The sequence below is a fragment of the Hyperoodon ampullatus genome (genome assembly GCF_949752795.1).
Source record: "Hyperoodon ampullatus genome assembly, chromosome: 8".
In the NCBI taxonomy this organism is placed as follows: Eukaryota; Metazoa; Chordata; class Mammalia; order Artiodactyla; family Ziphiidae; genus Hyperoodon; species Hyperoodon ampullatus.
The window spans coordinates 6,626,954-6,771,132 of NC_136921.1; the positions used below are offsets into that span (position 1 = coordinate 6,626,954).

A 144,179-nucleotide genomic window follows, 5' to 3' on the forward strand; every position below is an offset into this window, starting at 1 on the left:
CCCATCTGACAGCTACCCCAGCCCAGGCCCGGGCCCATCCATCATCCTATTTTATTTTCTCCACAGGACTCCCCACTCTCTGAGACTACCTTCACTTATTTATAGAATTTGCACCCCATTCTCCCTTCATCCCCTCCCTCCTCTCCCTCCCCTCTCTCTCTGCAGTGGTATCTGAGCTCCATGGGAGCACAGTCTGGTCCAGCCTCTCTGTTCCTCACCCCCAGCACAGGGCCTGTGTCCACCTTTCCTTTCTCTGCTTGCGTACATTGAGGGAACAGTCTGTGTGTGCCTAGTGTCAATGTGGGAACAAGGACATCGTCGTGGCTGAAGTCACATTTCCCCATGCTTTCCCATCCTTTTTAAACTTGGAACCCAAGAGTTAAGTCACTTACAGTCAATTGCAAGAGCATTTGATCCAAGTCCCTGGTAAATCGCAGTGGTTCTTAACCCTGACTACACATTAGAATGACCAGGAAACATGTAAGAATATGAGCCCCACCCTCAGGGACTGGGATTTAATTAGTCACCATCCTGCCTGGACATCAGGAGTATTTCAATCTCCCACATGATGCTGATGTGCAGCGGGGTCGAGAACCACTGGGCTTATGAAGTAAACTCAGGGATAAAGTAGTGGGGCCTGACCCCTCGTCCTAAGCCCACTGAACTCTACCCCAAACCTCCTGCACATACACAAACATTACCAAACCACTTCTTTCCTTCGGACATACTCCTAGAAATGAAACTATGAGATCTAATGTTATAAATATTTGCTATTTTTAATGTTTAACGTGTTTATAAACATGCTTAACAAATTGCACGTTTGCAAAGATAATTTTACCAAATTACATTTTCTCTAGCAGTGTCTGAGATTTCCCTTTCACCTTTTCCCTGGTTATCTTTATTCTGATTTTGTCAGCTGTCGGAGAAGTGACATATTTTTCCCAATGTTTCAAGCTCATTTGTATTACTATTTTGTGCATTGTTTTGTACCCTCAAGGACAGTGATCTGATCTGTTCCCTCATCTCTTTCCTGAGGACTTTGCTTAGCTCTGAGTGGATCTCTCATGGCCACTGTTATGAAGGGAATTGGCATATTTGGGGCCATCTTTAGGGTGTTTATAGAAGGCATGACTAACGCATACAACAAAGCAAAATGTGAACCACTTCTAAGAAGAAAGATGTATCACCAGGACAGATCAAAGTAGGAGAGTTTTCCCTCCACTGGGAGAAGAAAGGAAGTTTTCATGGAAGGGACATGGTGAATGTAACTTGGTCAATGAATTTGAATAGTGAGAAAAGGCTGGAAAGAAACAAGAATAGGCAGAATTCCAGATAGCAGAGCAGCACACAGGAGGCGGAGGGGCATCTCCCTCCTGTGTTCTCACTAAGGATCACACGCCCACATACACAGGTGTGTTTCTTTGCAGGTGCCTGTGTGTCTGGGCTCAGGTGTCTGATACCAAGATGGCCCACGTGCTGGAATGTTCTCTGGATGACTACGCCTCATGCTAGCTCGTCTCCACTGGCCAGATTTCCATGGTGTCAGTAACTGGTTCTCTGGGGACCTGTCCTCATGTTCTTATTCACTTAACTAACTACTAACTTTCTTCTGTAGCAAGCACTAGCTAAATTACAAGTAAATCTAAACTCATTTGCAAGCTTGGCAAGAGGACACCGATTGCCCCGCACCACGCGTGGATTTCATTAAATGCAACAGATGGAAGCCCAAACAGCCAGTGTACGACGGAGGGGTTCTTCACTCTGTCCAGTCCTCCTCCAGAAGGAACTCGCCCTCTGGCCTGGCAGCTGACCACACGTATCTCGCCGTGCTCCCGTACCACGACAGCCAGGCCAAGTGACCCCAGTCTGGCCACAACAGCCTGGTTCTGGGCTAGCTAAAGCATCATCTTTGTGACCTATGACCCAATTAGAAAAGACAACTGGGACAATTCAATTAATTTCCTGGGAATCTGGAAATAAGAAACTGAGCTAGTTTATGAAGGAGTTGGGTCAAGATGAATGTATTGTATTTAGAGACTTGAGCTATGGAGCCATGAGCTGTGTGCCCTTCACAGGAGGAGAGGGGACAAGCCAGGGCTGTGCTAAGGTGGTGCCCAGCAGGGATGGGAGAGGTGAGCATGAAGGTGGAGAGGAAGCAATGGCCTTCTGGCCTCTGCGAGAAAGCGGCCGCTGCCTGGACCCCTGGCCATGTCTCCACAGTTCGCAGTTCCCAGGCGGCCTGTCTGCAATGAGTTCTCATTTGTAGGACCAGGAACTTTGCAGAAGCTCCTCACCCCCCATCTTAACCTAAACTCTCTGGCAGGTATTTCTGCTGCCCACCCCCCGCCCCCCGCCACCCCTTGCACGGGACGATGGGCAGGCGGTGAAATCACCTGGGGCCCAGCCAGGAGGGAGGCGACCTGCAGGCTAGTTTCTCATTTCCTTGGAAGGATAATTCTGTGTTTCTTTCTTTGCCAATCGTGGCCTTAGTCATTGGAAGCCCATGAAAATTCATCTTTTCCCCATTTCCCCAAGCTAACAGGAAACAGACTATTACAAAATTGACAAAGCAAAGTGGATTTCTTTGGCTCAAAAGCCAGAATTTATTTCCTATAAGTATTAGGAGCAGAACTGCTGAACTTGAAAAAGACTCATTTCTAATAAACAAGCAGTTTTTAATAAAATATCTCAAAAGGAACCATGGGAGCTTTGGGTCCAGAAGCAGGATGTACAGAGGATAACATCTGGAAATAGGAAATGATGCCAGAGGGAAGAAAAATGCAAGAAGAATCAGCCATCCGAAGTAGCTTTGAGAGCTTTACGACAATAATTATAATTAAATCCTTTCTCTATTAAAAAAAAAAAAGAGTGTGAAAGAGATGAGTAGCTGTTATCTTTTTAAACTGGAAAATTTTTAACTTGTAACCCAAAAAAGGACAAAAGAAAAAAACAGAAAGCAGTATAAAGAGGACTAGAGAAGACATACCAGGCACTTACTCTTCTAATTGAGCTTCTGAATGCCCGAAACAGATAGGGGCTCAGCGACTGGGAATTCACTTTTGCCACGGAGGCGCTGACAGCTTCCTTCAAGGAAGACGGGTCATAGTCATACACGGGAAAACCTGGACTCATAAACACATGAGGACACAGTGAGACAGGATGCACGGATGAGGACAGCTCTACATCATCAAGGGCAGGTGGCCTGACCCTGAGCTCCTTACCTGCACAATAGTGGAACCAGTAGTTCGTTCCAAGGACAAACATAATCAAAACCTTCATCACCATCTTCTCCATTCTGGGAAGGATAATTTCAGTTCTGATCCCAGCAGACTGTGTCTATGTGTTTTGGGGGTGACCAGTCGTCCTGAAAGCAGCTCTTTATTAAGTGTGACTTGGCTTGTTCACTCCGACTGAAGCAGACTGCAGCTTCAACAGAGACAGTTGATCCTGCAGTCAATATTTACTGCTGCCTTTTCCTAGGGAAAGGGTACAGTTTGAGGCCACTTTTGAAGTTTGGACCTCAACATGGGACTTTAGCCCGCAGCAAAAGCCATCAAGAGGCGGGGACTCCACGTACACTGTTTGTCCTTCTCTAGTTTAATTTCATCCACATGGGCTGCCTATTTCTCTTTATTTTCATTCCATTTTTGGAGGGAGGGGATGCAACCTTACTTTCAACAAAACAGTTAATTTTACATTTTTGTCCATTTAATTCCCTCTCATATTCCTAAAGATCCTGCAGTTGACTGTTTATTAAAAATTGTGTGGTTATTTCATGATCATACTGGAAATTATGACTGGAAAGGAGAGAATTTAATCTGCAGGACTTAAATATGCCAAACAAGTTCACGTGCAATAAAAAACAGTGACATGCCTCCGTGTCCACCAACCCTCTCTGCTAATGGGCGTTTTCACATCTCACTTGGATGATAAGGTATTTGCATATTGATGAGTCTCATGCACTATAAGATCCCAAGGTAGTTTGTGAATCATTAAAAAGAAGAGTCACTTTATAGTAAATACAGGTTGTGTTACATGCAACTCATGGTGCTCTCATTCCTTGAATTCACGCATAAGAAGCTGTAGTGTCCTGGGGCTCAGAAATACCTGGATCAGAATCCTGGCTCCATACCTGTCAGGCGTGTACCCTTGGGCATGGTACTAAATGTCTCTGAGCCTCAACTTCTTCACCTATAAAATGGGCATAAATGGTTAGATGTAAAGGTGTATTATTAGTCAGGGAGGCACAGAGAGAGAGAGAGATTGATTTTAAGGAATTGGCTCATGCAATGGTGGAGACTTGGTGAGTTCAAAATCTGCAGCATGGGCTGACAGGCTGGAGACCCAGGGAAGAGTTATAGTTTGAGTCCAAAAGCCACCTACTGCCACAACTCCTTCCTGCTGAGGAGATCAGTCTGTGTTTATTCTGACCTTCAACTGATTGGGTGAGGCCCACCCACAATATGTAGAGCAATTTGCTTTCCTCAGAGTCCACTGATTTAAGAGTTAATCTCATCTAAAAATTATCACAGAAACATCCACAATAATGGTTGGCCAAATATGTGGGCACCATGGCCAAGTTGACACGTAAAATTAAGCATCACATAAAAATTAAATAAGAAACCTTTGGAAGAATGCTTGGCAAATTAATGGCTCAATAAACAGTAACTGCTGGTAAGAATTCAATTCAATAAATATTTTTTAGTATCTGCTGTGTAAAAGGCAAGAGGTCCAGAGAACATTAACATGAACGAATCATCTAGGTCACTCTGCTTAAACAAGGCAAATATAAGTGCCAACAAGGGAAGCATAAATTGCTAAGAGAATTCTGGGAGAGGGTGGAGACCTTGGCAGTTTGCTCAGTCCTCCTGACTTTGGTGGTCTTCTGTCTCTTTGGTTAACAGATGCAGAAGTGCCCAACAGGAGAGAAGGAGACTCAGGCCAGGAAGAAAGAGCAGACAGGAAACCACTGGGAAAGAAGTGCAGCCGTTTACCAAGGATGTGGTGTGGGGCAGTGATGTTCACCAGAGGCAGGTCGGGCCTTGTTACCAACATGGAGGAGGAGGAGGCGGGTGGGTGGGGGACAGGGGAGAAGAGATGCTGGGCAGATTTAACAAGAAAGATATGCCTTACAGGAAGTGCAGTGATACAAAATTTTAATTATTGCTACTATGTAAGGAAATTTTTTTTTGCGGTACGCGGGCCTCTCACTGTTGTGGCCTCTCCCATTGCAGAGCACAGGCTCTGGACGTGCAGGCTCAGCGGCCACGGCTCACGGGCCCAGCCGCTTCTCGGCATGTGGAATCTTCCCAGACTGGGGCACGAACCCGTGTCCCCTGCATCGGCAGGCGGACTCTCAACCACTGCACCACCAGGGAAGCACCTCCTGTAAGGCAATTTTTAATCAAAATGTTCCCTCTGCTTTGCCTGTCCTCTACACAAAGGTTTAAAATCATGCTTCTGACTTTACATATTGTCTGAATCATCAATATTTACTGCCCTCACCCAAAAGATGTTCTTCCTACAAGTCTTATTCATCAGCACCTTGGCACAAAGGTGTATTTAAAATCCCCAGAAAATCTCAGTGCCTAAATGCCCATTGGCCCATGCAGCATCTCTGGGTCCAGCAGCTCCTGGCCTCATCTTGGGCCACCTTCCTTCTTGCACACAGGTGTCCTGGAGTTTCCTGACCACCCACCTGAACTTCACACATCCTCTCCCCCCTCTTCAGCTCCCTGCTTCTTCCCTCTTAACACAAGGGGCAGTAATCTTGCTTGTTTGTTTGTTATTTTCTTTCTCCTACAGTAGACTACAAGCTCCATAGGACCGGAAATGTGCCTGTCTTGTTGATGCCATACTGCAGTACCCAGATAGGAACACAATTAAATATTTGTTGAATGAATGAGTGAATGAATGAAAGAGTGAGTGAGCACACTGGGTCTCTCTGAACCTCAATCTGAGTCATTCTGTTTGAAGCCTGCACTGATTTCTGGTGCATAAAATGTACACAAAGCAATGATTATGAGACGATGACCACTAAGATTTGTGATTCTGTTACTCTTAACCTGGTTTGAACTCAATTCCATTAAAGTCTTCCAGATTTAACTAACCGCTCCATCTGGTTCCAAACTCCACGGTCTCATTAAATGAGCAGTAATAATGAAAGTAATTGCAAAAGAGTATAGGAGATTAAGGAGAAAATAATAAAATAATGTTGCCTGCACTGGGCTATTGATTTTGCTTGTAGCTTGCTGATGCAAGCATAGACCATTTTATTTCTCAAATTCATTTGGTTATAATAAACATTGACACCGGGCATGCAGAGCAGCCACCAATTAGTGCTAAAAAGCGATTACTACTAAAAATGCCTCTGCAGATCTCCGTCATGTCTGGTAAACCTAGAAGATTAAATAGAAGCCAAGCATTGAAATTCAAGCCATAATTATTTCTTTCATTATCTTTTTCCGATCTGCAGAAATGTACATAGCAATAATTCCAGCAGCTTTCTGCTGTTCTAACAAAAATTATTTAGCTAAGGTGTTAAAAATTCTGTGTCGTCCCACCTCCTTTAGTAGCTCTTCTGAACACTTCAGAGAGGGAGACTCCAGGAATCTGTCCAGTGAGAAGAAGAGCTTTGCTCACTTTGATTTACTGGATTTAGCCAGCATTCTGCTCTAGAGATCAAAGAGAGCTTGGAGCCGTGTGGCTGACAGGGTCTTGGTGCTCCAGCCAGGTGTCAGGCCTGAGGCTTGGAGGTGCGAGAGCCAAGTTCAGGACATTGGACCACCAGAGACCTCCCAGCCCCACATAATAACAATCAGCCGCAGCTCTCTCAGAGACCTTTGTCTCAAAGCTAAGACCCTCAACGACCAGCAAGCTCCAGTGCTGGACACCCCATGCCAAAAACTAGCAAGACAGGAACACAACCCCACCCATTAGCAGAGAGGCTGCCTAAAATCATACTAAGTTCACAGAAACCCTAAAACACACCACTCGACTCGGTCCTGCCCACCAGAAAGACAAGATCCAGCCTCATCCAACAGAATACAGGCACCAGTCCCCTCCACCAGGAAGCCTACACAACCCACTGAACCAACTTCACCCACTGGGGACAGACACTGAAAACAACAGGAACTATGAACCTGCAGCCTGCGAAAAGGAGACCCCAAACACAGTAAGTTAAGCAAAATGAGAAGACAGAGAAATACACATCAGATGAGGGAGCAAGGTAAAAACCCACCAGACCAAACAAATGAAGAGGAAATAGGCAGTCTACCTGAAAAGAATTCAGAGTAATGATAGTAAAGATCATCCAAAATCTTGGAAACAGAATGGAGAAAATACAAGAAACGTTTAACAAGGACCCAGAAGAACTAAAGAGCAAACAAACAATGATGAGCAACACAAGAAATGAAATTAAAAATTCTCTAGGAGGAATCAATAGCAGAATAAATGAGACAGAAGAATGGATAAGTGACCTGGAAGATAAAACAGTGGAAATAATTACCACAGAGCAAAATAAAGAAAAAAGTATGAAAAGAATTGAGGACCATCTCAGAGATCTCTGAGACAACATTAAATGCACCAACATTCGAATTATAGGGGTCCCAGAAGAAGAAGAGAAAAAGAAAGGGACTGAGAAAATATTTGAAGAGATTATAGTTGAAAACTTCCCTAATATGGGAAAGGAAATAGTCAGTCAAGTCCAGGAAGTGCAGAGAGTCCCATACAGGATAAACCCAAGGAGAAACATGCCAAGACACATATTAATCAAACTATCAAAAATTAAATACAAAGAAAAAATATTAAAGCAGCAAGGGAAAAGCAACAAATAACATACAAAGGAATCCTCATTACGTTAACAGCTAATCTTTCAGCAGAAACTCTGCAAGCCAGAAGGGAGTGGCAGGACATATTTAAAGTGATTAAAGGGAAAAACCTACAACCAAGATTACTCTACCCAGCAAGGATCTCATTCAGATTTGATGTAGAAATTAAAACCTTTACAGACAAGCAAGAGTTAAAAGAATTCAGCACCACCAAATCAGCTTTGCAACAAAAGGAACTTCTTTAGGCAGGAAACACAAGAGAAGGAAAAGACCTACAATAACAAACCCAAAACAATTAAGAAAATGGTAATAGGAACATACATATCGATAATTACCTTAAATGTAAATGGATTAAATGCTACAACCAAAAGACATAGACTGGCTGAACAGATACAAAAACAAGACCCATATATATACTGTCTACAAGAGACCCACTTCCGACCTAGGGACACATACAGACTGAAAGTGAGGGAATGGAAAAAGATATTCCATGCAAATGGAAATCAAAAGAAAGCTGGAGTAGCAATTCTCATATCAGACAAAATAGACTTTAAAATAAAGACTATTACAAGAGACAAAGAAGGACACTACATAATGATGAAGGGATCGATCCAAGAAGAAGATATAACAATTATAAATATTTATGAACCCAACATAGGAGCATCTCAATACATAAGGCAAATGCTAACAGCCATAAAAGGGGAAATCAACAGTAACAAAATAATAGTAGGGGACTTTAACACCTCCACTTTCACCAATGGACAGCTCAATCAAAATGAAAATAAATACGGAAACACAAGCTTTAAATGACACATTAAACAAGATGGACTTAACTGATATTTACAGGACATTCCATCCAAAAACAACAGAATACATTTTCTTCTCAAGTGCTCATGGAACATTCTCCAGGATAGATCATATCTTGGGTCACAAATCAAGCCTTGGTAAATTTAAGAAAATTGAAATTTAAGAAATTTTCAATGTTAAGAAAATTGAAAATTGAAATCAAGTATCTTTTCCAACCACAACGCTATGAGACTAGATATCAATTACAGGGGAAAAAAACTGTAAAAAATACAAACACATGGAGGCTAAACAATATGCTACTAAATAACCAAGAGATCACTGAAGAAATCAAAGAGGGAATCAAAAAATACCTAGAAACAAATGACAATGAAAACATGTCGATCCAAAACTTATGGGATGCAGCAAAAGCAGTTCTAAGAAGGAAGCTTATAGCACTACAGTCCTACCTCAAGAAACAAGAAAAATCTCAAATAAACAACCTAACCTTACACCTAACGCAATTAGAGAAAGAAGAACAAAACAAACCCAAAGTTAGCAGATGGAAAGAAATCATAAGATCAGATCAGAAATAAATGAAAAAGAAATGAAGGAAACGATAGCAAAGATCAATAAAACTAAAAGCTGGTTCTTTGTTTAGAAGATAAACAAAATTGATAAACCATTAGCCAGACTCATCAAGAAAAAAAGAGAGAAGACTCAAATCAATAGAATTGGAAATGAAAAAGGAGAAGTAACAACTGACACTGCAGAAATACAAAAGATCATGAGAGATTACTACAAGCAACTCTATGCCAATAAAATGGACAACCTGGAAGAAATGGACAAATTCTTAGAAAAGAACAACCTTCTGAGACTGAACCAGGAAGAAATAGAAAATATAATCAGACCAATCATAAGCACTGAAATTGAAACTGTGATTAAAAATCTTCCAACAAACAAAAGCCCAGGACCAGATGGATTCACAGGTGAATTCTATCAAACATTTAGAGAAGAGCGAACACTTATCCTTCTCAAACTCTTCCAAAATATAGCAGAAGGAGCAACACTCCCAAACTCATTCTACGAGGCCACCATCACCCTGATACCAAAATCAGACAAAGATATCACAAAAAAAGAATACTACAGGCCAATATCACTGATGAACATAGGTGTGAAAATCCTCAACAAAATACTAGCAAACAGAATCCAGCAACACATTAAAAGGATCATACAACAACAAAAAATCTGTGCAACAAAAAATTGCACAATTTGTATGGAAACACAAAAGATCCCGAATAGCCAAAGCAATCTTGAGAAAGAAAAATGGGGCTGGAGCAATCAGACACCCTGACTTCAGACTATACTACCAAGCTACAGTAATCAAGACAGTATGGTACTGGCACAAAAACAGAAAGATAGATCAATGGAACAGGATAGAAAGCCCAGAGATAAACCCACGCACATATGGTCACCTTATCTTTGATAAAGGAGGCAAGAATATACAGTGGAGAAAAGACAGCCTCTTCAATAAGTGGTGCTGGGAAAACTGGACAGCTACGTGTAAAAGAATGAAATTAGAACACTCCCTAACACCATACACAAACATAAACTCAAAATGGATTAAAGACCTGAATGTAAGGCCAGACACTATAAAACTCTTAGAGGAAAACATAGGCAGAACACTCTATGACATAAATCACAGCAAGATCCTTTTTGACCCACCTCCTAGAGTAATGGAAATAAAGACAAAAATAAACTCATGGGACCTAATGAAACTTCAAAGCTTTTGCACAGCAAAGGAAACCATAAACAAGACCAAAAGACAACCCTCAGAATGGGAGAAAATATTTGCAAATGAAGCAACTGACAAAGCAATCTCCAGAATATACAAGCAGCTCATGCAGCTCAATATCAGAAAAACAAACAACCCAATCCAAAAATGGGCAGAAGACTTAAATAGACATTTCTTCAAAGAAGATATACAGATTGCCAACAAACACATGAAAGGATGCTCAATATCACTAATCATTAGAGAAATGCAAGTCAAAACTACAATGAGGTATCACCTCACACTGGTGAGAATGGCCATCATCAAAAAGGTCTACATACAATAAATGCTAGAGAGGGTGTGGAGAAAAGGGAGCCCTGTTACACTGTTGGTGGGAATGTAAATTGATACAGCCACTATGGAGAACAGTATCACCTCACACCAGTCAGAATGGCCATCATCAGAAAGATCTACAAACAATAAATGCTAGAGAGGGTGTGGAGAAAAGGGAACCCTCTTGCGCTGTTGGTGGGAATATAAATTGATGCAGCCACTATGGAGAACAGTATGGAGGTTCCTTAAAAAACTAAAAATAGAACTACCATATGACCCAGCAATCCCACTACTGGGCATATACCCTGAGAAAACCATAATTCAAAATGAGTCATGGCCCACAATGTTCATTGCAGCACTATTTACAATAGCCAGGACATGGAAGCAACCTAAGTGTCCATTGACAGATGATGGATAAAGAAGATGTGGCACATATATACAATGGAATATTACTCAGCCATAAAAAGAAACGAAATTGAGTTATTTGTAGTGAGGTGGATGGACCTAGAGTTTGCCATACAGAGTGAAGTAAGTCAGAAAGAGAAAAACAAACACCGTATGCTAACACATATATATGGAATCTAAAAAAAAAAAAAAAAAAAGGTTCTGAAGAACCTAGGGGCAGGACAGGAATAAAGACACAGACATAGAGAATGGACTTGAGGACATGGGGAGGGGGAAGGGTAAGCTGGGACAAAGTGAGAGAGTGGCATGGACATATATCCACTATCAAATGTAAAATAGATAGCTAGTGGGAAGCAGCCACATAGCACAGGGAGATCAGCTCCGTGCTTTTGACCACCTGGAGGGGTGGGATAGGGAGGGTGGAAGGGAGATGCAAGAGGGAGGGGATATGGGGATATATGTATAGCTGATTCACTTTGTTATAGAGCAGAAACTAACACAGCAATTTAAAGCAATTATACTCCAATAAAGATGCTAAAAAAAAAATTCTGTGTCACTAAGTGAAGAGTAGAGTATAGCTTTTCATATGCAGCCTCTGGAAATTTATATAAAATTTATCACAGGAAGCTTAATGAGCAATTGGGAAAAGGTTGAATAAAGATGGGTGGACATTCATATCATAGATTAATACAGTTCATTGCTATCATCTGGATCATTTCTCTTAAGATAGTTTCTTTTCATCTTGCTCATCTCTACAGTAATATTAGTTGAGGAAAAAATCACTAAATTTAGAGCAAGTATAAACCAAATCTTCATCTGATTCATAAACCACAGATTTTGCAGCTATCTTCTAATTTCTTATAATAGCTTGGTTTCTAAACTCCTGAAATCCATTGTCAAGAGGATGGCCAATAGTCATCCTTTTCCATGTTCTGGAAATGTGAATAGTATTGTTACTTTTACTTTATAGGGGACAGCATGTTTATTTGCAAGCAAAGTAGTAGAAATCAGAAGTTCTCAAAGTGTGGTCCCCAGACCAGCAGCTTCAGTATCACCTGGGAACTTACTGAAAGTGCAAATTCTCAAGCAGCAACCCAGACCTACTATATCACAAACACTAGGGAGAAGACCAAGCCATTTGTGTTTCACAAATCCTCCGGGGGATTCTGATGCACACTCAAATGTAAGAACCACTTGTGTAGAGCAATGGTCCTCAGCCAGGGGTGAGTTTGTTCTCCAGGACATTTGACAATGTCTGGAGACATTTTCAGTTGTCAACAGCTAGGGGAAAGGGTGTCACTGGGCATCTAGTGGGTAGAAGAAAAAGATGCTGCTGACCACCCTACAAGGCTCAGGCCAGATTCCCCCATAACAGAGAATCCAAGTCCAAAATGTCAGTAACTCCAAGGTTGAGAAATCCTGGTGAAAGGAAAGAACCTTGATCAGCAACCCTGAGTTTTAATCACAGTTCCCTATTCATTTTCATTTATTATTTTATTTTGTTTTCAGGGTTTTATGTCTTCCAAATGATTTTATTTTTCTTTAAACCCACTCCACTTGGTTTCTACTAGTGTCATCTTTAGAAGGTCTTCCTCCAGCTTAGAATCACATAAATGTTTACCTATGTGTTACGATTTCCCTGTTTACATTTAAATTTAATCCATTTAGAATGAATTTGGATAAAAGTTGTGAAGTAATGATCTAACAATTTATTGTATTAAAACTCTTTGTACCTGGAATATACAAAACCACTTCTATTTCTTGACCAAGCCATGGCTAAGAGGATGTGCTTCACCAAAACAAGGGAATTAACTAAGCAAAGGAAGGATCAGTTTGAATCAGCTTCATTCTTGTGTGCCCAAAAATTTAATGCCAGATTAAATAATATGGACGTTTATTTCTCACATTAATAAATAAATAAAAGTGTGGCAATAAGCAGACCAGTGCTTGTTTCGTGGCTCTGTAATTAATTATTAGTGACCTAGACTCCTTCAAGAGGCCCTTGTCATTATCATCCAATATGGCTGCTGGGGGAGTTTGGGGGAGAATGGATACATACATATGCATGTATGGCTGAGCCCCTTTGCTGTGCACCTGAAACTATCACAACCTTGTTAATCAGCTATACTCCAATATAAAATAAAAAGTTTTAAAAAATGGCTGCTGGAGCTCCAGCCATCACATTCTATTCCATGCAGCATGGTGAAGAAAAAGATCAAAATGGGTGAGCCTCTTCTCTTTAAGAACACTTTCTAAAGGTCACATCCATTATGGCTTACATCTCCTTGGCCAAAAATAATTTACAGAGCCCACCTGCTGCAAAGGAGGCTAGGAAATGTAATCCATTAACTAGTAGATACTGGGGTATTAAGAATAATCTTTGCCATCTTGAGTTGCAGGAACCAGGGGTTTTATGCTCCACAGTATTGAGATGAAGAGGATCTCCAGGAAGACCATTGTGTGGGGGGCTGGAGGCAACCCTTCAATGGAAAGACCCAAAGAAAAGAAGAAATGAAGAGGTCTTGACAAAGAAAGAGATTTATACTTTTAGTGTATTTCTGATGGGTACAGAGAAACTTAAGCAAACTTTTTAAATGAAGCACTGCTATTTCTAGGGAAAACAAGCATTTGTTCAAGAAAGATGTATACGTTAAGAAAACTTTTGTTAGAATGTGGTAACAAACATCCCCCAAACCACAGTAGCTTAAAACAGTAAAATATCTTTTGCTTATGCTCAGTATTGGTTGAAAAGGAGCTTTACTCATCATAGTAACAAAAGGTCGCAGTCTGATGGAGCAACCATCTTCTTGAACAATGGCAGTTAGCAACGACAAATATAAAGAGAGCTGTGGAGAATTTCACATGGGCAATTCACACTCTGGAGCTATCAACCAGATCCAGTCTCATGTTTCCACCCAAGTTCAAGGGAACAGGAAAAAAGTTTTGCCATGTACCCTGAAGGTAGAAACCCAAATATTTGTCACCCGAATATTTGACACAGAGCACTAGTGACAACCACAAAAGGAAATGTGGTGTTGCTGTGAATGATATTTATATGGTCACAATCACACACACACTGAACAAGAATAGTTGGAAGGATGGAGGGTCTGAGAGGTGTTTATTGCATGGAAGTGAGGGTGCGGACAGGGAAGAAAAGAACTGGGTCCTTATCTTCCACAGGACGAAGTCACAAGAATTAAGAAATAGCAGTATACGCCAATTATTTAGAAATATGAAAACAAAAAAGCAGAACAAATAGGCAAAAGGCTTGTAAGTGTTTGCCTCAGTGCTTAGGGTGGGGTAGGGCAGGGATGGCTATTTTTCACGACAAGCCTAGTGAAGCTTTCTGGCTTTTTAAAATATGTCAAATATTATTTTGGAAAGGAAAGAAATTAAATTTAAAATTTCAAGGCTAGGAGGAAATACCTCAAATATTTAATAGGGATCATCTCTTTATCTTTTAAATGTACAACAATTCCACATGTCATGCTCTGCAGAAAAGGGATAAATGCGATGGTTTGCCTTACTGGCATCTTTGCCGCTCAACTCCAGGTACTCAGACCTGGAGGGGATCCTTTGTCTGTTTCCATTTTCACAACCAACAGATAAGCACCACTTAAGAGCAAAGAAAACAAAAGAACTCCGTAAGCCCCACTGAATGATGATTTGCAGACTTTTTCCCATCCATTAACCATATCTAACCCTGTGGTAACCCCTTGGAAGCACAATACCATTTCTATGAGACTGGAAGAAATCCAGATAATTTTAAAATAACACACTTCCCTTTTAAAAATGTAAATCAGTGGACATGTTTGCAGGCTCAACCATTGAATGCACTCCAAAGATTTATCTAAAAGCTTCTGTGATGCTTCCAAATTCTTGGGATTGCTTTGTACCTCTCTGAAATGAATAAGAAGTATTACTTTTTGTTTCTACTTGGTAAGGTGTGGATATTTTCGGAACAGTCATTTTCTAAGCATATGCTTGTCTGAAGGACTGAAAGAGTAGGAGCTGTCTGGGGCCAGCACATCTCTGTGCTCCTGCGGGTTCCCGGCGGGGCAGCCAGCCCCGGGGGACGGGGACTGTTAAACTCTTCTTACTGACTCACATAGATGTAAATAATAATGACAATCTTGCATTTTCTCACCAGATGCACTGAATCTCCCTTGTCTTCCTTCTAAAGACTATGAGGAAGGTGTTGGTGGGAGAAGACTCAAAACAGGAGAGTGAAGAATTTGTAATTCCACCTCTAGACAACGTCCTGCCTTCCAGGGCTAACCTCTTGCTGTCTAATCCTATTACGCACAGGAGAAACCAAGAATTCCCTCTGCCTCCCTGCTGGATTCTGAGATGTTTCTAATCTCGCCTCTCACCCCAGGCAGATGGAAATCCTGGGCCAACTGGGGAAATGGTCATGTTCTCAAAGAGACAAAAAAGAAAGTACATGAATTATTTCCAAAGTATGCCCCCCCCCCCGATTTTGACACAGGCACTTGGATGTTTGCCTTGAACCAAGGACTGTGTCAAACAATCTCATCCCCATCATCACCCCGCGTGGTATCCTACTGGCATCCCCTTTTGGCAGACAAGAAGGCTAGGCCCAGTTAGTAGGGTTACAAGGGTTTCAAGGCTAGGAGGAAATGCCTAGCCTGGCGGTGGAGCTGGGCCTTTCACAGCGTTCTTATACTGCCGTCTACTAGATACACTTGCCGTGGCCCTCGACGTGAGAAAGACTCTCCCTTAGAGACACCACAAGAGGTTTGTACAGGCAGAGCCTGGTAAGCAAGTTAAGTCAGGAAAGGACTCAACAGAAACTGTAAGGACTTTCTCCTTCCTTTGACTAAAACCCCCTTCCTGGCCTTCTTCACGGCAAATCACTTAGCCGACGGGACTCGGGTCAGGCCCCAGCTCACTCTGACCAATCGTGTTCCCATGCCCAGCCCCTGGGCCCTGCAGTGGCTCTCCAGAACTTCCTGTTATCATACCCTTCACTGTGTTAGGATCTTAGGTTCTCTTGTCTGCCTCCCTCGTTAGAGGGTGAGTCCACTGAAAGGCAGCAATGATGTCATTTATTCCAAATAAAACTCAGTAGCTGATTTGTTAAATGAATAGGTGAGTGAGTTCAGATGAGAAAACAAGTTTTACAACTTGTCCAATTTCGGATAACTAGTTCATCCTGAATGAATCTAAATGTTGTCTCCTAACTTCTAATCCAAGGCTTTTTCTTCTAGACTTTACTAAACCTTGAATGTGTTTCCTCTTTAAGAGTCCTCTATAAAATTTGGCTAACAATGTAGGAGGAATTAGTTTAACCACTTGAAAGGGGAGAATATAGACCAAAGACCTAGGAGGGAAAAAAATTACAAAACCAGAAGGAGAAAAAGAGAACATATAAGAAAGAGAGGAAAACATTGCTGACTTCACAGTGTCACCCAGGGAAGCCGTTTGTGTAAAAGGGATAAAGGGACGGTACTCAAGGCATTCACGCTTCGTTTGTTCACATTTTGATACTGAACTCCAAGAAACATACAGAAGGGACAAAATAGAATTACTCTAGTTAATGTCAAGCCCTGGGAAATGTCTGAGATTTCACCCAACATGTGACTGGCATGGATGCTAGGAGAGGCCCCAAGACCCCTGTGTCAGAGACAAGGGATTCATCAGTCACAGCAGTAGCCAAAGTATCAGCATTTCTTGCTTTGGTTACCCGAGCCCCAATTCCCACAAGGCAACATGAAAAGAATCAGGTGATGCCTACGCATGTGGTCAATCGCATTACAGAAGAACAGTGATTTAGAGAGCCCGAGTCTTTCTAAGGGGCTGTGGGCTGCCTGCCCTTTTCTCCAGAGGAAAACATTGTCTTCATTAAAGTTAGTGTGCCTGTTCTTTGTTCTGAAGGGAGAAATTATCTCTGTCTCCAAGGCTGTTTGTCATACGATAGTCCTTGAAGAGTCAGAAACAAAGGCAGAGGGGCAGAAAGAAGAGAGACCAATGGATAACTCTCTCCCAGCAATTACCTGATTTATCCATTCGCTCACTCACCGGACATCATTTAGCTGTTATATGCAAGGCACTGAGCTGCTTGCTGGATATACATCAGGGAGCAAACCCAGACATGGGTCCTGACTGCAGGGAGCTTACAGTTTCAGCCAGGAATGTCAGTATACATCCAAGATCACATAAATATATGCAAAATGGCAACAGTGATGAAGACCCTCGGAGGAGGCGCCAATGGCACCACAGAGTTATATATATCATAGTGGGAGCTACAAAAGTGTGACGAGGCAAGGAAGAGACTCCCAGGCAGATGGGACAGGACGAGCAAAGGCCCCGGGGCCGGAGGGAGGATGTCAGCCCTGAGTGGGGAAATCACACAGTTTTCCCAAGACTGTTGACTGTTTCACGCTTGTTGTCACAGACTAATCATGAATAGCATCCCTCTTCCCTCTCAGTAGTGTCAGAGTTCAGGGAGCGTGTATCAGACGATGCTATAGAAAGATAGATGGGACCAGAGTAGGCTTTAGCCCTGCAGTCTCTGCTAACAACCTGGGTCATTATCCCAAGAGCAACGGGGAGCTATTTGAGGGTTTTGAACAAGAGCATCACATGAGCAGGTTTTCATCTTGCAGAGATCACTTTGGTCTCAATACAGAGAAGGATTTCGAGGAGGTGACCAGGTGATCCGGGAGGGGTCAGAATCTATGACTGTGGCTCAGGCAGAGAAGACAGTGGCTTGAATGCGGGTAGTAAGGTGAGACAAAGTTAGATTTAAGTGGAGAAAGAGGGATGTGGTTAGACTCAAGATACTTAGGGGGTACGAAGACAGGCTATGACGTGGGAAGAAAGAGAGTGTCAGTAGTGATGCTAGGATTTCTGTCTGGCACAATCGCAGGAAACATTAGTGAAGGTAAGGAGAATTGCTAGCTAGGTAGTGGGATGAGCAGGTATGAGCTCAGGTGGGAACTACGGGCTGCAGCTGTACACCTGGGAATCAGGGTCAGCTGGTTGGTAGCTGAAGCTGTGGGTGTGAAGGAGGGGACCCGGGCGCACGAGGAGAGAGCTGCGGATGGAGCCTAGGAAAGTCAACGTGAATAGAGGAGTAGAACAGGGCAAGTTTCAAAGGCGACTGAGAAAGTGCTGACAGAGGCAGGGAGAAACCCGAGACTGCGGTTCCAGAAAGCCAAGAGAAGAGGGGTCACAGGAAAACGCCGCCAGATGGAAGACACGGAGCCCATTGATGACCCTTGGGAGACGAGGGGTGTGGGGCCAGCTAGAGGAGGCTCAGCCGTGCGCAAGAGGGAGGGAAACGGAGGCCGTAAGTCCGGGAACATCTGTGAGGTTTCAGACTGTGAGAGGGAGGGGACAGGAGTCCCGGGGGAAGGTGGAGGGCAGGGCTGCTCTATTCTGAGGGTAGGAAAGGTGGAAGCAAGTGGAAATACTTCCAGTGAGAAGGGAAAAGTGGGGAGGAGGAGTAACCAATCCTAGAAGCTTCCTGAGAAGCCCGGGGGATGGAGTCCAAAGCGCAGGAGGAAGGAATCGACTTGGAAAAGACAAAGGGCAGTGGGAAGGAAGGAGAAAAGCCGGCCCAGTGGGCGGGGGTGTCTGCAAATCTGGAAGAGGGGGCTGAGTGAGCGCCCATGGGAGTGAGGGTGGGGGGAGTAGGAAGTCTGTTTGCCAAGAGCAAAGGAGGGGACGGAGGTAGAGGGGGAGCCAGAGGTCTCACGGTGGTCTGAGGTGGCCACTGCAGAGAGTGGTGGGACAGAGGAGGACAAGGAGGGTTCCGGATGGTTTGTATGTGCGTGCACACATATGCACACGCACACGTGCACGCCCATGCACATGCACACTCATACACATGCACACACACGTACATGCACACATGCACAGATGCACATGAACACCCATACACAGGCACACATGTACATGCACACACACATGCACGTGCACACCCATACACATGCACACATGAACACCCATACACATGCACATGCACACCCATACACATTCACACACACATACATGCACACCCATGCACACGCACACATGCACACCTGCACACGTGCACATGCACATACACAACCATACACATGCACACACGTACATGCACACACGCACATGCACACCCATACACACGCACATGCACACACGCACAATGCACGCGCACACATGTGCGTGCACACGCACACATGCACACCCATACACATGCACACATGCACACCCATGCACATGCACACCCATACACATGCGTACACACATACATGCACACCCATGTACATGCACACATGCACATCTGCACACGTACACATGCACACCCATGCACATGTATACACATGCACACACGTACATGCACACATGCACAGGCACACCCATACAATGCACACATGTACATGCACACACACATGAACACCCATACACATGCACATGTACACGCACACACACACATGCACGTGCACACCCATACACATACACGTGCACGCCCATACACATACACGTGCACGCCCATACACATGTGTACACACGTACATGCACACCCATGTACACGCACACATGCACATCCGTACACGTGCACATGCACACATGCACATGCACACCCATACACATGTGCACATGTACATGCACACACACACATGAACACCCATACACATGCACACATGCACATGAACACCCATACACATGCGTACACACATACATGCACACCCATGTACATGCACACACGCACATCTGCACACGTACACATGCACACCCATGCACATGCATACACATGCACACGCGTACATGCACACATGCGCATGCACACCCATACACATGCACACACACATGGACACACTCGCTGGCCAGGACCCAAAGTCTCTCCACACTCCGTAAACGCTCTCTCACTCCTTTCTCTGGCCTGCCTGGTGTCAGTCCCCTCATCTTCCCATCCCTGGGATCATTCCCACAAGAGGCGGCCTGAGGAACCCTCTGAAGGCTGGGCGGATGGTGAGAGGGAAGAACACTGCCAGCACTCCACATTTCATACCCATCCTCTCGTCCCTGTCACATTTACAGAAATAAGTTCAAAGCACTCGAAATGACCAAGAAGAGAAAGCTCATCGGTGTTCTGGCCAAAGCCGAGCTCTGCTCATCTGTCCAGGGAGCAACAGATGCTGGTGTTTCAGAGAGGGTACAACCTGGGTAAGAGTTTAGCTCAACTTCTCCTTTTTCTAATAAGGAGGCCGAAGCGCAGGGAAGTTTAAGGGCTGCATCTCAGCCGCGGGTGTCCGCGTTCTTTGATAATTAATCTGAGCACACTGGATACAGAGGCAGTGAGGGCTTGATGAAAGTGAATTTATCTCCCTTCTCTGAACTCAAAAATGCTTGCATCCAAGTCAAAGGCACCTCAAGTCTGAATACGAAAGCCTCTCTTTTTAATTGGGGGAGAAATTGTGTCACTTCATTTCAGAAGGATCCAAAGAGGAAAGCCCACGAAGAAGGGACACAGCCCAGGGTTCCGGAGCTGGAACACAGAGTGCTCTCAGGAGTGGGAGGAAAGTATTCTCCTGATCTGGAAACAACTCGCACTTGGAATGAGAGTCTCTTGCTTCCAGACACTCCAAGGACAGCAGGGGTCAGAGCCTGGGGCTTTGATGGGTAGAGAGTGGGGGGAGGCCTGCCGGGAGTGAGGGTGCTGGTTGTGCCTGGGCTGTCCCAGGGGAGCTGGGCTGTTAGGGAAACCCACGGGGGTGCTGCGACCAGCGCCAGGACACCCAAGTGTCTTCAGTTCTGGGTCACTGAAGGCACACGGCTCCTTAAGCATCCATAAATTGCCTGATCTGCCCGAAAGAAACTGACAGTGGGGCTGGAAAGAAAATCCATTTCTGGAATAATAAGAGTGCTGCAGCTTCCACTGAGCAGATTCAAGGCAAAGCCAAGGGCGCCCAGGGGATTTCCACTTTGCGCGGGGGTTGTCTGTGCCTGGAGGTTGAACCAGGGGATGTGAGAGGTGAAATTGGAGGCAAAAGCCCTCTCCATCAGCCTAGAAGGGCAGCCTTGCTTCTATTCTTGACCCATCTCCGAGAAAAATTAAGTAGACGTCAGAACCATCTGCCAGCGCTGAACTGAAAGAAGGGAGACAAAGAGGAAGGAAGGGGATGGAAGAGCCCTGGGGGGAGGATGAAGGACAGGAGGAAACAAAGACAGAGACCATCGCTATTTAACTCCGTTGACTGGAGTCACAGCAGGGCTGTAACACTACGTATTTGTTCTTTTGTACTCACTTAAAAGCAGAAAGGCAAATGAGCACGTGAGGTTTCACTTTCAGCCACATAAAATTACCACAAACACTATTCCCCCACCTCATAACTATGTGTGTGTGTATATGTGTGTGTGTGTGTGTGTGTGTGTGTGTGTGTGTACACATTATACAAACTCTCTTTATTTAGGAGCTATATCTTTTTTGCTATTTTTAAAATAAAAACAAGTGTTCTTCTGTGTGAAGAATTCACCCTGGGGTTGAGGGTGGGAAGGAGCCGTTGAGGATGTGCCCTAGTGCCCCCTACACCGGGTCCCCTGCACCCCTGCAGGAAGCCCGCATCCTCTTGATCTGTATGAGGATGGCTCCTTGGAGGTATTTGCTCCTTTTCATTTTTCCCCAGCAAAAACTTTCCTGCCACGTGAGGGCACATTTCACAGGATCACCACATGGTGAAACATTGTGCCAAGAACACAGAATTCAGAACTTAAAGGAAGTTAATAAGGGACCCACAGGTATGAAGCTAACATCAGTGGGTCGGGGCTGCTTGCCAGGCTCGGGTCTAAGTATACTCCAGGGTCAGGATATGAACCCGGGCAAGCTGGTTCAAGTTTATGCTCTCAACCACTCGCCTGACCCTGCATGAGTTCCTTCTGCCTCAAACAAGCCCCACCTGTCCTGCATCAACCCTCTTGATCGTTTTGCTGGTTCTGGGGATCCCTCCTGCCCCTTCCCCCAGAGCTAGGTTGGGAGCCCCTCGTATTTGCCCCCTGGACCCCTGTACTACTGCCCCAGTCGTCACCCAAGACTCAGGACTCCCTGCAGACAGTAAGATCTCCGGGGAAAGGTTTAGGGTGATATCCAAGCATGGTAAGGCACACAGTGTATGTGTCTGAGTGCACAAATTAATGAAATGGTGAAAAAGACCTGGTCTTTGTCCTACAAGAGCTCTAATCCAGTGGGAGGACAGATCCCTACACGATGACCATGACACCTTATGGACAGGCTGCAAGGGCTGCAGTCAAGTTTATAAATCAGGTTCCAAACTCACATGGGAAAGGACTGGTGACCTCTGCCTGGGGTGCAAGAAAAGGGCAGGATGATGCTTAATTGGGGATGACACATTTTAACCAGCCAAGAAGGGAGGAGGAGAAACACTAGTAAAGAAACCACTGCGCACGTGGAAGGTGGTGACTAATTCAATCCAACCACGCAGGCACCTGATTGAGCTCCAGCAATAGACCAGGCATCATCTAGAAGCAGTGAGCCAAACAAACTGGGAACACAAAGCCCTTCCCTCCCGAATGTCACAGCGAGAGAGGGAGGGAGACCCCAAACAGACCATGGTGGGAACTGTTAACCACACATGCCCAGCCAGGATGCCCAGCCAGGCAGGAGGTCAGTGAGTGAGGTGCTCATCCTCAAGCTCGGGGCTGCTGGAGGGGGATGGGGCTGGCCAGGGCCCGTGGCCTCGAGAAGTCCCTCTCTAGCACACAGGTGACCCACAGATGTTCTCATCTTCTGCACAGCCAGGAGGTAGAAGAGTTGGGAAGCTCTCTTAGGACAGAGCTGCTCTGGGAGTGGAGGATCAAGGCAGGCTTTCTGAAGAAGGTGATTCCCAAGTTGGGCCCTGATGATAGAGTAAGAGTTCATCAGAAAGAAAGGTGGAAGAGATTTTGAACAAAGGTGCAGCTAACAGTGGTGACAATAAAGAGTGCTAACCTTCACTGAGCAGCTAGGAAGTGCCAGCCAGGACCTTAGCACCTCTTCAGTTATCTCATTTAATCCTCCCACCCCTCTGAGGGGAAGGAGTCATTTTACAGATGAGTAAATTGAGGCCCAGAGAGTTTAAGTAACCTTCCCAAAGTCACACAGCCAGCAAGCAGTGAAACTGGGATTCACAGCAAGGTAAATGTGTCCTGTATTTCCAAACTATGGCACTCCACTGCTACCCATTAGAAGAGCCATTAAGGCACACGACAAAAGAGGTGAAAAAATCCAGGGAGAAGGCAGGACCACATAAGCAGTGTGGCTTTCCTGGGATGCAGAATGCTGGGCAGCCAGTGGTAAGAAATGGGCTGGGAGGAGGACACAGCATTCGGCTCAGAACAGGACAGCCACATGGAGTTTGGGGACAAGGCAGGGAGGTCACATCATGTATCTGCAGAGGCAGATGAGGGGCAGGCTGCCCATGTCATAAGCTCCCTTTTTGGGATTTGGGCAGAAATTAAATGGGGAGCCACTGAAGACTCATGAGCAGGGGACAGGATGCTCCGTGGGGGAGAGTCAAGAAGATAACTCTCAGGCAGTGCCGAGAATGAGGAGGAGCCATGAGGGCAATGATGGAGACAGGTGTTTGAAGGATACTGCTGTGGTCCAGCGTGACAGGAGCCCCAGGGTGGCTCCCAGGCATGATGTGGTCCGTAGTCTAGATGACCACGTGTGCTCTGTCTGCTGCCGTGATTGCTTCCTGGTTTGTATATTTCTTTCCTGACGATTGGTGCCCTCACAGGGAGGGGCTCCCAAGAACTGCACCCTGTACACCCCTTAACACGCCCCTCCTAGCCTGCACCTTTGTTCTGTGTCCCATCACCATAAATCTGCCTGTTTTCCCCCGAGCAACTTCAGACACCTCAGCCCTGCGTGTGCACATCAATTAGTGACCCGCTTTAGACACTTGGGCCTCACTCTCTACCCCAGGGAACTTCTCAAGGCACTTATCAGTTACAGACACGGAGGAATTCGGGGGAAGCCAATCTCCTGCCTCTGCTGCACAAGCAGGTGCCTCTTGAACCCTTCCGCCCACACAGGTCTCTCCTGGGTCTGCAACCCACTGCCTTTGCACGTGGCATGCTGTCTGTCGCGTCAAGTTCCTGTTTCTTAAATCAATGTCCTCGAATGGATTGTAAGACCATGGAGGGCAGAGCCTCCTTCTCCTTTTTGATTTGTTTTAATTTTTATTTTTTACTTATTTTACTCTGGGTCCCCAGGAAGTGCTCACAGTGGACACTTAGTGACAACACATTGCACATTATGAAAAAATGAGGGAAATTTCTCCTAGTCACACAGGACTTCTGCCAGGGGAAAAAAACACTGATTAAAAACATTGAGGCTATAAATGTGTGCGCGTGCAGTCCCAAAGCCCCAGCTTGATCCTAAATGAACTATGGTTCAGAAACATCTGCTGAGGTCTGATGGATGGATGGGGTGGGCCACCGAAGGCTGCTTTTCCCCTCACGATTTTCATCTTCAGGAGAATAAAGTCCCGTCCAGTCCACGCGTGCCTGGGATGGGGGTCGGGAAAGGCAGTGGGACGTTTGTCTCCAATATCCAGCTCCAGCTCGGCCAACGGCCCGACTTCTCAGCCTTTTCCTTTTGAGACGGAGGAAATGGGCAGAGGCCGTCTCCATGACAACCACACAGTGCAGTCCCCCACATGGACCAAGAGGGGGAAGGGATGGCGTGAGGGAGACACACTTCCCCAGTTCTGCCTGGAACCAAGGTGGCTTTGGAGGACCCTGCCCTCAGCAAGGAAACCATGTATGTCAGTCTGGGCCTGAGGCTCCATCACCACATGGGGCTGTGGACAAAAGACACCATGTTGGCCCCAAGACAGATCCTGAGGCCACAGGAGACCCCTGTAATCTCAGAAACTGCTATGCACATCTGAGGGTTGGTGACATAGGAGGCTAGCTCCAAGTCACAGAAGCTGGAGACCCTTGGGCTACAGATGGGTGCTTAACCATGGGATCCAAATCTGGCCCTGCTGGCAAGAATCAGAACCACGGGGGACATTCTTCTGCTTGCATTCGCTCAGAATGTTCTAGTCATCTGCTTAGTGAAGTCAGCTCACGTAACTCTGGGAATCAAATCCCCATAGAAATGCATCTGGATGAAGGAAGGAATTGTATTTTTTCACGCTCAGTAGAATGACAAAGGCAACCCATGACATTTCCTCCTGGTTAATTCATTGACCCACTCATTTAAACCAAGCTGTAGGGTTATCAGCAGTGATGTACACGTGCACAGGACACTTTTAGTACCATATACAAGACAGAGCACCCTTGATGAGAGGTGCATCCAAGACGTGTGCTATTTTCATGAGCTACACCTAAAACAATGAACTGGCCTACACAAAAATCATGGAGAGTCACCATGCAAAAACATCACCCAGACAAGCTGAGCTGGAAACACTGGGCAGTCCCCTCTCCAATACAAGTGAATTCCGAGTATTGTTCAAGTTCTCTGTCATCAGCATCAATGGGAGAATTGCTTTTACTCATGATACTGATGAGCACATGGCCTATTTCTTACACTAACAAAAAAACAGTCAGTGGAAATGTGAATGTAGGGACAAACACAATTAAGGGGATCAGCCAATAGTTATGCTAAGTTTTGTCTTCTGGTAGGTTTTCAATTTAATTTACGGATTTTATTCAAATTCACCACTTGAATTGAAGGTAAGAGGTTAGGACAGTTGCCACTCTCTGCACAGTATGTTCAGTGCCATATACTTTGTTTTTTCCAGTCACCGTGGAGATAACACAAGCCTCTTCTTGGTGGCTTCAGAAAAGGCAGCTCTTCTAGTTGCCATGTTGAAACAAACATGAAATTCTCTCACCAACAGAGAAAACTTGAAAATTCCTTTCGTTGACAATATTTGTCATTAATTCTATCCCATCTACTTTCAGCATCCAAAACCATGAACTGATCAATCCTGTTACTGAATAAGATTCCCTGTTAGACCATTAACGAGGTCTAAGTAAAAAGACACCTTTTATTTGTGCTCATTCCCTGAAAACATCATGAATATTGTGAGTAGTCATTTTAACTACTTCCCAGACAAAACAGAAAAAGCTTTTTTGGTTCATGCTTTTGTAGTTTTTCTAATTAGATAATCATTTAACAGCTTCCTTCTAAGATTTTCTTCTTTAGCCACTGAGTACACTCTATTCAAAGTGGAAAAACTAATCATGGACATTTAAATGACTTTACATACTTCCAAGCGCATCTCTTTTGGGCAAAGATAACACCACTTCCAGACAAAGCTGGGACTACAAGTGTTCAATAATATAATTTTTCCAAGTCTATACCAATGCCTTCACCATCTATAATACTGAAATAAGTATATTGCTTTCTTCCTAAACTAAGGATTAGATATAATATTTTATCTTAAGAGTTCTAGGTTCATGTATCTCATATCTTATATCAAGTTAATAATTCCTATTTGCTAAACATTTATGAAAAAGCCTTGTAAATAGTTTGATAAACAATACATATTCCTGGGAATCTAGCCATGGGGAGTTTTCCCAACTGTGGAAAAAGATGCTGGCACAAAGATGCTCATCCACCTGGCCAAGGAGAACCACCTTCAATGACCAACATAGTGGAAATCATTAGACACTGAACAACATGCAATTGTTAATGTAAAGTTTAAGAAGACCGTGAGTATAAAGAAAATATCTTCGATAAAATATTAACTGAAAAAGTGTATATAAAATTGTATACGTGGTATGATGACATTATGTAAAATTTTTAAATAGAAATAAAACATGCATAGAAAAAAAAACAGACTTGGAAAAACATCCTGACTTGTTAGCAGTGATTACCTTTAGGTAGTGAGACTATATTTTCTACTTTTCCATGTAGTCTGTGTTTTCTATAATACCCATGAATTTTCTATAATATCCACTAATTATTTTTAATAGGAAAATAATGAATAGGAGGAGAAAGAGGAACACCCAGTGAAAACAAAATCAGATGCACCTCTGAGGATTTCATTTTTAGGTGCCTTTTCACATTGTTAGGAAGGGGATATTTCCTTCAAGTGGAGCTCCTGGTGAGTGTGAGACAGGAAGATGCTGTTTTATCACCTGCTTTAATGAATAAAAGCATAATGAGAAATGAAAATAGTTTCTCCTGAAGAAAGGAGAGTCCTCTTGCTGTAGCATGTTTTTAGAATCTGACCTGACTGGGGAGACTTTTAACAATACGCCAGCTAATTAGTCACACTATACAAAAAAAAAGAGGAAATAATGGAGAATCAATCGGAAATAAACAAAATAACAATACAGGAGGAAAATCATGACCAGGTTCCAGTTCCTAGGAGAGATATTCTCTAATATGCATGGGTCAAAGGAGGAAGAGAGAAGGAAACAGGAAGACAGTACAGTTTAAACTATCAACAGCAGGTTCTGGCCACTGAGACTCAGAAAGTAATAGATAGCCTTCAGCGGAAGCAAGTTGTAGGAGATGTTCTTCCTTTACATCCATCTTTCGTGTGAAATCAGTAGCACATTTTATTCTCAGATTGAGCACACTGGGGTGATTAAGACCACCGCTGTGCACCCAGGGGCCTGAACAATTCTCATTTAGACGGGAACAAAACTACTCAGGAGCATCCCTTGAATTTTTTCCATTTAGATGTCTGATACCACCTGTGAAAACAAAGGAAGAGCCCTGTGTTAAGAAGGATTTCCCACTTTCATTCTCAGGATACGACGTGCTTCAAAATACATTGGTAATATGCTGGTAACGGGTCCAAATGTACTACCAAAAATTGAGAGATTGCCTTCTGGTATTGAAGTAATTACAAAACCATTTTTTCTCTTAAAGATGTGAGTTCTGACCAGTTTGCCAGTATGAACAGAATTACTCTGGTTGAATGGTTAAGACTCACCTCAAAGACCCAGAAAGTTTCCAAGTGCTTTATTTGCTGAATGATTTCTGGTAAGTAAAGGATGAGTTGATAAGAAAGTTAAGAACTACAATAATTTATCGAAATGAACTAGAATTTAACTGCAGCAAATACAAGAATCAATGGATTATTATGTAGGGATCAAACAATTTCCAGTGCCCTCAGGGAAGTACTCCCCCACCCCCAACCCACCCCCATTCTCAAGGAAGGTATAAGGGTATGAGAAAACAAATAGCTTTCTCTCACCCTGGTTCTTACTTCCTTTCAAATTTAGTGTGGGAGCAAAGAAAATATATACACAAACGTCCCATCCCAAGTTACTGGCTCAAAGGCTGAGTTGAGATGGAAAACCCAGATGGGCAAATTGGCAAAGACTTGTCCCCAGATGTCCACTCCTGCCCTACTTCCACTGGTGCTAGCTCACACCCACTTAAGCTGGCATTCTCTTTCTTTGCCTCCACCCCCAGAAAAGACACACTCACCCATCTAGAGAAAGAAGTATCAGAGAGACACTACAAGAATAATATTTCAGCAACATGTACCCGTGGGGAGAGGTAAGGGAGGAGGGCAACATAGGGGTAAGGGATTAAAGGTACAAACTATTAGGTAGAAAATAAGCTACAAGGATATATTGTACAACACAGTTATTATAAAATAACAATATTTTATAATAACTATAAATAGAGTATAACCTTTCAAAATTGCAAATCACCATACTGTACACCTATATTATATATCATACAGCAACTATACTTCAATTTAAAGAATCAAAAAAATATATATTTTAGCAGCATGTAGATGGTTGCCTATAAAATTACATTTTCAGTGAACCTCTTAAGCATATGCCAAACAGAGGACATCAAAAAAAGAAAATGGATCTTATATCCAGAAGTAAAAAGTATACCAACAAATTGGACATGCCAAATGCATTGTTTCTAAAGATGCCCACTTGCACATGATGTAACATCCTTCTCCCGATTCATCTTCATTCACCAATTAATGAACTCTCCATATAGTAATAACAATTTAAGTTTAAGCAAAGAGCAAGTTGCTAAGAAACCAGTCTGTCTGCTCATTTTCCTCATAGTCAACACTTTTGGAAAAAGAAGGAGAGATGAGGAGATTAGAGCTTTAAGAGATGGATGCGTACAGCTCATTTTGAATCTTTTCTAATTATTACACCTCTAAGGGTTTTAAAAATCATTTTAAATTGTTTTGTCTCTTCCTAATTGTCTTTTCTATATTTCAGTTCATTAATCAAACAAAATAAATGCTTCAAAACTCGAATTATAATTTAAAGTATAATATTGTGTTCATGAAACACCGTGACGAAAGAGTTGAAATAAATTCTTCCTAAATATACAGGGTTTGTTTTCTTGAGCAACTTGGGAGACTATACCTGCTTTCACAGAAAATAAATATGCAAATAAATATGCAAATGTAATATGCATCAATCTTGCTCTTACAAAGTCTTCCAGGATAGAGGGCTTGTAACATGATCTATAACTGTCAGAACTCAAGGAAAAGTATTGAGCTACCAGATATACTGAAAGGACCCTAACACAGTTACCCCTATAACACAGTCACCCTGTGAATAGAAATTCTGCAGTGTGAGGATTTATGCAAAGGCAAAAATCAGCGTCTGAGCCTCATCACGGTCTCAGCACAGTACTCCCAGCACTTAGAAGGCAGTCAGTAAACACAAAGGGAAGGGAGGAAAGGAGGGAGGCTTAATTGTTTCCATTCCTTACCATTCACTTTCTCAAAAACTTCTAATCAAATGGATCGCTCACTGCTGTTTTCTCCTAGCTTTACAAGTCCCTAACAACATTTTGTTTCAGCATTTGGACAGGTAATGGGAAAACATAATTAAAGCAAATGGTAAGATCATGGAGCAAAGCCTTGGCCTCAATTTTGTCTGTTAACTGAATTACATTTTTATTGTGCAAATGAGCTATTGCTAAAAACCTTGAAAGCCTTACTAAAACATTTCTGGTAGTAAAATGTGATCAACATGCATTTGGTGATAGCAAATATTTAAAACAGACTAACCAAAAGAACCCATACATCTGTACATCCCTTATAGCAGTAAACATAAATGATGTATCAGGAGAATGAGGTACACGTCTGAGGCATGAATCTGTAAAGATACCCATGATCTAGAGTTAAGTAAGAAAAAAAATAATACCAAGTCTTAGAATAGTGTGACCTTGATTCAATTAATGCCAAAAATAGCTGTATAGTTTGGAAGGTTTTTTTTGTTTGTTTGTTTTTTTAAAGATCCAAAAGGATACTGTAACCTACTGCTAGCAGAGTTAACCTCGGGCCGGGGAGCAGACAGGGAAAGTAATGTGAGGGCGGCTTCTACCTGTTCTTTTCTATATACCTCTATTGTTTGAATTTTTTACACCATGCCTTATTTTCAAATCTGATCATATGTGAAAGTAACTGAGAAAATATCATGATTTCTGAATTAGTCTTAAAATACGTAAATTTTCAGAGCAAAACAAAAAGCCATTAAAATTACTTACCTTGCTAGAATTAGATTTTTCTCCATTAGAGTCCATGCAGTTTTATTTGATTTTATTAGCAATCTCTTTCAGAAGACCCTTGAGATCATTAAGCTTGAAAGGGGAAAAAATAAAACTGGTCTTAAGATCAATTTTCCAACTTTAAATTTTAAATTATGACTCTATGGCTTTTCTATGAAATAGATGTACTATATATAAAATAGCAAGTATGGTTCATGCCTGGAGTATGGCAGGCTCCAGGTGATATTTCAGACTCTGTCCATTACTAACTTTCTGAAATCATATCACAAGCAAATAATCATTAGCACCAATTAGGATTAGCTTTACTCAAATAAAAATCACTAGTGATTCCTACATAGAAAGGATAGATTACAACAGAGAGAAGTAATATATAGAAGTAAAAATGTTATATGTAACTAATAAAATTATAAGGCATCAATAAAGTTTTGCTTTGATAAAAGTATAATATAATGAAAATAATGTGATACAATACTAATCAACTTTTTGCAAATAAAGTGTCTCCCCTCACACACACACACACACACACACACACAAAACAGTATAAGTAGCAAAACAATTTAAGTAAAAAGCGTGATAAAATTATTTTCAATACATGCATATTTCACAAGTTTTTACACAAGATGCATGAAGATCACTTTAAATTACAAGCTATATTTTTACACTTAATAAAAGCTGTAGACATAACGCAATCTCTGTACAGTTGGTCTCCAACTTGCTATATCACTCACTCAAGGAAAACTTTCTGTTTAACTTAGGCTTATTTCCAGTATTAACCTCTTCCTTTAACTCTTTTTTAAAAAAGGACAAAAAGAAACCATAAGGGCTAATGGCTGCCTTAAATAAAGAAGGCATAGTAAGATTCCTACTTACAGACTTAAGGTCAATGTGAATAACTTTGTTTTCTGGTGTAAGAATGAGACAGATAAATTTTTTTTCACTGGAGGGGCTTTGGAGAGAGTTCTGTATTGGTTGACAGTAAAAGGACTTTAGTATGTTTAGCAGGGCTTAAGACACCAAGAACTTGCTCAAGAAACAAGTGGCCAACCCTAAAATTCTCCTTGGATAGAAAGGAGAGACTTTTTGTTGCTCAGAAGAGAAGGGGTGGAGGAAGGGGGAGGGAATAAAAAGGGGAGAGAGGGCAGGGGAGCGGGAGAGGAGCAGGGAGAGAGGGCAGGGGAGCGGGAGAGGAGCGGGGAGAGAGGCAGTGAAATCCTGTGGGTGGTGGCCCAGGTCTCAGTGTTGTGTGGTTTGAGGTTTCCCTGGGATCTGCCCAAATTCAACTAAAACCTGCAAAAGGCATGATGTAGGTGGACTTCTTGCAGGAACCAACAAAGGAGTGGAGCTCCACAGCCAGGGAGATGCAGAGGGGGCTGGACCCACAGGCACTCCTCTGAGGACCCCACAGAGCCCTGGCTCACACGTGTGTGTGGACAGCCCCCAACTGGGACTCCAGTCATCTGTGACCCCCTCGGCACCACGCCCACAATCGTCATGTTCAGGTCCACTGTCCCCACCGGAGGGTCGCCCTGCCGCACACAGACACGCAGTGGCTGGGAGGCCTCCCTGGCCCCTGGGAGTCGGTTCAGCTGCTCCAGTACCTGGATCTCCGGCTGACCTCCGGCCCAGGTCCCGCTCGCCCCATCCCCTGGCTGCCGTCCTGCCTGGGTTCTGCGCGCCCCAGAGCAGGGGCAGTGGCAAGTCTTGCAGAAGCTTGAGCCCAGCCCCAAGTGTACTTTCCATGGGCTCCAAAGCCAACTTAAGTGACTCCACAAGTAAAACAACTCAACACAACAAACAAAAATAGACTGTTTTCTCTACACACACACTTAGACAAGTCCCTAGCACCTCTATTCCCCAAACCAAACTGTGTGAGCCCCTCTTATGTGGCCACTCTGACCGCTCAGAGGGATATCTTTGAAAGGAATGTTCCCAGGTGTGTCCCCAGAGGCTTGCCCTGCACGGGAATAAAATCCAACCCTAAAGAGGCCAGCACGTTCCTGCCAAGGACGACCCAGCCTCCCCCTTTCTTCCTACTCGGGGTTCCCCTGATCCATGCCATCCCTCTCTAGCTGCCCAGAACATTCCATGCGTCTCTGGACTCAGGGCCTTCACAGCTGCTGACCCTGCTCCCGGTAATGCAGACATGGGCAATCTGGAACATATGCCTGATAAGGCTAAGAAAAGAGTTATCGCTATTTAATCCTACATAATTCAGCTGGAAAATGCTCCTACACCCAAACCACTTAACAAGGGATCCATTCATGAAATTTGGGGCCCATGTCTTCTTTGATAGCACTTAGCCCAACACCTGGCATATGGCAGGTGCTCAGTAAGTATTACGAGCTATGTAGCTTAGGTACCGATGCAGCAGACAATATATTTAAATATAAATATATGACGTAGAGAAAGTGAATAATCCTATAAGGCTTTATATATATTCTATATTACACATTATAGTCATCTAATATACATATTCAGTGTTAGAATACTATCCCCTATGCTTCCTTTCATGCATTCTAACTTTTTTTTTTTTTTTTTTTTTTTTTTTTGCGGTACACGCCCTCTCACTGCCGTGGCCTCTCCCGTTGCAGAGCACAGGCTCCGGACGCGCAGGCTCAGCGACCATGGCTCACAGGCCCAGCCGCTCCGCGGCACGTGGGATCTTCCCAGACCGGGGCACGAAGCCGTGTCCCCTACATCGGCAGGTGGACTCTCAACCACTGTGCCACCAGGGAAGCCCCATTCTAACATTTAAAAAAAATTTTTAAATATCCAGCACTTTTCTTTCCCCTATTCACTCATTATAATCATGATATACATCCTGGCATGATTGCTTATGTCCAGATACTCAACTCTAAGAACGTAGGAGTCTTCCCAGCCCTTCAATTAAAAATCAGTACCAGTACAACATCAGAAGGAGAGCAGCTGTAACAAGGTATACTCCTGCGTGATGGCGTGTCTCCAAAGAAGGCTGCCACGTTTCTCCCTGTCCACGTGTCACTCCCACATCAAGAGGTGGAACGTGAACAGGTAGAGTCTATTGCTCCCCCACCTGGATCCCAGCCAGCCTGGGGCTGCTTTAATCAATAGATGCTGGTGGACGTGATGTCATGCCAGGTCCAGGTCTCGCCTTTAGGAGCACTGGCGGCTTCTGTTTGTTCACACTTGGAAGCCAGTCCCTATGGGAAAAGGGGAACTGCCCCAAGACCCCCAAGCCTCATGGATCAGAGATCACGTGGAAGAGAGAGGCCATGAGGAGGAACACTAAGGTGCCAGATCCTGGCCTCACCGCCAGCTAAATCCAGCCCTGTAAACCCAGCCGAGACCACATGAAGCAGAAGAACTGCCAGGCTGAGCCCTTCCCAAACCCCTGACCCAGAAAAGCAAGAGTGAAATAAAGTGGTTGTTTGAAGCCACTAAAATGTGGGGTTGTAGGGGCTTCCCTGGTGGTGCAGTGGTTGAGAGTCTGCCTGCCGATGCAGGGGACATGGGTTCATGCCCCGGTCCAGGAAGATCCCACATGCCGCGGAGCGGCTGGGCCCGTGAGCCATGGCCACTGAGCCTGCGCGTCCGGAGCCTGTGCTCCGCAACGGGAGAGGCCACAGCAGTGAGAGGCCCACGTACCGCAAAAAAAAAAAAAAAAAAAAAAAAAAATGTGGGGTTGTTTGTTGCACAGCAATAGGGAACTAAAGCAAACTGTGATGGAAACATTTGACTGTCAGCACAGAATGTGCCGTCACCCTGAATGGCTGAGTCCAATATACGGAACAAGCAACTCCAGGGGAGGGAAGGAGAGGAAGGAAGAGAAGAGGGAAGGCGGGGGCGGGAGCGGGGGTAAGTAGGAAGGTCCCAGGCATCAGCCCACCGTCCTGCACAAGGCCAGAGTTCAGGGAGGGAGGCCCATGGAAACTCGGCCTCAGATCTTTTAAATGCTGCTGGTAACTAACACATAAATACATATACGAGAAATTGTGAACCGAATAAATGATCATCTAAGAGCTCTGAGAAGAGCACCTTTTGTTCATTTATTCAATGTTCCTTGAGACCTTACTATAGGCAAGGAATCGGGCGCTGGAGACCCTGCCGCCCCTGATGGGGTATCGTCAAGCTGTGGAACCACACAGCCCTGGGGAGGGTATGTGACTGTGTCACCCAGGACGCCATACCCAAAATGCCACGGATATCACCTTCTCTTCAGAGCCTAACAGGGAGCCAACATTTATGAATCGATTGTCACTTCTGCTGAACCAAATCATAATTTCCAGCTACCCAGCTCAGGGTGGAGGTGGGCATACTCTCTCTACGTCTAATTCACGTGTGTATTCTTGCAGTCGCAATTCAAATGATGTGGATGACAAATTAGAGAGGCAGCAAAGACTGGCATAGAGTCTCTAGGCTCCCACCCTGCTTTTCTGAGCCTTTCTGGTGCTCCCTGTCACTGCAAGCATCTTACACCTGAGAGAAAAAGAAAGGAGGGGTCCTGGGGTAGACAGAGACAGTCGTGGAAATGGGACTTCAGGACTATTCCCGTGTGGGCTGGGAGCATCGGAGAAGCAATGCCATTCCAGCACCCCAACTGTATGCAGTGAATAAAGAAAGCTGAGTATAGAACAGGGTCACATCCATTTTTTTTTAAACAATTAACTTCATCTATTTTTGGACACTGGCCTCTAGCTGAAAGCTCAAAGATAATGGAGATTTAAAAAAATAATTCCCAAACTATAAACAGAACTATACCTTTGTATCCAGCTGTCTAAAATGATGCCTCATTCTTCAAGGAAGTTAAAAAAGAAGAGAGAGCGAGAACAGAGAGAGAGAGAAACAAAAAGGGCTATTAGGCTCCATTTCGCAGTCTTTTAAAGAACAAAATACAGATCATTTTCATCTTCAACTAAATCAACGTCACCTGCTTTTACCACTTTTACTTTCTCCCTAATACCCAAGCGAAGCAGAATTCCACTCTCACCCCATATGGAAGGACAGCAAATAGATGCTACCTTTGTTGATTGGGGGGTGGAAGATGACCTGTAAGGTCCGTCCTTCCAAAACTAAGATCTCCGCATCTAGGGATGGAGGAGAATGGAGGGCATCTGCTTTGTTACTCAAAGAGCAAAAGCATGCCTCCCATCCCCTGCTGGCAGTAGCTGTGTTGAACCTAACGAAGGGATTAGTTGTTCTTATGTTTACGCTTTCTTTGTTAGACTGAATTCTGAGGTGTGTTTGGAGCTCTCTGTAAGAGTGACTCCACTTTAAATACGAAGGACACGCTTCCGGATGCCCTGCAACCCACATTCCTCATGGACCACCTAGGGAGTCAGTGACTTAGCTAGTTCTATGGGATGTTTACAACAACTCCATGCGACTCATAAAGGGCGTTCAGAACTTCTCAGGGACAACTGTCTGTAAGAGATCAACCAAAGGGTTTTGCCATCTTCTAATCTCTTGCTTCGTCCTCACAGAGATATATGTGCAGACCCTACAAGGTAACTTCTGTTCCCCACAATCCTTGGGTCTTCCTAGAATCCACCTCGGCAGCAGTGGCACAGGGACCCACGCTCTTGTCACCTGGTCCCACAGCCCTGCCCTGCAGGCTCCAAATCCCTCTTTCTGCCCTTCAATCAGAAGGACAATCAGATGGCAGGCGGGTGGGTTTTGCCCTTCCTGAAAGGCTGGCACACCCTTTTGCGTTTGTCACCTTCAGTTGCCTGAGCCATATCCTTTTGGTGCCACTCCTCTCTGCTGCAAATTCTCTTTACAGAGTTTGCTCAGATAAGCTGCCTGTGTTCTGCTGGCTTCTGTACACAAGGGGAGGCTCGCAAAGCAGGAATAAATGACTGACATACTCCTCTGATGTGTCGTTGGCTTTTGTGTTGATCTTGACAAGGTAATTTTCTTTCATGACACCCTCCCATGCCAGAGTCATGTTGTCTTCATTCTTGAAACCTTGAATAATGAGACAAAGAAAAACATTCAAATTGTTTCATTTGCCCCCTTTCCCTCCTAAATCAATACCTGCAAGGCATTTTGCCATACACTCTGGAACCAAGAGAATTAGATTTGTCCTGCACAGGCTGATCTGATTAATGCTACTTACTAGTGAGAGCAGCAGACCGATGGAAAATCAATGAATGTCTTGGGAACAGTGAGGAATGGGAGCTTGCATGAAATAGGAACGCAATCTTCATTCCAACTAGAGATCCATCCAAAGCCTGTCTGTGTGTCTTGTGACTTAACAAAACCATTTCCCTAGTGAATTTGGTTCTCACATTTCTTATGTGCTCCTGTTCCATTTTGATGACATCAAAATACTACTCTGATCATTCAGTTAGATACTTACTGATGGATTGTCTATTCTCAACCTAACATGGGGGAAGAAAGTTTGGAGGAGAGGAAAATCATCCCTGGACATCATTCCTACCCTCTTGAAATAGGCAGTCTGGGTGTAGACCTCAAGGATAATTCTGATGTTTAGTTTTTTCCTCTCACCTAAGCCAGGTGTGCTGCAAAATTAGCCTGGGGAATGTTCCAGCAAGATTTTTCGTTCAATTTTTTTTTTTTTTTTACAGAGTCTTAACCTTTCAGATGGCAAGCAAACAAAAGAACAAATCAACCTGTCACCTGTATTTCAGGTACTAGTGCAATGGACAGCAATCCTCCATATGAATTCACAGGGAAAGAAAAGCACATATGTTCATGCAAGTGTCCACTTGGAATAAATGTATCTCGTGTTTACTTTTAAATGTGTTCATCTACATGTTAGAGTTTAGGAACTGTTTTAAGATCTTCCTAGATATAAAAAGAATTAATTGGGAGTCAAAGACATACGAAAGTGTCAGGATTGAAGCAACTCCTATATAGCAAATAAAGATTTATTTTTAAATGGTGGTTCTTCACTTTAGAAAATAATTCCTAACGGAATTTCTTTCAAGTGGATTTTTCCTAGCAAAGTCATCTCCAATGTCTTTTCCTCAAACTAAATGTATGTAGAAGCCTGATAGGAGTACTTAATAATCAATGGAAAGGATAGATGCTCCTGAATTCAGGTGGCTAAAGAGCAAGAATGACCAATGACCAAATGTCCAACCTCTCTCACTGTCAAGGAAATGCTGATTGAAACAATAACATAGCATTGTCACAACCAAACTGGAAAATTAGCAGAGTCTAAAATAATGACTGTACCTTCTGTTGGAGAAGATGTAAACAAACAGGTTTCCCAAATAATGGGAAAATCTGTAAATTGTTACAGCCTCAGGGAATGAGGGATGGGAAGGGGGGCAGACATATCAAAAGTACATACAATGTATCTAGAAATTTCTCTTCTAGAAAGAACTCAAAGGAAAATATCACTGATACGCTCAAAAATGAATAAATAAAACTGTTTCTCATAGTGTTATATAATAACAAAAGAGGAGAAACAATCTACGTGTTTAACAAGGGATTGGTTAAATTGAGTATGGTAGGGTTTCCCTGGTGGCGCAGTGGTTGAGAATCGGCCTGCCGATGCAGGGGACGTGGGTTCGTGCCCCGGCCCGGGAAGATCCCACATGCCGCGGAGTGGCTGGGCCCGTGAGCCATGGCCGCTGAGCCTGCGTGTCCAGAGCCTGTGCTCCGCAACAGGAGAGGCCACAACGGTGAGAGGCCCGCGTATGGCAAAAAAAAAAAAAAAAAAATTGAGTATGGTATACCTATAGGCTGGAATATTCCACAGTTAAAAATTGTCATAAAGATGTATATTTATGGCCATGGGAGATGTTCTCTGGGAGATTATTAGTTAAATGAACAAATTAGATTTTTTTAATTTTTTTTTTTTTTTGCGGTACGCAGGCCTCTCACTGTTGTGGCCTCTCCTGTTGCGGAGCACAGGCTCCGGACGCGCAGGCCCAGCGGCTCATGGGCCCAGCCGCTCCATGGCATGTGGGATCTTCCCGGACCGGGGCACGAACCCGTGTCCCCCGCATCAGCAGGCGGACTCCCAACCACTGCGCCACCAGGGAAGCCCAACAAATTAGATTTTGAATGTGGATGCACAGAGCAATCAAATTATCATACACCCACACAAGAACAATAGAATCAATACCGATATGTTATCAATATTTATCTCTGGATGGTGGGTTACATCGGCTCTTGCTCTTTCTTAATTGTGCTTTTCTGTGTTTTTTGAACATTTTATAAATGAGCTTGGATTACTTTTTCAATCATGAAAAACAGCAAATTTTATACAAATGCAATGACTGGGTAGCATATGTTTTACTATTACTTGAAGATGTCACCAAAAAAGTACCAAAAATGGAAGTTTGGATTCTACCTTTTCTGAAAGTTATTTGAAAAATCTTGCATTTTCCTCTAAAGAAGAGCAATTTTAAGCTTAAACCCCATGATTGTCCTATCACTGGTGGCAAATGCAAAGTAAAGGTAGGAAATGAATTACCATGAGGAGATTCGACAACCACAGGATGCTGTGGTTCCGGAATTAGGCATCCCTAAGGAGAAACAAATGAGCAGGTGGTGACCAGGTCCCCCCAGAAGTCTCCAGGGAGTAAACTGGGGCTCTTGGCTCCCTGTCTTCTGTCATCACTGCCCAGTGGCTAAAGGATTCTGCCCTGTGGTCTCCCATTCTCCCTATTTCTTTATTCCTTCCTGAGACTAAGAACTATTAGAAGAGAACATCCAGGCTCACTGTCTGTTTCTCCGATTGTTGTGAAAGCATCACTTTCCCAGGGGCCTATCAGGGACACAGGTGCAGATTAACACAGCTCATTTCTGACCTGTTTGCTTTCTCTAGTTGAAGCTCTTGTCCACTTGCTGGCCAGACTGGGGGATTTGTTTTCATTTTTATGTTCTTTCTTGTACTTAATCATTAAATAAGTTTCGGGGGAATGGAATGCATTTCGTTCTGCCTTCTCAACCTATCCTGAATCTGGAGGACTGATTTGTCCTTACCTATAACACCGAGTTTCCTGGTTCCATTGATCCTGGGCTGAACACAATGTACCTTTGGAGAGTGGACCTTCATCCCATACGGCCCCGCTACCTACCCACCCCCAACTGGAATCCCACTAGTGATAGGGAATTCACTACCTCACAGGGTATCACATCATTTCCAGATAGCACTAGTTGTTAGCATTGCTTTGCCTTTATATTGCGTCAAATCTTCGTCCCCACAACTTTTATCCATCGTTTGTTTTTGTTCTCTGGAACGATTCAGGAAGAAGTATGAAACATTTTGCCAGAGCCTCTAGTCAGCAATACATTTCCAAAATTTACTTTGCATTTGCCTCCAAATCTGTGGCATGGATTGGTCCCCTGAGCTCTCCCTCAGGTTCTATAGACACTTATCCATGACATGGCTTCAAAACGGACTCAGGGCTTCCCTGGTGGTGCAGTGGTTGAGAGTCTGCCTGCCGATGCAGGGGACGCGGGTTCGTGCCCCGGTCCGGGAAGATCCCACATGCCGCGGAGTGGCTGGGCCCGTGAGCCATGGCCGCTGAGCCTGCGCGTCTGGAGCCTGTGCTCCGCAACGGGAGAGGCCACAACGGTGAGAGGCCCGTGTTCCGCAAAAAAAACAAACAAACAAACAAAAAAAAAACAGACTCAAAGATAGTTCTGAGACACTTCATTACGCACCTCTGATCTTTGGGTGTGGTCTTTGAGTACATATTCCAGGTCTCAACTTTTAATTCCCATCCCAGATATAAAGACTTTTCATTCTTTTAGTTAGAAATGACTCACTTTGTCCTCCATGGCAAAATGATGAGGGGAAAGACAGCAACTTATCCAAATTGTCAAAACACCTTTCTTCATTAGGAAAGGCATTTACATATGTGTGATAGCTAATGACATTCCCCAAAGTGACATTTAACGTCTTGAAATAATGCTGTTAAAAGAGTTGACGATGAGGATTCTTTAAACTGTGACACGAGATGGGGGTTGTTGGTACCTTTACATTCTGAAAGCCAGACTTTAGGAGATCATGGTTCCAGGGATAACACAGAAGTAAGTTATGACTAACATTTAAGGTCATATTCCTGAGTATCTTTCCTCCATTTTCCTGTGTAGTTAAGGAATCCCACAAAAAATGATGGTTCTTGGCAAGTTAAATTTTTCTTAATTACCACCAATTATCATGTCTAGGTTCATAAAATTTGTATTTTTACTTTCTGAGTCATCAAAATATTGGGGATACACTAAAGGGACAGCAATGATTGGCCCAATACAGAACATGAATCCCATGATGGTAGTCATTGACCATTTTATCAGGTGCAATAAAGAAAAGACCAGAGGGCAACAATAAACACACACCCAGCAGCCCCAGGGAGACACAGCACAGTAAACAGTAGGAACAAGGCACAGACAAAGCAGACAAGCTCTAACGCATCCCGACAAAAATCAGTAAGCTGGAGACAAGACCAGCTTAATGGTATTCCTTTAATTGTTTGTACTGGATTCTCCCTTAGATTATCCCTTTCCCAAATTGCCCCCAACACCCAGTTTTTTGCTATTTAACAGAGGCTTTTCTTTTTACCCATAGTGATCAATTCGGGGGACACATCTCAAGATCCTGCCCCACTCTCCAAACCCTAAATTGACTGCTCTTCCCCAAGTCAGGAGAACGAACGTCAGGATCTGAGAAGCATCATTTTACATAGTGATCTGAGGGTGTCTGCTACTGGCCCTGGGAGTTTCTTTGTTCACTTGCATCTTGAGGGAAATAAGTTCAATCAGCAAAAGGGTGTTTCATGATTTATGTTGCCATTTCTTGTACTATCATGTCTTCTGTCTGCATTTTTTCCTTCCCCTGGGACTCAGGATGTACACTGTGACACAGCAGGCAGAGGATGGGAGGCAGGAGACTGTGTGGGGCTAGAATCTGGCTGTGGGACACGGACCAGGGTCTTTCATTAGTCTCCCTGCAACCCTTGGCCCCCCGGACCCCTCCCACCTGTCCTCTGACCTCTGTAACTTCCCTCTCTGACCTCTCCTCACTCACTGGGCCCCTCCCAGCATCTACACCTTTGCCTGGCTAATTCCAACTCATCCTCTAGGTCTCAGTTTCAATATCCCCTTCCCCCAGGGAGCCTCCCCTGACTCACTCTAGTCTGGGGTGTAAGTGTCCACAATGTGGCTATCATGGCACCCTGCACATTCTCTAAATTCATGCTTCCTACACTTCTCTATTAAGCTTTCTCGTTTTCTTTCTTCTCCTGAGATTATGAGCCCTGTTTGAGGGCAAGGTTAGCCACTAGTACCATTTCCACAATGCCTGGCTGCCGCATGGTGGGCGCCTGACGCATATTTGTTGAATTAATGATCCCCAGGCCCCTTTCACTCCCTGCCTGGCAGGCTCCCTGTGACACTAACCGTCTCGTCCCAGGGCTGGCATCCCTCCAGGCCATGGCCCATGAGCCCAGCTCCCACATGGCTGTGTTCACAGCTGTATCCACAGAACAGAGAGTAAATGTGTGTAAAGAAATGAACGCCTCCTGTAATAATTTTACAGTATTTCTCGTTCATGTGCACAGGTAGGGAAGGCCCCTCTTCACGCTTTGCTTGTCTTTCCCATGCACCGTATCCATCCATCCATCCCTGCACTCCCTCTGTTTTTAAACCCAGATCTGCAGAAAATGTGGGATGGGTTTTACAAAAATCTTCCAAAGACAACGCTGGCAGGAAATGAGGTTGGTAGGCTCTTGCTTTTGGAATTTATAAGAACTCAGTGATATTCCTTTTTTATCACTCTATTTAGACATTTCATGAGAATGTTTTCATTGGTTCTTGGTAGTTGTCTAGAATCTAAGTGATAAGACTAACTGGATAGCTCATAAACATTGAGGCACCCACTTTTATCCCAATGGCTGAAGGTCATTTTCTGGAACCAAGTTTGTACTTTTCTATACCATCCACATCTATCACAGACCCTGCTCAGAAAGGAAATGCTCAGGAAAGCTTACTTCAAGGGAGGAAAACATAGCAGATATTCCAATTGCTCATGAAAATATATCATTTTAGAAAGTGGCAGAGAAAGAGCAGCAAAGGACGGAGAAAGATCAAGAAGCTGTTTCTTAAAGATCCATGCTCAGTTGTCTAAGCTTTTGAGGCTCAAGAAAAGCACAGCAAATAGGGCTGTGTATGTACATAGGGTCAGCCTAGGTATTGAGCATTTCCCTATGGTGAATGCGGTTACAGCCATTATAGCTGAGAAAATTTTATTTTAAACTGTTCGAGGCATCAAAGATAATTCTGGACTGAGAAATGTTTTCATTTCTAGTGTGTCAGATCAATCTGGCTAGAGAAATGTTTTCATTCCTAGTGTGTCAGATCTAGGTTTAATATGGCAGGTGAGTTAATGAGAGATAAGCCCGCATGCACACCGCCCCCAACGGCAAGGACTCAGCCCAGCTGTGATGCCTGGGTGGAGAGGGCGATGAGAACCTTGCTTCCTCTTGATAGGCCAGCGTGGGAGCGGGGCAGGGCGGGGGCAGGGGCAGGGGCGGGGGTGGCGGGGGGAAGGGCACTCTCCGGAGATCAGCTCATCCAGCTTGCTCAGGGGATGCCTGGTGTGATAAATGGCAAAACAGGGCCACAGATTCTGCCCACCCCGTGTGTAGGCTGCTCTCCCTTGAGGTGGGTGGGCCTGTGACTTGCTTTGACCAATAGAATGTGGCAGAAGTGATGTCATCTGACGTTCTGAGCCCAGGGCCTCAGAGGCTATGCAGTTTCTGCTTTCTGTGGGAGTCTAGGCTCCAGCTGTGGGAGCCTGAGCTGGAGGAGACTGAGGCTCCCTGATGACAGCCCAGCCAACCCCACACATGTGAGCACACATGGACATTGGGACCAGCCAGCCCATAGCCTACCTGCCAACAGCCAGACACCACAAGGGGCAGAGACCAGCCCAGGACTGACCCATGGAGTCATGGGCAGATAAACAGTGGTAGTTTTAGGGAACCAGAGTTCAAAGGGTTGTTTCACAATAAGACACAACAGATCTGCTTAGAGACTCAGATCTGCTTGTTTTCCTCAAGAATGGGACTGAGGATAGAAATCCCGCAGGTACAGGGCTGGGCCCAACCTGAGTCTTTAACTCTGCCTACCTAGTCAGCACACGGGGACACTGATGACTCTTGTGGGCCCTGCTAGGGTGACCAGCAGCCCCTGAACTGACAGGGTTCCTGAGATGCAGGACTTGTAGTTTTACAATAGGGATGGTCCCTGGCAAACTGAGACAAGTCGGTCACCCTAAGTAGACATCCAGAATGCAGGACCCTCAGCGCTAAGACAGGGGCGTTCTGGGCAAACCAGGACAAGTCAGCCACCCTAGGCCCTCGGCACTTTTGCCATTGTGGGCCCCTTCCTGGATCAAGAAAATATGCAAAAGATTATATGCCTGGGTTGGTATAAGGACAAGTATATACCAATAGGTTTTCTGTCACCTAAAAGTTCTTTCTTTTTCTTCTGATTTTTAAAAGAAATGAAAAGAACTGTGCGGACCCCAAAGTGCCTGGGCCCCGTCGCCGTGCAGACGTCAGTCCTGTGGCTGCGCGCCTATCCACCCACCGGGAGATGGAGTCCCCAGCTTAAGTCTGAGGTTAGAAGACAAAGTGTACAAGCCAGTGGTGCCCTTTCCATCTTTTCCTTTGCATCCAGACATCCAGATGAATGAAAATAGGCCTCTTCCTCCCTTGTGCTGAATTTGGTTGAAACAAGTTTGTGGGTGAGGGAGATCTGTGCGGCTCAGTGGCTCCAGGAAGGGGCATTAAGTACATCTCGGGTTGTGGGGAACAGAGCCAGACGTGTGCTCCCTGCAGCCAAAACGATGGGGACCCAGGTGTGACTGAGGGTCAAGGGTCAGAGATTCCGGCTCCCACAGCAGGGGCAAGGAGAGGGGCTAGGTGGGGACCCATCTGCCTGGAGTCTGTCGGGGCTGAGGAGGTGGGTGACCACGTGAGAGGGAGAACAAACTCCACAGCCCCCAGCAGGGAGAGTCTGTGCAGAGTGCACCCCTGGAAACCAGAGGCTCCTGTGGGGCAGCGCCCCCCAGAGAGAGCATCGCCAAGTCCCGGGAGCTGTGGTTGGTGCGAGGAGGCAGGCAGGGCATGGCTGAAGGACCCGCCAAGCGCCCACACAGCAGAGGGTCAGTTTTAAGCATGCACCAGGCCAGCGAGCACAGAGCCAGCCCAGGGCAGCACCACCGTTGCTGAACAGGATTTCTGCTCTTTCCCCTCCCTTCTCCCTGTGCTCCAACCCAGAGAAGGTCAGGAACAGCAGCTGGTGAGTGAGTGGGAGGAAAGGGAATAAGAAAGAGAGAAAAGCCAGCAGCCCATGCTTCCTGACAACTCCACCGGCTGAGAGGGGCCTCAGGGTAAGAGGAGTCTCCCCTCTGAATGACGATGAATGGGCTGCTTAATCTATTGGACTGCAGGTCCTAATTTCTAAATTGAGACTGCTTTACCAAGTAAAGTCATCATAAGCTTTTCTAGTTCTCTAAGAACAACCAGGAAAGTCATGACCCCTGCTGGAATCAAAGCTAAGATCTCCCAGAGAATAAATGTCACACAAGCAACAGAGAGCAAGGACCAAGTCACATTTTGACACCACGCCATGAATCCTGTTGCTTCAACATCCTATTTACGTCATTATTATGTACATCCACAAGTGAGCCCCCTGGAATAAGGCTGTCCTGGCAGATCTAGAAGGCTTTCTTTTTTTCTTTTTTGCGGTACACGGGCCTCTCACTGCTGTGGCCTCTCCCGTTGCGGAGCACAGGCTCCGGACGTGCAGGCTCAGCGGCCATGGTTCACAGGCCCAGCCGCTCCGCGGCATGTGGGATCTTCCCGGACTGGGGCAGAACCTGTGTCCGCTGCATCGGCAGGCGGACTCTCAACCACTGCGCCACCAGGGAAGCCCCACTAGAAGGCTTTCTTAATCTACCTTTTCAATGCATATATATGTATCACTGAATCACTTTGCTGTCTAGCAGTAATTAACACAACATTGTAAATCAACCATACTTCAATAAAAAAATAAAATAAAACAGCTATGATAACACTACCGTTAAAAAAAGAAAAGAAAAAACAAGAAAAAAAAACCTGTGGGCATGGACAACTGCTCTAAGCATTGTAAAGTCTACTAAAATATTAATATTGTTCTCTGTAAATTCAAAAAACAATCTACTCTTTCTCTCGAGTAAGTCACTGGGGGGCTCGATGCCTGAACTTTACAGACAGACACCTGTGAGCGCTGAAATAACTGGGACTAACCCTTCCTGTTGAGATGTGGACCAGACACGCTTCCCCAGAAGGAATCCCTGCCTTTAAGCCCAAGCACAACAGAGGAGCCACTCACAGCAGGCGGAAGACTCTGCGCTCCTCTCTTTGCAGCAGCACCGGAAGCATTTCTTGACCACCATGTAGAAGTAGGCGAAGACCACGAAGGGGAAGGGAACGTTGAGACGGCTGCAGTATTCCTGCACCAGGAAGTACCTCTGGAACTTCCAGACCTGGTCGTTGTTCTCCTGGACGGTGCCCACGGTGTAGCTGGTGCGGGGGAGAGAAGGTCAAGCCTCAGCTTTCCATAGGCCTGGCCATTTCATTGCCGAATATGGTGATATTGGTACCAAGCTCTCACTGCCATAGGAGAGAAGAATCTATGGTGGTGTCGGGGCCTGAACAACTCAGGCACCCTTCCATTCATGCTGGGCCAAAACTGGGTCTGGCTTTTGTTATTTTGGTTTGTTTTTTTTTTAATCACAAAAGATTGTCCAATGAACTTTAAAACGATTCCTGCCTGCGAGGGGGCAGGCAGGGCATGGCTGAAGGACCCGCCAAGTGCCCACACGGTAGAGGCGTGTTTCAAGACCTTTCAAGGATTCCCTTTTTCCGTTAGTCTGGTATTGTGTTCGATACCCAGAGGCCCAAGGTGGCGACTCTCGGAGGAGTAAGTTGCCAACGTCACTGTGGGAGCTTAATTATAAACAATCTGGGAGAGCAGTTTGTTAATATTTATCAGGGACCTTAAAAATATTTATCCAGTTGACCCATTGATTTTACTTCTGGAAATCTAACCTAAGAATAAGGAGATACTGAGAAAAGAAAATATAGAAATGGATATCACACATGGGTGTCTGCCACAGCACGCTGAGTAACAGCCGCTCCCACTTTCCACCCAGCAGCATGGAACAACGAAAATGTTCAACCCTAAGAAAATATATCGCAAGTTATGGCCAATCAATGTGATTACACTATGCAGCTGCCGTTAAAAAATATGTCTATGACTAACTTTTATATTTTGGGCAAATGCTTACATGTGAGTGAAAATAATGAGGCTCAAACCTGTACTCACAACACAATCTCACTATGTAAATCACAATTCACAGGGAGAAATAAATCCCAGAACAAAGAATTAGGAAAACGTCTATTTATCCAGAAAATGTCTGACTATACCACTGACTTATCTGTTACAAATTAAACCAAGATTGTTAAGTAGCTAACACTTGTTACATACCAGACACTGTTCTAAGCAGTCGACTTGTATTAGTTGATTTAGTCTGCAAACAGCTCTCTGTAGAACGTTAAGTGCTATTATCATCTGTGATTAACAGATCAAGAAACTAAGGCACAACAGGGGTAAGTAAATTGTCTGAGTCCCGCGACTGGCAGGTGATGAAGCCAAAATTTGGACCCCAAAATCCAGCCCAGTGCCTATTTGCTCTGTCACTACATGATGCCACCTCACGACGTGGAGCGTGAATGTTCTGAGCCGTGCTCCATTTCAAAAGGATCAGGCTGGACTACTTAGTAAAAGATAACTGTGAAGCATTTTACCATTTGCTGAAGTTCAATCATCTGAGATACTTTTATCATTAGCACCAAATCACTCCTTCAAGAGCCAAAGAAGCAGCAACAAACCCCTTAAAATTGCCTAACAGCAAATCCTGACTGCAGATAGATTAAATTCTCCAAATTCTGGGTAAAAACATCAGAGGCCAAAACTTCAGAGGCCAAACCTTGCAGGCAGAGAAATGGGATACATTTGTTGTGAGACCTCACTATTACTATTAGTAATAATAGTTACTATTACTATTACTCACTATTATTATTAGCACACTACAACCTAAGACTTAAATATCTTTAGCCAAGTGAGGATCATATACATGAGCAAAACACTAGCCTATACAGATCATGGTTGTGGCTTTGCTTATAAGCTTGGTTCTGCTTATCTTGGCATTTACTTATGAATCAGACCCCTCTGAGCTCTACACCAGGTCCTGGGGTCTGGGCAGGGCAGGCTTTCCCAGAAAGTGCCTCTTCAATTGGGTGTGGTCTTTAAAGCAAAGGGAATTCATGTTTGTTGAGTATCTACTATACGTAAACTCCTTTACTAGGCATGTAAAACGGTTTCTTGACTGATTCAAGTGTCAACTCTATGTGGTAGATTTTCTGGGTGAAAAGCAGACAGGACTGTGATGCATGAGACTGCAGCAAACTGAGTCTGGCAGTGAGCCTGATGTTTCTTCCAAATGTAGGTCAGGTTTTGCTCCAAGATGAATACCAAGCATCATTATCTGTCCTCGCCAGCCCCTGCTGATTCTGTGTCTGCAAAGGGCACTGCAGGCTTCTGTCACTGCAATAAGAGAGGACGGCAGGCACGCCCAGGTTAATGAAGTCCAGGCGAAGAACGTGCCAGGAATCACGTTTTACTACATACTTTGCTCCAGAACAAGTATCACCATTCAAATGAGCCCCTAGGAGCATCTTAAAATCTTATGTATTTAGCCAAAAATGGATCCTACTGACTGCCCCCTAAAACTCAACAGACACCCAAATTGCATCCATTTTAATGCATTGAATGTTGTTTGCTGAGGTTTTATCCAGAAGGAATTAATAGCTCCTGTTGAAGGGAGGAACACTCAGATGCTTAGAGCTGGGGAAGGTGTCTTCTCCCTCCCTTCCCTGGGATCTTCAAGTGGAACTGTGGCCAAGAAGGGTTCTAGTGGGAAGAGATTTGCATTTTAGCTTAACTTGTTACTCAGAGGTAGTGAAAAACATCTTAAGCCTTCCAGGTCATCTAGAAAAGGGATCGGTGAACTGTGACCCAGGGGCCAAATCTAACACCCAACCTGTTCTGTAGGGCCCACGAGCAAAGAGGCAGGGATGGGTGTGGGGTCGCCGAGCACTGCTTCTTTCTGCACATCTGGCCAAAGCCAAGACCCTGGCCGGCCCTTACAGAAAAAGCCGCCAAGCCCTGGTCTGAAATGCACTTAGGCCAGTGCCGACAACAGGGGTTGGTGTTTGTATCATTCTTTTTTTTTTTTTTTGCGGTACGTGGGCCTCTCACTGCTGTGGCCTCTCCCATTGCGGAGCACAGGCTCCGGACGCACAGGCTCAGCGGCCATGGCTCACGGGTCCAGCCGCTCCACGGTATGTGGGATCTTCCCGGACCGGGGCACGAACCAGCGTCCCCTGCATCGGCAGGCGGACTCTCAACCACTGCGCCACCAGGGAAGCCCTGTATCATTCTTTCTTTTGAAGAACTCCGCCTCCCATCACTGCCCCATGTGCTCCTCTGGACAACCCAGCAGGCTCCAAGGAGCCTCCTGCTGGAACCTCTGCTTCCTCTGCACCTCAGGGTCCATGTGCATCCAGTGAGCAGCGCTCCTTTCCTGGGCAAACGGTAAAAGCCCTTATCCGCATCCCACAGGGGGTGTGGGTGAACTGATTGATTACTGGACATTAATACCCAAAAGCCACTTTGCATAAATAACACATTTCCGGGGCTGGCCATGCTGAGGTTTATTTACTTACGTCCACCTGCCCCAGAGAGCAGCAGGAATGGGCAAAATGTGACCTGGAGGCGAAATCCAACCCCAAACCTTCCAAATTGTTCTTTTTCTCTAGAGTCAGGTCCAGACTCAGCCAACAAGACATGAGGGTTCCCCAGGGAAGGCTTCCAACTGCTTAGCTCAAATAATTTTAATGCTTTTTAGACAGGGTTTTCCATTTCTATAGCAGACAGGCTGAGTTCTGGGGCCACTACATCCCCACCCCCCTCAGCAAACCCAAATGTCCAGAGCAGAACATGGGCCAACTCTCGTGTTCAGGCTCTCGCCCACCCAGCTCTGATGGCTCTCACTGTCCCTGCCAACCACTGGCCACCTAGCGTCTTCCCTGAGAGGAATTCTGCAAGGTCCCCTTTGACTTGACATCTCCCGTGATATCCTGTGCCCTCAGCTACCCAGCTGGTGGGAGCTCTGTCCCCTAAGAGCATCTGAGCACCTCAGATAAGCACGAGAGGAAGAGGAAACAGGAGAGACAAAGTCTCAGACACCCACTGACAGTGCAAATGTTACCAAGAGATAAATGTTTAGGATTCACATAGCTTTGTACGTGGATGAAATTCGGCAGTGCGTTCAAAGAGTAATGTGCCTGACCAAAGAACAAAAGGATGACTAAATATTAAGGTCATTTATATAATTCATCATTTTCTTAATACATCACAGATCAAAAAGACAAATACCATTTAAACTGTTTCTAGAAAGTCTTCTGGCAACATGCAACATCCATTTCTGATTAGAAGAAATAAAGAAGAAGAAGAAGGAAGGAGCTTAATAAATAAGAAATAGGAGGAAACTTCCATGATATGATAAAAGGAAAAGAGAGAGGGAAAAAAAAAGAATTCAGTAAGGAGACTTGTTCCAAAATAAGTAAGCAATACTTCATAGCCTTCCTGCATATCAAAAAGTAGTTATTGAAAAAAACATAATAGAAAAAATATCTCACTCACAACCACAAATGGCTAGAAAAAGATGTAACAAAATATCGGCCATATCCATGTGAATACAGCCATAAAAGTTTACTGGGAAACTATATGTATTTGAATAAATGGAGAATCACGCCATTTTTTCTGGCATTTTTTAAAGACGTCAGCTTCCCCTAAATGGCCCTGCAAAGTTAACATCATCACAATAAAATTCATTAAAGAAATTTTTTGGAAGAGGAAAGAAAAAAGGATTGCAGAAGATGAGCCTTAGGCTCTCCACATGATTAAATATATCAGAAAAGCCAGGAAAGTTTTGAGTAAGAATAACGAAGGGCACTCATACAACAGATGTTAAAATGATTTTTAAAAATCAGTAATTAAAGCCATTTGGTAGTAAAAACCAAAATAGAAAGACTGATTAACAGAACAGAATGAAAAGCCTGCAAAAAATTCACAAAGAAAAAGTAGACACTAAAACAACGGCAGAATTTTAGAAGAAACTGAAATACGAGAAACTTGCCAGCTAGACTGCAATCAGGTAAACCCCCCTTCCAAGCTTTTCACAGATTTCATACATTTTTCCATCTGCCATTCCTTCCCAGACTCTGCAGCAGTATCCAGTGAACCTTGATGACCCTGACTTTTTGCACCCACTCAGTGCCCCAGCGGGCACGTTAAAACGTTCCGCACATCCTGGTTCCCCCCGCGCTCTGCAGCACCAAAACAGCATCAACGCTAACAGTAAGAGACAGCCAGCGATTTCACTGCACTGATTTTGAAATGCTAACTGTTGAGCATGTTTCTGTCAAAGTAGCACAACTAAGATTGTGCCATTGCCTGTGTAAAGACCCATGAAATCTCCCTTCACCTGCAGGGAAAAGTCCAAATTCTTTAACACGGTATAAGAGACACTCCATAACCCAGCCCCTGCTGACCTTCCCCCATCCGCAGTCTCTAGTTCTCCCCAGAACAGCTTTATTTCCTCTGCTTCTCTCCCTCTCCAACCAAAGCTCACAGGGTCCTCTGAGCAAATGTCTCCTCCATTTGCTGCTGCCCAGCCCCAAGATCTGTCACAATTAATAACCCCGGCCCTGCACCAGAGTCCTTTGTGAATAGGTTTCTCGTGCCGCTCGGATCGTACTGTATCTTTTCACCTCATCTTATATTACTGTCTATGTGCCCATCTCCCGCTCAGATAGCAGAGACTTTAACCTCTCTCTGCCTCCAACTCCTCATTTATGAATGATTATAAAGCTACACCTACACAAAAATGATGACTAATTAAATGAAGCTGCACATGTAAAGCACTTGGATGTGCCTAGCATGGGAAAGTATCAATATTAGCTATTGTTATTGTTACAATTATCTGCTCTCTTTTTCTTCTTTTCATCCCATTTCAGTAGCCTGCCTGGGACTGGTGAAGTCACCCGAACGTTTAATCTGTACCAGGAGATATTTTCTTTTGTGTACTTTTCTACATATTCATAATGAATATATATTATTCCTAAGATTAAAAAAACATTTTATTCTTAGAAATTATCTCAGATGGGGCATGTCTGATGAGTCCTTTCCAGCAGAAATGCCGTGGGTGAATTTATCTTCAGGACACGGTGCCTGAAAGCATTAACAGCTCCGTGTTAAGACGACCCCGAGTCATTTACTAACCTTAAGATCACATCGTGCCTCTGATAAGCCACATAGGGCCTGTGATCGATAATTTTAATGTGGAATCATCGCAGATGTTTACACCCATTTCCTTTCCCTGCTGAATACCATCTAGAGAGCATTCCAATATTACTTTAAAATTCCCAAGTGTACATTTATGTTACAGTTCAAAAGGCTGCCATTGTGCATGGTTAAGCTCTTACATGAATATTTTGAGGTGGTGCCAGACAGGGGTCACAGCCCGGAGCTGTCGGCTTGGAGTGAACCCAGAATATCCATCACAACCATCAGAAACAGCGTCCTGACGAGTTAGCTCAAGGATGGCAAGGGGGCTGCTCTAGCTGCTCAGACAGGTATTAACAGAAAAAAAGGCCTCTGCCTTAGCCCAAGATGAATCTAAGGATCCCCCAAGGGAAGGGAAGTTCCCCAGTGGTCACACTTACACACTGAATGAGGCAACAGTGGGGTGTGGCCCAATGGCTCAGGCCTCGCAGGGAAGAGACTCAAGCTCAAGCCTCGAATGGACACAGGCAAGAAGGATGTCAGTGCGGCCAGAGCCACAGATGCTGAGCTGCCCAACTTTCACTTCCTCAACCTGAAAATCACAGGCTGGACTCCTGTCCCTCTCAGCTCCAAATTCTATCATTTTATGATTGTCATGGGGATAATGAATTACAAACTGACCTGGTCCTCAAGAATGGCTTTGGTGAACAGCTCACAGCACACAGACTCGGGAGAACTCTAAGCACTATTCCACTCTGCTTCCTGAGATCTACTGAATTCGTGTAGCTCAAAGGCCATCGCATTGGGAGCTGTCGGCCCTTCTGTTTAATTTTTGTAGATATTATATTAGTGGTCAGTTTTTACAGGGACTACCCAATGTTCAATGTACAGGTTGATAAGAGAGGTTATCACTATAAAATAGGACCCCAAATCATCTCATTCCCTCCCCACTCTTGCTTCGAGTCTGGGAATCGGTCCTCCCTTCTCTGCCCTCACGTGGATACATAACCACCCGTCTCCGCCACTTCTCTCTGCAAGCTCAGACTTGGGGACCTCTGGCAGCGTGACATGGTCCAGCTTCCCGTAAGCAGTATAGACGTCTGGATTCTTGAGTCCTTCCCAGGCCCCCCTTTAGGGGCAGTGATGGAGTTGGGGGTGGGGTGGGGTGCATATTCCCTCTTTAAGGCTGAGTGGGACAAAGGGCCCCATGATCTCCATGGCCCAGGCACCTGGCACAGAACAGATGTTATACATTTAGGTGATGAACCCCTCACTGGTCTGACATTCACCATTGACACTACTTGGTGAATAACAGACCAGGAAGCTATTCTCCTAACTAAAACTGAATAATGAACTAAAAGCAGAAAGAATCCTGTTCTTTTCATTCATGGAACAAACCCAGGAAGGGCTAGGTGCTGAGACAGACACAATCTCCACTCTCCAGAGCTTACGGTCTGGAAGAAGAGGAAGCTATCACTGTGAGGGGGTCCACGGGTTCTCTATGCACAGTGGGGAGGGCACGAGGACCACTCGGGCGAAGGGTGCTGCTGGACTCCTTAGAGGGCAAGAGGAATGGGAAAGAGACGGTCAAGATAGAACAGGTAATGTCGACAGAGGGGTGACATTTGCAAAAGTGTCAGGCACGACAGATCACACTGTTTAGGGATAGACAGGTGGGATGCCTGTCAGGGACAGGTAGCAGAGGTGAAGCCTGAAGCTGTTTTCAAAGCCCAGGTCGATGGCCTTGGAGGAAGCTGAGGAGGCTGAAATTTACCCTGAACACTATGGGGAAATACTGAAATCCTTCCAGAATTTTAAGCAGAGAAGTGACATTTTAGAAACACCACCGTGGCCACAGTGTAGAAGCTAGTCTAGAGGAGGACGTCGCTGTACACCTGAAGACCAGATGACCACTCACGGCTCAGCCCCTTGGATGCGTGATGTCCCCGAAGGCACATGTTCCCCCACGCAGCCTCACTCAAAGGGAGGCCACTGACCGACAAAGAAAGATGACCCTCGTCTACAATCCTGGTGCCCCTCAGGTCTCTATAAGACAACTACCTTCTGATTCTTTTTTTCTAAATTATGGAAGTAATATGTGATCATTGTGTTGAGTGAAATATATACTTGCCTTTTAAAAATTTCTTGTTTTTTACTGTCAGAAAATAAGATTTTGCCATAAAAATAAGCCTGCACTGAGCTTCTTATATTTAACAAAATGTCATCCTTCCAAGTCAATAATATAGATCTCAGCTTTTCTTTTTTTGTGTGTGTGGTACGTGGGTCTCTCACTGTTGTGGCCTCTCCCATTGCGGAGCACAGGCTCTGGATGTGCAGGCTCAGTGGCCATGGCTCACGGGCCCATCCGCTCCATGGCATGTGGAATCTTCCCGGACCGGGGCACGAACCTGCGTCCCCTGCATCGGCAGGCGGACTCCCAACCACTGCGCCACCAGAGAAGCCCTCAGCTTTCCTTTTTAAGAGCTGTATAATGTTCCATGGTATGGATACGACATGCTTTGTTTTACCATCCCCTTATTGATAGGCATCAAACAATGATCTAATAAATGTTTTTTTGCCTAGATATCTTTACGAAAGATTCCCAGACACAGGAGTTGGGCCAAAGGTTTGCATATTTTTTAATAGCTATTTTCAGATCACTTTCCCAAAAGTGGGAGACAATTCACATTCCCAGAGCAGTGTCCATTTCCCAGCATCATCTCCAGCACTTCTTATGATGTTTCTTCACCTGATGGATCCTAAACCAACACCTCATTGTTGGTTTCAGCTGACCTTTCCCACCCATGAGGTTGAGCCCCTTCCCCTACAGTTGGTGGCCATTTGAATTTCTCTGAATTGCATTCCTCTGCCCATTTTCTACTGCCTCATCTTTCTCTCACCGATTTGCAGGAGCTCTTTCTACAGCAAGAATGAGAAGCCTTTGTTCACCTCAGGCAAACATTGTCCCCAGTCTATCATTTATCACATGACTTCATCTGAGGTATCCTCTTTAACGAAATTAAATGTGTTTTTCTTATCCTTCATAGTTTCTCAGTTTCTGGTTTCAACTATGGTTTTTCTTTCACTCCAAAGTTTAACAAATAATTTTTTTTAATTTGAATTTTGTTTCTAAACTGCTTGCCTGTCTATGCCAGGATTCATGTACCCAGAATAACCCCCTACCTCACAACAACAGCATAAAATTAAGGTACCCCCACTGTACCCACCACATGGGGTTCTTTGAAACGCTCCTAAGAAAGACAAAGGGGCAAGATAAACATGATTTTCTAAATGGATTAAAGAGAATGGCCAAAAGCAAAAAAAATGTTTCAGTCACCATCGTGCTCTCACGCCAACCTCATTAGACATGAGCCCCAAAGGAGAGTCGCTCTCCTGACTCTGCTCTCTTGATTTGTACTTAAACTAAATATTTTAAAGCAGCAGCTAACTAAAAGCTGAGTCCCTTAAGCCCTAGAATCCATCCCACGGAGTCCACAGAAAATGAGAACCTGGGAACCGAGCCACAGTCATTGTCAGGCCAGCATCTCGGCGCTCCAGGGAGGTTGCTAAATGGACACTAAACACGCAGTCTGACGTGCTGGAGGGGGTTACAGGCACCTGTCTTTGGGGTCCAGAAACTTATGTTACAGCTTATAGGACTCGCTCTATCTTAATATAGTCCCTTCAAGGCCTCTCCCCACCCCAGACCACCAATCCCCTATCATAAGACCTCTATCATAAGCTCCTCAAGGGTGGACCTTTGCTGCTTCACTCCCGATTCCCCCAGCTCCACCTGGCACGGGGCCCGGCACGGCGTGGACCCCCAGCCAGTGTATGGCCAAGCACATACCCGAACATGGCGACCAGCAGGTTGACCAGCAGGATGTTGGTGGACAGCATGTAGATGCACACCAGGGGGATGGTGATCCACTCGGGGAAGCGGGGCAGGTTGTGCTCGTCCAGCTCCACACACAGGGGCTTGGACTCATTCCCAGTGAAGGTGCAGTGGGAGAAGTCGTACGTGGTACCTGAGGATACAGCAACAGGCAATGTGAGGACCCTCTGGAGGGGCCAGTGCTAAAGCACCACAAAGGTGCGATGATCATGCAATGTGTCGGGCATTGTTCCAAGGCACTCTATCATGGGTAAGCCTCAGAATCGTGGGCAAGCCTCAGAATCATGTGTTCATCTACTCATTAAGTATTTATTGACTGAATAACAGTGCATTGAAATAATGCCATTTGCAGCAATATGGATGGACCTAGAGATTGTCATACTGAGTGAAGTAAGTTAAAAAGAGAAAGACAAATATCATATGATATTGCTTATATGTGGAACCAAAAAATAATGGTACAAATGAACTTATTTACAAAACAGAAATAAAGTCACAGATGTAGAAAACAAACTTATGGTTACCAGGGGGAAATGGGGAGATACCTTAGGACTGACATATGCACACTACTATATATAAAATAGTTAACTAATAAGGACCTACTGTATAGCACAGAGAACTCTACTCAATACTATGTAATGACCAATCTAAAAAAGAGTGAACATATGTATAATTGATTTACTTTACTGTACACCTGAAACTAACACAACATTGTAAATCAACTAGACATCAATAAAAGATTTTTAAGTATTTATTGAGCAGCTACTATGAGCCAGGACTTCACTAGGATGGAAGACAAAAAGGAAGGCAAGGTAAACATGGTCTTGCCCTCAGGGAGCTTCCAACCTCTCTGGAAGAATAGGCAGATGAATGACCACACAAGTTGAACATTTCAGCCCCTGAGAAGCGCTAAGAAGGACACGTACAGTGTGCTCCGTGGGCACAAACTGAGGCACCTCATCTGAGAACGGTTCCACTGGAAGGAAGCGTCTCTGAACTGAGGACAGAAGGATGAGTAGGAGCCAGCTAAATGAATGGGGAGAGATGGGGTGCCCAGAGCATCTAGAGAGGGAAAGCACGTGCAAAGGCCCTGTGGTAGGGGGACTGGAAAGGTCTGTTGAAATGAGAGAACAGGATATGCAGTTAGCATGTTAACTTTTTTATCTTTATAGTAAAAGCAACAGAGAGCTGTTAGACTGCTTGACGCAGAGGTGTGACACATCAGATTCTCTTTATTCAAGGATCGCTCTGGCTGCAGTACAAGGAGCCAGAGGGAGACGTGAGGAGGTTCTGACTAAGAGCCACGTGGGCAGGGGGTGAGGATGGCTTAGGGTAGTGGTGGTGGGGATGGTAAAAAGTGGCTGGGTTTCAAAGACATTTAGGGGATAAAATCAACAAAACTAGCTGATGAACTGGAGGTGGGGGAGGAAGTCATAGGAGGCATCAAGGACATGACATGGAGGCTTCTGCTTTGCACATCTGTGCGACCGGTGGTGACAGATCCTAGAACGAGGACTTGCAGAAGGTCTGAGTCTGGAGGGGAGGATGGAGAGGTGAGTCTGAGAATCTTAGAGAAGGCAATGGATGTGAGTGTCTGGCCCTCTGGGAGTCGCTCCGGGCTACAGATCCTCATCCGAGCATGTGAGTTTGAGTTCAGTCCTGCCGGTCAGTGAGACGCCCGGCAGAAAAGTCGGTGCTACGCCCATTTTTACCTGCAATGGAGCTGAGAGGAAGAGACGCCAAGCTGCGTCCCAGGGCACACAGCACACACGTGGCTGGACCAGCATTTGAACCCCACCTGCCACTGGCTCTTTAGGTGAGTTACTGTGAGCTGTCCCTCACAGGGCTAAAACCACAGACACGTAAGGTTGCCGTGAGGACAACACACACTCGCTTTTATGTAAAATGGTAAGTACAGTGTGCAGACGGGAAATAATAATAACAAGGTGCCTTCCCATCATTGCATGGAAAAGAGCTGTTTCTAAGGTCTTGGAAGAGGCTGCAGTAGAAGAGGCCAGAAGGACCACACGAGGCCACGGAGATAATTGAGAAAACACCAAGGAGCTGAGAAATGAGAGCATAGGGCCAGGCAAACATCGGGGTAGTTTTCCCATGGCAGGACAGAACATGACAAGCTCAGGCTACTGTCAGCATCACAGAGATGCTTTAGACAGTTTATCCAAAACACACACCAGTTGGCACACGCCCGACACTTTCCTTATGTCAACTGGGTGTGGCCAAATCCATGCCATCTCTGCCACCATTAACCTGCCTCCGAAAGGCAGAAGGCTAATGCTGGAAGTTTAAATTCCAGGTTCCAGTGCAAAATTTTTCAATATTGCACTTTTTGAAATAAATGAGCACCCCGTCACTCTGTTGTATAGGACAGACTCGCAGCACTCATTTCTAAACCAGTGAGGCTCCTGGCTCTCATCGGCCACGTTGTTGTTGGAAATATGAGAAACACTCTTTTTATAAAGGTTTAAAAATTGCGGGCTGAAATGTTGGGGACAAGCTTACAAGGTAGACATGAGATCCTGCTCAGGAGAAAGAAATGGCTTTGAGGGTTAGTGTCCGCTGCCTGGTGTTGGCCAGATTCCAGCTGCCTGCTCCTAATACAGTCCCCAGGGTCAGAGTGGGGAGCCTCGGAGGCTGGTTCTAGAAGCATCTGCCGCCTCCCAGCTGTCCCCCGCCCAGGCCACGTCAGGCTTACTGTCCACGTCGCTGGGCACTTGGCCGAACATGGCCAGGTAGGGCTCATAGATGACCGAGCGGAAGATCCACCTCCAGCGATGCTCATTCTGCCGGAGGATCCCTTGCCTGGCCACACCGAAGGCCACCATCCACACGGCAAAGAGGAACAGGAAAAAGAACACGTCGATCAGCTGTCATGGGAGGACAGGAGAGTGGAGTCAGGATGGCACCAGGGTGGCTTGTCCACTCCGCTGACCACGGAGGACAGAGGCTCTGGGACCCTGGAACCTAAGGTGCCCAGCATTTGATCACTAATTTTTAAAAATGCCCATCATCACCCTTGGGTCTCAGGGCATCTCCTTCCCGGCACTAAAACTGACGGATGCATCTTTCCTTGCAGGTCTCCAAACCAGCGCAGCAGCAGAGACTTTCTGAATGAGACCAGCCTGGGAGCAGAAGAGGGATCCAGCTCTGGACCCCCCTCCTCCTCTCCAGCTCATGTTCTGCAGACCCCTAAGCTATTGCCTTAGTTTTTTATTTTTTTCTTAAGGAAAATAAAAGCTCTCCTTTTTAGACAAGAATGCACCGTTTTATCTTTTTTAATGTTTTGCACACATAGCATGACTTCATGGTGACTTGATGCCCCAGATATGCTTTGAATTAAAACCGCAAACTCGAAGAAGCTCAGCATTGGAAAGGAACCTCCAGATGAGCTCATCCAAACGCCCATCTGATTTAAAGACAGAAACACGGGAGGTTTGGGTCACGTGGAAAACAAGCTGAGAGAAGTAACATTGTCAGTGTGTATCTTTCTGTTATTTATCTCCATGGAACGGGGCTGGTAGTGCTTTTGCGATGTCTGTATCGCATGGTTGTAAGATTAAAGTTCCAGTCCATGCTATGCTTCTAGCTCACTGCATGTCTCCAGACAAACATATTAACCTTCTTGAACCTGACTGTCCACATCTGTAAAATGGGTATAAAAGTCCCTCTCCCGCCTAGGCTCCTAGTGAGTTGTTAAGACTCAAGTGAAAGCACTTGGAAACATGTAAAATCTAGAGATCTTTCTTAGCAACGCACTGAGTCATGCTGTTTGCTCCTAACAGCCATCTTTTGTTAAATTTTAACCTGGAAGAGGGGCCCCTGATGAAAACACATCAAGAAAGTAAACCCTACTGATTGTGAAATGCAGCCATCACTCTATGCACATAATCCTCCTCTCAACAATGAAAGGAACACTGGATGCAGTTAGAAGAAGGACAACTAACTACAAATATTCTTCATTCTCACCATCCTCTGCAACATTATAATCTTGGGTCCTAAATTCCTGCTGACCGTGAAAATGTGAATCAACCTTAGGGTGAATATAATGTAATCCAGGCAAAAAATCACTCGTCCGGAGTACAGCGAGGTTTTGTTAGAAGGGTAAAGCCTGTGGAAAGAAGAAGAGAGAAGCTGTGAGATGCTGACAAAATATTTCAAAGTTTTGCTTTTTATCATTTTTATTTATTTCTGGATTTTATTTGCTAATTTTTTTTAATTTTATTGAAGTACAGTTGATTTACAATCAAATTTTGCTTTTGAAAATAACCAAACAGGGGCTTCCCTGGTGGCGCAGTGGTTGAGAGTCTGCCTGCCGATGCAGGGGACACGGGTTCGTACCCCGGTCCGGGAAGATCCCACATGCCGCGGAGCGGCTGGGCCCATGAGCCATGGCCGCTGAGCCTGCGCGTCCGGAGCCTGTGCTCCACAACGGGAGAGGCCACAGCAGTGAGAGGCCCGCGTACCGCAAAAAATAATAGTAATAAAAAAATAACCAAACATGAAGAAACAGCCAAAAGCCTGGGAACTGAGAGTAAGTGGAAATAGACCAGGGACATCACTGGCCCATCAGCCACTGAAAACCAAAGGCCACGTCTACTGTCCTCGTGGACTCCAGGAGAGGCCGGACACTTTAGTCCTTCATCCCAAATCCTCCTGCAGGACCCAATTCCGACATCGCTAACTTCCTGGCTCACAGGCCTCTACAGTGACCCCGACCACTTGGGACTTGACCCTGCCAGGTTTCCCCCCAATGAAACTTACCTCGTTTGCACCAGATCGTTTGATTAGCTAACCACCTGCTGGCATGTCCATTGAAAGCCATATGTGCTTTCTAACTGGAATGCTCTAGAAATCACATCCAACCATGATTCAAATGCTGGGCCTTTAATAACCAAAAAGACCTACTGTAGAGCACAGGGAACTCTGCTCAGTGTTATGTGGCAGCCTGGATGGGAGGGGAGTTTGGGGGAGAATGGATACATGCATACGTATGGCTGCGTCGGTTTGCTGGGCGCCTGAAACTATCACAACATTGTTAATCAGCTATACTCCGATATAAAATAAAAACTTTAAAAAACAATGCTGGGCCTTTAACCCAAGCAGAAGGGGAGGGTTTTTTTGGAGGAGGAGATTGAGTTCTTACCCCGTTCGTATTGTAGAGTGAGCACTCACTGTAAAGCACCTCATTCTGGGTAGGTGTGAATATTAACAGTCAGGCTTCTCTGCTCCAATAGACCACGAGCTTCACCTTGAAGCTATTCGGGAGAGGCAGCCGGGAAAGGCAGCCCGGAAAGCAGCAGGGCTGGGCAAAGGGGGCAAGGTTTGTATGCACCCCGATTTCCCTATCACGTGGAGTCATGTTGCTGTTTGCCTTCAACCGTACCTTTCAACTGGTTTTTCTAATCCTCGGGGATTGAGGAACTCTTGTAGCTGGGAGGGCAGGCTCCAGAACCAGCATTTAAGTTGAAGTTAAGTGTATGTTAGAGGATTATATGGCCCCAAACGAAAACACTGTGCTATATTTAACACCCTCATCATTCTCTCCCCGATTTCTAATTCTCTCCCCAAATTCTATAAGCACAAAGTGAAAAACCACGAAGAACCCTTTTTCAATCACAGATCACCAGGAGGGGGGAAGAGAGGAGACCCAGCTTTATGGCAGCCAAGCTGTGTCTCTAAGAGGCAGAGACAATGGGCGTTTGTAATAATCTCTAAAAGGGGGCGGGGAGGGCACATGGCAACAGCGCAGCCCCAGCCTGGCTCAGCCTCGGGCCATGTGATGCGAAGAACCGGCACCGGTGCAGTAAGAAAACATTTTTTAAAAGGAACAGCGACCTCTTTTCTGAATGGAATTCCAGAGATAGGCTATATTCATAAAATAATGGGACCATAGTTCATCCTCTCTCTCTTATCTTGGGCTTGAAACGTCTTTCCTCCGCCTTTCCACCCAAGAGAATCCAAAAACACCTGAAACTTGAAAACGTGGTGAGGACTACTTACCGAAATACAATCCCTGCTATGAAGTAAAAGAGCCCAAGCGTATCCATGATATTCCACAGGTCGGTAAAATAATTCACCCCATTCATGTACCACTGCAGCACAGAGAGGGAGAGAGAGAGGACACAGCAGCTTGGAAACATCAACTGCTTCCAGATTTATTCTTGCTCACAAATTTCCTTCCATATCCTTTTTGAGCCCATGATGTGCCAAGTATGCCCTGCAACTGCCCTGTGCTGTTCCAGGGGGATTGGGAAGTAGGTTGCATGCTTGCTGTGCTGTTATTCATGTGTTGCTCACAAAGTCAAGATAAAAAGACTCGGGGATCCTAACTGTTTTTTAAAGAGAAACCTGCAGAGAGTGAGTACAACCTGTGCGGGCAAAGGTGGAATCCCACCCACCATGGCTGCCACGTACAGTGGTGTAGGCTGTGCACTGCACAACTCTAGAGGGTGTTATCCATACTGCCGTCATCACAGATTTGTGTGTTTACTGTAAAAATTTTCTGGCACATGGGAATAAAACATCTTATTAAAGAAAATTTTTTTTAAGTTTTAAAAACTTTTTTGTTTTTTGCACACAGGTGCTATGTGTGGCAGCTAGGAGGACAGACGTGGTCACAGAAATGACCAACAGGAAGAGTGTGCCTCAGTGATCCTTCCATCATGATTTGTATATATCGGTCATGATTTCTCAGAAGAAAGCATGTCAGGAAAACACTTAAAGAGGGATAAGGTTAACCATTAGAAGACTGCATCTGGACAGCCTCTCTGGCAATCCATACGCTGGATTTGGGGGATTCCAGGGTGGTCATCTAAACCTTTCATTCGTCCATCCACTCAAAACATATTTACTGAGAATCCACGGGATTGCAAACACCTGTGCTGGGCTCCTGGGACACAGAGACATCATCGGATTGGGTGTGATGTCAACACTCAAGGAATCTACTGGCCCACAGCAAAGACAGACGTTAAACATGTTTAAAATGAAACGTGATAAGGGTCGGAGGGGAGGTAAGATCAAAGGTCCAAGGGAGCTCAGATAAGGAAACCACCAGACTTGTGCAAGGCAGGAAAACAACAGCAAAGATGTGTCATCAAAGGAACGTGGCACTTTTCAAATCTACTAAATGAACCACCAACATGGGTCCACCTGCTATTAAGATATCTTATCTCCTATTCTGCACCTGAAACAAAGGCCTAAGAAAAAGAAGCAAAGGAACTTACCCTTAGGCAGAAAGCCAGCAAGTGATGGGTCTTAGGGTTCTGAAACGTGGTTTCCTCTCTCCAGCATCACCCTGCTTCTTTAGACCCCCCCCCCCACCACCGCACAGAGATCCCACAATCTTAGACTTGGAAGAGATTCAAGAAACATCATCGGTTTCTCAACATGTACTTCTTTTCACTCATTTATAAATGCAAACAGCAACTTTAGTGGATAAAGGGGTGAGGGCGTTATGAAATCAAGTACCAAGGAAATATTAAAATACCCCAGGTGTGAGCAGCCCAATTTGACCATGTTCCCCTGTGGGATGGCTGAACTCCTGGGCTCAGAAATCGAGTCAGGATCCCTAACTGTCCATTTGGGTGGTCCTAGTGAAACTGATCACCACCCACCAAGAACCATTTGCAAGATGAGGGTAGTTGGGACAGGCTCTACCTGCCACCTGCTTCCCTCTTTGAAACCCTGGCCTGAGAGGCAGGTAGGCACAGGGCAACAGGGCAGCCCCAGCCTGGCTCAGCCTCGGGCCACATGATGGGAAGAACCATAAGTAGATCAAGTCTGGGGTTGGGAGGCACCGTTGTAGTAAGAAGACATTTTAAAAAAGGAATAGCCGCCTCTTTTCTGAATGGAATGCCAGCGATTGGCTATATTCATAAAATACCGGGAGCATATTTCATCCTATCTCTCAGGATTTGGGGATTCAAGGGCCTCAAGACTGAATGTGCTCTCCATGAAGGGACGCTGGGACTTACCTCACTTTAAATAAACATTCACAGTCTGTTGAATAGACCTAAGAGTTATTTAGCAACTATGTTTGCACTTATTGATTGCCTTGGTTAAAAATTCCAGTTAACATAGCAACCTCTGTCTCCTGGGGAAGGGGACACAGGGAGACACTGACAACCATGCATTTGACACCCAGACACCATCTGAAGCAGGTAACATCCTGCCTGGTTTTGCTTTTCGCTAACAAGTGTGAATTAGGTTAATTGAGACAGTACCAGGCCGGCAGAGCTGATTGAGGAAACCAACCACATGAAGGATTCCAAAGGCCTGAGTCTGCAGACCCGAAAGGGAAACAGCGACCCCAAGTGTTAGAGTCCTGTAGTGACAGGAATCAGCAAGGCTGTGCTGTGGAGATGGGGCTCACAGACCACACAGGCAGAGCTGCTCCCAGCCGGCAGGGTTGGCCTTGACCCCACGCTCCTGACCTTGAGCACAGGCATGTCCCTCACCATCGCCTTAATATGCAGGACTGCTGAATTCAAACTGCCCCTGACGCAGACATACAGAATGGACTTGAGGACACGGGGAGGGGGAAGGGTAAGCTGGGACGAAGTGAGAGAGTGGCATGGACATATATACACTACCAAACGTGAAATAGATAGCTAGTGGGAAGCAGCCGCATAGCACAGGGAGATCAGCTCGGTGCTTTGTGACCACCTAGAGGGGTGGGATAGGGAGGGTGGGAGGGAGATGCAAGAGGGAGGAGATATGGGGACATATGTATATGTATAGCTGATTCACTTTGTTATAAAGCAGCAACTAACACACCACTGTAAAGGGATTATACTCCAATAAAGAGGTAAAAAAAAAAACTGCCCCTTCAAAAATAACTTTTACAAAGAAACAGAGGACACACTTGGACAAAGCTACACATCCCTAGCATCATCAAATACCACCCATTATGAAGGTAGAACAGCTGGGACTCAGCCAGACCCTGTGGGCATCACATCAGGCCTGGGGAGTAACTGGGAAGCACATCAGAAACCCAGAACCTCCCCCGAGGCTCCTGCCCACCGTCTGCCCCCACTCAGTGTCCCCGCTCTGTGTCTCTCCCGAGCAAAGCTCCACACACTCCACCTGCCGGGGGCCCCTCTCTATGCAAAAATGCACCTGTCCTGAGTCTCCTTCCTGCATGACCCGAATAAGGGATGAGCAGTTAAATGTACATGCGGATCTGAAGGGAGATGCTTGCGACGTAAGGACTCCAAATTTTACCATCCCAAGACCTCTAGGCCAACCTCCCCGTCAACTCAAGACTCGCTCATTCAGTGCTACTGGCGGCGCTCACCTCTCCCTGAAAGCTCCCAGAAAAGACCCTGCTAGTCATCGCTAACTGGTAGAAAGTCCATGAGGACAGAGATATTTGCCTGTTTGGTTCATCGCTGTATACCCAGGGTCTAAGCCACCGCTTGTGGTAGGTGCTCAATAAATAATTGTTGAAAGAAAGACTGCGTGAATGAAGGGCTTGGCTTAAGCCAGGATGACTCTCCCTGCATCCTCCTTCCAGGCCAAGCTCTGCCCCTAGAGCAACCCAGGATAAGTGGTCTCTCTAGACCTCATGCTCCTTTAGATTCCTGGAGGATACAAATGACGTTTGGACTCTGTGACTTTAATGCAGCCAGGAGGCAGGGTCAGGAACGGGACGAGCGGAGAAATGTTGGGAGCGTGAGTGAGGGGCAGCCAGAAGCAGGAAAAGAACTTTTTACTTTTTACCAACCATTCCAAGAAGCTGCCAACAGCACCCTCTGCTCAAAAGGGTACGTCTGAGCCCCCTCCTGCCAGGTTTCTCCCCACGTGCCCAGTGCTGGCTTCATGGTTCCCCCCTTACTCTCGGTCACGGCACATCTCTGGGGTTGAATCAGGAAGACCCTGCCTTGTCAATTCGTTTTTTTAAAAAAGATACACTCACTTGCCAGAAACGTGACAACGCCCGCTCCTGTGCAAGGCCCCGAGGATCAAATGTGAATAAGAAACAAACATCTGCGTGAAGTCACTTCTATGCCACCCAATTCTGGGCAAGAGCAGAGTATATGTGAGAAGCTGGAACTCCCCAGTGGAGCTGGTGCCGGATGAGATGGGCAAGGCTTGCAGGTAGGACACCCCGTCCTCTTGTTCCCCTCAGTAACTTCATGGTTATATGTAGGGCAAGTCATTATGCTGTATACCTTGAAAGTATACAATGCTATATGTCAATAATATCTCAATAAGCTGAAAAAATAACCGCTTGCAGTAGGAAACATGCCCATTTAAGGATGGGGAACCAGAAGGTCAAAGAAATTAAGCAAGTTACTACCATGCTATTTGCAATTCCCACTGGTTTTTCCCTTTCTCTCTCTCTCTCTCTCTCTCTCTCTCTCCACTTATTTGCGCTCGTGACTTATTTGCCCCCCTGGGCCTCCCCGTCCACAGAGGATGAGAGGTCTGCTGGTCTCTCAAACAGGATGAGACACAGGGCTTTCCCCCTGCAGCCAGACAAACCCCTCCAAATTCACCCTTTCATCCTCTTCCTCTGCAAAAGCCAAACTTTCTCTTTGATGTGCCTTTGAAACGTGGTCAACCACGCCCGGGAGCACAGCAAAGGAAGGGAGTCAGGGCCCCAGCACCCGACTGGTCTAGGAGGGAACACGTGCGACCCCGTGCAGTGCCAGCTCCCATGACAACGTAACTGGGGAGGTTCCTAATTTAAAAGTTCTTGGTTAACTTTCTCACAATGGCCAGGGCCCATTCCCGTTTTAAATGCTGACTCTGCTTCCATCTTTCTCTGCTTCTCTCCAGCAGGATGTTTTCACACCCTGGCTGCTGATACACAGAAGTCAAAAAAAAAGAGAGAACTAGCAAGTAAAAGAAGGCCTCTGAGACTCTGTGGAAGGGGCTGTGGGTTGAATCGCATCCCCTCCAGATTCATACATTGAAGTCCTACCCGCCAGCACCTCAGGATGTGACCTTGTTTGGAAGTAGGGTCCTTGCAGATGTAATTAGTTAAGATGAGGTCATACTGGAGCAGGATGGGCCCCTGATCCAATGTGATTAGTGTCCTTATGACAAGGGGAGATTTGGACAGAGACATGCACACAGGGAGAATTCGGTGTGAGCATGAGGTCAGGGACTGAGCAAAGCATCTACAGCCAAGGAACAGCAGAGATGGCCAGCAACTCTCCAGAAACTGGGGACGGGCCTGGAACAGGTCCTCCCTCACGTCCTCAGAAGGAACCAACCTTGCCCACAGCTTGATCTCAGACTTCTGGCTTTCAGAACAATGAGATGATGAACTTGTGTTGTTTAAGCCACCCAGCTGGTGGGCTTCATCATGACAGCCCTAGCCCTAGCCCTAGCGAGCTAATACAGAAGTGCCCTGGACTGAACTGTGACCACTTGACCCAATGCCTGGAGCACCCATGAAGCTGATCTGAAGTCATAGAAACCCTCTGAACATGAGCAGGACCAGGTCCTGGGGGAGATTTGCTGGTAAACAGAAAGCCTGATAATCTTGCATGCTCAACACACTTCTACCTGTACTCCATCTCCAGCCTGCGTCTGCACCTCCCACCTACTAGGAAAGCAAAGGCAGATCCAGGGCACTGGTACCAGGACTGCTGCCACCCCTTGTGCCCATGGCAAACACTTCTAACTCATTAAGATGTTCTCCTGCTGAAAATAGAGGCTCAGGATCTTTCTCAACCCAGGGCTCCTAGAAGCCACCAAAAAAAAAAAGAATCTATTAGAGTTAGCATGATAGTCGAAACAATTTAGGAATCCTATTCCAGGCAGCAACTCTGTGGGGTCAAGAACAGCATCCTTTGCCCCTCCAAATATCTGGAATCACTTGGCACAGTACCTTGTACACTGTAAGCACCTGGGCCATACGTGTTGAATGGATATGTTTTTGGGTTTGGGCTCATATAGGACAAGAGTGACAGCAACAGCAGTTCTCAAATATTTTGTAAACTACCATTTTAAAAAGATTTTCTGGGATGACTTTTCATGATGGTTTGGGGATAGCACTGACCTTCACCATCAACATTTACTCATTCAACAATTATTAACTGAGCACCTGCTATGTGCCAGGCCTGGGCTAAGTTCGGATTAAGGGTGGGAAGAGGATGCCAAACAATGCAGATCCCAAGAAACTAGAGAAAACACCATGAATAAATGACATGAACTCCCTGAAATTCACAAGGACGAATATGAATTTCCGACATTGTCAATCTGACATCCTGGGCATTGAGATGTTCTTAGCTGGAAAGTCCTTCCAATTCCCCTGCCGCTCATGGTGCTGCTTACCCCAGTGACAGTAATGACGGGATCACAAAGGGCTCCTCATGATGGGAGTGGGTTTAAACGTCCAAGGTCAACCTACTCTTTGAACACATTCCCGAGTAATTCATCTCCACCAATTAACATAATTATAGAGCAAAGCTTGGGCTTGGGGCTAGGAGATCTCATGGAAGAGCATCTTCACGTTCATGGGTGGCCACCAAATGAGAACATTTATTTGGGGGAAATAATGACTTTGGAACTTGAGGAGCAACTTCTGCTCCCCTTTGGCATTAGGAAGATGCCGCTCACTGAGGAAAGGAGGGGGCGTCCCACGGCAGGGCTGACCTACCTGTCTCACTTCATCACAGAACAGGACAAAGACCAGCGCGTAGAGGACCAGCTCCGGGGGTTGCGGCACAGAGTGGAAATCCATGAGCAGCACGTAGGCAAAGAGCAGGAGGAAGGCGATATAGAAGACCACATTCCAGGAGAAGACCACGAACGGGGAGGTGAAGAAGGCCACGTAGTACCACAGGAGCCTCTTGTGCTTGTCGAGGGGCTTCTTCCTGGACCGAGGAGTGACAGCATGGTCACCATCCTGGCCAACATCACTGCACGGGCTACACCTCTCCTTCTGAACACAGATGAACTCAGACCCACAGCTGGGCCAGGGACAGGTGGTGTCCAAATTGTGTTCTAAGTTTGACCCAGCCAAAATTCAGCCTCGGCATTTCATGCTTAATAGATCCAAATTCTGCCTCAGATATTGAAGACACGAGCCCACTCCTACCTCTTTGAAATCAAACCTGGGGGAAACCCACGGAGATCCCAGACCTAAAGTGCAGGGACTAGAGTGAACATCATAATTTCCAGGCCTTTTGATCCTTTGCACAAGAGCACACACACACAGATACATGTACACACACACAGATGCTTGTACACACACAGATGTATGTATACACACATGATTATGTGCCTTGGTTTCATACCTAAATGATACAAAGCCACAGCCAACCAAGGGTATAATAAACAGACACAGGATAATCTTCCAGTTCTTGGTGTCTCGGGAAATCTCTCCATACCATTGTTTGGAAAGAAAATTCTACAGGAAACAGAGACAAAGGACACAAGTCCTTATTAATGCAATGACATGCTGGATGGTATGCAACCTTTCTTCCCAGCCTTCAAACCTCTCCAAATAAATAACTCTCTGAATTGAGATCCTTATTCTTTTATATTAGTTACCTGGATTTTAAGGGGCTATGATTCAACCATATAAATTTTTGTTTGATTTTCAGTCCTTTTCTATGTTGGGTTCTGTGAACTTTAAAACAGAGGTTGTATGAGTCCAAATTCACTAAACCTATGAATTTTAACCAACTCTAATTCTTACTGTGTAAGTTGAAACAAGCACCTCTGTAGCTCCTTTTCCCTGAAAGATCACAAATTCACACGACATCCAGTGCTACCTGCAGGGCCCCAAGGATTCATTTCTGGAGGCAAACAGGTGACACCTGTCAGGAAACTGAAAGGAAGTCACCGAGAGAGACCACTGGTGTCTCAACACCCATTTGAGCTAAAAAGGCATGGAAAAGCTTTACCCAGACCGTATCAGCCCCTGAAAGGTGGAACAGGGCCTCCCACGAAGGCAGGAATTAGAAACTCATTTTGTCTCCGACAGCAGCACTGAAAGTCAACACAGAAGGGGTGGGCATAGGCTGGGTCACACAGAAGGACCCCGCAGCTCTCAGAAAAGATCGTATTGGGTATTTCCTGGTGATCCGGTGGTTAGGACTCCACACTTTCACTACCAAGGGCCTGGGTTCGATCCTTGGTCAGGGGACTAGGATCCCGCAAGCTGCACAGCACGGCCAAAAAAAAAAACCCCACAAGAACAAAAATATCATGTCAATCAGAAGGGACCGGTGTGTCTCTGTGGCAGAGCAGGGGGGACCTGAGGCCTTCCCAGCACTGTCTGGAGGGCTGGGACCCGGGTGCCCCATCCATACCCCGGAGCACCCCTCCAGGAGAGGACGGCTCCTCCCAAGAGCCCTGCCCCGCTCTGCCTGGGCCTCTGCGGCCGGGCGTGTACTTGACTCTTGAGGGGCAGCCCCCAGGGAACCGCAAACTGCAGTTGGTGGGTCGATGCTCAGATGGGCAACACTGGGGCAGGTGGCATGAAGCTCCCAGAAGCCTCCAGGGGCAACTTCTCCTTAGCATACCTGTGTCTGCTTCCTTCCCTTCTCTTCCCAGCCTCTTGGCCTCCCCTCCCCTCACGCACCTCCTGGACTCACGTCCAGTATAAACCACTTGCAGTCAAATCCTTGTCTGGCGGTCTGCTTCTGCAGGGCACACTGAGACAAGTAAGTTCCAGTCTTCCTCCCTGTCCGGATCCTGCCAGGGTGATGAGCCCACCAGGCCATCTCCGAGCAGCACCATGAGGCCCTCAGTCACAGAAAGCTCCCGCACTAGCTCGGGTTCCATGGCCACCGGCGACATCTGACCCCACATGTCAGCCCGCCCAGAGCAACCACACTCCCTGGTCCCACGGGCCGGGCAGGGAGACTTTCCATAAACATCGCTGAACTGGCATCTGGTGGAAACCGTCGAGCCTGGTGAACTTGGAAGGAGCATGAATCAACCTCCCTGGGGCCCAAAGCTCTGGGACACGGGCAAGAAGGGGTCTGGGGGCTAAGAAGCTGTGAGCAGAGCCATGAGCAGAGCGAGGCAGCCGTGGCAGCCGGCCGGGTCTCCCAGGCAACACTGACCCCAGCACTGGCCTCCCTCCAGCCCACTACGACGCAGAGGCTAAACCAGAACAACAGCAAGGCTCCCTGTGTGTCCCCTGTCATCCATGACCACACTCACTGAATCCACTTGGCTGCGGTAGCAAACGGATTCCTTTGTAAACACTGTGCCAGTTATTGGCTGCATGGCATAACGGAAAGTCCGTAAGGTGGGCAATCATCATGGGATCAAATCCCAGCCCTGCCACTTCCTAGCAACCTGGGAAACGTTCCAGAACCTCTCTGAGCTCCTGAGTCCTCCTCAGTAAAATGGGATGATGTCGACCTGCACGCGTGCTGTGAAGATGAAGTGTGGTCGCGTGTACATCTCTTCCCCATGTTCCTCCCCTTCACACCAGACCCCTCCAGCTGGGATGGTGGGTGGAAAAAATCTCCCCTCCAAAACCTGAGATACCAGGTGCAAACTGCTGTTAATGTAATTTGGGGCAGAAAACGTCTACACTGGCTGAACCCACTTTATACTAGTTTCTCTGCTGCCATTACTACTAGTAATAGTTCTAACAGTAACAGCTACTATAAAGGGCTGGCCCCACTCACATATTATCTCACTGAATCCTCACAGCAACCCTTCCTTTACCCCCTATTATGCCCATTTTACAGATGAGGAAACTAAGGCTCAGAGAGTTCATGTAACCTGGCCCATCCCTACACCTAGTTAGAGATACACTGGATCCAGAGACCCAGCTGATGGAAAGGTCCATTTCTGGGCATGATGTTTGGTGACTGCGTGTTGTTTACCTGGACCCCGGGCTGAGCGATGAAATGCTGGTTCGTGGCCTCCACCGCCAGCTCCAAACAGCTGCTTCCGCCCCAGGCTTCGCAGGAATAGACCAGGAGCTGTTCCGCCAAGTCTTCGTCGCTGCTGTAACACTCCGTGAACAGCTCTAAGTGGCATTGTCCCCAGAGAGAGGGAAACGGGAGGCAGGGCTGACTAATACACAGAACTTTCCCCCCGCCCCCCGAGCCCACCAGCCAAGCCCTGACTTCCATGAAAGCCTGGCTGTGAGCATCCTGGATTATAAAAGGCAAAGAGAACACCAGTACAATATAATTCTCTACTGAACAAAGGGACCTACTTTGGGCACCCCACACACAGCACAGTGCCTCCTGGCAGCAGGTGTCCAGAAATGCCCACTGAATTGAGCTGCAGTGAATGTGGGGAATACCCTCTGTGGTGGGGTTCAGCCACTGGGGAGGGGATCCAGACCCTGAGCCCCCCTCCATCTCATTTACCTTCTGTGCTTTCTTGGTGAGGTTCTTTGCAGTTAAGGCACAGTGCAAAAAAAAAAAAAAGCCAAAATGACGTAATAAAAAACACTGGCCCAGGGCTTCCCTGGTGGCGCAGTGGTTAAGAATCTGCCTGCCAGTGCAGAGGACAAGGATTCGAGCCCTGGTCCAGGAAGATCCCACATGCCACGGAGCAACTAAGCCCGTGTGTGCCACAATTACTGAGCCTGCACGCCTAGAGCCCGTGAGCCACAACTACTGAAGCCCACGTGCTACAACTACTGAGCCCGCGTGCCTAGAGCCCATGCTCCGCAACAAGAGAAGCCACCGCAATGAGAAGCCCGCGCACCGCAACGAAGTATAGCCCCCGCTCACCGCAACTAGAGAAAGCCCGCGAGCAGCAACAAAGACCCAAAGCAGCCAAAAATAAAATAAATAAAACTTAAAAAAAAAACCAGCACTGGCCTATTGCATTGAGGGTGTGCTTATATTTTGAGACCTTATGACAAACAGATTGATGTGTAGCTCCTCAGAGAAAATCCTTTAAAAGTTGAAATGCTTGGAGCCATTGCCCAGCTGAAGTCAATCCAAAAACAACGTAATACCTTGAAATTTTTAATATAGTAGAAGAAATAATCAGACACCTTTTTCCCAACACAGAGAGGCTAAATGCATGAACATTTCTTCATTAGATCAGACAACAGACAAACATGCCTGCATTTTGCAATGTGTCATCTTGCAAACTTAAAACTCCCCAGTGGAAAGAAGAAAACTGAGCCGGCCTAAAATTCTCTGTTGTCGCGAGGCAACTGGTCCTGGATTTCTCACAGTCCTGCATGGTCTGGGCCCTCTGAACAGGGGCAATGGCAAGCTGTGTTCAACGGCAGGTGAACAGCAAACAGAGGACAGATGTTTCAGGAGCGTCACACTCAGCGGGGCCTCTGCCCTCTTCCGTTCCAGGTGATGAGAAACATCGCCCTGGAGGGGAGCTGGGCAGCTCGCCTGTTGCCTTGTGTTATAGAAGCTCTGAGCCTCCTAAGTTTGTGGAGATGTGGGACCACCAACACCAGCCCTTATTCACGTGACCTCGTGGGGAATCAAGGCACGGTGACCAACCCAAGATACTGCTCTGGCTGCTGTCTTTGCCATTAGTAGTAAACCATCTGTGTCCCTAACCCAGGGGTCTGGGGTCTTCTGTCAGTATACGTATAGGAAGCTGGCAGGCTAACCTGTTAGCTTGCACGTCAGGTAAAACCTCACACGTGTCAAGGTTTCTGAATAGCATCCCCAAAACAAAACAACCCGAGGTTTCCCTATGGTGCTGAGTTACTTAGACCTGGCCTGGGTGTGGCCCTGGGCAGCTGTGGGATGAGAGAGCCTATATTTCACCACCTTCATTCTTGGAAAAGTCAGTAAATGCCACGTGGTGTGGCTGTGCCGGCCACGGCTCCCATTCCCAGAGGCTTACCCACTGCTCGGGTCTCGTACTCGTTTGCCAACTCCTCGGACTCCCCTGCAGCATTGATGTCATTCTTCACCTTGGCCAGAGTCTTCAGAAGCTTGCTGGCTCCCAGGGCTGCCAGAGTACAGCCCCTGGTCTTCCAGAGGGGTGAGAATGTCACAGTTAATTCGTAAGCCCTTGCAGTCGAGTCAACATCAAAGTCAGACAAGCACAGATTGATGGCAAAAGCAGGAAATGGTAAAAATCTGAACTGTTCATAATGATTCCCAGTAAAATTTGCAATGTGCACCAAGAGTCTTGAACCTGAATATACTCAGTCTTGAAAATGGAATTAACATACAAAAAGAAAATAAATGCATCACTAATTATTAGAAAAATGCAAATCAAAACTACAATGAGGTATCACCTCACACCAGTCAGAATGGCCATCACCAAAAAATCTACAAATCATAAATGCTGGAAAGGGTGTGGAGAAAAGGGAACCCTTTTGCACTGTTGGTGGGAATGTAAATTGATACAGCCACTATGGAGAACAGTATGGAGGTTCCTTAGAAAACTAAAAATAGAACTGCCATATGACACAGAAATGGAAAGATGGAAAGGTACAAAGGGTGAAAAAATGGGCTGACAGCAATTTAAAAACTGAATGACTTCTGACAGGCTGAAGAGAAAGCAGTTCCTTCTCATCACAGAAATCTCACTACTGGGCATATACCCTGAGAAAACCATAATTCAAAAAGACACATGTACCCCAATGTTCATTGCAGCACTATTTACAATAGCCAGGACATGGAAACAACCTAAATGTCCAATGATAGATGAATGGATAAAGAAGATGTGGTACATACATACAATGGAATATTACTCAGCCATAAAAAGGAACGAAACTGGATCACTTGTAGAGATGTGGATGGACCTATAGAGTCGGTCATACAGAGTGATGTAAGCCAGAAAGAACAAAACAAATATTGTATATGCATATATGTGGAATCTAGAATGGTACAGATGAACCTATTTGTAGGGCAGGAATAGGGACATAGACGTAGAGAACAGACATGTGGACACAGGGGTGGGACGGGAGGGTGGGACAAATTGGGAGATTAGGTTTGACATAAATACACTACCATGTGTAAAATAGATAGCTAGTGGGAACCTGCTGTATAGCACAGGGAGCTCAGCTCAGTGCTCTGTGATAACCTAGATGGGGGGGGCAGGGAAGGGGGGAGGGAGGTCTAAGAGGGAAGGGATATAGGTATGTATATAGCTGATTCACTTCATTGTACAGCAGAAACTAACACAACATTGTAAAGCAATTATACTCCAATTAAAAAAAAAAGATAAATGCAGGAGAAGCTGATAGTTAGACGTGGCAATGGGAAGCTTGATGACCCACCATCATGCTGTAACAGCTCAGAGGGGGAAATTGGTCAAGGACATGAAGACTGACAATTATAGTTAGTGAGAGTGTGTGTGTGAATCAATATTCAATACCTAATCTTAGGCTCTAAAAACAGAGAATGCAGCTTCTTTTCAACTGTTCATAAATCATTTATAAAAATCATTATGTGTGGAATCACAAAGAAAAATCTCAATCATTTCCTAAAGCAGGCTTTGTACAGGCCCTACTTCCTGCCTATAATGCAAGAAAGTTAGAAATTAATTTTAAATTAAACTTTAAAACCTCCTCCACTTGGAAGACAATCACACATCCACACAAACCTAAGAAGCAGGTGCCTCCTGGATTACCCACCAAGCCCAGAACTTTCCAGGGACCTCCCCTCCCAAACACACCCCTGTTCACATGGAAACAGGCACAACCATATCCACTGACATCAAATATTCCATTTTACTAAGGACGTTTTAGATTAGGTATGTGAGGTTTGAAAGGGTCAGAACAACCACAACCAAGCATACATCTGTCACAGACTTAGACATTTACCTGCTCCCAAATGGCTTTGGAAAGTTCCTTCTTGTTCTGAAGAATGGCCCAGATGAAGAGTGCCTGCAGGGGGTGCCGAGTAATAGGAGACACATCCTGGGAGGGATTAGAGCAGGGGGTCAGCACATGCAGATGGAGCATCACTTTGGCAGACACACCAGTATAAGAATGAAAACAGGGTCAGGATGCCCTAGGAGAGTGCCCCATGTTTGGAGGGCTCTGTAACTTGGTGTCTGAATCCATTTTCACAGAACAGTGATGTGAGTTTCAACAGAATCTTTGATCTATCATAAAAGACAACGTACACGTAGATGGAAAGGTATAAAGGGTGAAAAAATGGGCTGACAGCAATTTAAAAACTGAATGACTTCTGACAGGCTGAAGAGAAAGCAGTTCTTTCTCATCATAGAAATCTCTTTCTCATCTAGAAAAATCGTTCTAACTAAATTCTAACTTTCCAATAGTTGAAGTTCAATTATCACAATGTAAAACTAAAGTTATTTCTTTGGAGTGTTATTCAAAGTTACAATTTCTAATACATCAACTAAGAATCCCAGCTCCTACTCAGCCTCCCATATCTTCCAAGGGAACCTTTTCAGATAGAAAACAACTCTATGTATATATTCCTTTTAATCTTCCCTACAGGTTTTACCAAGATCCAAAATGTTTCTGGCATAGTTATGGATACTGTGGAGAGTTTTAACATAAATAGCATCAAACAGCTTTTTAAACATTTCCAATTTCTTCAAACACCTAGCTCATTTATATTTTTGCAACACACATATAATAAAATTCTAAAACTATAAAAGATAATGACCTAGTTTGAGTTTTCCCAGAAGCAATCAAGCATTTGAGACACGTAGTTTATTTTGGACATGATTCCAGGAAAACCACTAGGAAATTGAGGAAATGAGATTGGAAAAGAAAGGACCAGCAAGTTGTCATGGTAAATAACAAGAGATTAATTCCACTAGGCAACTCTTGGAGTCAGTGTAGGCCACAGGTCTCAGAATTATCTCCTCTGAGCAGGGGAGTTGCTGAAGTACTTATACACCAACTTCTGGCAGTCGCTGGGCTCTGACCAGAGAAGACCTTCAGCAAAGAGTTGCAGGTGTTAGAAACTGGGCCTGCCTGTCCTTAAAATAGGAAATCTTGAGAGAATATAAGTAGTACATCCACAACACCTTCTCAAATGGAAACCTGGATTATCTCTGTACAAAGATTCACTGCCCCTTTCATTCACAAAAGGAAACTCGGCAGTTCTCCAGTTCTTTGCATAGGTAGCAGAGAACTATTTTAGGCAGATCATTTCCAAAAGGCTAAGACATGATCAGACAGCCAGTCATTTGTCCCCATTCCCTGATAGATGCCTTCAGAAAGTGTGTCACACCAAGCTTTGCAATTAGGAAATACTGCAATAACTAGTTGTAAAGATAGCACAAAGAATAAAGCAAGAAAATGCACCACTTGTTACCTCGCTAGGACTTGCTAGCTTAAATAAAGGCAGTAGGAAAAAAATAACAACCCCAACATGTTAACTACATGACAGCAATGAGGTAGGGAGTAGGAAAGATGGAAGTAGAGAGACTTTTTGAGGGAAGACTCAAGAGAGCAAAGAATTCAAGCAGACAACTGTGACAGTACACACATGGAGCTCTACGTGTATCTCATCCCTGCTATTCCTGTCTTCCTTCCGGAAGCCTCTTCGGAAGTTAGCAACCAGTTTCCAGACGAACGTGAGGAGGGTGTCATTATAGGAATTCTTGGCAATCTGCAGGTTCCGATACACCAGGGTGCTGAAGTGATTGGAGAAGAGCTCGGTGAGGACGTCATTGGTGAGGAACTTCTGCAGGTTCAAGCCATTCTCCAGAAAGAGGCGGACAAACTTGGGTCTGTCCTTTATGAGAGCCATAAACATGACTTCCTGAAGGTCAGCAGACTGAGGAGAAAGAGCAGAGAGAGAATGCACAGCCTAAATCCAATCAAGAAAACAAGGCATCTTCTTTCTCAGCCACATCGCATTTGCAACCATGAGGTAAATGAAATTTATCTTTTCAGTTGTAACACAATATTAGATTACAGCTCAAACATCGAGATGGGGGAAGCAGCAAGGTGGAATCTTTGAAATCAGCTAGATGTGAGCTTGGATGGGAATTGGTCTCTTGCTATTGTAAAGTGGAGATAATGACACCCACATAAGGATGATGTTGAGGGACTTCCCTGGTGGTCCAGTGGTTAAGACTCTGCCTTCCAATACAGGGGGTGTGTGTTTAATCCCTGGTTGTGGAGATATGATCCCACATGCCTCGTGGCCAAAAGACCAAAACATAAAACAGAAGCAATATTGTAACAAATTCAATAAAGACTTTAAAAATGGTCCACATCAAATAAAAATCTAAAAAAAAAAATTGCATTAAAAAAAGGGATGTTGTTGAGCAAGAATTGATCCCAGTGTCTGGCATAAAGGAAGCACTCACTCTATTAGGGGGCAGGGGGCTCATGGTACAGCTCACACCATTTCTCTGAGGTCTACACTGGACACCAATTGTGAGGCAACCTCCAGCCAACTCTTCCTTCTGTGCCATGGGGTCGCCCCACTGCCCTTCCCATGCCATGAGGCAAATGCCTGGTCATGTTACATAACCATGAGTCACTGGAACACTTGACAGTGATACCTAGTTATTATTTACCTGTACCTCTACTGTCTGGGCTGCTGGTATCCTTATCCCATAGAAGCTTATTAAGAATCTTAATAAAGATAATTAATGTGTACTTCAGACACAAACCCGTGGTCCACGGGCCACACCAGCTCTCAGATATGTTCTGATTGTCCTCCATACTATTTCTTACAATTTGATTCAGTTGCCAACATTAAAAATTAGACAGTTCATAAAAATCCACATTGCCAGCATTAAAATCCAGCTTCACAAGTAAATACCAGAAGCTCTGACAACACAGAGAACCGTCAGTTGGAGCCAACTGGGGCAGCTCCAGGAGCCTGGGCACTGTAGCCCTGAGCCCCCCACTAGCCTCGCAGCTGCTCACCCAGCCCACTGTCCTCACTTTAGTTGTCTGAGCCCTGGTTCAGGGGAATATCCCCTGCCAAGGGCAGCATTAGCAGTTTCTGTTTCTGTCTGATGTTGGTCTCTCCGGGATCACACATTGCCTGCAGAGGCAACTGCCAAGGGTCCCTTGAGTCCCCACACTGTGGCTCCAGGGGGGATAGGGACAAAAAGAGGTGGCTGCCCTGATAATCTGCACTGTTAACAAGTTCCCAGGTTATACTCATGCTATCCTGGGTCCAGGGACCACCCTTTGAGAACCACTGGCGTACGGGGAAGAGAGCAGCTTTGCAGTCAGACACACGTTTGCTTCCAAACCTTGGTTCTACCATTACCTTATGTGCGACCTCGAACAAGACTGTGTCTCAACCTCAGTTTGCTCGTCTGTAAAATAGGTGCTTGTGGGGATGAAATGAGATAGCACAGGTCAAGATGCCTTCGGAGATTCAAGTTCGAAGCAGGCCCTCAAAAAACCATCAGAATGGCCCTTCTGTGGTACCCATGGAGCCCTGGCTTATTAACCAGCAAAATGAGGTAATCCCTGTGATGGCTGGCATGACGGCCAAGTGAACTAGCACAGTGAAGCTGCTTTGTGCACTACAAAAGGTTATGCAAAGATTTTTAGTTATTTTTAAACAAAGACATATACAGCCTAATATGTGCCAGTGTTCTAAGCATTTTAGAAATATTATCTGATTTAATCATAACAATCCAATGAGGTAGCTACCACTATTATTACCATCTCTGTTTTCAGATGAGCAGTGGTGTGTTGGTAAATAGTTTACAACCAACATTCTGGAAGAAAATAATAAGCGCTGATTTGTAGTATTTGACCATTGCTACAGTGTAAATGCTCCCAACATGGCCAGTCTTCGGTTACCATGTGACATCATTGAATGCACAACTGGGACCCAACACAGAGTAGCAAGTACGGTGTTTCCAGAATGCAGATACAATAGACATAACCTCCAGAGTATAGATCAGAGTAAATGTAGTAAAATAGTTAGAAAGGGATGAGTTTGATTATTGATTGCCTTTGTTTTTAATAAAATTTATTTAGTTCTAAGAGTATAGTATTTGATTTTTAATGACTGTATTTAACAACCGACTCAAAAAACCCTAAAAATTTTAGCAGTCAGCTCTTGCTAAATCCAGTATGAACTGACCTCAATTCACCACTGTATAAGGAAACTGAGGAAGGTTAAGTAACTTGCAGAGGTTAAGTCATGTAGATGGGCTGGCTCCAGAGTCCATACTCTCAACCATTATGTCCTTCACTCAACTATCTTTAGCTGAGTTAATAAAATTAAATGTACTATTCAATGCATGCCTGAGTTTATGTTTATTTGTACCATCTGATGTCACTTAAATAGAACATTTCACACAGAGGGGTCCCTTTCTGAATCAATTACCTAGATTTTTATACAGTTCTGTTTTCCCTCAACTAACTAAAGGCTTGCCATGTGAGATAGCATCCATTATACTGCAAAAACCAAAGATAATGTTTGCTAAAGGAATTAATAATTTAAAAACCCATAAGCCATGACTTTATTTGGATTCTATTACTAAAATTGATCACATGGGGCTTCCCTGGTGGCGTAGTGGTTGAGAGTCCGCCTGCCGATGCAGGGGACACGGGTTCATGCCCCGGTCTGGGAGGATCCCACATGCCGCGGAGTGACTGGGCCCGTGAGCCATGGCTGCTGAGCCTGTGCGTCCGGAGCCTGTGCTCCGCAACGGGAGAGGCCACAACAGTGAGAGGCCCGCGTACCGAAAAAAAAGAATCCGCCTGCCGATGCAGGGACACGGGTTCATGCCCCGGTCTGGGAGGATCCCACATGCCGCGGAGTGACTGGGCCCATGAGCCATGGCTGCTGAGCCTGCGCGTCCGGAGCCTGTGCTCCGCAACAGGAGAGGCCACAACAGTGAGAGGCCCGCGTACCGCAAAAAAAAAAAAAAAAAAAAAAAAAAAAAAAAAAAAAATTGATCACATGTAAGGATAACTGAAGCCTTCATCTTTGATTATACAACGATAGGCCTAAAAGTGTTTTCACTGCCCACCAGTGACTGAAGAGCTTAAAACAAAGAAGCTCCCACCTTACAGATCCAAGTGTGATGGTTTATAATTGTTCCTACAAAACAGAGTTCCTAAGGCAGATCTCACTTTAGTTGTACCCAAGAGGATGCTGCTGGAAAATGCAGTCTTACAACTCTCATCAAATTCAAAGTGAGAAAAATCACTCTCCTGGAAAAAAATACAGATTTTCTGGACATACAACTTCCATATTGGAGGTACTCGTTTGCCTGGGGGAGTCCTGATTTTCTAACTCTAGGATATTCATTGTATGTCTTTAACTAACTTGTTCTATTGTTCTCTTATGCGTCTCACTGCTGACAATTCTCTTATGAGAACTTGGCTAAGAAGGTGGGTCAGGGCACAAAATGAGTACCGCTGTCTGGAGTTTTAGTTGAGTTACTTCTGATAAACCCCTTTCAATCATCCTGCACTTAGTTTCCCCACATTTCTGTCCATCAACTCCCAGGAGGAAATCTGCACCTCAACACCTCAATGGAGAATCGCCTCTCACATCATGGCGGGAGAGCTATAAACTTTGGATGGTAACGGTGGATTGATGATACCTTACATTAGTGTATTTATTTTTATTATCTCTTTGCAAGCAACCTACTAAGTCAATGTTATTATCCCCTACTACAGATGAGGAAAGTGAGCCTTGGCAACACTGATGTACCAGGACAGGACAATCCTTTACAATATTCAAGGGCAAAGACCCTGTCAGAAATGGACCAGACCTGTCACTGGAATAACCCAGAAGGGCTTCCTATGTACCTCCCACCGGCGGTCATTGGTGAAAATCTCATCACTGGCTAGGTCCAGCTGGTTCCACTCCAGCAGAAGCTTCAGCTGCCCATTCCAGTTATCCTTATCTTGTTCGTTGGTGCTAAAGGCTGTAAGAGGACAGGGGAAAAAATCAACTCACCAAACACTCAGAAACAAGAGAGTCAGAACCATTCCATATGGCCAATTATCAGAGCCATTTATCAAAGGAGATTCTAAGCATGTTCTCTTAGAATCAGACACTCAGAGCTGTCATTTCACTGACAGTTTATTTTCACTCAATCTTATCCATATTCTATATGTCCCAAAGTATGTAATGTGGATCAATTTAGGTGATAATATCTTTCCATTTCATATCCTAACAGTGTAACTATGGTATATTGATATTTTTCCATAGATTCAGATTCCATAAATGTCACATTTCCAGGACCACATCTGACTTTTACTATATCTAAATCTATGACATAATGAGCTCTATCATAACAATATTCCACTTGTCTTTTTCAGAGCTAATAATTTCTGTACCTATGTATCTCTACAGATATAGTCCCATTTTAATAAATATCCTTACAACCAAATTTCTGACAAGCACAGTAAGAATGATTCTAATAAATAGCTAATGCTTAAAGTGCACTTCTCTTGTGCCTTGCCCTGCTCTGCATGCCTTAAATATATTAATCAGATGGCTCAACTCTACGTGGTCTTTGCCAGGGGTCTCTTTACTCCAGGTAATTCCACCTTGATGGGATTCTCAGACAGCAAATTTCACACATGAGGATTTTAAAACTGAGGTTCATTCATAAGCATAGGAAATGTGTTAACCCTGAAACTGAATGCAAAATTATCTATGTGTGTGTGCACGTGTGTACACAGATGTGGAATCCTAGGACAAAGGTCCATAGCTTTTATCATATTCTCAAAGTGTCTGAGACTCAGATAAAGATTCTAAACCACTGTTGGAGACAGCTCTTTGGAAAGCACTGTGATCATATTTAACTGATATTTTGATGACACAAAAATTCTTGTTCTGTTAAATATATACAACCAAGGAGATTTAACTCAGCAGGTCAATAGTAGCTATTCCAAATTCTAATATAGGCTAATCAAAATTAAGTGCAAGATTATATTTCAGTAAAGCTGTTTTAAAAAATAAATGGAAGCCATTAAAAGCCACAGAAAGCAACACAAAGCTGAAACTTCTACAGGAGCTAATTTTACTCACCTTTGTACAATGCATAGGAGATAGCATTGCTCACAATTTCATCCCCAGCTTCTTCTATTTTAATAATGGTTAATAGGTGAGAACTTTCGAGAATTTCTTTGAGCTGGCAAGATTTAAAGAGCAGAGTTGTCAGCCAACTGATTTCAGGCACAAGCAGCATAAACTCTCTTTTGGTGAGGAATATTTTATTCCATTTTTTAAAAGACCACCTATAGGAATGTTCCAAATCTCCTTCCCTCTTCTACAGCACCTGTACCCACAGCATCTAATTTCTAAATTAGAATAGTGAGTCCTTGACCACAATGAGAATAAAGTACTGGCTCTACAAGGGCACATATATCAACAAGTCCCTATCAAAAACCTGAGAGAGGAACCCTCCTACACTGTTGGTGGGAATGTAAATTGGTACAGCCATGATGGAGAACGGTTTGGAAGTTTCTTAAAAAACTAAAAATAGAGCTACCATATGAGCCAGGCATCCCATTGCTGGGCATATATCCAGAGAAAACCACACTTCAAAAAGATACATTCACCCCAATGTTAATTGCAGCACTATTTACAATAGCCAGGACATGGAAGCAACCTAAATGTCCATCGATGGAAGAATGGATAAAGAAGATGTGGTATATATATACCATGGAATATTACTCCGCCATAAAAAAGGAACAAAATAATGCCATCTGCAGCGACATAGATGGACCTAGAGATTGTCATACTGAGTGAAGTCAGACAGAGAAAGACAAATATCATATGATATCGCTTATATGTGGAATCTAAGAAATAATGGTACAGATGAACCTATTTACAAAACAGAAATAGAGTCATAGATGTAGAAAACAAAATTAGGGTTACCAAGGGGGAAGGGGGAGGGCAGGAAAGATAAATTGGGAGGTTGGGATTGCCATATACACACGACTACACATAAAAATAGATAACTAATAAGAACCTACTGTATAGCACAGGCAACTCTACTCAGTACTCTATAATCATCTATATGGTAATAGAATCTAAAAAAGAGTGGACTTATGTATATATATAACTGATTCACTTTGCTGTATAGCAGAAACCAACATAACATTGTAAATCAACTATGCTCCAATAAAAATTAATTTTAAAAAAAAAGCTGAGGGCTTCCCTGGTGGCGCAGAGGTTGAGAGTCCGCCTGCCGATGCAGGGGACGCGGGTTCGTGCCCCGGTCTGGGAGGATCCCACGTGCCGCGGAGCGGCTGGGCCCGTGAGCTATGGCCGCTGAGCCTGCGCGTCCGGAGCCTGTGCTCCGCAACGGGAAAGGCCACAACAGTGAGAGGCCCACATACCACAAAAAAAAAAAAAAAAAAAAAAAAAAAAAGCTGAGAGACTCATTGACTAGGGATGAGTGCGTGTGTGTGTGTGTGTGTGTAACACATGGTAGGTGCTCAGTTGTCGTATAAGTGAATCAATGCAGAAAAGACAACAGAAGAACACAGAAATCATCTGAGTGTGGACGTAGGGCTTAGATTAGAGGAAGGAAATTTCAGTGTGAACAAAAGCCAAGACAACTTGGTAATTGACTAAAGAGACGAGGAATTCACTATATTATCCTTTGTGATTTTTCTGTAAAGTTTAATTTTTTTTTTTTTTTTTTTTTTTTTTGCCGTACGCGGGCCTCTCACTGCTGTGGCCTCTCCCGTTGCGGAGCACAGGCTCCGGACGCGCAGGCTCAGCGGCCATGGCTCACGGGCCCAGCCGCTCCACGGCATGTGGGATTCTTCCCGGACCGGGGCACGAACCCGTGTCCCCTGCATCGACAGGCGGACTCTCAACCACTGCGCCACCAGGGAAGCCCAAAGTTTAATTTTAAGACACTTTTTAAGATTCAAGAGCTGGGGCAGAGGCAGAGCCCTTGATTCCGAGGATTCAGGCATTGGTGAGCTTGGTGGGAGCTTGGCGAGGAAGAGCTCCTTCTGGAGGAGGAAACGAGTCTGGCTGTAGTTAGGCTGAGTTCAAGATGGTGGTGGGTTTTCCTGGCAACATTTGGAAATGAGGGCCTGAAACTACAGAGAGTTTCAGCTGGGTGGAGAGGGAAGCCTCAGGTCAGGCTGGAAGGGTGAAGATGTGGACTAAAAAGGGCCCTTGCATATATCCAGAAAAGACAAAAACTCTTAATTCAAAAAGATATATGCACCCCAATGTTCATGGTAGCACTATTTACAATAGCCAGGTCATGGAAGCAACAACCTAAATGCTCATCGACAGACGAATGGATAAAGAAGATGTGGTACATATATATGATGGAATATTACTCAGCCATAAAAGGGAACGAAATTGGGTCATTTGTAGAGACGTGGATGGATCTAGAGACTGTCATACAGAGTGAAGTAAGTCAGAAAGAGAAAAACAAATATTGTATATTAACACATATATGTGGAACCTAGAAGAATGGTACAGATGAACCGGTTTGCAGGGCAGAACTAGAGACACAGATGTAGAGAACAAACGTAGGGACAACAAGGGGGGGAAAGTGGCAGGGTGGGGGTGGTGGTGGGATGAACTGGGAGATTGGGATTGCCATATATACACTAATATGTATAAAATAGATAACTAATAAGAACCTGCTGTATAAAAAAATAAAACAAAATTCAAAAATCCAAAAAAAATTTTTGATTGAATGTATACATTCATTAATTAATAATTCCACTCTTGGGCTTGGTCTTTTGGGAAATTTCTACCAACTGCAAAACCCCATACAAGTGCATAATCAAAATGCCAGACTAATTTTTATTATTGTTGTATGTCTCCTGGTTGACTTGATTATAATTATGATAAATCATTAGCATATGAATATGAATTAGATGTGAATCCCAGAAAGAATAATATAATCACAGGGAGTGAAATGTGTCTGACATTTAGCCTGCTTCAGACGACTTTCCTGTATCAGTTTTCTTGAAGCAGAAATCAAAGTCCTTCATAAAGGATGTGGGGACCTGTAAGGTGGCATGGCCCTCTGGATGTGACCTGGTCTGGACTAAACAAGCCAACTCGCAGAAGAAGAGAAAAGTCACTAGAATGGACCCAGGGCCATCTTTGGTGGGTGAATTAAGAGTGGTCTATTCCTTCCTCTGTGGGCATCCTTGAACTGACCACAACATTTCTTCCATCCATCACAGGAAGTTACCTTGAGGATATTGCTCAACACACAAGATCTTAGGTTGATATCTACACTTTGGGATTGCTCCCCTGATGTGTTTGGAATGACTCAAACTGTTTAGGTCTGAATACATGGAGAATTGAAGATAACTACTTTGGGTGATACGTATTTTCCTCACCCGTATGTTTTCATGCAGAGGGACCTCCATCCAAATCAGGTCCCTAGGTATCCCCCAGCCCTTCGCCTACTGCTACTCCAGGCAGGGGAGTGACATAGCCAGCTGATGACTTTGGCCTTGCCCAGCCAGTCCTTTCCTGCTTCTCCGTTGGGATCTGCTCCTTGCAGGGTGCTAGTGCTCTGGTGTCTGCTGTCAGCCACATGCCTAGGCTAAGGCTAGGCAGATAGGAGCCAGCAGTCATCCAGGGCTGCCTCTGTCTGGGTGGGTTCATCTGTCTCTTTCTGGGGCTCAGCATAAGGAGGGCTATGGTGGCTGCACCCCTAAGCCACATCTTTCAACTTGGCCTTCATCACCAACGAAGCTGATATTTTGATCTCTCTATTTACCTAATTCTTGTGTCTGTCTCTCAACTGGACTTGGCCAAGATACAAGAAAATCCCAGTAAAAACTTTCATGTAAAACCACCAGCTTCACCTTTTTCAGTAAAATCTGCAAAATGCAGTATCTCAAGTAGGAACATCATATACGCATTTGTTGGCCAGGGCATCATTCAGTACCAACACTGACTCTCAGCTACAAACAGAAGATGCATGTGCATTTTTTAATCCTGAGTCTTAGTAATGAGGCTTAATCCAGAAAGGACTTGTTTCCTGGTCACTTCGACCCTGCTGTACCTTACAGGGATTATCACCCAACTGCCTACTCATGTGAAATTAAACAAAACCAATAGGGTCTCACTGTGTGTTAATTTTGTACAGAGTACCTGTCAGCCTAGAAAGCGGGGATGATTTTTCTCATTATTTACAAGAATTTGATTTATCCAGGCTTGCTTTAAATAACGGCAAAGGCCAATACACACTACTCTATATAAAATAAACAACAAGGATTTACCGTATAGCACAGGAACTGTATTCAATATCTTGTAATAATCTATAATGAAAAAGAATCTGGAAAAAAAAGTTTTATATATATATATACATACATATGACTGAATATATATATATGTATCTGAATCACTTTGCTGTATACCTGAAACTAACACAATATTGTGAATCAACTATACTTCAGTAAAAGAAAAAAATAATGACAAAGGCTGCCATGAGCAAGATAATCTTCACTACTCCAGGATTTCAGTTTGTCAAACTTGACACTTTGAGGCTCTTCCACAACTGAATACTGCTTAAATACCAAGCTAATTAAAGAACTTTTAAAATTATTTATACTAAATTCAACCTTTCACTCCAATGATGAAATGGGCTGTATGATTAAAGTAACTCTTGTTGTCTACAGCCTGTCATTTCCTTTATGGGAAAATTTTCAAGTGGCAGCACGTGCTCCTAAGAATATCCAAACAACAAAGGCCATTTTTGAATGAGCTGATGTGAACGTACCTACTGATATTAACGTGAGCTTTATCACAAACTGAACAGTCAACAGAAAGTCATTTCAAGTCAACACCAGTCACGAAACAAGAGAGAAAGGTGAGAAAGCATAGCACTATGTTAAAATGCTTTATAGGCTTAGCAATAAGAAGCACGAGATATTTTGATTAGTACATATTTCTTATATGATCCAATAGGAAAGGTGAGAGATTCTGAATTAATCACAGGTCAGTTAACCTAGAAAGGCAATTATTCTGTAGTAACAGCTTCTCCACTAGACATAGATTCAATTTAGAATCTGCATTTCTAAAACAGCATCACAGGGATTTTTTCCTCCCCGCTGCTGATAACCTACAAAACACAGAAGCTCAGTGCTTGTTGACAGGGTGTAAAAGAAGGACTATCAGCTTTGCAAACAGACAGACTGGAATTTAAGCCCCATCTGCTACCCCTTGTGAGGTATGGAAACAGGGCAAGTCATTTAACTTATGTGGGCTTCAATTTCCAGCAAAAAACCTGGGGTGGGCCAGAGTGCAGTTTCAAAGTCACTGAGAAAGTATAAAGACCCACAGCTGCTACTGGAGTTGGGCACTGAAGGCGCTCTCCCTTCCCAGGAACTTACTCCCTGCAACTCACCCATTTGATCCAACTCTCGATCTCCTCCTCAGGCAACCGGGACACTGTGCGGGGTAAGAAGCGCACCAACTTTTCCTTGATGATGGATGACGTCAGGGCATCCTCCACCTCCACCAGGCTGGCGATCACATCGGCAATCTGCCCTGAGCCTTCCACCACCACACAGGGAATTTTACTTTTGACGGAGGTACTGATGGCCTGGGAGAAGGGAGATAGAGTTGACCAGGTGATCAACAGAACCCAGCTCAGAACCGAGGTTCTAATCAAGCTGGTTAACAAATCACATCGACACATCTCTGCACTTCATCATTTGGCGGGGCAGTGGAGGGGTTATTTTCAATCAGAAGCGAACCAAATGTTTGCAACCACTTTAAGCATCAGAAATGTAAGCTAGTTGTCTTACATCCTATGTTAATACCGAATTCCATAATGAGGACACGTGTGACTGGCAAGTTTTCCATAAATAAGTGCTTTAAAATATCCCTCTATACAAAATCGATCATTCCAAATACTGACATCATCGTAGATTTGAGTGACAGCTCTTAAGATGGTACTCAGCATTGTCGTTGATAGCTTTTCTGATGGAGGTTAACAGTATTCATACTTTAAAGGTATGAAAATACCTTCACAGCAGCAGCCATACATTTTTCGTTATGTTGACTCACATATTTCCCTCCTCAAATAATTTCCTTTGCTCCTTCCATTGAAAGAAAAGAAAAATATATCTGCTTTCTGGATAAACACCTACCACATTTTTATTTCCTTGATAAAAATCACAGAGACCAGCATACGAGAACCAGGTATGAAAAATTTTAATCACTTGACAACAAAACAAAGTGATGTACACGTGGGTACAGAAGAAACTGTGAAGCCCCTTCCTTTAGCCAGGAGTGATGTCTTCCTTAGAGAAGATGTTGGCCATAAAGAGTGTGGTGCCTTCATCAAATCAGGGTGAGATCCATCTTCACCTCACTACCTGTGCTACAGGTGGGTGTCGGGGCTGTGCTGGGGCGGAAGTGGGGATGATAAGAGAGTGAGCTGAAGGATGAAGGGATGAAGTGTTCAGCAGGCAGTTTCTCCTCCCTCTCTCCTCTCTCCTGTGGGTTCTGTGGATTGTGAATTGGCTGAACAGACCTTGTGGGAAATGCTATAGAAATGCAGTACTCTAGGCCAGGAGCAGCTTGCTTGAAACCATAATTCTAAATCTAAAATCTGAGAGATAATAAATGTAACCATCTTCAATTACTTTTTCTCCATCTCTCTTCCTCTGTAATGTGACTGCTTCTTCAAGCATTTCCATACTGACTGTTTCACACTGAAAAAAAATCTCTATGTCAATTTCTCTCTGAAAAGTCTTTAGGTGCTTAATAAATACCTGTTGGTGAATGAATGCACGTTGATGAATGATGGATGAATGAATCATTGTTATAGAAAAGAATAAACAAAGAGAAACATTACATTATGATTCCAAATAACTCTGCCAGAAATTTCATGTAACTCCAGGTGTATATGATCATGGGGTGGCCATGGTTTTCCAACATACGTGCTGGTTATGATCCCTAAGTCCTGTGAGTTCATGTCAAGCCTTCTCTTTGGCAGGTTGATGGCCAAAGAGAACAGTAAGTGCACAGACTATTCATGTTGCTACAAACTCTCTTCCTAAATTTTCTCAGCTGAGGAAACAACTTAAGCCTATTAGGGCAACACTGTGTGATTGGGAAGATGCTACCTACTTGCTGTAGAAAAGAAATTGGTCTTGTTAGATTAGGTGAACCCCAAAGCCCTGAAAGTGCAAATTTGTGGAGTAAGCTTGTTGACTGATCTTCTAGAAAACCAAACCAAGACTCACTTTCAAAGTCTCTTTCCCACCTCCTTGGGCAAAACACACGATGGGGATCTTGCCACCGTAGTTGGAATCTGTAAAATATAAAACGTAAAACTTATTTTGGGCACATCAGAAATATTCACCTACCTCAAGGAAGTGGTGGGCCCCATGAGCCCAAGGTGTGGGATGATGGCTGCAGATCTCACAGACTTGACCATCTGCCAGCTGATCACAATGGATGCATCCCTGTGCTCCAAACCAGTAAGAGCATGACACGGGTCACACTGCAATTTTTTACTGATATTTAAAATGCCAAAGTCTGTGAATGACTGACTTTTGCTAATATACATTAGGCCAGGTTCAAGTTTATCCTTAGAATCATTACACTTTCACTCATTTGCATAATCCTATGCTTTCTTGAGTGGGTGAAAAATTTGCATAACTATGTGTTCTTTCCAGTGAGAGTATCGCATATATAAATGTCTTCCTTTGTATATGTCCCATTGAGAAAGGAAAAAGGTTGAGATTATCTCCAACAAGTCCCTGTGATGGAGTCTATCACTAGATCACGAGGTAATCTGGTTCCACAACAGGACACATCTCAACAATAGGAAGAGAGAGAGTTATTTATCACTTGCCATAGCAAATAAAGGCTTTCACTCAACTGCTGCATTCTCCCCTTGAAACCAATGTTTTAGGTGGTTCTAGTATATAGAAGTAGCCAATAACCTAAGAAGTAAACCACCTAACTGTTAAGCTAGTGGGTTGGTTTTTACCGCTTCTATCCTAGCTAACCGCATTGCTTTGTCAGTGCAAATTTGCCATTGTGAATTTTACTTTGTTCTTAAATGTTGTCGAGCAGAATGGACAGCAGGTTCTCTATACTGGGTGGGACAAACCAGGGTAGGACAAGGCAGCATTTGTCAGTGTTCCAGCACGTTGAAGGGTACATATCAGAGTAACCTTGGCAGGAGCACCTCTAGTATATTAAAGAAGAGATATAACAGCTCTTCTTTGGCAATAGAACATCTAATTGGGTGAGTTCACCATTCTTTACTCAATAATTGGGAGCTATCGTCGGTGGTGCTGCTGCTGCTCTTGTTAGTATGTTTGTCTAAGGTCCCACCTCCTAAACACTGACCTTGAATAGTGCGCTCGGAGATGTACTTCTCCAGCTGATTACGGAGCTTTGCCTCAACTGTGGGGTGCCCATGGCAGCCATTGTCCACAAGCAGCAGGTGGGTGTGATTGTTGTCCAGGATGTACAGAGGGTCTCTCTTGAAGTCATCCATAATGTACTGAGCTGAAAAATATCCCTGAAAAGCACAGAGAAACTTGTCTTTGAGATTTATCTGTTGGCCAAAACGCATGATGACATTTTCACAGGTTCATATTAAGGCTAACCCTTTGGGTTCAACTGATGCTCTTCCCAGATTCCTAAGTGCAGAAGGGTCTTAGGCCATCATTTTAAATATGAAGAAATGAAGGCTCAGAATGATTGCATCACTTTCTTATTTTCACATAAATGACCGGTGGCAGTGTAAGAATCAGATTCTAATCCATTTCTTGTTCCATTGCCCTGTGCTCTCTAGTATAAATTCATTGAAACTGATAGCATTCAGGAAAGTGTGTGTGTGTGTGTGTGTGTGTGTGTGTGTATCCAGACACATTCATTTGTATGTGTGTGTGTCTGGATAAGGTAGAGGTAGACATTGATACACACACACACATATTTGTCTGTAATCCATCATATGCCAAGACCTATGACAGCATCTAGGGATTAGAAAATGAATGAGATGGAGTCCTAGCCCTTGAGGAGCACGTAGTTACGGGACCATGAAAAGAGGCAATTAAATAGATACTTTGTCCTCACACTTAATACCAGAGAATAAAAAACTGAAGAACTGACTCTAACAGGATTTGCTGGGAACAAATTTTAATGAACAAAATACATCCACTGGTAACTCCTTCCCAGAAGTTCTTTGATTATGTCATCCTGAGTTTCCAAAGGAACCTTGTAAGGTCGACTTCCTTATGAGCTGACTCCATCCCAGAGCCCTGGTGCTCAGGCCAGAGCCCTGTGCCATGGTCTTTCTCCCCCGTGACCCCGCAGACCCCCTCATGTCCAGCCCATACCTCGACATCACAATTCCTGATGAGGGTGTCCCTGTTGGAGACCATGCCCCAAGCCGCGATGCCGATGGCTACTATGTTCTCCTCTGAATTCCTGCTGATGGTGTTATCTCTCACTACCTCTCCAATGTACTTCATCAGCCCATAATGGGTACCTCCAGTGAGAATCCAGGCACCTGTCAACAAGAGAGAAGAACAAACACTCAGCTGGCTCTGCATAAGTTTCCCATCCTTTGCTCGACCCCTAAAGAAGCCCCACCCCTGAGCACTAGGACGCGGCATTACTGGCCACACTTTGGACTGGGCTTGACCTCTGACCATATAGAAGGGAAGGAGAAGAAGATCTCCAAGTTTCTAAGAGATTCTGGTTTAAAAACAATACAGATTCTGGACCGCATTCTAGACCCACATCATTAGACTCTCTGGGAGGTGGGACCAGGGAACCTGCCTCTTTAACCAGCCTCTCGGGTAGATCTTTTTATGGGTAATGAATGCCTGGCCTGAGCCTTTGAGCAAGTTAGGCAGTGTCATCATGGAAAGCGGAGCGTTCTGCTCCCAGAGCCCTCTCAGGGATCCTGGTGACCTTCCTGGCATGACCCTAGTGCCTATGATTTAACTTTACAATTACACAGTTTTGCACACTGGTATTTTAAGGTTTTTATTTGATGATTTTTGCAGTGTCAAAGGTGTTGCACAGTTTTGTTTTTGTTTTCAAAATTGAAGTAAATAATACCTACAAAATATTATCTCACATAATAATAGAATCTAAAGTTGGAAATGCCCCTAGTCTAATATGTTACCCACACAGAAATCCAGCCTGAGGCTGGGTCACCAGCCTCCTCTGATTAGCTCTGGTAATGGAAGCCTCTGGAGTCCCGAAGCAGCCCCCTCCCCCAGCTGTTAGAAAGTCCTTTTGTTCATTTTTGTCTCCATTCTCTACTTTTGCTACAGTCTTCCTGATGATGAACTAATTGAGTCCTCTCCCACATAAAAGGCCTTCCAATATTTTAAGGTAAATGTGATGTAGTTCTTAGAAGTTTCAGACCCAATTCCTTCAGCCAGCTCTCACTGGATGTGAACTCCAGACCCCTTGGCTGCCAGCCTCCTTCCTGCAGACAGATTTCAGTTGTCAACGTCCCCCTTTCAAATGAGGCAATGGGAGGCATAGTAGCTCTCCACAAGGAGACAAGTAACCTCCCTGCTCTGGCCCCTCACTTCATCTACGTAGATGTCCCAGCCCGGGGACTTTTGTCTGCTTTGTTCTACTCTATTCCCAGCACCTAAAACAATTCCTGACACATAGCAGGCATTTAAGAAGTATTTGCTGAATGAATGAATTATGTATGTTCAGATCTAGTAGTAAGGAAGTTGAGTTGCTGGGTTTCATAACAAAGTAACTACCTATTGTGTGGTCCCCTCTGACTGGTCAGGAAATTAGGAATAAATGGGGGAGGGGTGCCACAGTTTCTTCTTGACATTAAGGAAAAAGGTATCTAAAACAAGACATGTTTCCTTAGTTCTGTGAACTAATATTCTTAAGAAAGAAGTTTTTAAAATGTTAGCCTTAGATAAACTAATAAAATAAAGGTTAGGCTTTGATAAATAGAATCTAATCTTGAAATTAGAGTTTAACATTCTAGTTAAACTCAAATGGAAGTAAGGCTGCAAAAACAATTTGCCTATACTCTTCAAAAATGTCCTGAAAGACTGAAAACAGCTAAAGAGCAGTTCCAGATGAAAGAAAGGTTTTCAGTTTCCTATGATATGAAAAGCTAAATGGATTGGAATCCAGACGGAGAAAAAGAAATTTTTTTTTCTCTGAAGGCATTGTTAGGATAATTAGCAAAACTAAACCAAGGACTGTTTGTTAGATAACAGTGTAGGTCACGGTTAAATTTCTCAGGTTTGATAGTTGTATCGGGTTATCTGAGAGAACACCCCTGTTCTTCAGGGATGCTCACATATTTAGGCACTAAGGGTTATGATACCTAAAATTTACTCTCAGTGATTTTTTTAAAAATCATAATATGTGGATATTTACAGAGAGAGAGAAGATTAATAGGGGAAAATGTTAACAATTGGTGAGCCTAAGTGAAGGGGGTATAGATATTCCTTGTATTATTCTTCCAACTCTTCTGTAGGTCTGACATTTTTCATAATAAAAAGTTGCGTCCAGAGCCTGTGCTGCGCAACGGGAGAGGCCACAACAGTGAGAAGTCCGTGTACAGCAAAATAATAATAATAATAATAAAAGTTAAAAAGAAAAAAATAAGCTGAATATTTCAAATAACAAAGCCACGGTTATTTGTTTTGATCTCCATCAGACAGTTACATGGTGCTTACAACCTGCCAGGCACTAACACTATTTCCAAAACACACCACTGATCCCAAAATTAAAGAGCAAACGAATGAAACTTTGCTTTTTGATTCGCTTTTTGATTCGCCAGAATACTCTGGGTAAAAGTTCACACGTAAAAATAACAAAATGAAAACTTAAATTAAAAGAAACATAAAATTACCCACAAGGAAGTTCCTTAACGCTGGGTTTAAAGAGCTACTGTGTCCCCACCCTCCACCTACCCCCTCACCATCGGCCAGAGCTCCTGGTCCCTTCATTGAAGGATCTTGTTTTTAATTAAGATAATGATTAATCCATACAGTTCTAGAGCATCTGGAGTCTGCGCATGATTGCTGAGGAGAATTTCGTTCCGTCTCTGAAGACGCGCGCAGCCTGGATGGACAAACCCGCGGGCGCAAGGTCCCCGCCGCCGCAGGGAAGGTCCTGTGGCTGCAGCAGGGACAGCCACGTGGACGCAACGGGGGCCGACGCACCTTTCGACTGCGCGATGTAGATCAGGCGGCTGAAGATCTTGCGCATGCGCGGCTTCAGGGCGAAGTTTTTGGCGCCGCCGGTCACCGAAATGACCAGGTTGGGCGTTTTCAGGTGCCAGTGCTGGGTCAGCAGCTCGTAGAGGGTTTCCGCGTCCGTGTCGCAGGACAGTCGGATATACTGCGGGGAAGAGGGGAGCATCAGGATCCGCAGGTGTTCTCCTGATGGTGGGGCTTAGCCCAGTATACCTGCTCCTTAGGGAGGGGGAGAGCGGAGCGTGTGGCAGCCGAGGGGCGTCCCCTTGGGGAAGTGGAAGGAAGGCAGTGGAGTGGAGGCGGGTGTGGGTGCCCCTGCAGGGACCCCCCATCCCAAGCCGGCTGGAGAACTTGGGACTTTATCCTAAAGGGAGTGAAGCACCTGTGAGGTGTTCTAAGCAGAGTAGAAGCCGGATGGGATTTACATTTTAGAGAGTCCTCCAGCGGCAGCATTGACTATGGGACAAGACAGGTAGGGAGAGATGCAGGGAGGTGAGATAGTGGTGGCCCATCCTGGGACAGAGGCCTTAGGAACAGACAGAGTGCACAGAGCCGGGTCACCTTCCAGGGCTGCCACGGCAGGGCCTGGGGAGGTGAGGGGTCAAGGCCCGGCTTCCAGCTGCCTGAGGACGGCTGTGTCACTGGGACAGAGGACACAGGAGGATTTAAGGAGACTGTTAATAATTGCCTACTGAAAATTGGCATTGTCATCTGCCTCTACAAGGATGACGTCAATAGCCATTGCAGTTGCTGATCTTCAACACACCCTGAAAGGAGTGCAGGGTGGAGATCAGGAATGAGGCCCTCTGTGCTCTGGGAAAAACTGGCAGAACAGGCCTTCAGATAGTTAGATATTTTTCAGGAGATTTTATGAGCCCAAATTCTTGCATCTTCTCGTATCTGGAAAAGCACTAAAATCGTTAACGGAGACATCTGCTCCTCGTGATGGGCAAGAACCTCTGCCAAAATGTGTGCTTGACTGCACGTCCCCCCTTCTCTAAAATCACAGATAACACCGCCTCCGCCCCCTTTGGAGCAGTTCCTCAGAGCTATCTGAGACGCTGTCTCCTGGGCTACAGTCCTCATTTTGCCCCAAATAAAACTTAACTCACAACTCTCATGTTGTGCTTTTTTTTTTTTTTATTTGACATAATCATTAAACGTCTTTGTAGAATCCTGTGTGAGAGCCTGCAGTGTGATCGTGTAGAGGAAAATGTCACCTTATTCAAGGCCACATTTATTCTCAAGAATGTCACACACCAAACTAAACCAGATGATTCACAAGCACATTTGTCGGGCCTTTTGTAGCAATGAGGGCCAATGTGGATGTCACATGACCCTGCCCTGTGCCTGGAGAAAGGACCCTGGGTGACAAGCCAGTCATCACCCGTGGAGTGTTGCCATGGCACATAATCTAATCACAGCTTTTGATTTTCACAAGATTTATCTTCTTCTGCAATCATTTTTAGATTGACTACTCATCTCTCCCACCTCCATGCGTACTATTACACAATTCAAGGTAACTCAAGGTAGCCCACACCATGATAGCATATGGATTAGCTAGTTCAAGTAGGAAAGCATTGCTTACCTTCCCTTTCTTCCCCAGAGTCTCAAACTGAATATCCCCAAAAGCATCAGTGGGAAATTCCTTGGTGTGTTTCTTGTAATTCCATTTCTCATTTTGGTTGATCTGGGTGCCTTCTATGTGCTGGCTCTGGGTATAGCCACACTTGCACACATTTTCCCTGAGCAGAAGGATATTGATGAGAAGGAATAGCTTTCGTTAAACCTGCTTAAATATTTTGTCACATTTCTTAGAATAGACCACACACGATTAGCTTAAATAAACACAAAAAGAGATTTCACCATCACATCTAATTTTCAGACTATTTTCATCATCTCAGTTGGTTGTTAAATAAAAACTATCTTGGTGTTTTACCCCTGTGACATGGAAGATCCAGGCAACACAATACAATTCTATCTCCGCTGAGAAAGAAGAAAGCATGAATGCAGTGAGAGGTGGGGATAAAAGACAAACAGGGAAGACTTGTTGAGCCTCCACCTGCTCCAGCCATGGTCCTAACAATTCTAGACTCCCAGCCACTTCTCTCTCTCAGGTTCTGCATGGCATTTCTATTTCCTTAGAGTAAATCTCCCCATTTAGGTTAAGCTAGCTCGGGTTCCTTGCACCTGAAAGTCTTAATTACTAGAAGTATGGAAATTATCTGTATTCAAAAATATACGTCAAAACATTCAATATTTTCTAGAGCTATAAAAATTGAGCTAGAACCTGGATCCAAAGTCACTCCTCCACCAGAAATCTTGCCTCTTTCGGAACAGTTGCCTGGGGCATCACTCAGTTTGGCCAAGAAAAAATAAGTCAACCAGAATTGACAACAATTGCCTTAGCCTTTTCTCTAACTAAGCCTGGGGGCACATCCTGAGCCAAGGCTGCTCCCACTGGTCTCAGGGTCCTCCTCACTAGGGTCCAAGTTGGCTTCCTCCCCTCTCTCTTTAGATGTTACTGTCCCACCATCCTTTGGGGTTTGTCCACACCCACCCAAGTTCATTGCAGGATTGGGGAGGGAATTCCCTGCCCCACCTGTCTTTGCTACAACTGAAGGCCGACTCTCGAGCCCTTTTCCCTTCCAGGGGTAGGGGTGTGTCTCGGGTGACCTCTGTCTCCATCTTGATGATGGGGCTGGTAGCCCTCCAAGCACCAATTTACATGAACTGGCTTACAAATGGAGAAGAGGTAAGAAGAATGCCAGGAAGACGTCAGGAGCACAGATACATGGAGGAGGCAAAGGAGTGACAGAGAGGGGAGACGGAGAGGACGGGAGAGCGTCAGGACGCTAGTTCTACCCCTCAGGACAAGTCTGAATCCTTTGGAGCCTCACTGTCAATATAGCAGCCACTGGCCATGTGTGGCAATTGACTTTAAATGTAATTTAATTTAACTTACTTTGAAAATTCAATGCCATGGTTGCACTAGCCACATTTCAAACGCTCACTAGTCACAAGTGGCTAGTGGCTACCATATGGGACGATGCAGAAAAAAAAATATTTCTGGGACTTCCCTGGTGGTGCAGTGGTTAAGAATCCACCTGCCAACGCAGGGGGCAGGGGTTTGAGTCCCTGGTCCAGGAAGATCCCACATGCCGTGGAGCAGCTAAGCCCGTGCACCACAATTACTGAGCCTGCACTCTAGAGCCCGTGAGCCACAACTACTGAACCCACATGCTGCAACTACTGAAGCCCGCGTGCCTAGAGCCAATGCTCCACAACAAGAAAAGCCACCACAATGAGAAGCCCGCGCACCCCAACAAAGAGTAGCCCCCGCTCGCTGCAACTAGAGAAAGCCCGAGCACAGCAGCGAAAATCCAATGCAGCCAAAAATAAATTAAATAAATAAAGTTTTAAAAATTTAAAATAGAATATTTCCATCATAGTAACAATAGAAAGTTCCATTACACACAGCCCATTACAGCAAAATTAATGTTCTTCCTTTTTCTGCCTAGAACCCAGCCTGGCCGAGGCAGTGAGAACTGAAGAGAATAAACCCAGATCCAGGGACTTACAGCCTCAGGAGTGCCAGGAGGTGGCCCCTAAGCTGGACAGCAGTGTCTCAGAGGTTGCCTGGCAAGAGGAGCCATGGTCCAGCATCACTCCCTAGTGACCACACAAGAAACAGATATCCGAAGGGTTGAAAGTAGAGAAACATGAGTGGTCTGGGCTTAGCATATGTGAAGCAGCTCTTGGGAGATTTGGGGCAGCCTATGTCAGCTGATGTGGCAAAAGTAGCTGCAAAATTACAGTAACACTATTACTAGTCATTTCCCTTGATTCACTTGTCCGATGAGTAATTCAGATTACACAGAGCATCCCCACTGCCGATGGAGAGATGAAAATAATAAATACAAGAAGTTAAAATCTTATAGAGTCTTGACTCTGGTTTATATCCTTGGGTCCCCTCTGATATGGGCACTGGAAGACCCTGAGGTGTTCCTGTCCTGTGCTGGTGTTGTGGAGGGCAGGGACTGCTCACCACATCTCCCTTTATTTGGGGCCAGACTTGAGTGGTAGTCAAGCACCATAAGGTGGGCAGCCATAGGTTTCCCTACCTTGCATCCATTTCTCCTTCTGCTAGTAGGAACACCCTGATTTTCCTTTGAGGAATCATCCTTTCCACACCAGGTCCATGTGGACACAACACCCAAGGCTGGCCAGTCACATATTCCATTGCCCAGTTGCAGGGATTAGAGTGGGTGCCTGACCCATGCCAGGCCAATAAGAGCCATGAACATGAGCACAGGACTTTGGGTGGAATTGCTGGGAACAAGGCCCTCTTTCCCCCCACTGGTAAGCTGAAAAGGTGTCAGCCAGAGTTGTGGTGTCCATTTTGCCACCACTAATAAGGAGCCTGCCCACCCAGAGAAGGGCAGAACCACAGGTAGAAAGAGGCAGGGTCTTGGTGACACTGAGCCCGGGATGTGGCTGTCCCATTACAATCACCACTCACTTAGAGTGGTGACTGGATATCTGCAACTGACAAGGTGCTGATGATTACAGTCAGCCCGAGACAGGATTGTCCTTAGAAGGGGCAGGAGCTGGGCATAAAAGGAATGCACAAGGAGGAATCAGAAAACTGAGTTCAATCCTTCATCTATCCCCTGCCAGCGATGTGGCCCTGGGTAAAACACTGAGCCCCTCCAGGCCTCACTTGCCTTGTCAGTCAAATGATAACAGCTACCTGGCAGGGCAGTTGTAGAATTAGCAATCAAATACATGAGTCCCCACAACATAGTCAAGGCCCAATAAATATTTGTTGAATGAGTGAATGAATCCAAACAGTGTTTCTACCAGTCAAACAAACAGATTAACAGCAAACTCTTTCAGGGAAACATGTGGGGAATAAATAGCTGACTCACAGAGTTTATACTCTGTCAAAATGACTCATAATGACTAAGTTTATACCAATGACAAAATAGAGATCTCTTAGTTTTTCCAATGTTCGCTTTCTAATTCGTACAAAGTAGGAAAACACATTGACTGAGAACTTTCTACGGCAGGAATTTTATGTATCGTCCCACTGCACCCTTACTACAACCCGGGAGGTGTACTTTGCCAGTGGTTTAGGATAAGAGGATTCAGTTCAGAAAAGAGAATAATTGGTTCAAGTTCATGCAGTGAGCAGGCAGCCAGGCCCAGGTTGGATCCAACGCTGATTCTAAGGCCCCTGATCTTATTGCCTTCCTCTGGGCACTGCCTCTGTTCAACAGAGTCAGTGCTTTAATTACAAACTACAGCAGCAGGTAAACAATCAATTAATAGCTGGACTATTACATATAGAATGGATAAACAACAAGGTTGTACTGCATGGCACCAGGAACGATACTCAATATCCTATGATAAACCATAATGGAAAAGAATATTTTGAAAAGAAGGTATCTATGTTCATAACAGAATCACTTTGCTGAAATTAACACAACTTTGTAAATCAACTATACTTCAATTAAAAAATATTAATAGCTAGACTCTCTCCTATTACCAATAAGCAAAAGAGAGGGGGCAGAGAGGAAAAAGGTGAGAGGGACGGAGGACTAAAATCACTTCGTTAGATTCCAGGGCACCTTCTGTGGGAAACACCAGCGGTCAGTCCACTTATCACTGGCCCACTAGGTAGCATTCGCTGAGGACCTCCTGTGGGCAGAGCTGCTGGAGGTGCTCCCCAAGGTTTCTGTGACTCAGCCTCGATGTTTCAAAACACACAAGATTCAGAGAAGATGAACACCCAGTCAGATGGGAAGGGCCACAGTCAACAGCCTGGCAGAGGAGCCGGTCAGATTGCCACGTGCGTGCATGCCTGGTGTCTCCTGCCAACCGTTATGAAACAACAAGGTTCACTGCCATGGCCACTCCGGTGGGCTTCCAGGCTCATGGGAATATCAAAGAGAGTGACAGCCTGTCTTGGAGCCTTTACCAACTACTGACAAAGCTTAAAATATGAAATGAGATGATACCTCTCCAGGGACAAGCTGCTTGCCAAACTCTTCCTGTGCACACACCGTTTCTGAGAATTGCAAGATGCAAACAACTTGAATAATGAACTAGTGAGCAATTTGTTTGTCTGTTGTCATGGTGATCAATAATTTATTTTTGAACATGGTAGCAAAAAATGGAGGCAAAGTAGTTGCTTACGTGGCCTTGGAATCTTTGGTAAAGAAGACACACTCCCGTTTCTTAAAATTTGCTTGAATGAAATTCACCAAGTCCTTTGGAGAAAGAACATTGGAACAACACATCACTAATTTGTTCTCAGCCCCTGCTGCTCTTCATGAATGACTTAAACCTACTTCAAAGGTTTTAAGGATTCACCACACATCATAGCAACCAGCATCCATTCATGCTTTTAGAGTACACAAAGTTTGTAAAAAGAGGCATACGTTTACATTTTTATAACTAAATGCAAATTTTTCTAAAAGTTACTTGGCATCATCTTGGAACAAATGTCATTATATACATACAAAGTATATTTTTTGGACTCTAAGGCAACTGGGGGAATATAAGCATTCATTGATAGTTTAGCATAAATAATGGTTTATTGCAGATTCTAGTTCCTCTTATGCTTGCTGTTCAAAAGAAGGTATATTCCAAATGCTCCTTCCAGAGTTGCATCTGTCCTCCCATGGGCAAGGTGGTAAGGCATATCCGGGACCTAATTCTGACAAACAACAGAACGCTTCCCTTTAGTTGGCAGAAACAAACCCCTTGGAGTTGAAGAATACTTCGAAAATATTTACACTCCTCAAAGTGGGAGAAGGTATTTGCAACATATATTAATCATCATAAGATTGGCAAATAGAATAAATAAAAGACTGTAAGTCACTAAGAATAAGACAGACTACCTCATGGGAAAAAGGCAAAAGACATGAGCAGGACATGTCCTCTTAAATAAAAGAGGACACACAGATGTGTGAAAAAGAGCTCAGCCTTGTCAGTAATGAGGCCAATGCGAACTGAAACCACAATGACATCCCATTACACACCCACCAGGCTGGAAAAATTGAGAAGCCACTGGCATCAAATGCCAGTGAAGAGGCAGGCAGGGGGCCTCAGCCCGCTATGGGCCATGAGTGAACTGGCTCGACCACTCTGGGAAACTGTCCACCACTGTCCCCTAGAAATAGTCCCTGTGTCCTGTGAATGACCTGCAAGCTCAGATGCCTGGCACCGCGCTGCCAGCTCTAGGGGTTTGTCTTGTTCCATGGAGGTGGGGTTGGCAGCCCAAACCCACTTCCCTCAGGTCACCGGGTGCCAGCAGTTCTCAGACAGTGTCATGTGGGTTTGCCCCCCGGCCTTGCACCAAAGCCAGGCCTGACTCCTCACCCCCCCATGATGAGGTCACCACGAAAAGGGAGGCGGCAGTCCCTCTCCTGGAAGAAGGTCCACCATGCCTCCAGCAGTCTCCCCCTTTGCTAGCCCCCTACCCCCACCAACGTACATCCTGAGACATCAGAGCATGGGGACCACATGCCCCAAGTTGCCCCAGAAGTCCCGTGTCTTAACCCCAATTCCCACGAGGGAGAGGCGTTCGCCTTTACCCATCAGCCTCAAGCCGAAGAACCTTCTCCAGAGAGAACATCCCACATCCAGGAAGGCTCAGAGTGGCGCTGCTCCTAACAGCAAAACCCGAAACCCAAATGTTCACCCCACTTAGGCTGGACAGACATGCACAGGATGGAGCGTGGCCCAGCAGGAGTGAATCAACAGCCATTACACCTGGCAATACAGAGGGACCACCAACACAGGATGGTGAGCAAGCAATGAATTCACAAAGGAATACTTATTGTGTAATTCCACAAATATCAAAACAGACAAAACCATGTATTGTTTACGGACATATATTCAAATCATAAGCTTATAAATAAAAGCAGGACCAGGGAACACAAAATTCAGGATAGCTGTCGCCTTTGGCATGGAGGGCTCGTGGGAGACTCCTGAAAAGGGCTGATGGTGGGTGCAAGCATGTTCATTTTATTATTCTTCCTTATTCTGGGAATTTACATTTGCATGTTCTTTTCTACAAATAATAAAAATGTAGAGAGCAAAAATAAATCCTACACTCATCTGAACGTGAAAAATTTGGAAAACCTGTGATGCTCTTTCTTCCTCAGAATATTTTCTAGCTCTTCACTAACTTTAAGTCTACTTAACACAGATGAAGAAAACTCAACAGTATAAGCTTATATGTATAAGCTTGTGAAATCGATGCTGGTGGAGGACAGGGTGGTGATAAAAACTGCCTTGTTGCTGAAAGTTCCCTCTGGGGACTTCCCTGGCGGTCCAGTGGTTAAGACTCACGCTTCCACTGCAGGGGGCATGGGTTCGATCTGTGGTCAGGGAACTAAGATCCCACATGCCATGAGGCATGGCCATAAAAATTTTTTTTTTTTTTTTTTTTTTTTTTTTTTTTGGTGATTTTAAATTCTTTTTTTTATTAGCAACTTCAAGTATAACAACTGGAATAAGTGTTTATTTTCTATTAATAAAAATGAATTTTGACAAAAGTGGACTTTTAATTAAAAAATAAAGGCCTTTAAAAAAAAATAAGTTCCCTCTGAAAAATGTACTTTGCAAAGGTGTGTATTCTCAGGGGCAAACAAGACCCCCGCCATAACTGGGATGTACTTGGGTGGTCTCAGAAATTCTACCCACAGGGCAGCTGGCATCTCTGAGGGGAGTGGGAAATCCATCCAGAAATCCCATGGGAGCCCAAAGGAGCAAGGCAAGGGAGAGTCAGCCTTTGTCTCCCAGAGGCACCCACGCCTGCGTCCAAGTGTGATCCGGAAAGGCCTTTTCTGCCCTTCCAGAGGTCTGTCACTGCTGGAGGCTGGGGGAGGGGGCATTGGAAAGGCCACCAGCGCCCTCTGCCCACTGTGTAATTCTCACTGGAGCAGGGTCAAGGTGACAGCAGGTGCAAAATCTAAGGAGGCGCTGGGTGTTGGGAGTGCAAGTGCACGGGCGCCCCCGAGAACCCCACCCAGCAGATCAAAATACTGCCATGCCCAGCACCTCAGAAGTCCCTGCCCAGTCCCTCCTCCTTCCTTTTTCCAAAGTTAGCCACCGCCCCGACTTTTAACACTCCACGGAAGCTTGGTACCAGACTGGAACGTTATCTTTATTTCCTGACAAATGAGAGTATTCGCTAGGACGTGAGAGTGAACAGAAAGCCTGCGGGAGCCATTCGAGGTGGCTGAGGGACGGAAGAGGCAGCGCAGCCCAGCGGGGAGCCCCCTGCCGGGCGCCCCACCCTGAGTCCGCTCTCCCCTAAGCAGCAGCTCAGTGTGCCTCTATGCCCGGAAGGCAGCGTGGACACGGGCTTGGAAGGAGGAGAGACAGGTGCCATGGAGAACAGCTAGAAGCTACGGCAAGAAGAAAGGCTGACCCAGAATGAGCCCCCGGCCATAGAGATGAAGAACAGGACTTCAAGAATCACTTCCAAGGTGAACCCACAGGGCTGGAAGCAAGAACACCAAGCATTAGGGCTTCCCTGGTGGCGCAGTGGTTGAGAGTCCGCCTGCCGATGCAGGGGACACGGGTTCGTGCCCCGGTCCGGGAAGATCCCACATGCTGCGGAGCGGCTGGGCCCGTGAGCCATGGCTGCTGAGCCTGCGCGTCCGGAGCCTGTGCTCCGCAACGGGAGAGGCCACAGCAGTGAGAGGCCCGCATACCACAAAAAAAAAAAAAAAAAAAAAAAAAACCACCAAGCATTAAATAGTAAAAGGAATATTCAAAGTGCAGTATCTAGGATTTCATAAAAGTCACTTAACAAGTGCATTCTTGAATGGATAAACAGCAAGGTCCTACTGTACAGCACAGGGAAGTATATCCAGTCTCCTGTAATAAACCGCAATGGAAAAGCATATGAAAAAGCAGGTATATATATGTGTAACTGAATCACTTTGCTCTACAGCAGAAATGAACACTGCTATTTCTTTAAAAAGGCCCAAAATAAGTACATTCTTTAGCAACTCAAGGCTGCAGTCACAATCTTCAAAACAGGAATGCCTGAAAAACTACACAGAAAAGAAAAGGCCTCTACATTCGACAAAAATAATCCGCAGAACAAAATGCCATACGTTGAGATATGATCTTTTTAAAGAAGGAGTATTGGTCCCCAAAGAATCCTAGCTGCAAAGGGCTGCTTTCTGACATAACAGCGGGTTGGTGGGGCGTGGCTCAACTCACGCTCTCGCTGTCGGACACGTCTGTGCTGCGAGACGCGCTGGAGTACAGGGTCCGGGTGCTGTCCGGCGTGCCGTTCCTTCTGCTTCTCATGCTAAGCCGGGCGCCCTTGAAGGACATCTGTTCCCCTGTGGAGAAAGGGGAGGGAGGGTAAGATGGGGTCACAAACGGTGGACGGGCTTCACTGAGAGCTTTACCGCCATGCCGTCCCCCCCAGCCTCCCCGCCCCCTCTCGCTGTCTGCCATGCCCCAGCCCCGTCCCGCCCCCACCCCCAAAGGACATTGGTCCCCCTGCCTCTGCTCTCCTTGCTTCATTCCTCCTCGTCCTCCAGGACCCAGCTTGAGTTCAGTCCTTCCATACCCCTTCCCTGGCCGCTCCCGTCTGGGCAGGGCCCTCCTGGGTGCACTCCTGTCTCCTACGGGAGGTGGGATCCCGCATCCCAGACCACCAAGCATAGGACGTGCATCATAGCTCCTTCCAAGTTAATGGATTTGTAGTGAAGGAACTTGCAGAACTGTTGCTAGCGGCTTGTGGCAGCTAGAGGACCGGCTGGCTGGCGGCAGAGAGGAGTCCTGCCCTGATGTGGTCAAGTAAAGTGGGAGAAGGACCTTGACCCGCAGGGGCAGTAGGGCCTGAGGGCCGGTGTGCTCCAGGTCACCATGAGACTCGGAGCCGGCACGTGGTTCCCAAGGACACCCGGCAATAATTCCTTCCCAGCCTGGAGAGCAGGCCATTAGCCCGGGCATCCCAGAAGCCTCAGTTGCTACGGAGATGCCTCCGGGCTGCCCCCTGCTCTTCTAGGGCTCAGACCCTCCCATCCCAGCTGCAGAAGCCCCCTGTCCCTCTTGTCTCCCAAATACTATCTCAGACCCGTATCCACAGAGAGCTACTCCACAGCCCCAGGCTGTCCGGCAGGCACAGCAAACAAGACGTTTCTAGAACAAGAGCATCATCCTTCTCCTACACCCCGCCTCCCCGTGTCTCCTCCTGGGACCAAGCTCCCCCAGCTGCCTGTGACCTCTGCCCCCACCCTCGCCTCCATCATCACCACATCCAAGTGGCAATCCCACGCCCTCGCACCTCTCCAGCCCCTCCAGTGGCCTGCAGCTGCCACCTGGGCCCTGCTTGCTTCCCCCACATAACTGCACCCACCTCCCTCTCCTTCTGGGCCAGGCTCCTCACGGGGCCCCGCTTTTCCCATCTGGGTCCCACCGTCTGTCTGGAACCCTCTTCCCCAAACCCTGCCCAGCTGCTTATCTCCTGCCCATCCTACGGGCCTTATGCACCATCTCTTCAGGGAGGTACCTCTGATGCCCAGGCTGGCGCAGGTGCCTGGTGGCCTGTTCTGGAAGCACCATCTCCCCTCCACCAAGCCGTGTGTATCCTGATTTGTTACATGATCTGTTTGGCCCCTGTCTGCCTACTTAAGTTAAAAACCAGATCTTGGGGCTTCCCTGGTGGCGCAGTGGTTGAGAGTCCGCCTGCCGATGCAGGGGACACGGGTTCGTGCCCCAGTCCGGGAAGATCCCACATGCTGTGGAGTGGCTGGGCCCGTGAGCCATGGCCACTGAGCCTGCACGTCCGGAGCCTGTCTGTGCTCCGCAATGGGAGAGGCCACAACAGTGAGAGGCCCGCGTACCAAAAAAATAAAAAATAAAACCAGATCTATCTGTTCAGCACTGTATTCCCAGAGCCTGGCACAGAGCACAGAGTAGAATTGTACCAATATTGACTGAAGGAATAATCTGAGTGATTATATAACACTCCCTCCCACCCTCAAAATCCTCTTTCAGTTTGCAAATTACTTCCACCTCGCCTTCCATACCCTCTGCACGAGGAAAGGCCTGAGACCCATGGCTCAGCCACACGACTCCTGAGCCCTCAGCCTGTCTCCTCCTCCAGGTCACCTGTCCCAGCCTCAAAACCCTCCCACACCACAGACACCGACGCTTCTTCAAAGCCCACTCAGAACCCTCAGGCCAGGCTGTTTAAAACAAGGAGCGCTTCTTTTACTTCTCTCCCCAGGCATTTCACAGAGAGGCTCAGAGTATTAATTGGTACTTTACATACATTACGGCAAAACCGCAAATCAATCCTGCAAGGTATTTACTATGATCCCCATACAGCAAATGGCTTCTAAGTAGGGCACCAACAGTCAGGAAATGATTTCATTTGCTCACAATGAAAAAACTGCTTATTTCGTTGCAACGGAGAAAAGTGTATTTTTGCTTTTTCATCACAGTTCAGTCAAATAAGAAATGGGAAAGCTGCGTAAGAAGTGCAGAATCTGCCCTGTTCTGACATTTCACATGCCTTTATTCGATGTTAGTTTCTAACTGGCTTTCTGCGGCCAGGTGATGTTCAAGGTGACGAATTATGAGTCCAGGCGGTCTTCATACCATCCTACATACCAGGTATTCCAGGTGGACCATTTATCCATCTCCTAAACACATGCAGGAGCTAAGGGTTCGGTGTGAAAGGGGTTTCCAGGAAGAGGGAAATAGACCAAGGGCCAAGAGCTTCCAGGAGGGTCTGGAGAGGAGAGGAGAGGGTCCAGAGGGGCCCCCCTAGGAACCTTGGGAAAGAGGATGGCCTGCCCCTGAAAGGGGGTGAACTGGAAAAGTAGGGTGACAACCAGGAGGAGGGAAGGAAAGCCACACCAGGGAGAAACCAGTTGATGCATCACGCGCTAAGGAAAAGTCATCAAATCACACCACTGGGTTGAACAACACAAAATCCAGTAGAGAAAATGGGCCAAAGAATCCAAAGCCACCAAACAAGGGAACACAAGTCACTAATAAACACAAAAACATGCTAAGCCTTCCTAGTAATAAAAACAATAAAAGTCCAACTATGATGAAACACCCAGGGGAGATATTTCAGATGACAGCATTTGATGTTGGGAAGAGCTAAGTGGGACAGACACTCTCATATCATTGGGGGGGTAAAAATCATCTTCCTGCCTGCAAAAGAATGTGGCAGTAATGTAGCCAGACATTTAAGTATTATCATTGTTGACCCAGTGAATTGGCTTTGGAGAATTCTAGATAAAGGAAATCATCAGAAACACATTAAAGGGTATACTCAAAAGATATTCATTTCATAGGAAAAATTAGAAATGACTTAAATTTCCATCAGTAGGAGCACATTACACCCAGAAGAGGTAAGAGGATGATACCATGAAGTGGGTGCATTTTAATGACATGGAAAAAGTCATAGGATTTATTGTGAGTAGAAAAAAAGCAGGAGGCAAGAAATCACCGTGGTCAGGAGCTCTGGCTTTAGAGACAGTCAGCTCAAGTTCAGTCACTCATCCTGTGACCTTGAGTGAGTCTTTCACCCTCTCAGCTTCCCTATAAGGGTGTTTCAGCAGCTGACATACGACCCACCTTCAGGAAGCGGAGCTATCGAGGTAAGGGATGTAAATGCATTACGTATAATGTGTATAAGGCACACGGAAGTAAATACACCAAGGTGTTCACCATTGCCATATGTGGGGCTGGGACTGTGCGTGATTTTAATTTTATTCTTTCACTTTTTATATTTGCCCAAATTAAATATATTTCTTAAATAATCTGGAAAATATATTTAATAAATAGGAAAAGTGTCTAGAAGCTGGGCAAGGCTAAGAGAACCAGTGACCTTAGTGAGAAAATTTCAGTAAGTGGGATGAGAGACTGAGGACCACCAGGGCTGACCTCTCCATCCACAAGAGCACGTGGCAGGTGGGCAGCTAGAAGGGAGGGGAGGGTCCATGGCTGACTTGTTTCCTCCCAAGAGGTGGGATCATGTTTAAATCTTTGTGGAGGAAAACTAGCAGAGAGGGAGAAATTAAACCACAGGGCAAATATAATAATGTAATAATTATGATGACAGCAGAGCATGGAGTAGGACTTCGCAGAGGTAGGCAGGAGCAGTGAAGCCATCAGCACTAAAATGATTGATTGAGGATAAATGATAAATTGAAGGTAAAAGGAAAAGAGAGTCAACAATAACATAATAAATACTGATGACAATGGGGGGATTTTTGTTCTCTCACATCATATTCTTTGAAATCATTTCTGGACATGAAACTGACTTCCCACTGGCCACAGTTCCTTGGTCTTATCTGGACTGTCTGACTTGTACTCCAGAGAAGAAATGCCAAGTCCGCCCCAGAGAGGAGGTTGGCTGGGGACACTGCATACATTTTCAGGGCTCTGAAACTCTAAATATACAATGGAATATTACTCAGCCACAAAAAGAAACAAAACTGAGTTATTTGTAGTGAGGTGGATGGACCTAGAGTCTGTCATACAGAGTGAAGTAAGTCAGAAAGAGAAAGACAAATACCGTATGCTAACACATATATATGGAATCTAAGGGAAAAAAATGTCATGAAGAACCTAGGGGTAAGATGGGAATAAAGACACAGACCTACTAGAGAATGGACTTGAGGATATGGGGAGGGGGAAGGGTAAGCTGGGACGAAGTGAGAGAGTGGCATGGACATATATACACTACCAAACGTAAAATAGATAGCTAGTCGGAAGCAGCCGCATAGCACAGGGAGATCAGCTCGGTGCTCTGTGACCACTTAGAGGGGTGGGATAGGGAGGGTGGGAGGGAGGGAGATGCAAGAGGGAAGAGATATTGGAACATATGTATGTGTATAACTGATTCACTTTGTTATAAAGCAGAAACTAATACACCATTGTAAAGCAATTATACTCCAATAAAGATGTAAAAAAAAAAAAAAAAACTCTAAATAGTTGTTGAAAAAGCCGAGTCTAGAGTAGTGGTTTCAAAGGCAGGGCTTAGAGCTTTGCGTCTGTGAGGGGCTCAGGGATGCTTCCCCACATCAATGGGAGCAGTGCTGCTTCATCAGACTTACATCTCCAGGGTCCTAACAGATTCCCCCTGAGGAAATGTTTCTGCTGCTGAAGAACAGCTGGACACATCCGCTCTGGAGCTCTGCTGCAAGTTTGCTCCTGGTCACCTTAACTGCACAGGCAGCCAGGGGACGTCTGCAGCTTCCATCTCTTGGAATTGGTAAGAAAGCACTACTTTCCTTGAGGAAAAGTGAGTTTATAGATGGTTTGCCAAGCTCCAGAAGTTAAAGGTGATGGACTTATTCCCAATAACCCCAATGATTAGGGGTTGGCATTTCACATACATCTTGGAAAACGTGATTTCATAGCTCCCAAACTATAACACAACATAACATGACATGATATAAGCATGATACATAATTGTTATGGTCTTAAAACCTCACCAAAGTTATCTCTCGGATATTATGTCTTTCTCTGGATCAGAAATGGGGTATATGGCACTGACGTTCCACCCATTTGGAGGGTAGTGGAGTATAATGCTGACAAGCATGAGTTTCAAGGCTAGACCATCTTCTTGCTTTACCTTTAACTGTATCTGAGTGTATTTCTATAAATTAATGAAATTCTCACTGAGGAGTGGGAAAATAGAGTCAGGAAAATGATAGCACTGGATGTGGACGAACCCCACAGAGGGGACCTCCCCAAGTAGAATCCACCAGTAACACAACACCAAGCATGCCCCGTAACGTGTATATGAGGTCTGATGAGGAGGATTTCATGTAACTCAAACCCAGTTCACTCTGTTATTCTACTTCTAAAAGATCGTAGGGCTGGTCAATGCATCAGGAAAGCACTAGTGTCATAACACAGGCCAGAGATTCAAAAGTTCAGGCAAAAATGAAACATGTACTTTTCTTCAATAATGAAAAGTACAATGTCAAGAGGAATTCAAATAAACACACCAAGAGACATCTATTATTAATACAATCAAACTTGGAGGAAAATGAGGACTGTAGAGATACAGAGAACAAAACAAAACAAAAGCCTGGGTTTAGGAGTCAGGAAAATCCAAGCGTGGGACTGAGCTCCATCACTGACTAGCAGCTCACTTAGCCCCTTTGGGTCTCAGCTCCTTGATCTCTAAAAACGTGTGTCCCTGCCCCATGGCTTGGTTGTGACAGGACTGAAGAGGATGCTCCTACAGCAAGCTTGGCACGTGCTTGAGTCATGTAGACATCGGTGCTTTTATCAATACTCCTATTACTAGCGTCGGGGCTTCACGAGAAGAGCAAGGAAGGAGCGGGACGAAAATCGCTGTGGCAGGAAGAGTCCGGAACAGGGACTCACAAGTGTTGTGACCACTCCCCGCCGTGTCACCAGGGAACTTGTGTTTTATCTGCTCAGCTCCTGAGGCCCTTGCAGGGTGAAAACTTGGAAGTGGCCTAGGGGAGCTAAATAGGTTTACATTCAAAAGGATGCAGAGACAGTCACAGGGGACACATGTAGAATGTGGGGAGAGGTGGTGAGAGAGGAATGGGGTATGAGCAGGAGAGCTCAGTGAGTGGAGAGGAAGAGGCGAGAATATATACAGACTTTATGGGGAAGGCGGCTACCACGGTGAGTAAGGCTTTAGCAAGATGGGTGGACGGCGTCTTTTGGATGTTTTTAGAGTCCAACCATTAGTATCAGCTGCTTATTGTTGTGTAAGAAATTATCCCAAAATGTGACTACTTACAATGACACACACTTATGATCTCCCAGTTTCTGTGGTCAGGCATCTGGGCTCAGTGGAGCTGGATTCTCTGCTCAGGGGCTCTCACAGGCTGCACTCAGATGCCAGCAGGGGCTGCGGTCTTGTCTCAAGGCTGGGGCCGGGGTTGGCGGGGTGCGGGGAGGGACCTGCTTCCCAGCTCACCTGGCTGTTAACAGGATATGTTTCCTTGAGGGCTGTTGGACCAGGGGCCTCTGTACCTCACTGGCTGTTGGCTGGAGGTCACCCTCAGTGTCTGGCTACCAGGGCCTTTCCAATATGGCAGCTTCCTTATCAAAGCATATAAGCTGACAAGGCATTAGACGGAGTCTGCCAGCGAGACACAGTCACAATCTTTTGTAACCTAATCATGCAAGTGACATTACACATCACCTTTGCCACATTCTGTTGGTTAGAAGCAAATCACTAGGTCTTACTTACACTCAAGGGGAGGGGACCACATGAGGGCGTGAATAGCCATGAATTCCACAGGTGGGGGGCCCATCTTAGAAGCCCACCTACCATGGCACCTTTAACTCACATTTATTTCCAGTGCTCTTGCTTTGTTGGATATCTGAATATCTGAAAAGATATCTGAATATCTTTTGAATATAGCATTGTGCCAAGACTGGCCATAAGACTCATCAATTTTGGGGGTCTTATAAATGTAAAATTCAAAGCAGGACTCCTAAGGTATCTGACTGAGCAGAAACCCTGAGCAAAAAATCAGAGTAACTTTAGGAAAAATGGTGGCACAGAACCCGCAACGAGCCTCCCTTCTAACTGCACACCCCCGATTACCATACGCTAAGTTGGTATGGGTAAAAGTTTGCTTTTTCTTAATCCGCTGACTGCCTGCCATCTGAGCACTGATCACCCAACCTCACTACAGCGGTCCACTCAGTCTGGGATCTAGATCCATGCTGTTACGGGTAAGCTATTCTTTTTAGATTCTAGATTTCCCCTTTGAGAATAATTTCTATCTTCATATTAATTTTTCTTCTGTATTTTCAACACTCATTTAGACTGAGCACTGCATGTGTCACTGGTGTCCATGAGTCCAGTGTGAGTCCTTCCATATCCGACTTGTCCACATTGGACTCCTCTGTCGGCATCAGAGTGTCCCTGGGGATGATTTTAGTGAGGTGTGTGTTAGGAGCTTCTTATCCATGTTGTTGACCTAAAACAAATAGACCGCCAGATATTTCTCCAGCAAAGATGGGTTTATTCAGAACCAGCAGAGAATTGCTATTCAGGGTCAGCAACCATGGTGAACCACTTGCAAGTTCCTGCACAGCAAGGGAAGGAGACTCCTATATAGAGGGAAAAGGGAGGGAGGGCTGTAGTAAACAGAGTCCCTGGCTTTTCATTGGCTTAGCCCCCACGGGGTGAGGAGGGAGGAGAGTCTTCTTCTTCTTATTGGGCTCTGCTGTTATCATAGGGTGTGAGAGCTCCCCCCTTGTGGTCTCTCAACTCTATGTGTTTTTTTTTCTTTTTTCTTTCCGCCTCACCCCCGGGCTTGAGGGATCTTAGTTCCCCAACCAGAGATTGAACCCAGACCCTCGGCATTGAAAGCGTGGAGTCCCAACTACTGGACCTCCAGGAAATTCCTTCGACTCTGTTTATTGAGGTTTCTGTTTATTAATTTTTTTTACAGTGCACATGCCTTTTTACTGCATTCACACATGGATAATTTGACCAACACTCTTCCCCCCTGACACCATAGGAACAGTTCCATTCTTATTAGGGTTTTGATCTTGTAAAGGAAAACCCTGAGGCAGCCTCACTTTTATTCCTCTGTCCAACATTTATATGCTTCTTCCTCTTTTCCTTAAATTCTAATATTCCATTGACTCTGACTAGATATTGGTCTAAATTTTTTACACTATGTGCTCTTTTTACATGCAAATTCGAGTTTGGTGGGGTTTTTTGGTTTTGTTGCTTTCAGCTCTAGAAAGTTTGCTATTTCATTATTGTTTTCTGATTACAGCCTCCGGGGGGCATGGACAGCATCCCGGGGAGTGTGTGGCCTCCCCAGTTCAGTAACTGTCTAATGAAGGCAGTTGTGACAAAGAGAGAAGGACGGTGCTGCCTTCCAGAATGGACTACTGTCCTTATTTCTGCATGGAGCTGGTGCCCTACTCAGGGGTGGCAAAAACTGGCATCATCATGTGACCCAATGTCACACCAGAAGATGTGCTCAGATGTGCAGGGGATGCCAGCCCACAGCGTCCTTCACGGGGACCCCTGACACAGGCAGCTTGCTGAGTAACGACAGCAGGGTGGAGTTGTCACGAGGCTCCACCCGTCGGCTTTCACCTGTCCAATAGGGACGGGAGCTCCTCAGGAAGCTCCGCCCCTTTCCGTGGAGCCGTGGGAACATGTATTAGAGTCTAGGAGATGCGTCACGTAAGCAAAGGGACTTCCAGAAGAAGAAAAGTTTCCACACAGGAGACGTAGCAGTCAAAAAAGTCAACAGGAGAAATCTTCCCTGGGCTAAGGGAAGAACTGGGTCCTCAATACAAAGAAGTCCCAGAGCCTCATATCAGGCAAATTAATAGGCTTAGAGGTACCCAGTGAAATTATTTAAGGGTAAGAATAAACATAAAACCATACAAACAACATAGCAGAATAAAAGTAAATTACAGAAGGGGGGAAATCAGGCTGACATCAGACTTCTCTTCTAGAAGGACTGTAAGCTGGAAGAGGTGGCAATATTTGTAATTTCTGGAGGAAAAGATTGTGACCTAGGAATTGCATCCTCAGCCAATACAAATGTGAATGCAGCAGAAAGCACCCTCAGGAATTTGAGGAGGTGGTAGAAAGGCACCCACACAACTTTCAGCAGTTCAGGAATTTGAAGGGGGTGATACATTTAAATAATAAATGGAGAAGACATGGTGGAACTTTTTTTTTTACTTTAATTTTTTTAAGACTTTTTTGATGTGAACTATTTTTAAAGTCTTTATTGAATTGGTTACAATATTGCCTCTATTTTTTTTTTAAGTTTTGGTTTTTTGGCCACAGAGCATGTGGGATCTTAGCTCCCTGACCAGGGATCGAACCCGCATCTCCTGAACTGGAAGGCAAAGTCTTAACCACTGTACTGCCAAGGAAGTCCCTTGACTTTAATTTTTTTTTCTTTTTTATATTGCATCTCAGTGCACAAGGATTTGAAGACACCTCCTAAGATATTACTGAATACAAAGGAACCAAAGAGAAACAAGTGAGCAGAGAGTAAAACGAGAGAAACTGGTAACATGGCAGGCTCATCCAGCACATGGAAAGCCTGCTTGTGGGGCGTTGCTAGAAACTGCAACCTAATTGCAAGGGACCAAAGCAAGGGAACGAACGTGGTCAACTGCAAGCTTCACGGTGTCCATAAAGCAAGATCAAACCCACCTGCCCCGATCCAGAGTCCAATGTACAAAGACCTCCTGTAGGTGTGTGTGGGGGGGGGGCGGGGAAGACAGTGAGAATGTAAAGGGGCAGCACGTGGGTGATTTTTCTAGTGATGGAACAGTTCCACAACTTGATTGTTGTGGTGATTACACAAATCTACTCATGCTAAAATTGCATAGAAGTCTACACATGCAAGTGAGTAAAATCTGAATAAAGTCTATAGAGTATACCAGTGTCAGTTTCCTGGTTTTGATATTATACTATGGTTATGTGGGTTGTTACCTTTGGGGGAAACCAGGTGAAGTTTACCCAGGACCTCTCTGTACTACTTTTTCAACTTCCTGTGAATCTGTTATTATCTCAAAATAATAAGTTAAAAGGAATAAACTTCTATGTAAAAAGAACTCTGGGCCACACAATAGGAAACATCTTGACATAACCCTGCAATGCCTACAGCACAAAACTGTGTGGCTATTTCTTATAAAGTCCTGAATGCAAGTGGAAGATGTATCACTAAGGTAAAATTCAATGCAGGCAATTCCATAGCAGGGACAAATGATGGGCCCCAGTATAGAAATGTCTGAGAGTTTGGCCAGATTTAGTTCAACTTACTTGTTGAATGATACAAAGCCTTTGCTTTCATATTTTCATCAAGATCTCAATTATTTTTACTTACGGTCCTTATTCTCAGATTGCAGATGGGTCTGACGAAATTAATGGAGTCCTAATACCCATCAGGAAGGTTACCTCAGTGCAAATTAAAACCACAGTGGATGCTTAACTAGCACTCACATTTTCAGACTTCACCGTAGATCGTGAAGATATGGACCACCATCAGCATCAGGACAGCTGCTCCAGGCTAACAGCTGCCCGGCTTCTGCAGTTTCCCACTCAGGGAAACACATGATGGCTGGGCAGACCGCATCACTGGGGACTTCGCTCAAGCTCAGACTGCTGGGTCCCACCTCAAGGACTCCACAGATCTGGGGGGGGACCCAAATTCTGCATCTCTAACAAGTTTCCAGATGCTGCGGATGCCGCTGGTGAGGGTCCCACACTGGAGAACCACTGAGCTAAACCAGGATGCTACACATAGCACCAGTTAGACTTTTTCAAAGCTTGTACTCAAATCTTCTTCAAACACAAGCATGTAATTGACAGGATATTTAAGAGGCGACATCATATAACTTTGGCTGAGTTCTCTTCTGTGGTTGCAACTTGTATTTATAAACAACACGATTTGTCCTGATAGCATATGAAACATACATCTTCATCAGGCCAAGAATAACTAATAACAGCTTTGTCTTATATAACGCCTATTATGTGCCAGGCACTGTGCTACACTCTTTACACGTGTCAGCTCCTTTAATCTTCTCATGAATTATATGGATTATTATTTTCCCACTAAAACTGATGAGGAAACCAAGGCACAGAGAGGTTAAGTAACTTCTCCGAAAGTCACACAGCTGATAAGTGGAGGATACAGCATTCAAACCCAGGCAGGCTGGCCTGAGAGCCCAATGCTTAAAATTTAAGCTCCTTTGTGCCCCTTTAATACGTCCTTGTGAAAGGATAGATTGTCATTTTTACTATATAAATACACTATCAACATTTAAATAATTAGAAACCTTGTTTTGTTGGTTGGGGGAGAGGCTGACCTGGTGTTATTTTTATCATTGACGCTCATGAATAATTTCAAATGGTCTAGAAGTCACCCATCAACAACAGAATACTCTTGCATCCTGTGAGCCCAAAACAAAAACAAAAACAAAAATCAATCTGCTATGTTATTGTCCTAACACAAGAATGGCATTTGGCATGTTTTTAAAATTGTGTTTCAGCCTGCCTATCACCATGTTCATATCAGTCCTAAGATGTCATTTTCAAGTTCTAATTCTCTCTACATTTAAAAAAATTTTTTTAAATAAGAAGAAATAAGAAGTTCTCCTTATTAACACTTAATGAGAGAGGAACTAAATTGTTCATGCTCTGATGAGAATGTTCCAAAAGGCCCCGTATAAAACCCCAGCCATCTCCACTCTTGGCTTCCATCAATTATTCATTGTAATGATGAGTGTGACACTTGCAGAGGCTTCAGATATAAATGACACCATCCGGAGAAATCTTCTCAATTCTCATTTTGGCAAAAGTGCTAGAGCGGTACCTGCAAGAGTTCCAGTGACCTGCAAGGGTTAATGTACACCATTGCCTCCACATGTCTTTCAACCCTAGAGAAGAAATGAGGTTTGTTTTGTTATCGGAATCATCCTGCTTTTCTAATTGCCTCTGTCGACCACATTTTTTGAGATTTGAATAGATGGGTAAAAACCAGGAAAATGGCAAAAGCCAACGGAGGCTCCTGAAGTCACCAATCCCATATATCCTCTCCCAAAGAGTAGAGGCAAGAGACCGGAGTTAGAACTGGGGCAGGAGACGATGCTCAAAGGTACTGTCTGGAAGGAGAAAAGTGTGGAGTCCCTATGGTGCCCGGAACCCTATTATCTTTATAGGTGCCAAGAGTCACGGCAGTTCTTTAAAAATTAATAATGGAGGATAACAACTTTGTTCCAAGTTTTAAAGAATTATAAACCCAAAGTCATAACCTTGGAAGAAAGTTCTGTACACTCTAAGATACTAATGAGCTAAAACTCCTATCATGATAAGCATATTTGTCGGAGCACCTATATAGAATAGATTAAGGAATAACCATTTTCTTACTTTCAGCTTAAGAATCTTCGCACTGAAAAAGTCAGCTTTAGCAATAATGGCTTCAAAATTAAATAGAAATAAAACCTTTAATTATTCATCCAACTCCTCAGCGTTTCTCTGTTTCTTCTAAATATTACAATCAATGAGCATGTTTCAGAAGCTGAAAAAAACTAAGGGAACCACAGTATGTAAAAATAAGTCAAATATACCTTTCTCCTTTTATTATCAAAGAATATTGACCATTTAAATGCATCCTTTCTTGGTGTTAATTTATGTTTCTCCATAGTCTTGATTTAAGAACAACCTGTTTTATTCTGTTCCCAGTAGGTTTGAGACCATAGGACTGGGTAAGATAGTCAGTTGCAGACTTAAGATCCCAGTGACTTTTTTTAGTAAAGCTCATTTGAGGACATTTCTGACTCTGGCAATCAGGAAAAAAGAAAAAAAAAAGAAAAAACTACAGATACATTTTAAATCACTCAAAAATCTAGCACGATTTCTACATTTCTAAATAAATCCAGATGAGTACTGAAGATACCTGTGCACTAGCATTTTGCTTATCCACACAGATCTTGGAGTAATTTCAAATTTTGTCTTCCTTTAGTTTCTTATCTTCATAGAAAAAAACAAATGATGCCCTCCTCAGATTCACTAAACTAACATCAATTCTACAAGTTACACAACTGCAACATTTATGGAAAGATGCAAAGCAAAAGTTGATAACGTACCTGTGGAGGTTATCAGACAGGATTTGCTTTCACTCCAAAGATCCTGCTCCTCTGATCTACTTGCAAAAGGAAGAGGCTTTTATAACTTGAGATTTCTCAGCCCCGCCTTCTTCTCTGAGGTTCTCTTAAGAGGAGGAGAAAAAAAAAAAACTCAAGCCACTGAAAAAAGATAGTTAACACCATGGGATACCGTAGCAGTGTAGCAATTGAATATGAGTAAAGAATGCATATTCATAGAACAGGGTATTTTAAATGCTCATAAAGTGAGAATACAAAATCCCCACGCTTGGCTTGCCAATTGTATCAGAGTATTAAACATACTAAAGCTGAATTTCTACAATTTGTGGCACATTTTAAAAACCACAAATGAAATGGGAAATTCTCATTATGGAAAGTCATGATAAAATTAATTAATAGATTAAAAGCTTTTAATTAAGATTAGGAAAAAGTTGTTAAGTACAGGAAATTTAACAAACATTGCCTTTTTGTCGATTTTGTTAACTTTATCCACACCAAAATATATTCAGCATTGGGCTAGCTAGGCAGGGCTGAGGGGGTGACCTGAAAACTCAGCAAGGCTGGCTTTACTAAATTATAGTTATTTCCATGCTCCCTTTAAACTACATTTTGTCTTTGTGAAAATCCCACTAGGAGAGATAAAATAATAATCCCTAGTGGGCAATTTTTAGTCATTTTATTTAAATAATGTACCACAAGCATCATTTAAATAGTTTTGTTACAGTTAATGTTCCTTAAGTGTTGGCTATTATTTCTATTACGTATTCATATATGAAGTGTATGTCTCAGGCAAGTAGAAATAAGATCGTATAATTTAAAATTTGATGATACAGTCAAACAAATGCAAAGAAGTTAGAGATTAAACATAATGAGAGTCAGGGGCAATTTTGTAAAGGCAGAGGGATTTGGTCAAGATCTGTAAGGAGAGATAAGATGTAATTAATGATAATACTCCTTCAGAAAACATGTTCAATTCAGGGAGAAAACCCCTTAGACAAAGAAAATCTTTAAGAAAAAACTTAAGGTAAGGTCACAAACTCAAATACTCCAAGAGTCAGACAGGTAGTGAAAATGAATGGAGTGACCAAGTGTGAGGCAATAGGGAAGGGTAAGGACTGTGGAATATTGGAAACATCAGGGGCCGCATCTCAGTGAGGACCCATGTGAGAAGAGATCTAGCCAGAAACAGAGAGAAAATCAGAGAAATCTCAAAATTGCCCTGAATGTGGACTGTAGGACTAAAAACTCCCATACCCTTACCTGCCACAATTTCCTTCCTGGCCCCCCACCCCATGCATTCACATACACAGGGCTGTGGATCTGGTCCTCTCTGTCCTCAGCCTGCAATCTACACAGCATCCTTCCAGCTATTTTCAGAGATGCAAAGGTATTGAAAAGCAGAACCTAAAGTTTAGTTTGAAAACCAAAATATGAACTGCAAAAGACCAGAAAGCTAGAAAATTATAGAAACTGAAGTACCAACCGCACACTGATCTGCTATGGGGGAATACTCCTTGTGGAAGGTGAGTGATCCCAGGCTGGCAGAAGGAAAGCTGAGAGCAGAAGAGGGATGAGCACAGAGGTGGGGATGAGAGAGATGGGGAGAAGGAGGAGGATCTCAGCAGGTGCACCATCGTAGAGCCATTGCACGTCGTGATTTAGAGATGTGTTTGCAGGGGAAGATTCAAAATACATCTAACCAAGTGAGGTGGAGAAGGTGGAAGTGGAGATGGAAACAGAGATGTATAGGTAGAGATACAGGTATAGTTACAGATACAGATGTATAGGTGTAGCTATAGAAGTACAGAGATAGATATAGCATAGATTTGTATGTATAGGTATAGATGCACAGGTATATAACCTACAGCTTTGCCATTTTATCCAAGACTTAACAAAATGACCAAATTCCTCTACGGAGGCAAACGTGATTTTTTAAAGAACGTTTAAATACCAGCTTGTTGCATTCTCTTTCAGTGCCAGCAGGTGGCTTCCCTGAGCAAATTCAGTGGCTGCAGGAGAGACATTTTCAACCACCTTTATCCCTAAAGCAGGTTTAACAGGTGAGCAATGACGTTGGCCTGGCCTGTCCTTTCAGAGCCCTCTTGGCCCCGGAACAGTAAGCAGAGTCTGTCAGCTCCATGTGTAGACTGGATTCTCAGCTTTGCTTCCCTATTTTTTGTGCTGTGAGAAAACATGTCAAGATTGAATGAACAGGAAGTGGATGGGTGGTGGCGATTAAGTAACAATGTGGATGCAAGTAATGAAAGCTGCTAAACGGGATGCTTAAAAATGGGCAAGATGGTAGATTCTATGTTATGTGTATTTTGCCACAATGAAAAATAGTTTTTAAAAATATTGAATGAAATTGGCTCTGAGCTTTTGCTAACTGTGGGAGCTCGAAAAAGCTACTCCACCCCCGAACCCCAGCTCCTCCTCAGCCATGTGGGATCCTAATGCCTACGTCTCAGGCTGTGCTAGGATTTGGGGGGAATATTGAAAGGACAACCATGGCAGATGCACCAACCGTGTTAGCATCCTCCTCCGGCTGCTTTTGTCCCCCCAGCTCAGCATGCCTGTGTCTGGGGTTCCATTTTGCAGATGGGGCAGGGAGAGGTTGCCTTTCTTTCTGTTGCCCAGCACCCACTGAAACAGGAAGATGAGCCCCTGCATGCTTCCACTGGTGTTTCCCTTCGTGGCCCATGACCGCCTGCATCAGCCTTTCAGGGCCACAGGTTGAAAATAATGGCCAGGCCCCACCCTAGACATCTTGAACCAGGAATCTGATGTTTCTCAAGTTCGGCAGAGTTAGACAACCTCAGCTCTGAAGAAACAAGTGCCAGTGGAAAAAATGCTGTCACCCAGCAAGAACAAGGCAAAAACACAGCCAGGTGGGCGGTGGTGAGTGTGCTGCCCTGGGGACAGGGACAGCCGGCGGGAGCTGGGCAACCACACAGAGAAGTGGTCACACTCTGTGGGGGACCCCCAATGTCACCCCCAAAGCTCATTGTCTACAAGGGAAGGAAAAGGTCAACGCGTGCACTTTCCACCCAGAGCTTGAATTCTTTCTGCTATACTGGCTGTTTACTTACTATACTTTGTATTGTATACTATATATATGTATATATAGTATACATATATATATATGTGTAGCGTATATATATGTATAGCATATATGTGTACAGTATAGTATAGTAAATAGCCCATATAGACTATATACAGTATATATACAGTATATACTATATACTGGCTCTGAGCTACTGCAGACCCCACGGGTCATGGGAGAGATTTCTTGGCCATCTGTGCCCCTAAAGAACCCCTCTTGAAAGCAGGGCTGTCCTGCCCCCTCCAGCCCTCAGGTTCCCTATAGGAGACACACAGAGGCCATGAACTGGAGCCCAGATGTCAGCAGGTGTTCAAGGGCCTCACCCTGGTTCCCCTCCATCTCCCCAGCATGCTCCTTCTCTAAACTCCCAGCTTCCTTGTCCCCTGGGGCCACCTCCTCTCCAGGCACTCGGGCCATCTCTCCCCTCCCCTGAAGACTGGGCACAGCTGTGCATGGCAGCCATGCCCTCCGACTGAGTTTGCTCCACTTGAGCTGGTTGGAAGGACACGGCCTCTGGCCCAGTGCAGGAGGGCCCACCTGGGCATTACATGAAGAGGGCACCCTTCATGCAGAGGCTGCGCATGTGAATTTCCATGAACTTGTCTCCTCCCCTGACCACCTGCATGAAGCTGGAGTCCCAGGTAGGCCCCGGCCCTGCCTCAGATGTTTATGTACACATGAACCACCTGAGGATCTTGTTAAAGGCAGATTCTGGTTCAGCACATATAGGGCAGGACCTGGGATGCTACATCTTTAGCAGAAAGAACCAGATTTCTGCCAGCACCGCGGTCAGCTTCAAGACAAGCAGCAGTGAAAAAGGTAGGAACCAGAAAAGCGGTCAAGATAAAGTGCCACCCACCTGAAGATGATCCGTCAGGTGAACCCAGGAACCATGTCTGCCTAGGGGAGAAGGAACGCCTCTGGATTTGGTGCACTTCAGACATCTCCCCAGCCCCCCGAACGCTGCTCCCCATGACCGAACCAGATGCAGCCAGCTCGCTAAGGCACCAGTCTCTCCTCTGGTCTCAAGTGAGAGGCTCCTGTTCTAGCCGTGTTCAAGGTATCTGAACATTGGCCAGCCGCAGCCTGACTTGCCCTGGGCCACTTAAACTTCACGTCTTCCCAATTCCCTTGTAGGTGACCTGACAAGGGAACTGTGGGGCTTGACACCTCTTTAATGTTTTTGTGTGTTTTTTTTGACACCTCCTTAGAGATCAGGGTTTTGTTGAGTGATTTGATAAGAGGTAGGAGCTTAAAACTCTTTCATGCTCATGGCCAGCCTTCTTCAGTTATGCCAGACATGAGAGGCTAGATGAAACTCCTCAATAATTTTTCTATGTCAGCCAAGTTGCTTTTCATGTGAACTGGGACTGGAAACAAGAAAGAACAGTAGTTGTTTTTTTGTTTGTTTTGGGGTTGTTGGTTTTTTTTTTGCGGTACGCAGGCCTCTCACCGTTGCGGCCTCTCCCGTTGTGGAGCACAGGCTCCGGACGCGCAGGCTCAGCGGCCATGGCTCATGGGCCCAGCCGCTCCGCGGCATGTGGGATCTTCCCGGACCGGGGCATGAATCCATGTCCCCTGCATCGGCAGGTGGACTCTCAACCACTGCGCCACCAAGGAAGCCCTGAACAGTAGTTTTTATAGACAAAATAAAGATGGAGATAAAAATAGAGATAGAGACAGGTAAAGAGATGGAGATGGAGATGATGGGGAAGGAGACAGGGATGAAGATGATGGAGATGGGAATGGGGATGAGGATGAAAGTAGAGAGAGATGGAGATGGAGATAGAGATGAGATATAGAGATAGAGATAGAGAGATAGAGATAGAGATAGGGAGAGAGAGAGAGAGAAAGAGAGAGAGAGAAAGAGAGAGAGAGAGAGAGAGAGAGAGAGGGGGAGAGAGAGAGAGATGACAGAGGTACCAAAGTGAAAAGGACCAAGAATAATTCAGACTCAGAGATCAAGTATTTGATATTCACCAACATAAATGTAAACAACGACAATTTTCCTTATGCTTTTATAAGAAATCTCTCAGAATAAGGCAGAATACTGTAGCCATCAAGCACTCCACCTCTGGAAGATGGGTCTGGATTAAAGCTCAGGCTCCAGGGCAAACTCGGGCAAGGCCCCTGACCTCCCTGACCTAGTGTCCTCGCCTCTAGCACCACCTGTAAAGCTCTCAGCTCAGATGCCATGATGCAGGGTAAAGAATCAGTGAATATAGAGTGTGCTGAGAGGGCTAAGCTCCTTCCACAGGAATGTGTGCCCCCTGACAGTAGTGCATAAACACTCCATGACTATCGGACAAGCTTGTCAACGATGCTGATGTACAGGAATTAGAAAGAGGATTATGAGACTTAAAGTAGATCATTTCAAAGAGCTACAGAGGAAACTGCCTTTTAAAATCTGCAATTCGAATAGATAAAGCAAATGGGATGGTGAAATGGAAGGGTGTCTTTTGAGGAAACGTTTTTGTCCTGATTCCAGCCCAAGTGTGCTTCAGCTCCTGCGTACGAGAGGAAATGAAACTACCTTGTATATTGAAAACTCACACAGTGGTCCATTTGGCCCATATGACCCTGCTCCATCCCATTTTAGAGCTCCGGAACAATAAGAAGCCATTTCTTTCCTTTTACCCAAATTACCGAAACTTTGCTTGAGGAGACAAAATAAGTTCTGAGTGATTTCTGACCACTATTATATGGTCATGAGAGCAGCATGAGAATAAAAACACATTCCAGGCCCACTTGGATTAGCAGAACTGCTTTGTCTTCTTTCTGCTTTGGGGGATGAGAAACCCATCCCAAGACAGAAAGGATGATTGATTGTTACTTAAAAGCATGATGGCTACGGGTGATGAAATGTAATGGAAAGAAAGAACATGAAAAAAGTGGACAATTAGGGTTATTATAAGTATTACCATCACACAGAGTGGTCCCTGAGTGGAAAAGGGTTCAAATGTCAGAAACAAAAATAGCCAAGTGACCCCAAATGATAACTGAATATTTGTCCCAAAAGTAATCTGACGGGAAAGACACTTTTCCAAGGTGAGAGTGAGCACCACAGTTTGCTGACCCCTAGAAGCCCCATCCATCAAACCAGGATGGGCTGGCTGCCAGGATCCGGGCTAGGGGCTGCAAATTCAAACACACTGAAGGAAAAGACTGGACATGAGAAATTCAGTCAGTAAGAATTGTGCAGAAGAAACTGATGTCTGATGTGGGATTCTGGCCAGTTGCAGCGGGGCAGTCCATCCAACAACCAAGGACAGGATTTCTGTTAAGCTTTTCTCCTTTTATCCATTCTGTAACAATGACATCTCAGGTAGGAAAGTACTGGACCATTCACCCAATAAAGAATTCCTAATTTTGAACAAGTTTACCATCATAAGCTCTCTCTACAGTTAAGTGCATGTGTACACACTCACCTGTGACAATGGCTAATATTTATGGAGAGCCTGTTCTGTGTCAGGCACATGGTGCTTTACATGTGCTGACTCGTGGAACTGCCCAGCAAGGAGGTACCAGGTACCAAGTATATGTCTTTATACTATCACCAACCCCATTTTACAGATAATGCAACTAGGCCACAGACAGCTTAACTAACTTGCCAAAAGTTACATAACTAGCAAGTGCTGGAGCTAGCTTTGGAATCCAGGCTGTGTGGTTCCAAAGTTCTTCTGTCTGACTTTTCTGCTACAGGCACATGTGCAGGTGTACACACTCGCGAACACATACCTACACACACATAGATACGTGCACACATACAAACACATACCTACACGTACACACACACACGCCCTCAGAGTTACTCAGCACAGAGGCACAGAGAGGCAGGTTGGCCCTAATAAAATACAAAGAAAGGCCAAGGCTGTCCCAGCCATGTTTCTGTGGGACAAGTTATGTTTTCAGGAATTTCCAAGGATTGTCCTTGATGTCTCCACTTACGTGTCTAATAAGCGTTATCTCAGACTTAGCAGGCCCCAACCATAGTGTTTGAGTCCTAGCTATCCACTCCCACCAAACCCTTAACCTCTGCCTTCCCCAGAGCAGCTCATGGTCCCCTGGAGTTGTCCTCCACCCTGGTGTTCACTCTGGAGTCATTCCCAGATCTTTTCTTCCCCCCCATGAACCAATCCACCCGTAATTCCTATCGGCGCTGCCTCTAATTCCAATCCTGTGAACCCCAAACCCGGCCACTTCTCTGATCCCTGCTGCTACCTCCTGCATCCAAGGCTCTGCCATCTCTCTCCTGGAAGCTGACCTTCTGCTTCCCTCTCTGCTCCCAGGATCCATTGTCCACCTCTTTTCCAAAGCCATCTCATCAAAGCCCTTATCAGATCGTATCTGTCCCTGCTTTACACCCATCAGGTGGCCTCCTGTTGTAATCAGGATAAAACCTGCGCCCCTACAATGGCCTGGGGCAACCGCCGGCCTCAGCTCCCAGCCTTCTCCTTCTTGTCTCCCTCAGGTTCTCAGTGTTTTCCATCTGCCATGTCTAGAACCCTCTTCCCCAGATCTTCCAGCATGTGGCTGCCTTGAGGATGCACGGGGTGGAGGTGAAGAGCTCAGGCTCCCGAAGGGCACTGCCACCACTCTTGCACCTGTGTGACCTTGGCAGGTTTCTTAGCCTCTCTGTACCTGTTTCTTCACCTAGAAAATGGTGAAGATAATCATAGTATCTACCCAGGGTTCTTGTTACCCCAAGTGAAGCACTCAGAGCAGTGCCTTTCTCAAGCAATGTTCACTGTGGTTATTATTATTAGCATTATTAATAGCAACTCAGTTGTGAGCTTGGACTCTGGAGAGTCAGCCCACCACTCACTACTGGCTGTGTGACCTTGGCCAAGTCTCTTGACTTCTCTGTGCCCAGTTTTCTTATTTGTAAAATGGAGATAATAATTATACCATCCTCATAGATATTCTGTGAGGATTTTATTATTTAATACATGTCACACACTCAAGATAGTACTTGGCACCCAGTAAGCATACAGAAATGCTCATCATCATCATCATTATATTCTTTTTTTTTTTTTTTTTTTGCCGTATGCGGGCCTCTCACTGCTGTGGCCTCTCCCATTGCAGAGCACAGGCTCCGGACGCGCAGGCTCAGTGGCCATGGCTCAAGGGCCTAGCTGCTCCACGGCATGTGGGATCCTCCCGGACTGGGACACGAACTCGTGTCCCCTGCATCGGCAGGCGGACTCTCAACCACTGTGCCACCAGGGAAGCCCCATCATTATATTCTTAATAGCATTCTCTTCCAGGTCTCTGTTCAACCACTCCCTCATTTGAGAAGCCCTCCCTGAGCCCCAACACCAATCACTCTGTGTCCTATCGCCCTGTCTTGTTCTCCTTCACTACACTGATCACCACTTGCTATTAGATTGTGCTGCTCTGTGTTATTGATCACCTCTCTCTCCCTCCAGCCTTTATTCAGCTTCACCAGGGAGGCAGCAGCCTTGTCTTTTTCACAAGGGTTTCCCCAGGGCCTGAAGCACAACCTAGCACATGGTAGGCCTCGATAAAAGCCGAATGAACAGCATAAGTCACAGAAGTCAATTTTTCATGTGCAGAAATGCTCTGTTTGTGCGAGGTCCCTCTTTGTTCCCTGGGATTGTTATTCTGCTGCCCAAGTTTGTGTCCAGTCATCGCTGCACCTCAAACCTTAACGGGAGGTCTTGACATTGTGTTGTATGTTCTGCAGTTCTCACGTGGCTGCCACCGAGCAGAAGTCTCTGTGGTTCAAAGGCAAGTCTACCTTGGTGCCTGAGCGCAGACACACCCTCTCATATTTACCCTTTCTCCCCTCTCTCTTTACTCACTAATTTATTTCTTTAGTCATCGTTTGATTCATTCATCAGCTTGACAATAACTGAGCACCAACCCCATACTGGCCTAACGCTGAGCACCTAGGCTAGTACAACCCGGTACCTGCTTATAAGCATCGCAGCACGGCCAAGGTCAAAGATGCAGAAATGGATAACTGAAATACCCAAAGGGGCAGCAACATAGCCCAGGGGGATGAGAAAAACTGCCTCTCCATCACATTCCTACAGGAGCAGGAACCAAACACGGGATGCCCATCAACAAACAGATGGGTGTGGCTGGAGTTTAAAGGTGGTAGTTGGGCTGAGGGAGAGGAGGTTGAACAGGCCTTTTGTGAGCCTGGAAGACAAGTTTGGAATTTATCTTGCAAGCATGCAGGCACTGAAGAGCTTTATCACAGGGTCATCTCCAGAATTGTGTTTTACAAAGATCATCCTTGAGTCTCCCCAGTGGTCAAGTGAAGAATGAAAACAAAGAAGCAATTTGGTCCCAACAAGAGATGAGGAGAGTGATAGAGATGATGAGGAGGAGGGATGGGTTTTATAACCTTAGAAGTTCTGGATGGTAGGGTATAAGAAAGAGGAGGAATCAACCAAGTTGTACAGGCCGTGCTTGGGGAGTTACATGCAATTACTGCTAATTCACTACCACTGTGCTCCTTGCAATTTCAGTAAAAACCCTCTTGCAAACACCATCAGAGCTAGTAGTAGGATATAGTTTCTTTGAAGAGCAGCAAAAATTTAAAGACTCTTGAGATGCATTCAATTGAAAATGCTATGGTGGGCTTCCCTGGTGGCGCAGTGGTTGAGAGTCCACCTGCCGATGCAGCGGACGTGGGTTTGTGCCCCGGTCCGGGAGGATCCCACATGCCGCGGAGTGGCTGGGCCCGTGAGCCATGGCTGCTGAGCCTGCGCGTCCAGAGCCTGTGCTCTGCAATATGGTAAATAGAATCACGACCCCCAAAGATGTCCATGTCCTAATGCCCAGAACCTATGAATACGTTAGATCACGTGGCAAGGAGGAATTAAGGTTGCTAGTCAGCTGACCTTAAAGTAGGAAGATTTTCCTGGATTATCCCAGGGGGCCAATGTAATCACAAGTGTCCTCTCAAGGAGAGTCAGTGTCAGAGAAAGAGATGTGATGATGGAAACAGGCAGAGAGATGCTACAAGGAAGAGACCAAGAGTCAAGAAATGTGGGCAGACTCTCAATGCTGGAAAAATCAAGGAAACAATTCTCCCTTAGAACCTCCAGAAAGGAACACATCCCGGCCAACATCTTGATGCTAGCCCCGTGGGACCCATGATGGACTTCTAAGGTACAGAATCGTCATACATGAAATTTATGTGGTTTTAAGCCATGACGTTTGTGGTAAGTTGTCGCAGCAGCAATTGAAAACAAATATAGTTCCATAGAAAGAGCAACTCTTAATTCTCACATTTATTTCTCATCTATTTATGGAGTATTTAATTAATTTACATCATTATAACATCAAGTAAAACTGGCAGAAACAGTATTCGGGAACAAACACGTCCAAGGCTGGTTTCATCACCTTCCTTTAGTGGTGAAAGGAGAGGTTCAAGGTCCTTCTAAAAAGTGACTTAGGCGCAGCAAGGATTTGGTATGACCTGGGCCAAACCCGACAGATTTTACAAAGCAGATTAACAGCACCAGTTCATATCTGGTGACTCACCTAAGCGGAAACCAATTAAGAACATTTCCACAGTACTTTTTATTGATTGACTCTGCTATTATTACTTTTATTGGTCTTTATTACATTAATTATGATAACAAAGACAGAAAATGTGGTAGCAGTCCAGGCAACATGGTTATGTTTTGTTGGCAACAGTATGACTTTGTCAAAAGATGCCAGTGAATGGGTCAGAAACTGATGCCTGAGTGCCAGCTTTGGTGCTTGCTCTGGAACCCACAGCCCTGCTCTGCTCATCAGTGCTCTCAGCCGTGGGCAAAGCAGTAATACCTCCCTGCCTGGATGCGGCTGCCTCAGAAGTCGATTTTCCATGTGTGGAGATGCATCTATTTGCGCCTGGTTTCTCTTTGTTCCCTGGGGTTGTCCTGCTGTTGCCCAAGTTCATGTAATAAAGCACCCAGCTCGCAGTGATGCTAAATCAGGCTTAGCTGAAGCCACAGCAGGCAGCTCTCCCAGCGAGCATCAGGGGACGCGAGGAGGGGCCCAGTGCTACCTGAATCCATACCCAGGACCCTCGGGACGGAGAAGGCTAGAGCCACAAAACACAGTAGAAGAAAGCCTTGTACTTTCTTTTGAATATATCATCTTTGATCAATTGGAGACTGCGGGTTAAGGATCAGCTCCAATGGATACATCTTCAGCCTTTACCCAAAAAGTTACAGCTCTGACAACAAGCAAGACTGAACGCACATAAACATGGAGTTCTGGGAACCGTAGGTGCACTGGTGTATGTTTCGATCTTTTCTGGCCCCCGACTCACTTTTTCCTAATCTTGGAATAGGATCAATAATCCAGGCTCAAATACATTCGATGTTTTCTTGTGTATTTTCCCATGAACCCCAAACAAATGGAAAATTAGTTCCCGTGTGATGTGATATCTCAGGTGCGAACAACCTTAGGCCTTAGAGAGGGTGACAACATAACACCTGTGCCTCCCATGCTTCCTGGCATAGCCGGTGCCCAAGAAATGTTGGTTGATTGATTGATTGATTGATTCAGTCATCTGCATATGACCAGGGCCACTTCGGATGGCCAGGCTGCACACTGTGATGTGAAACTGAGAACAAACCCAGGCTTTCTGCCTATGCTTCCACCACCTGTAGAACCTGAGGCCCTTTCCTACCTTGGAAGGTAAGAAGTCTCCTATACCAGGAGACTCTTGCCTACAAACAACTCTATTTCTAGATTCAAGTAACAGAAAGTCATCCAAGTTGGCCAAACAACAGGCCCCATCCTATTCATGCAGCAGAATGGAATGGAATGCATATGAGTACTTTTCTTCACAGCATGATTCTTTTTGCTTGAAGGAGGTTTCCTTCTCTCTGTGTCTGTCTCTATCTCTATCTGCCTCTCTGTCTCTCTCTCTCTCTCTCTCTTTCCTAATCCTTCTTTTATACTTTCTCTTTCACCAATGGATCAGGATTCTTGGTCATTCCAGTATAATCACTGAGCCCAACCACTGATACTCAGACTTGGAAGTTGCTAAATCTTGCGCTACCTTCTGTGGCATATCTATTATAGTAAAGACTTGGAAAAATTTTATTCACCAGATCTCCTTTGAAAGAGATCTCTGTATCAGTTTGAATTTCTGCTGCAGATAAATGAAAGCCCAACCCAATACAAGCTAGCTTAATAAGGGATTTATTAGCTCAGATAACTAAAAGTAACAGGGTCGTATCGTCTTAAGGAGCAGTTTGGTCAGGATGTCAGATGACGTCACTAGGACCTGGCCTCTGTCTCTGTATTTCTTGGTTCCAGACTTCTCTATCTGGGCTTTGTTCTCAGACATGTTTTTCCACTCTTGATTGCAGGATGGCCTGAGAAGCTCGGTCTAACATCATCTCATGAGCAAGGAAAATGGGGGAAAGAGTGCCCACTCCCCAGACCACACAAACAGAAGTCTCAGAATTGGATCTTCAGGTTTCTGATTGGCCTGACGGAGGTCATGAGTCTACCCTAAGCAATTACTGTTATCAGCAAATACAACTCACTGATTGTCTTGAGCCCACATCACAAGGCCATCCCTGGGGATGGTGTAGCGCAGGGGTCACAGAATGGGAGCTGGTGGGCTGAACACGATCCAAATGTATATTGTGTTAGGGCAGCACAGTGTTTTAAGATTTTTTATTTGAACACCATTGTCTGATGCCTCCACACTCCAATTTCCTATAGATCCTCCTACTTTCTTCTCAGCCTGATCTTACTGCCTGGGCCTGGAAGATAGTTGATTTTGGGCACGATTTTAGATGGAATTCAAGAATTCAGTGTAGCAGAACTAAATAAACTTTGAGGGCCAATTTCATTTTTGTTCCCAATACTTAGCACTGTGCCTCATATAAAGAGGGCCATGCAAAATGCTTGCTGAATTATACTCATCAATCTACCAATCAATAAATGAAAGGTACCTTCTTAATCGGAGAGTCTATGGGGATTAGCTCCAGCTGAATCAAACATCAAGCATGGGCCTCAGGGAAACCTCTAGCCCTCAGCAGGCTACAGGGAGGATAAAATGGGGATGTGTGTGTGTGTGCAAAAGTGCCTAGAGGCTATTTCTGGAACAGTCAGGGCAGGCTAGCTGCTGTGACAAGCAAACCCTCTCTCTGAGGATTCATGCCAAAAAATGTCTATTTTTTACTCACGTCCAAGTTGAATGTTGGTCTTCAAGAGGCAGCTAGCCACATGGTGTTCAAGGACCAGTCTCTTCCATTCTGTGGCTCTGCATCCCCTTGGAGTCCTCTGTAAGGTCACCTGTCAATCCAGCAGACAAGAAGGAAAGTGGGAAATCACGAGGCTGTGTCTAGAAGTGACAAATATCACTTCTAACGACATTGCACTGGCCAGAACGCAGCCTTGTGGACACACCTACCTCGAAGAGAGGCTGGGAGGTATGGGTCTAGCTGTGTGACCACAAAGAAAAGAAAATGAGGTCTGCGAACAATAAGCCAGTTTCTACCAGAAGCTATAAAGCAAATGAAGGGTCTTATTTACTTTGATCTTTATCTCAGTGGTCTCAGTATGACATTTAATGCTTCATGGCAAAAATCAAGATAAGAAAAATTCCCTTTTTCATCCTAAGCTACAAAAGGTTCAATTTCCCAGGCCAATAAGGAACAAAAGAAGAAAAATGAGGGGGTGGGGGGAGGAAGAGGAGGAAGAGGAGGTGGAAGAAGAAAGAAAAGAAGAAAGAAAAGTGAGTTTATAACCCAAACACTTGTTTTCTGGAATTCTTGTTTGTTTGACTATTAGCCAGAATCCTCAGGCGTAGGTTATAATTATTGGATGCTGCCTAGCACATGGCTTCACTGGTAGGGAATCATTTTTAATGACAGGAAATAGGACTTTCCAATGTGTAATATTTAACAGAAAATTTGGAATTTGTATATTTAAAAGCGCATCAAAAGAAAAACGCTATATGAACTGGTTCTTCATTGGTAAGTTTGATTATTAAAACTCTCATCATCCTTTCATGATTTGCCAAGCTTTCCGAGACCTTTTGACTTATATTGCTCTCCTCATATGATACATCTGGATCCGTGGGCACGTGCACACTTTGGGAACAGATCCTTTCTCATTACCAATTTCGATGGTCTTCACTGATTTTCAAATGATAACTTTTAGCCATTATACCAAAAGTTTTAGATATTTCCATTCATTTAATCCTCACAATCACCCTTTGGAATTGGTATTATTATTCCATTTCACAGATGAGGAAATTGAGGCTCAAAAATATGAAGTAACTTGCCCAAGTTTAGCTAGCAAGTGTCAGAGCCAGGAATCGAACCAGTCGGTCCAACTCCAGAAACCATGCTCTTAATAACAAGAAGTCAGTTTCCAGATCAGAACTGGGTCTTTGTTGTTATTGTTTTGTCCGAATGATTGTTTTGGCAAAGTTAATTCAGAACCCTAGCTGAAACTTCAATCACTGCCTAAAAGGTTCATTTCATTGTGGAATCACCTGTCTACACCGGACCCAATGGAACCCTCAGTTGGCTGGGCTGTAAACTTGCTCTCATGCCAACCGTGGACCTAGCTTCTGCTCCTACAAACTTCTGAAGCAATGACATTCCCCCTGAGGCTCTGGAGAGCCACACTCAGAACAACTAGCTGCTGAAGTGTGCCTGCAGGTGTTCCCAGCCATCCCAATCTCCCTCTTTGCTGTCGCCATTCCAGGTCAGACAGTCAGGCAGAATCAGAAGGTGAGAAAGGAACCCCCAAATCACAGGCTTCTCTGATGCCCGGATTGACAGAGAAGCTCCACTACTGAAAGCAGTTGAAAGCAGTTATTGAAAGCAATTTAAACTCTAAATACATGGAATTTTAGAGAAAAAAAAAACTGCAACGAAAAGACACTTTTATGAAAAATATATGAGGTTGCTTCCAGTAATTATAGATCAGTGCAGATATGTTTCTTTCATTGGCCATTAATTTAAATCAATTATTTATCGAGTCCTGTGATGCTGTGTGTTGGAAACCACTTAGGACTGGCTGCTTTAATGTGTTCTTTAAAGGGACAGATTATAGATTCCTCTTCAAGGGTTTCTTCTCCTATGACTGACATGGAAAGGAAGAATATGCTGTTGGGGTCAAAACTCACCTGGTCCTTGCAATGAAGTTACTTCCTTTGCCCCCCACCCCTAAAGTTACGGTGAGAATTTTTACAACATTTTTTCCCCATTAGCTTCTCTGATTACAGAGATGATGCTATACTTAAGAAGAATATCCTTGGTAGTCCGACACAATGGGCCTCTTAGGAATTGTCCTAGCATAGATATGTTCCTGATTAGGTGACTCATTGGGTGTTGTGGCCACACACACAATTATAAGATCAGAGCTTTTCCTGATTTCTTCATGACATCTGGTCAACCCCCTAGGCAACACGAATTCAAAATTCAAGTCCAGCTGATGATATTTTATTCTCTTTCCTTTTTACTTTTGTGCTGTTTCCAGATCTTGGCTCTCTAATGATAACAAAGGTGCCTGCTCTGTACAGAACAGAAACTTCCTGAGTGTCAGGGAAGAAGAATTAGGAAAAAATGGTGAAGATGGCTCCAAGATAGAAGCAGTAGCATTGGCGACGTTAGGGAAGAGTGTTTTAACTTCAGGACGAGCTCAGTTGCCTCAGACTAGTTCAGACTAGTTGCCTTCAGCCTCCTGGCTGTTATTTGCATACCAGGGAGCTGGCCAGTGCATCTCTCCTCTTTCACACCTGCCTTTGATCTCATGCTCCCAGCAGGCTGAGCGACCATCAGTGCCCCACCGCCTTGTGTGCCTTCTCTCCTCCATGCTTTGCCTGTTGCCTTGCTCTCGCACCCGGATGTTTTCTCTCCCACCTTCTACTCTCAGCCTTGAAGGTCCAAGTCAAGCACTTCCTATTTCAAGAACCTTTCTCAGGTGGCACCATCCACTTCCTGCCCTTTGTTCCTCCGTGTCCTACATCACAAGGCCATAACTGCCACTTCATTTGTCAGGTTCCCCCCTGTCTTGTGACTTCCAAGAGGATGCAGATGATGCTTTCTGCATCCTGGCATTCTCAGGGCATTCTTGTGTTCTCAGGGCAGTCAGGTAGAGAGTGCTTGGTTTGTGCTGCTTAATTCATGAACCTCACAAAAAACGGGCAAACCAGCCAACCCTGGGCATGCCTAGGGGAACCTGTTCCTTGTTGACAAGCTCAGAAATGCCTCATCAGTTTCAAATCTCAAGATTTGAATTCTTTTCTTCCGAATGATCCACACGTTAGATTCCCCTCACAAACATTCTAAATTGTGATTTCATTTCAAATTTAGATAGTTGGTAAAAAAAAATAACCCGCTAAAAGAGGAGTGGCTTTGAAGACCTTATTCACAGAAAAGGATGAAGAAGCTGGTATTGGTCGGATCATAGGTTTCATTCAGTAAAAGAATAAGATTGTAAATGGGAACTAATATAACCAGAAATAATAACTTCTCATGTTTAAATAGTTCCTTGTCAGTTATAAAGTACTTTTGAATATACTGTGCCTTTTTATTTAACCCTAATTCAGTTAAGTGCCAGACTAGATAAAATTAAGCCTAGGTGCCCAGCATATCAGTATAGTATATAGGCCATATTGATCTTGTTTAAGAGGGTCTGTTTTAAACCCAGACTGCCTTGTTCCAATCACATTCATCACAGACTAGCTGTGTGACCCTAGTTGCCTAACCTCTCTGTACAATGAAGATGACAATTGAATCTTCCTTCTAGGGTCGTCGCGAGATATAAAAGAAGTTAATACTGTGGTTCTCAATCTGAGCTGTATATTGGAGCCATCGGGGAAGCTTTTTAAAAACGCTAATGCCCAGGCCACTCCAGACTGATGATAGCAGAATATCTGGGTGGTGCCTGGCCATCCAGACATCACTATTGTAAAAGTTCCCCAGGTGATTCTAATGTGCAGGCAACATTGATACCCACCAAATTAATGATGGAAGTCACAGGGCCGGGTACACTATGTATTGTTCAGTACATATGGCCTTTCTTGTTGTTTTATGTGCAATTCCCAGCTGGTTTACCTACAGCTTCATGGGATGGGACTTCAGGATAACTTTTGATTTCCACTTTACTGATTTTCCTTTTATCTTAGTTATTCTTGTGGGAAAGCTCTTTAAATATGCTGCATATTTTCCCACAGCCTTTTTTCTGTTAATAACTTTAAAATTTACACAGGCAATTAGAAATTAGAAAAGAGTTGTACACTAAAACACACTATAATCCTATAGTCCCACACTGAGAAAAACTATTCACATGTTGTCGGACACAAGTCCATATTTTAGTAAATATGTATAGGTTCCAAAATGAGATCATTTGAGGTGCACATTTTATAACCTGCATTTTTCACTTTAACATTTCATGAATATTTTATGTCAATAAATACATTTCCTAAGATTTATAATTCTATTTTAGAAACCACCGTGATATATTTAACCACCTCTCCTCTTTTTTTGGACAAACAAGCTGTTTCCAGTTTCTCTACATCATTGAATGAAGGCAATAAGCCTTCATTCAATGTGTTTATTCATTCTTTCCCTTAACAAATATTACGAAGTGTTGTCCTTTGCCAGGCATTGTTGAAAGTAATAAAGACACAGCAAGGAGGATGAGAAATCCCTGCCATCCCTTCTGAAGGGGGAAGAATGAGAATAAACAAACAAATAAATACATACTATGTTGGGAGGTGACAAGGCCTAAATGGAAAATCTAATGAGGGCAGGCGGGAAGTCGGTATGTTACTGGGTGTGTGGGGGAGGAGCTGATACTGGAGCAGAGAAGTGGACAAGGTGAAGGAGTGAGCCCAGCAGACATGTGGGAGAAGAGCATCCAGGCAGAAGGAATAACGCTGGCAAGACCCCAAGGTGCTAGAGTTACATCAAGAGGACCCCTGCACCTGAAATGGATCAGAAGGGGCAGGGAGATGGAGAAGCAGATGACACTGGAGAACACAGTCTGTACTTGGGCTTTAACTCTGAGTGAGATGGGAGCATAGAGGGTTCCGAGCACAGGAGGGACACAACCTGAGTTGTGTTCTTCATAAGTGTTGCTGTGTTATGTTGTGTTCAAATAACTGGCTGCTTGTGGAGGACGGGCAATAGGAAGGCAAGGGTAAAAGCACGGAGACCAGAGGGAAGGCAAATGCAAAATCCGATGGTGGCTTAGCCAAGTGCAGGAAAGGAAAGTGGAGATGGAGGGAAGCGTTTCTTGCCAGCAAACCTTTGTTCACATCTTTGCCTTCTGTTATGAGTTGAATTGTGTTCCAGCGCCCACCTAAAAAAAAAAAAAATCATATGTTGAAGTCCTAACTTCCAGAACTTAGAATGTGACCTTATTTGGAAATGGGGTTGTTGTAGAGTTAATTAGTTAAGATGAGGCCATACTGGAGTAGGGTGAGTCCCTAATTCAGTATGACCAATATCCCTATAAAAAGGGAAGATTTGGAGACAAACACGAACACAAGGGAGAAGGCCATGCAAAGATGAAGGCAGAGATCAGGTGATGTTTCTGTAAGCCAAGAAACGCCAAAGATTGCTACAAACCACAAGAGGCTAGGAGAGGGGCATGGAACAGATTTTTCCCTCAGAGCCTCCAGAAGGAATCAAAGCTACTGATACCTTGATCTTGGACTTCTAGCCTCCAGAACTGAGACAATACATTTCTGTTCTTTAAGCCACCCAGTTTGTGGTACTTTGTTATAGCAGCCCTACCAAACTGATACACCTCCCTAGGAAAATTCCTACAGTAGAATTGCTATTTCAAAGGAAACATATATTAAGGTTTTTGATACATATTTGCATCTAGAAAGGTTGTACCTATTTACATTCCCAACAGCAGCATGTGTAAGTGTCTACTTCATTATATTCTTACTAACACAGGAAATTAGAATTTGTAACATTTCACAGTGTAATAAATAAAACTATCTATTTTATTGTATTTTAATGTGCATTTTTTGATGATTAGAACCTGGATATTTTTATGTGTTTATTGATTATTTTGTGAATTACCTGTTCTCATCCTTTGCCCATTTTTCTACTGGCCTTCTTGCCTATCCTTACTGATTCCTAAGAACTCTTTATATATTAAGGATGTAAACCCTTTTAATAAATATGCACACATACACACAAAATAAACAACTGCCTTTTCAAGTTGTCATTGGCTTTTAATTTTCTTTTTTTTTTTTTTTTTTTTGCGGTACGCGGGCCTCTCACTGTTGTGGCCTCTCCCGTTGCAGAGCACAGGCCCCGGACGTGCAGGCTCAGTGGCCATGGCTCACGGGCCCAGCCGCTCCGCGACATGTGGGATCTTCCCGGACTGGGGCACGAACCTGTGTCCCCTGCATCGGCAGGCGGACTCTCAACCACTGTGTCACCAGGGAAGTCCTGGCTTTTAATTTTTAATAATCTGTATCTGTACTATTACAGTAACCTCTGACTACCTGTGGTTATTGAGACTTCAGATATGGCTAGTCCTACTTGAGATGTGCTATGAGTATAAAATACACACCAGATTTCAAATGCTTAGCATGAAAACAAAGAATATAAAATATCCTATTAATAATTTTTAAGGCTTCCCTGGTGGCGCAGTGGTTGGGAGTCCGCCTGCCGATGCAGGGGACACAGGTTCGTGCCCCGGTCCGGGAAGATCCCACATGCCACGGAACGGCTGGGCCCGTGAGCCATGGCCGCTGAGCCTGCGCGTCTGGAGCCTGTGTTCTGCAACGGGAGAGGCCACAACAGTGAGAGGCACGCATACCGAAAAAAAAAAAGAAAAAAAAATTTTTAGTATTGATTGCATGTTTCCCAATGGATTTACTCTCTTAAATTTTCCCGGTAGACAATCATATCATCTGCAAATCATCTGTCTTTTCTTTATAATGATACTAAGAGGCATCCTTTTCTTGTTCTCCACGTAAACAGTTATACCCCTGTTATTTCATCCTCATCACATCTGCAGGTTTCCTGGCTCCTTCTGGAACGTGCTGCCTTGGTGTTGCAGCTCTCTAGCAGCCCCAGGGCAACCCCACTGGGTTCTGTTTTGACTTAGCTCTAGTTATAGGCAATGGGTGGAGGGAAGGGAGGGAAGCAGACGCTGGGAGAGCACGTGTCGTCTGGAGATGACACCTCTGCATAGGCTCTGAGTAAAAAGGGGGTGCTCTAACTCTTATGAGGAAAAGTGGGCTATTTCTGAAGGGTCTGGGAGTTCCAGGTTGCTGGAGACACCAGCCTAGCTGTCCCCATCCTGTGTGTGTCGGGGTCCTGTTCTTTCCCAACCAGGACCCTGACCTGACACAGCAGACCTGCCTTGCTTGGGCATTTTACCTTCTCTGGAGCTCGGCCACGCTGAGCATTCAGTCCTGGACCTGGGCCTCGGCCCTCCTGCCTTCCTCCTGCAGGAGATGAGCCTCCTTCTATGCTCAGCTTTTTGTTGTCTGTGTCCAGCTGAGTACAGCCACCCAATCCCATTGTTCCTACAGCTGCTGCTTCACCCATATTTCCCAACTACCTGAAATACTGCAACAGTTAATGCATTCTCTTCCAACACTCTGCCATCCCTTTCACCACCAGAGAAAGTGGCAGCAATTAGAGCTCCACTTTGTGCCCGGCTTCCATCAGGACAAGGTTCAAAACCCCATCTTACCACCTGTGTAGTGGGTTGAACTGTGGCCCCACGAAACTATATGTGTCCTGGAAACTCAGACTGTACCTGTATTTGGGAAAAATGGTGTTTGAAAATGTAGTTACGTTAAAAATCTCAAGGCGAGGGGCTTCCCTGGTGGCGCAGTGGTTGAGAATCTGCCTGCTAATGCAGGGGACACGGGTTCGAGCCCTGGTCTGGGAGGATCCCACACGCCGCAGAGCAACTAGGCCCGTGAGCCACAACTACTGAGCCTGCGCGTCTGGAGCCTGTGCTCCGCAACAAGAGAGGCCGCGATAGTGAGAGGCCCGTGCACCGCGATGAAGAGTGGCCCCCGCTTGCCACAACTAGAGAAAGCCCTCGCACAGAAACGAAGACCCAACACAGCAAAATAAATTAATTAATTAAAAAAAAAATCTCAAGGCGAGATCCTCCTAGATTAGGGTGGACCTTAAATCCAATGACAAGTGTATTTATTAAAAAAAAGAGGGGAATTCCCTAGTGGTCCAGTGGTTAGGACTCCGCAATTCTACTGCAGGGGGTCCAGGTTTGATCCCTAGTGGGGCAACTAAGATCCCACGAGGCACACAGTGTGGCCAAAAACTAAAAAAGAGAGAAAGGAGGAGAGAAAGCACAGAGGAGAAGTTGATGTGAAGACGGAGTCAGACATTAGAGTGATGCATCTACAAGCCAAGGACATCAAGGACCACCAGAAGCCGCCAGATTCTCCCTGGGAGCCTACAGAAGGAACCAACCCTGCCAACATCTTGGTTTTAGACTTCTGGTTTCCAGAGCTGCTACAGAATGAATATCTGTTGTTTTAATCCACCCAGTCCGTGGTAATTTCTTACGGCAGCCCCAGGAAACTAATACAACCTCCTTTCTAGGACCACTCCTGGAACCAGCTGTCCCAAGTGGGGTTCCTCAGGAAGCAGATGCTGAGATGGAAGTTAGAGCACCAGATATTTATTAAAGACTGCCCTGGGGACTAACACCTGTGCAAGGAAAGGTGGGGGAGAGAAGCAAGAGTGGGCAGAGGACTGAGCTGCAATTCAGGTCCAACGACAGCCTTGGCTGACCTGCGGGGTCCTTCAGAGTTGCCCGGAGCTGGGCCAAGATGGCCACAGTGATCGTCATGCGTGTGGGCCATCCTGGCTGGGTGCGCCCTCGGCTGAGGCAGCCTCTGTAACTGAAGCAGTTCCTGGAGGAGCTGAGGGCTGAAGGCACCTGCTAGAAGCAACTCCAGGAGCTGAGACCCCAGGCCCTTCCTTGAGGAGAAGACTACGTGGTACATCTAGGGCCCCAACTCTGCTTCCGAGACTCAACGCTGCTTTTGTAAGATTCAGCCATGGTTTCCATTACATATAGTTCAGCTGTTTGCACTGCAATCGATTCCACTGTAGGAATAGACCACAATCTATTTATCCATTCTCCTGTTGACTGACATTATTAGGTTTGTGTTATGAGATGAATTGTGTCTCCCTGCAAAATTCGTTGGTTGAATTCCTAACCCCCAGCACCTCTGATATTTGGAGATTAGGACTTTGAGAAGGCAACTATGTTAAAATGAGGTCATGGGGGTGGGACCTAACCCAGTATGACTTGGTCCTTATAAGAGGAGATTAGGACACAGACACACAGGGAAGACCTTAAGGTGAGAGCCCTCAGGAGAAACAGACTCTGCCAGCACCTTGTTCTCATACTTCCAGCCTCCAGAACTGGGAGGAAATAAACTTCTGTGGTTTAAGCCACCCAGTGTGTGTCACATTGTTATAGCAGCCTTTGCAGACCACTGCAGTATGATTCTAGTTTAGGGCTGTTACTGACATGCTCATCTGTGTTCCTTGGTGCACCTGTTCCTAGGCTTCTCTAGGGCATGTGAACTTCTCTGGGGTATAGGCTTCTTAGGTAGGAGTAAAGTGGTTGGTTAAAAGTGTGTAGATAGGCTTCCCTGGTGGCACAGTGGTTGAGAGTCCGCCTGCCGATGCAGGGGACACCGGTTCATGCCCCAGTCTGGGAGGATCCCACGTGCCACGGAGCGGCTGGGCCCATGAGCCATGGCTGCTGAGCCTGCGCGTCCGGAGCCTGTGCTCCGCAACGGGAGACGCAACAACAGTGAGAGGCCCGCGTACCGCAAAAAAAAAAAAAATTGTGTAGATAATGCCCAAGTGTTTCCCAAAGTGGTTGAACTAATTTACATTCTTGTCAGTAAATTCCAGTTGCTTCATAGCCTTGCCAACACTTGGTATTATTACCAGACTTTAAAATTTTTACCAATCAGATGGCACAAAATGGTATCTTGTTGTGGTTTTAATTTGTATTTCCCTGACTGTTAATGTTTACTGGCCAGAATTCCACTGCTGAGAGGGGTGTGTTCCAATCTTCACCCCATTTTTCTATTGTGTTGTCTGTCTTAATCTTATGGATGGATTCATACTGACCTGGAATATATATGTGCTATTAATCTATATTATTATGTATTCAAAAGACTATATTCTTCTGTTTTAGCTACAACTGTCTTTCTTTACTCTATTTCTTTACTTCATGTTGTCTTTTAATGAATAGTTCTTAATTTTTAATGTAGCCAAATGTATCCATTTCTTTTCTTTTTATATAAATTTATTTATTTATTTATTTTTGGCTGTGTTGTGTCTTCGTTGCTGTGCGCGGGCTTTCTCTAGTTGCAGCGAGCGGGGGCTACTCTTCCTTGTGGTGTGCAGGCTTCTCACTGTGGTGGCTTCTCTTGTTGTGGAGCATGGGCTCGAGGCACATGGACTTCAGTAGTTGTGGCACGCGGTCTCAGTAGTTGTGGCACACAGGCTTAGTTGCTCCACGACATGTGGGATCTTCCTGGACCAGGGATCGAACCCGTGTCACCTGCATTGGCAGACGGATTCTTAACCACTGAGCCACCAAGGAAGTCCCCATTTCTTTTTACAGTTAATATTTTTTGTGCTTGACTTAAGAAACCCTTCTGCTCCTCCATCACCCTCCCTCAGCTTTGTTTCTCTCTGAGCAATGCCCTCATTCTCCCCTACTGCGTATGGCTTCCAAGATGCCATAAGGAGAGAAGCCTGGGGGCAAGTGAGCTGCAGACAGCTTTTGTCTTTGGAACTGGCAAATCCAGAAGAAAGAGGACTTGTCTCTCCCACTACCTTTGGATAAAATCCCCGAAAGCACTCTCCTTGGTCCATCTTAAGTCACACCCTCACCTCTGCAGCAAGGAAAGTGCAGCCATATGATTGACAGCCCCATCAGAATGACATTTCGTTCTAAAGGGGCAGGATGCTGAGCTTGTCCACTAGGATCAGAGAGAGAAGCCAGGCATTCAAGGACCCGGAAGAAGGTCAGTATCACTGGAGCATTCTAGAAAGAGAAGAGAGTGGTGTGAGATGAGGCAGATCCACATCACACAGTGTCTCATAGACCATGTCTAGGATTTGAGGGTTTTGATCACTAAAGCAAAGCACTCTACCATGTCTATAGGGTGACTTGGGCCAGCACATTAACAGAGCTGTCATTAACACAGTCATTAACTAAAGTATTGTTTGAAGTTCTGTTGTGAGAGGTTGTCTCTGGCTCAAATGAGATGACTTGCTTTCTGAAGTCCATCATCCAAAAATAAATCATTAGAGTAGCAAGCTTCTATCACATGCTGAGCCTTGGGATTAGTACCATGGAGCATTCTGGAGCACAAAGATGTGGTCCTTGTCCGTAAGGCACTCACAGTCTCATGGGGAGATTAAAATTAACACTGAAGCATTTAGAAAGCAAAGTCTTACTGAGTCCGAACTACCCACCTCGAGCATTGTTATGACATGTAAAACATGTCCTCCCTGGAGCAACAGTGCCTGCTTCTACCTGGAGACCCCACTTCAGACAAATGACAGCAAATGAGGCTGAATTATTAGTTATAATATACGAGCACTAATAGATACCCTTCCAAGTCAAGTTATGAGTCTTGGTTTAAAATACAGATTCCTCTGTTATGTGCTGTGATCAACTATCTAGAATAGCATTTTCTCCTAGAGCGTTCTATGGCAATGGATTGTCCCATATCTGCTCTGTCTAGTACAGTACCCACTGTCCACATTTGACTATTGAGCACTTGAAATGTGGCTAGTGTGACTAACTGAAATTTTAATTTAATTTTATTTGAATTCATTTAAATTTTAATTTTATTTACCACCATGGCTATAGGCAGGGGTGTTTGCTTATGAGTATTCTTTCAGCTGTACATGGATGTTTTATACAGCACTCTGTGATCAATCTCACATTAAAAGGGAAAATATTTAACCAGAAAAAGTCACCACTTATTGTCACCACTATTGTCACTATTATTATTTCAGTGGCATCATTGTCCATTGTCCCCTCCAATAACCAGGAAGAAGGAAAGGTTTTCCCTGCAGCTGTGAGGCAACTATGTCCCCAACTGTTCTCACGCATGTTTCCCAATAGATGGAATTGTAGGTAAGGTCAGTGTAGGTAAGTAGCAATGAGGGCTTTCTCAGGTACTCTGATGAAATGACTCCCCTTTTGACCTGCAGCAGGTCTAGTTGCTTCCATGGATGATGAAATCAGGTCCCCTGTGACCTGCTCTTCTCAGCAATGGGATGTATGAGCCCAACTTCCAGAATGTCAGTTTCACATCAAATGACCCTCTCTGTGATATTAATAGACACTCTCCCCTTCCTGAAACTTATATTCAGTTAAAGAACAAGTAGACATCAAGATAGATATAATAATCCCCAACCAGTGTGACTGGAGCTGAACCTCTTCTCTCCAACAGAACAGCTGCTTGAGGGAATGTAAT

The 144,179-nt window shown here is 45.0% G+C and overlaps 2 protein-coding genes across 2 annotated transcripts in view; both read right to left on the reverse strand.

Annotated features, from left to right (window-relative positions):
• SPP2 (secreted phosphoprotein 2) overlaps positions 1 to 3,294 on the reverse strand; it is a gene marked incomplete at both ends in the record, with an annotated part of 17,233 nt that extends 13,939 nt beyond the window's left edge. The window contains 2 exons of the mRNA XM_079710132.1: positions 2,998 to 3,122; positions 3,222 to 3,294. Coding sequence (XP_079566258.1) covers positions 2,998 to 3,122; positions 3,222 to 3,294 — 198 coding nt within the window. The remainder of the gene's footprint in view (positions 1 to 2,997; positions 3,123 to 3,221) is intronic.
• A 27,328-nt stretch (positions 3,295 to 30,622) lies between these two features.
• Positions 30,623 to 105,285, reverse strand: TRPM8 (transient receptor potential cation channel subfamily M member 8; the record flags this gene model as incomplete). Its single annotated transcript, XM_079710045.1, has 24 exons — positions 30,623 to 30,673; positions 35,339 to 35,372; positions 36,445 to 36,544; positions 45,941 to 46,131; positions 55,872 to 56,049; positions 58,627 to 58,798; positions 59,898 to 60,039; positions 61,932 to 62,023; positions 68,545 to 68,761; positions 69,185 to 69,297; positions 71,741 to 71,886; positions 73,698 to 73,827; positions 75,631 to 75,726; positions 77,279 to 77,569; positions 81,541 to 81,659; positions 82,772 to 82,874; positions 88,095 to 88,292; positions 89,944 to 90,011; positions 91,061 to 91,235; positions 92,056 to 92,228; positions 94,885 to 95,062; positions 96,506 to 96,662; positions 101,119 to 101,192; positions 105,169 to 105,285. 24 exons carry the CDS (start codon positions 105,283 to 105,285, stop codon positions 30,623 to 30,625), a joined length of 3,315 nt encoding a protein of 1,104 aa, XP_079566171.1.
• Between the last annotated feature and the right edge of the window lie 38,894 nt (positions 105,286 to 144,179).